Below are 112,566 nucleotides of genomic sequence, written 5' to 3' on the forward strand. Positions count from 1 at the left end.
ATGCACTCTGCTCCCCGCTGCTTCTTTCTTGGTGGTATGAGGTCCCCCCTGTCTCTCTGCTTGCTTCTTTCTTTTTATATCTCAAGATACAATCCAATCTTGTAGACTGAGTCCTGCTTCACTAACATAACTGCCACCCATCCTCCCTCATTAACATCATAGAGGCAGGATTTATAACACATAGGAAAATCATACGATACTGGGACTCATGACCCAGCCAAGTTGATACATACATTTTGGGGGGGACATAATTTAATCCATGACACCTGGGATGTTTTACTGAAACCTGTTAACATACATGTTTTTAATTAGAAACTTTAAAATTATTTAGTACATTGGGATAAATTTTTTTCTTTTTTCCCTAGCACAGAAATCTATCAGTTTTAATCCAGCCATTTCTCTGTTGGAGACTAAAGGTTAAAATGTCAGGTAAATATGGTGGGAGCGAAAGATTGTTGGTTCAGCTGACTCTCTAACAGCCGAGAGAGACAGTTTCACAAGGCAGTTCTGATGATAAAGTTGACCTCCTTTGCATACGGAATTAGATTCTTGCCTTAGCCACATATAGCAAAATAGTCTATCTCTGGGCAGTGAATAACAAATACTGTTCATTTCTCTGTGCAGCCCAAATGTCCACAGGATTTTCACCTCATAACATGGTGGAGTATAAAACTCCCCAAGAGCTACAGAGATTTGCAGATGAAAAAATTTGCCCTGCCTTGAGTCCTCTGAGTGCAGGGTGTGCTGCTGAAATCGGTGCTCTCATGCAGCTGATCAAGGGCTGCTTCCCAGTCCTGGTCTCCCGTGTGATCCCAGGTAACCTGAGCTCCGGAATGCTCTGGCCAGGCCTTGCAGCCTTAAGGAAGTCATTTCCTTTCCCTTGGAGGTAATGCACATCAATTGGGCAGGGCCACGTGTTCAAAGGCCAACATCGCCCTTCGCATGGGGGGAACACCAGGCCTGGTAGAAGCCCTTTGAAATGCCAGGGCAGCTGCAGACTGGTGGAACAGGCACTCCACCATGCCACAGCTGGAATGCATTAAAGATGGCAATTTTTGCCCAAAGGAATAAAGTGCCTTTACATTGGCAGGGCCAAGGACTTGGCTCACTTGACTGTGTTTGTAAAAGGATGCTTAAGGGAACTAAGGCAAAGGAGGCGAGCCTTTCCCCCAGGGCACTGTTTTACGCCGGAGCAACCTGCCTGTGGAAGTAATTAGGTGCTGTGCTGATGGTCTCCCTGTCAGCTTCACAACACTTCTCCGAGTCCAAGAATGTTGTCCACAGAGTGCAGATCTATTCTGTGAAAATTTCCTTGAGGGAAAATGGCCTAAGTATGGGGAAGGTATCCAAACCAGAGCAATGGTGTGGTTTCCCTCCTATAATTATTATTTTTAATGTCCGTACCCTCCTATATAATATCCAACCTGTGTTTAAAAAACAAAAAAGAGAACATATTTCTGAGAGCAGTTTATTCTGATAGTTTTTTTCATTCCATTCCTTCATTTAAAACAAACACATTTTATTATAAAGTCAAATTGAAAGGATGTTGTTGTTGTTAGGTATCTGTCAAGTAGATTGTGAATCATAGTGACCCCACGGGACAGGGAAGAACTGCTCCGTAGGGTTTCTTGGCTGTAATCTTTACGGAAGCAGATTGCCAGGTCTTTCTCCTGTGGAGACACTGGGTGGGTTCAAACCCGTGACTTTTCGTTGAGGGCTTAATTGTTTGCATCACCAGTTCATTTAAAAGCAAAAAATATCTTTTAATGAACCTAAATAAATATGATTTCATGGGTAAGATTAAATTTTAGCCAAAATAGTTATGGTAAAAGTCTGAATATGAAGCAACATATTTTCTCTGACAGAGAGATAAAGTGTAAGGCACAGAGCTGGGAACTGAGAACCAGAATTCCAATTCTAGTCCTGCAAGATGCTCACTGAGAGCAGGAAGCAATGATTGATTAAGTTCAGGGATTGCTGTGCCTGTATTCCATCCTTGGAGGTCCATGGCAGGCACTGGCATACCAAGAGCTCTCAGACTTGTGACTACATTTCCCATTTGCCTCTGTGATTTCCAGTGTGATTTAGGTTCCATCAATTAGTTGCATCAGTGCAAGATTTGAGTCCAGAACTGAGTTAAGTCAGAGAGAGGTGGTGGTGCATGAGAAGCACATTATAGCTAGTTCAGATGTAGCGGGTGCAGAACCGCTTTGGAGCCAAGACTTCTGGCAATAACTTCTGGCCCCTGGATTAATAGCTAGAGTGATGTGTTCCTGGGACCCGCAATTGCAGAGGCAGCTTTTTGATTCTCCTATCTCAGGTGAGGCAGTTTAACCCTGGAGCCAGCAGCTGCATTGCAGCTTTCAGATCCCCAGATCTCTGCTTGTAGCTGGGCAACGGCTTCCCTAGCAGGCCAGTTCGGCAGTGTTATTCTGAAAGTCATTACATAAAGCCCAACCTATAGCCTCTTCTTCTAGCTCTTCCAACGATTCCCTGAATTAAATCCCTTTCTGCTCAAAATACCTGGAATGGTTTCCCTCACCTGCAATTGAATCCAGGCTGGTGCACCATGGTTCTCACTTTGTGAAATGCTCCTTTAAAATAGCTTTCATGATCCTATGAATTGGGAGAAAAACATAACCTTGACCTACACAGTTCTTGCTGGTTTGTTCCCCTATCTTCTCTAATAGTAAACAGTTCTCACAATTCATGAACTTTCCCCTTTGCCTTGAAGTACTCTGACCCAGCTGCCGTGTCTCTGTGAATATCAGTTCAGTCTCCTCCCAGGGCAGGCTGGGAGATGCCAAGGAATTAAAAACAGCACATGTTATCTTACTTCCACACTCAACACAGTGCCTGACTGAATGAGCCATTGGAAATGATATACGATAAATGGCAGAGAGTTTAGAGCTTCAGAACATTTTCTAACTTCATATGAAATTGCATTTGCACCTTATGTATCACATTCTACCTTTGCTATTAGTTGCCATCGGGTCAATTCTGACTTTGGCAAATTGTTTTTGTCTTCTGGACATGATCGTTCCTAAATCATTCAGTCCAGTTGCTGCTTCAGCGTTGATTCTGACTCATGGCGACCCCGTGTGTGTCGGAGTAGAACTGTGCTCTGTAGGATTTTCGGTGGCTGATTTTTCAGAAGTAGGTTGTCAGACTTTCCTCTGAGGCATCTCTGGGTAGACTTGAACCTCCAATCTTGTGGTTAGCAGCTGAGTGCATTAACTGCACACCCAAGTTGCTGTTGTTAGATGCCATCCAATCGATTCTAACCCATAGTGACCCTATGTAAAACAGAACAAAACACCTGAGCCATCCTCACAATCGTTGTTATTCTTGAGCCCATTGTTGCAGCCACTGTGTCAGTCCATCTTGTTGAGGGTCTTCCCCTTTTTCACTGACCCTCTACTTCACCAAGCATGATGTCCTTCTCCAGGGACTGGTCCCTCCTGATAACATGTCCAAATTACATGAGACAAAGTTTTGCCATCCTTGCTTCTCAGGAGCTCTGAGATTGACGTTGTGTTATTCAGTGATGTGTTTACCAATGTGAATGGCTATGAGAAACAATTGAGAGAAGGATTGGGTGCTCTGAGAAAAAACTTGAAGCAAACTTCACGTGTTTGAGAACCTGCAACCTCAGGTTCCCTTTGACTGCTAAAGAAGATGAAGAAAACAAAGACATGCTGTTAACTACTTAAAATTTTGATTTTTATAAAATTAAATTTAGCAAGAACTTTGAAGTAGATTCTCATTAATTGTAATTACAGAATACTTTATTAAAATCATTAATGATATATTAAAAAAAAAAACCCATTGTCATCAGGCGGATTCTGACTCATAATGACCCTATAGGACAGAATAGAACTGCCCCATAGGGTTTCCAAGGAGCAGCTGGTGAATTTGAACTGCTGACCTTTTTGTTAGCAGCCGACGTCTTAACCACTGCACCACCAGGGCTCCATGATGTATTTAGAAACATGGAAAACTAACATCTACCAGAAACATAAAAGTCACTTATGCTTTTAACTTCAGGTGGGTACAATTTGTGTTTATGGCACCCAAATTTGGGCCACCTCTCCCAGGTGCTCACTGAGGGCTACTATGTGTGAGCCTTGGGCTGGGTCCTGGGTGTACAGTGGTGAATTTAATTTCTGTCCTTGTGTATTGCTCATCATCAAGTGGTTTTTCAAGCAGAAAGAGTCTCAGAATTTCTAGCTGCAACTGTTCATAAGAATTTTCAGGTCTTTTCTGCAAATTCTACTTTCTATAACTTAACCTAAGTTCTCACTAGAACATCCTAGATGGCTTTCTCCTCCTTCTGTTTTGTTTTTTAAACTTGCTCATATTGAAGCTATGCCATGATGTTAATTTATTCTTTAAAAAAATTACAGTTTGAAATCTGCCACATCCCTTAATATTAGTTTAGGTTTTCCCCATATCGTATCCATTGTCTTCACAGGGTGGCTCTTATATAAAGGGGACTGACACTCAAGAAAGCTCTGAGATTGCCGTAGTGCTATTCAGTGATGTGTTTGCCAATGTGAACGATTACAAGAAACAATTGAGATTGGCCGCTCTGAGAAAAAACTTGAAGCAAACTTCACATGAGAACAGGTCTGGGTGAAGGTCATTGTGTTTGTCTCTGTAACTTATTTTATCCCACAGATGGGAAAGGCTGCTAAAGAAAACCATAGCTCTGCACAGAGAAGCATTATCAAGCAATAATTATTTGTATATGGTAATGTTAAATTCTTGGGAGAAACTTGGAGAGCTTGCTCCAGAGGCAGACATTTGAGACTTTTCTAGCTAGATTTCCATGAAATTTCACGAATTTGAGATCCTGTGATTTGAGGACTAATTATGTCTTCCCCAATGCATCTTTATTTAATTTCCATCCCCTTAGCTGAAATCTGACTCTGAGGAATGCAAACAGGAAGGGGTGAGAAAGGTGCCTCCAAGTACTGAGGAACCTTGGAGACACATTTATCCGATAAACATTCCCTTCGGCAATGTCCTTGGGTCTCTTGCTGACGTGTCCTTGCTGACTCTGCACACAATGTGTCTTAGCCCCAAAATGTTGAACTAATCAGGCCTGCTTTTTGATGAGTTCCAAAAATTAAAAAAAAAAAAAAAAAGCTCTGACATGTTTTTATTTCCTATTTCATTTTTACATCTCTTGCTATTTTTTTTTTTTAGTTTAGTGAATTGTGGGTATAGAAAAATGCAGATAGCTATGTTGTAAAGCAAATAAAACATTTTTCTTGAGAAGAACAGATGAGGTTATGTGCCTTTTGAATTCTGAAATAGGATCTATGTTTTAAAATAATGTCCCAGAACTGTTTATTAATTTAAATAATGAATTCATTTCCAAGACCGCCCTTCAATGAAGTACATGGAGCTGGTTGAATGTGACTTTTAATGAAAAACACTACCTTCAGGAACAACAAACACCTACTAAATTATGGTTGTTAGCAAAGAACGACAGATGAATGGCATGGCCATGAGCGTAATGAAGCACATTGGGGTTGATAAAGCAGAAAGGGAAATTATAGAATTTAACACACAACCTCACTCTGGACAGGGAAAGACCACCTTTAAGAAAGAAAAAGAAATAGGAGAATGTGTTTTTCATTTTTACCCATTTCTTCTTCCAAGTTTTCCCCATTAAATTTGTAAACTAGAGGGTACATTATGCAATTGTTCCTATTATTTATCACATCAGGGCAGTTAATGTACTCTAAAGACACATTAAAAATAAGAGTTAGAGTATACCTTTTCATGGTGACCTTAGTTGGAATCAAAATCTTTCCTCTTCGTTGTTACCTCCTTTTCCTATATACCCTGGTCTCCTCACATCAAAGAACCTTGTAGATGCACTCTCCCTAACCCTCATTTTCCATCTCTTTATCTCAGACATCGTTCTCTAGAACAAAACCGTGCTTGCAGTTTTTATTTTTTTAGAGTCGTAGAATGAAGTTTGAAGTAGGACCCCTGGAGGGGGGTGGGGGGGGAACAACTTTGAAAAACTTGGTTCATTTGCTCTAATTATTCCTGACTGAAAACAAAGCAAACTGATTTTTTAACCTTTGTTCATTCTATTCTTTCAACCAATTAAATAATCTAATTTGATAGCTTTTAAAGTTGAACAGGATTCCCAGGAAGCCACTACCCTTTCCTTTGAATCTATTAAAAGCCTCTTCTTTTCCCCGCCTCAGAGTGATTTTTCAAGGGGCTAACAGTTTTTATTCAGCTCAGAATATGTTTTATCCCATATTTTTGCAGTTTTGTTTTGCTAAACAACTCATGTCACAAAAAAAGGTGTATAATTATAGAGCAACAGGAATTCAAGAGAGGCTGAGTGGGGAGGATTGTGAAGTTGGGAGGGGAGGCTGATTATCCAAGGATGTTAACTTGTACTGCAATCTGTATACAACAGTCACTTTTTCTGGCTTTCTTCTTCCCTGCTCAGAGCACCCAAGCCCATACCAAGATTCATTTGAAGAGAAAATTAAATTAAAAATGGAAAAGAAGCAGATATGTGAGTCTGACAGTTAGTTTTGACTCCCACCCACAGAGAGTGAAGAAGTTTATTTTTTCAGTAGATACCTGGTTTTTGGTGATCTATTGTTTGTTGCTGTTATTTTTAAAGCTATTCAGTTACTTTATTTTGAAAGGTGGGTGTGAGAAAAGCCTTTCTTTTCCTTTGGAACTAGTCCACATCTTAGCCTGTAAGTAACAGCAACTGTTCTGTATCAGTCATTTTCTGGGCCCTGCTTGTGAATGAACTCTCAGGAGGCATGCCCAGTAACCCCTAGGAACTGGAAATCGTTTACGCACCACGGGTACTGTGCTCCTCTCTTTACATACCAGTGTGTTTATTATTGAAAACCACAATGGAACCACATATTCTGAGCTTTCAAGGAAAGCACTGTAAAATGTGTTATGATTATAATTGGGACTTCTGTCCATTATCTCTCGTTTAATAGTCTGTTGATTTAAAGGTCTTGAAAACAAGAATCTCTGTTTCTTCATATTCTTAGGTCAGGTCATCATCAGACTCTTCTCTGATAAATAGTCCTTTTAAAGCCATTTTGCAGTACATGGAGTTGTTTCTGACTGGGCTGAGGTGAAATAGAAAGTGGAAAATGATACCATTTGCGAACTCATGACCAAACACTGCTAGCACCCATGGCTCCATTTCCATTTATAATAGCAGTAAAAATCTCATGGGATGCTCAATGGGAAGTGAGGTTCATGTAAGTTAACTTAGGATAGTACTGGCATTCTCATTAACATTGACCCCATTCCAGAAGCGATCTGAACACCCCAATAGATTCAATATCTCACTCAGACCCTCTGATATCCACAAGCCTAAACTCCACCCACATAGGGCAGTATCTCCCACACACAATTTTCATATTGGGTTTAAGAAAGATCTGGTTTTAAACTGAAGCAGGAATTGTGGGCTATTTTAACTCCTCGCACTCTCTTATTGCCCCTTCCCTGACAGAAAGAAAAAGATAGGAGAAAAGTAAGATGATTTCATACATTCTTTTAGCAGTGGTTGTTGTTAATTGCTGTCGAGGTGGTTCCAGAACAAAACGCTGCCCAATCCTGTGTCATCCTCATGATCACTGGTATGTTTGAGTTCATTGTTGTGACTGTTGTGTCAACCCATCTCATTGAAGGTTTCCCTCATTTTTGTTGACCCTCTGCTTTACCAGACATGATGCCATTTTCTAGCAATCTTTTATTGGTGCATACAGCCAATTCGATCTTCATAGACTTGACATTAAAAAATTTATTCAGGGATACAAATTTTCAGAAATTTCTCTTCAATTTAAATAAAAGATTGGACATAAAATACTTTTTATTTTTTTCATTTTAGATGACCTTACAGTTCACTAATTGTCTCTTCTACTATATTAAATCTGTTGTTAAACTTATCTATAAGGTTCTTAATTTCAGTTATTATATTTTTCAATTCTGTAATTTCCATTCAATTCTTTCTTTATAAAATTGGACATTGGTTTAATTTTCCATCTTTTTGTCACTTTCTCTATCTTTTCCTCTATTTTATTAAACTTTTTAATCAGTTGGAAACCCTTGTGGCATAGTGGTTAGGTGCTATGGCTGCTAACCAAAGGGTCGGCAGTTCGAATCCATCAGGCACTCCTTGGAAACTCTATGGGGCAGTTCTACTCTGTCCTATAGGGTCGCTATGAGTCGGAATCAACTTGACAGCACTGGGTTTGGTTTGGTTTTGGTATTAATCAGTTAAAGTCCTTATCTGCTTATACCAATATTTGGATCACATATGAGGTCTGTTTCTATAGTCTATTTTTTCTTTTGGTTTTTAATCATGTAGCCCTGTTTCTTGGCATGTCTAGTGATTTTATTATTATTATTATTATTATTAAAACCTGGACACTGTGCATAAGAAAATCATGGACGCTTCAGCTGATTTTATCTTTTTCCATAGAGATATACCCTTTTTTCTACTAAGTGGATAGAGTGAAATCTTATTACCCAGGTCATACCTTATACTAGTTAATACATTTTAAAGATCAGCTAGTGATTACAATGTGTAGCAAAGTTTAGGAACTACTGGTATGGCATAGTGTATTTACCAAGGCCTGCTCCTAATCCTTGTCTCTTCAGCTTCTAAGACTGGGCACTAATCCATATTGTCTCAGCGCAGCAAGACTACCGAAGATTCCACTCAACTTTCCAAAGCATTCTGCTTAATTTCTTAACTTTACCTGTCCTGGGCCTCTTCAGAACTCAGCAAATATTTTGAGGGGCAAAACAGGCTCAATTCTTTAGCTTTCCCTTTCACAGGATCATGAACTTAAAGTGCCTAACATTGCCTCTTTGGCTCTTTGTACCTGACAAAAGTTCTACTGATTTTTTTTAACCTGATTATCAAATTTCCATATAAATTATTGATTAAAAGGGGGGAGTGAGAAAGAGCCTTTCCAAAACCAAGACTTATTGACATGACTGGAATTTCTGTCTAAGGTTGAGCCCAATTCTTTCTTGTCCTAAGCAATTCCATCTTGGAGTTTTTCTTTGTCATCAGCTTGTCATTTTTGCACAGTCTTCCACTGTATCTTTTAACATAGAAAATAAGCAGTTCTGTAGGAAAATGTGGCTAAAACTAGCCAATGCTAAAGGAATATAAGCTTCACTTTGGACAGGTGTTAAACATGTGACTTTAATTGTCAGCCAATTGTCAGAAAATGCCCCCTTCACTCTGCCTAAAAAAAATGTTTTTCTAACTTGTGACTTTTCCATAACCTTGTTCTAACATTCCCTCTAATCTCTGTAAATGTTAACCAATCATAAATGTTTTAGCTGTATCCTTCTGCTTGTCTTTATAAGTCTCTGTATCACTGTAACCCCTTGAAGCATTTTGTTCAGATTATCCTGGCACTGCGTTTTCCATTTTGCAAAATGCTTTTATCACTGTAATAAAACTCTTTGTCTTAAACCTAAACAGATGCAAGGTTTGTTCCGCTACAACAAACCCCAGAAACCTCCCTCTGCCCAAACGAAGTCCATATTTTCAACCATCTGTCTATGCCCACAATTGACTATATCCCCAGGGACAAAGCAGCAGAGTATCAGTTTACTTCTCCATGACTTGCTTCTCCTCACTCCAAATCTTGGCTCCTTTAGCTTCAGAAACTCCTAAAACACCTATATACATTATTTTGTTAAATCTGACTTTTTTTTTAGTTTTTCTTAGCCATGATTTGCTGAAAACTATTCCGTTTTACCCAGAAGTGAAATTTGACAACAGCTTTTTAAATATATTACTTAATCATATTCATGATTAATAGTATCTTTTGGCCCAATCCAAATTCAAGTAATCATTTAATCAAAAATTCTTTATTGGGTACCTACTATGTGTCAGTGCTGAGGACAGCAGTGGATGAAACAAACACAGTCCCTACCCTTGTGGACCTAACACCCTAGTGTCAGAGAGAGATAAGCAAATAATATAATGTCAAGTGGTAATTTTAGTGCTCTAAAGAAACATAAAGCAAGGTAAGGAGACAGAGAATAGGAAGGGAGGTCTTGTTATAGAGCTATTGTTAGCAGCCATGGAGTTGGCCCCTGACTCATGGTGACCCCACGTGTTACAGAGTAGAACTGCTCCATAGCATTTTCTTGTTTTTTTTAATCTTTATGGAAGCAGATCACTAGGTCTTTGTTCTGTGATGCTGCTGGGTGGGTTCAAGCTTCCAACCTTTAGGTTAGTAGCCAATTGCAAACCATTTGCACCTCCTAGGCCCCTTTTGTTACAGAGGGTGATCAGGAAAGGCCAAATTGTGAAGCAATGATCTGAATGAAGCCAGGGATCAAACCATATGAATAATCTGAGGTCAGTGTATTCCAGGTACAGAGAACAGCAACAAAGGTCCCGAGATGGGAATATCCCTGGAGTGTTCAAGAAATACCCAAGAGGTCAGTAAAACTAGAATGAGGGAAAGAGTGGTAGAATATAATCTAATATTTTATTCTCGCTCTATTACCTCTTGTATCATATCGTGTTACTTCTTTAAGGCTCCTAATGGGGAAGAGAACTCCATTGTCTTTAAGATTCAGTTTTTTGTGTATTGAAAATCTTCTCAGTCATTCTTTTGAGATCTTAGCTTACTATGACATGCTGGGGCCTACACCCTCCACAGGTAAGATTTACTTGTTTTGTTTCCCAGAAAGACTTTAAAATGGCTGCTCATTCAATATGTTTTAACAGAGGGCCAACCATGTCCAGACTCAGCATTCTGAGCCAGGCACACAGAGCCAGGCTGCCTGTAGTGGAACCAAAACCCTTAGTATTTTTAGGAATTACCTTTTCTTTTCTGCAGTGCGTAAACACTGTACATCCTTACACTGCCAGTTTTCAATTTCCAAAGTATTACCAAGTAATAACTATTTGTCCAGTACAATGGAGTGGAGAAAGAGACACAAAAGAAGTATGGTCTTTGCCTGCAAGGAATGTACTCTTGTAGCAGGAATTCCAACTTGAACCTAAGTTGAGTTTGCACCAGGATTCAGTCACAATCTGGTGATTCAGGAGTGAGTCTCCCTCCAATGGAAAAAGCAGATTAAGTAAGGACTTTGGTCCAAAGTCAACAGATCAGTTTTGAAGGGATTTATATTTAATACTAGCTTGGTAGACTCATGCCTTTGCCTTTAAGAGAAAAACTTCAGAAAATTGAGTAAAACCCCAAAAAGTGATTTCACGGATGTTCACTACGGCAGTCAGAACTTAAATCAGTGCAGATTTGCAGCCTGAGTGGAAGATTGCAGGTCTGGGGTTACTTCACAGGCAGGGAAGGGGAGGGGCACATGAAGTCTGAGCAGCAAAGGGACCCAGTCTTCACCCAGAATTGAAAAGATGCAGCCGCAGACCCCTCTCTTTGGTCGCCTAGTGCCTTCCTTGCTTGGCACTGGCAGAAGCAATCGTGCCTTCGACAAGTGTGGCCACCACTGGCAGCATTGCCAGTTTGGGTGGGAGCATCAATGCTCTTGGTATCAACAACCACGGAAGACATCAGCCACAGCACAAAAGAGCAGAAGAGAAAAATGGCACCTCCTCTGTGGTATGCAGAGAATAAAATCTGCAAGCACCTATGAGGTATTCCCTGGGCCTATCTCAAGTAGGGAGGTAGTTTGAGGGAGCTGGAGCCCCTAGAAGAGGCAAGTTATAAGGACAGAGCCAGAGAATAACATTGTTATGGTCACTGGGATTATATTTTTGTCCTTAGATGTTTTGTTATCTGGAGAAATATATGGAATAAAAAATCTAATTCTACTCATGAGAAAAGAGGGATAAAGTATCTCCATGCTAGACAAGGAGATTAAGACCTAAATGACTTGCATAGATGTAAATGTATTCTTCAGAGAACTTGGGGGTTGAGTTTAGGCTTCTGCCTAAGTTAACCATTTATATATGTTCTGTGTGGCAAAATGGCAAAATAGAAAATACCACTCAACTTGTGAGCTAATGAATGGCTAGAAACCCTCCTTCAGCTTAGCCAAAAAAAAAAAAAAAGCCCGTTTCCATCTAGTAGGTTTCGACCCACAGTGACCCTATAGGACAGAGTAGAACTGCCCCCATGGGGTTTACAAGGCTGTAATCTTTGTGGAAGCAGACTGTCTTATCTTTCTCCCATGGAGCGGCTGGTGAGTTCGAACAGTAGACCTTTCACTTAGCAGCTGAGCATTTAATACTTTCAGTGACCTATTCGCTTATTTATTTCATTCAACCATTATTCCTGGAACACATCTATGTGCCATCAAGTACTTACTCTGGATTAGGTCCTGAGCTAGGAGATCAAGGGTTCTGCTCTTGTGGGGCTCACATTTGGTGGAGGAGAGATTTGCAAGTCATTACTCTGAAATATTTTGTATCTCCTAAAGCTCTGATCTCCTATCTTCATATCTTTGCATAATTGTTCCCATTGATACATTTTTCCTAACCTGCCCCACTCTATCTTCTGCCTTGCAAATTCCTGCTAACCCTTTGAGGCTCAGCTCAAATATTACTCCCTTTCCTAATCCTTCCTGAAGAGTCTCCTCTTCTTTCCATACAACTTTCCCCATATCACTGTCATAGCTTGACCCTCTAGTAATTGTGCATAGGTTTGGTTTCCCATTGTACTTGAAGGTAAAGTTTGTCTTTGTGCCTAGTGCTGTATTATTCAATAAATATTTATTGAGTAAAGGAAGGAACGTAACGTTGGTCCTGCCCTCTCTCTGCCAGACTCTAGAGGAACATGGTGGTTTTCTCAATTTGATTCCTTTACTTTACCAGCACTGTTGGACTATGTGCTGTTCATACCAAAATTACCTTCTATTGTGCTATAATTTGTCAATGCACATGTATTGGGTGCCAATATGTTCTAGAAGCTGTGTTAGAACTTTGGGTACAAATATAAATAAGACGTGGTTCCTACCCTGGAGGGGTTTATAGTCTAGGAGGGGAAACAGATACATAAACAGATCATTTTAATACAATGTTATTGTGGTAAAATGAGTTCCTTTATGTGGTCTTTTGCCTTGGTTCTTGGAAAAACAGCTTGAGATTCCCCTAAACCCTGAGGAGTTAATGTTGCCCTATTTTCGTAACCCAGAGAGTTTGTTACATTTCTTGGGTAAGATGTAAAAAATTAAGTTTGATATTTTTTGTCTGGCCCTGAGCTGCAGCCTACCATTTGATTGGTACATACCTTGCATGAATTGGACAATATACTATGCAAATGAAGGGACTATGTGCTATGCAAATGAGGTGAGCTATAGCCTACTACGCAAATGAAGTGTCTGTGGCCTACCAAGAGGAAATTGGTCAGTTTGTAGTCCCTGCTGAGAGGGGCTATGCCTTGAAATTGATGAGCAGTTTGTATACATAAGTAGCCAATCCCACAGAGTTTTTTGAGACAGAAAGAAGAGAAACAACAGAAGAAGCAGTAGAAAGAAAGAAGAAAGAGGAAGCAGAGAGACAGGAGATAAGGAACCTCTTAAAAAAGGAATAACATGGATCAAGAGCTGTAACACTGAGGATGACAACAAGCCTGGGAGGGACCCAGTGGCAGAGCTGGCAGTGACAGATGGCAGGGGGCCAAGAGGAGCCTCTCCTGAGGGGACTGAGAAGAGCTTGTCCTCATGGGGCCGAGAGGATACCTGTCCTGAGGGAGCTGAGAGGAGGCCTGCACCGTGGAGAGGAGCTGAGAGAGCTGTCCTGTACCTAAGAAGGGAGACTTTGCCTACATGCTTCCTGATCCTGATCCTGAGTTGTGCCCTGTTGCTTTCTTAATAAACCACTTAACTCTAAGTACGGTCAGTGAGTTCTGTGTGGCCATTGCAATGGATTGTCAAACCTGCAGAGAAGCAGAGAGTGCCATGGGAGGGATGGCTACTGTCAGAATCGGTAAAAAGGTTGGAGAATGGAGGTATGTCTGAGCTCCACCTTATGGGACTCAGCTTTGGGTTGATCCTGGTCATTATTCCCCCTGAAGTTATACAGGTTCCAATGCTACTATTACTACTACTGGTCTCATTTTACTGTTACCTAAATTAAGACAGAAGCATGGGGAGCTCTGAGAGAAGATGGGGTACTAGGGAGAAGAGTATGGACGGTTAGCCTAAAAAAGAGGTTTTAATTGTCTTCTTGGCTCTGGTAATCTTGCTGAGCCTAGAAGATTAAAACGAAATGCTGTGATTTATATGGCACCTATATGTGCCAAATACAATTATCATTGTCCTAAAATTGCCCCTGTTTAAACCTCACAACAAACCTGATAGGAAGATATTATCCCAACTTTCAATATCGAAAAACTGAGCCTTAGATAATGTAAGCAACTTGCCCAAGGTGCGTAGCTAGTAAATGCGAGAACTGGGATGCAAACCCAGGACTGGTATAGACTTATATGGAATCAAAGTTATACAGTAGAGAGAATACACTGGACTTGAGGTAAAATCCAGCTCCATTTCATATTATCCATGTGACCTCGGTAAGTCATGTAAAACGCTCAACCCTCAGTTTTTTCAGCCCACTCACACCTCTGGAACCTGAAGAGAAGTGCGTTCTCCGCAAAAGCTAAGTACTTGCGTATCTTTTACTGCGCCCTCCCCCACCCCCAAGCCAGCTTCAGCGGCTGAATCCCTAGGCCTGAGATAGACCCTGGTGAGCACCTGGAGCCATCCTCCCGGCCTTGGGGAGGGAAAAAAAATCCGTAAAACGGGTATTTAGAAGTTACCTCACAGGATACTTGTGAGGATTAAAATATGAGATACAATTTGAAACCATGTAGCAAGGTGTTTAACCCATTAAATGCTTATTAAGATGTTTTAGTCTCCTTTGGCCTGGCCATAGTCCTGTGAAGCCCTTGCGTTTGTGTAAAATGCTACTTTTCCCCTGTGTGCAAGCTTCAACAGCACAGTTGTTGGACAACAGCAGCGCCTGGATAGTTTTCAAGAGGATTTGAGGTTATATCAGTAGCTTTCAAGTTAAAACATCCCCCAGAAAAGCAGATGCACATTTCTGCACCATCTTCTAAGACCCCAGAGTTCTTGAGTACAGCTGTGTGAAATGAATTTAAAAAGACTAAAATTATTACGTAACCCTGTTTCTCCCTATTGAGGATGGGGAATGGATTTGACAGGAGACCAACAACTCAGACAAGTCCTAGGATTCCAAGAACTGTTAATGTGCAACAAAATGTTAAATATAACCACATTAAATATTCAAAGGCATCTTACTGTTATTCCCTGTATATCTTTCTTATGTGCTAGGCATCCAATCGCATGGCCCATGTACCATGATGCAGCTCAGAGCCTTGAAATTTGATAAGGACACAGTTGACAACATTCCTATTCAAGTATGGTTCTCGGGCCAGCAGTATGAGCATCACTTGGGAACTTGTTAGAAATACATAATCCTGGGCTCTTCCACAGACATACTGAGTCGGGAACTACATTTCAAAATCTTCCCAGGTGATTCTTCTGCTTATTAAAGAGTGATAAATACTGACTTAGCCAATGATCAGGGAACATTCAGGCCCAGATATAACCAGCAAGGGAGAACAGTAGCGTGACTATATAGATAATTTTAACTTTTAGCTCAGGACAGAAGTGGCTCCTGTCCAGGCATAAACCGTCCGTGGACCTTGAGCACTTTTCCCTCTGCATGGACCTGTGTGGGCCTATTTGGGAGAATAGGCCCTTGTTGGCAAACTCCAACCATTTTAGCTCTGCGGTGGAGAGGTGGGTGTTTGACGTTCGACATTGCTTTGCCTATTAAACAAGGTCCTCACCTACCCACAACAGAGACCTAAGGACTGGTGGCTCCACATGGGTCACCCAGCCACCCACGACAGGGGTCCAGGGATAACTGGTACCTCCCAGTCCTTACAACAAAAATTTTGGGTGCTCATGGTCCCTCTGCAGAACCCACCCACCAGCACGCTCTAGGGAACAGAGACGCGCTTTCCTCAGAGACAATTGGGGGTCAGTTCTCAGCCCCCTGCCTTGTTCAGAGCGTGATCCCCTGTTGCAATCAGATATGGGTATATACACCAATCACCCCTGCCCCTCTAAGACTGCAGGACAGAGCCTGTACCACACACTTGATATCAGCTACCTGGAAACCTGAGCTGAATTCATACAAGAAAACTGAATGGACTTCAAGACTGATATACCTGATAACAGCTCTAGCCAGCTGGGGACAGGACACCAGAGCTCCAAAGGCAAAAATAATCAAGCTAGTTCACTCAAGCAACCCATACAGGTATACCAAAACAAAACAAAGCAAGCAGCTACAACACAGTAAGCAAGCATAAACTAATACAATAACTCATAGATGGCTCAGAGACAACAGTCAATATCAAGTCACATAAAAAAACAGACCATGATCACCTCAACAGGCTCTCAAAACAAAGAATCCAGGGATCTTTTAGATGAAAGTGCATCCCTGGAATTACCAGATGCAGAATACAAAAGTTTAATATACAGAACCCTTCAAGACATCAGGAAGGAAATGAGGCAATATGCAGAAGAAGCCAAGGAACACACAGATAAAGCAACTGAAGAAATCAGAAAGGTTATTCAGGAACATAATGAAAAGTTTAATAAGCTGGCAAAATCCATAGACAGACAGCAATCAGAAATTCAGAAGATTAACAATAAAATTACAGAATTAGGTAACTCGATAGAAAGTCAGAGGGGCAGAATTGAGCAAGCAGAAGCTAGAATTTCTGAACTCGAAGATAAATCACTTGGCACTAATACATTTGAAGAAAAATCAGATAAAAGAATTTAAAAAAGGAAGAAACCTTAAGAATCATGTGGGAATCTATCAAGAGAAATAACTTATGAGTGATTGGACTACCAGAACAGGGAGGGATAACAGAAAGTACAGAGAAAATTGTTGAGGATTTGTTGGCAGAAAACTTCCCTGATATTGTGAAAGATGAGAAGATATCTATCCAAGATGCTCATTGAACTCCACTTAAGGTAGATCTCAAAAGAAAGTCACCAGGAAATATTATAATCAAGCTTGCCAAAACCAAAGACAAAGAGCCAATTATAAGAGCAGCGAGGGATAAAAGAAAAGTCTCCTACAAGGGAGAGCCAATAAGAATAAGCTCGGACTACTTGGCAGAAACCATGCAGGCAAGAAGGCAATGGGATGACATATTTAAAAAATTGAAGGAAAAAAATTGCCTGCCAAGAATCATATATCCAGCAAAACTGTCTCTTAAATATGAAGGTGAAATTAACACATTTCCAGATAAACACAAGTTGAGGAAATTCATAAAAACCAAACCAAAACTACAAGAAATACTAAAGGGAGTTCTTTGGTTAGAAAATCAATAATATCAGGTATCAACCCAACACTAGAACACTGGGCAGAGCCACCAGAAGTCAACCCAGACAGGGAAATCCAAAAAAAAAAAAGGCAAGATTAAAAAAAAAAAATAGTCCAACACAGGGTAACGGCGATGTTATTATATAAAAGAAGACAACGTTAAAATAATAGAGGGACTAAAAATTTTTTTTTAAGAAATGTAATCATACACCTTCCATATGGAAAGGAAGATACAGGGATACAAAGAAATAAAAGTTAGTTATAAATTTAGAAAAATAGGGGTAAATAATAAGGTAACCACAAAGGAGACAAACTATCTTACTCATCAAAATGAAATACAAGGGAAAAATACAGACTCAGCAGAAACAAAATCAACAACAACAAATATGAGGAAACGACAATATATAAAGAAAATCTACTCAGCACATAAAATCAAGTGGGAAAAAGAAACTGTCAGCACACACAAAAAAGACATCAAAATGATAGCACTAAATTCATACCTATCCATAATTACCCTGAATGTAAATGGACTAAATGCAGCAATAAAGAGACAGAGAATGGCAGAATGGATTAAAAAACAAGGTCCGTCTATATGCTGCCTACAAGAGACACCTTAGACTTAGAGACACAAACATCAAAACTCAAAGGATGGGAAAAAAAATCAAGCAAACAACAATCAAAAAAGAGCAGGAGTGGCAATATTAATTTCTGACAAAATAGACTTTAAAGTCAAATCCATCAGAAAGGATAAGGAAGGACACTATATAATGATTAAAGGGACAATACGCCAAGAAGACATAACCATATTAAATATTTATGCACCCAATGACAGGGCTGCAAGATACATAAAACAAACTCTATCAGCACTGAAAAGTGAGATAGACAGCTCCACAGTAATAGGAGACTTCAACACACCACTTTCGGTGAAGGACAGGACATCTATAAAGAAGCTCAGTAAAGACACGGAAGAACTAAATGCCACAATGAAACAAGTTGACCTCGTAGACATATACAGAACACTCCACCCAACAGCGAACAACTATACTTTCTTTTCTAGTGCACATGGAATATTCTCTGGAATAGACCACATATTGGGTCATAAAGCAAGCCTTAGCAGAATCCAAAACATTCAAATATTACAAAGCATCTTCTCTAAACTTAAGGCCATAAAAGTGGAAATCAATAACAAAAAAAGCAGGGAAAAGCAATCAAACAATTGGAAACTGAACAATACCCTGCTCAAAAAAGACTGGATTATAGAAGACATTAAGGATGTTCTCATTGTTGTTAAGTGCCGTCGAGTCGGTTCCGACTCATAGCGACCCTATGCACAACAGAACGAAACACTGCCAAGTCCTGCACCATCCTTACAATCGTTGTTATGCCTGAGTTCATTGTTGCAGCCACTGTGTCAATCCACCTTGTTGAGGGTCTTCCTCTTTTCCGCTGACCCTGTACTCTGCCAAGCATGATGTCTTCTCCAGGGACTGATTCCTCCTGACACGTCCAAAGTATGTGAGACGCACTCTCGCCAATCTTGCTTCTAAGGAGCATTCTGGTTGTATTTCTTCCAAGACAGATTTGTTCATTCTTTTGGCAGTCCATGGTACATTCAATATTCTTCACCAACACCACAATTCAAAGGCATCAACTCTCCATCGCTCTTCCTTATTCATTGTCCAGCTTTCACATGCATATGATGCAATTGAAAATACCCTGGCTTGGATCAGGCACACCTTAGTCTTCAGGGTGACATGTTTGCTTCTTCAACACTTTGAAGAGGTCCTTTGCAGCAGATTTGCCCAATGCAATGTGTCTTTTGATTTCTTGACTGCTGCTTCCATGGCTGTTGATTGTGGATCTAAGTAAAATGAAAGCCTTGACAACTTCAGTCTTTTCTCTGTTTATCATGATGTTGCTCATTGGTCCAGTTGTAAGGATTTTTGTTTTCTTTATGTTGAGGTGTAATCCATACTGAAGGCTGTGGTCTTTGATCTTCATTAGTAAGTGCTTCAAGTCCTCTTCACTTTCAGCAAGCAAGGTTGTGTCATCTGCATAACGAAGGTTGTTAATGAGTCTTCCTCCAATCCCGATGCCCTGTTCTTCTTCATATAGTCCAGCTTCTCGGATTATTTGTTCAGCATACGGATGAAATAGGTATGGTGAAAGAATACAACCCTGATGCACACCTTTCCTGACTTTACACCAATCAGTATCCCCTTGTTCTGTCCAAACAACTGCCTCTTGATCTATGTAAAGGTTCCTCATGAGCACAATTAAGTGTTCTGAAATTCCCATTCTTCGCAATGTTATCCATAATTTGTTATGATCCACACAGTCGAATGCCTTTGCATAGTCAATAAAACACAGGTAAACATCCTTCTGGTATTCTCTGCTTTCAGCCAGGATCCATCTGACATCAGCAATGATATCCCTGGTTCCACATCCTGTTCTGAAACCGGCCTGAATTTCTGGCAGTTCCCCGTCGATATACTGCTACAGCTGTTTTTGAATGATCTTCAGTAGAATTTTGCTTGTGTGCGATATTAATGATATTGTTCTATAATTTCCACATTTGGTTGGATTACCTTTCTTGGGAATAGGCATAAATACAGATCTCTTCCAATCAGTTGGCCAGAAAGCTGTCTTCCATATTTCTTGGCATAGACAAGTGAGCACCTCCAGCGCTGCATCTGTTCGTTGAAACATCTCAATTGATATTCCATCAATTCCTGGAGCCATGTTTTTCACCAATGCCTTCAGAGCAGCTTGAACTTCTTCCTTCAGTACCATCAGTTCCTGATCATGTGCCAACTCTTGAAATGGTTGAATATAGAGTAATTCTTTTTGGTATAATAACTCTGTGTATTCCTTCCATCTTCTTTTGATGCTTCCTGCATCATTTAATATTTTCCCCATGGAATCCTTCACTACTGCAACTCAAGGCTTGAAGTTTTTCTTCAGTTCTTTCAGCTTGAGAAATGCCAAGCGTGTTCTTCCCTTTTGGTTTTCCATCTCCAGTTCTTTGCACATGTCATTATAATACTTTATTTTGTCTTCTCGAGAGGCCCTATGAAATCTTCTGTTCAGTTCTTTTACTTTATCAATTCTTTCTTTTGCTTTAGCTGCTCGATGATCAAGAGCAAGTTTCAGAGTCTCGTCTGACATCCACCTTGGTCTTTTCTTTCCTTCCTATCTTTTCAGTGACCTCTTGCTTTCTTCATGGATGATGTCCTTGATGTCTGTCAGTTTGTCATACTGTGGGGGCTTGTGTGTTGCTGTGATGCTGGAAGCTAAGCCACTGGTATTCAGATACAAGCAGGGTCACCCATGGAGGACAGGTTTCAGCTGAGCTTCCAGACTAAGACAGACTAGGAAGAAGGACCCGGCAGTCTACTTCTGAAAAACATGAGCTAGTGAAAACCTTATAAATAGCAGTGGAACATTGTCTGATATAGTGCTGGAAGATGAGCCCCCCAGGTTGGAAGGCACTTAAAAGATGACTGGGGAAGAGCTGCCTCCTCAAAATAGAGTAGACCTTAATGATGTGGATGGAGTAAAGCTTTTGGGACCTTCGTTTGCTGATGTGGCCTGACTCAAAATGAGAACAAACAGCTACAAACATCCATTAAGAATCAGAACCTGGAATGTATGAAGTATGAATTTAGGAAAATTGGAAATCATCAAAAAAGAAATGGAACACATAAACATTGATATCCTAGGCATTAGTGAGCTGAAATGGACTGGTACTGGCCACTTTGAATAGGACAAACATATAGTCTACTACGCTGGGAATGACAACTTGAAGAGGAATGGTGTTGCATTCATTGTCAAAAACGTTTCAAGATCTATCCTGAAGTACAATGCTGTCAGTGATAGGATAATATCCATATGCCTACAAGGAAGACCAGTTAATATGACTATTATTCCAATTTATGCACCAACCACTAGGGCCAAAGATGAAGAAATAGAAGATTTTTATCAGCTGCTACAATCTGAAATTGATCGAACATGCAATCAAGATGCATTGGAATGCAAAAGCTGGAAACAAAGAAGAAGGACCAGTAGTTGGAAAATATGGCCTTGGTGATAGAAACAATGTTGGAGATTGAATGATAGAATTTTACAAGACCAACGACTTCTTCATTGCAAATACCTTCTTTCACCAACATAAACGGCGACTATACACGTGGGCCTCGCCAGATGGAACACACAGAAATCATATTGACTACATCTGTGGAAAGAGACGATGGAAAAGCTCAATATCATCAGTCAGAACAAGGCCAGGGGCCAACTGTGGAACAGACCATCAATTGCTTATATGCAAGTTCAAGCTGAAACTGAAGAAAATCTGAGCAAGTCCACGAGAGCCAAAATATGAGCTTGAGTATATCCCACCTGAATTTAGAGACCATCTGAAGAATAGACTTGATGCATTGAACACTAGTGACCAAAGACCAGACATTAAGGATGGAATAAAGAAATTCAGAGAATCCAATGAGAATGAAAACGCTTCCTATCAGAACCTGTGGGACACGGCAAAAGCGGTGCTCAGAGGCCAATTTATATCAATAAATGCACACATCCCAAAAGAAGGGCCAAAATCAAGGAATTATCCCTACAACTTGAACAAATAGAAAGAGAGCAACAAAAGAAACCCACAGGCACCAGAAGTAAAAAAATAATAAAAATTAGAGCTGAACTAAATGGAATAGAAAACAGAAAAAGAATTGAAAGAATTAACAAGACCAAAAGCTGTTTTTCTGAGAAAATCAACAAAATTGATAAACCATTGGCCAAAATGACAAAAGAAAAATAGGAGAGGAAGCAAATAACCCGAATAAGAAATGAGATGGGCGATATTACAACAGACCCAACTAAAATTAAAAGAATCATATCAGATTACTATGCAACACTTTGCTCAAACAAATTTGAAAACCTAGAAGAAATGGATGAATTCCTAGAAACACACTACCTATCTAAACTAACACAAACAGAGGTAGAACAACTAAATAGACCCATAACAAAAGAAGAGATTGAAAAGGTAATCAAAAAACTCCTAAAAAAAAAAAAAAGCCCTGGTCCAGACGACTTCACTGCAGAGTTCTACCAAACTTTCAGAGAAGAGTTAACACCACTACTACTAAAGGTATTTCAGGGCATAGAAAAGGATGGAATACTACCAAACTCATTCTATGAAGCCACCATATCCCTGATACCAAAACCAGGTAAAGACACCACAAGAAAAGAAAATTATAGACCTATATCCCTCATGAATGTAGATGCAAAAATCCTCAACAAAATTCTAGCCAATAGAATTCAACAACATATCAAAAAAATAATTCACCATGACCAACTGGGATTCATACCAGGTATGCAGAGATGGTTCAACATTAGAAAAACAATTCATGTCATCCACCACATAAATAAAACAAAAGACAAGAATGGCATGATTTTATCAATTGATGCAGAAAAGGCATTTGACAAAGTTCAACACTCATTCATGATAAAAACTCTCAGCAAAATAGGAATAGAAGGAAAATTTCTCAACATAATAAAGGGCATTTATACAAAGCCAACACCCAACATCACCCTAAATGGAGAGAGCCTGAAAACATTTCCAATGAGATCGGGAACCAGACAAGGATGCCCTTTATCACCACTCTTATTCAACATTGTGCTGGAAGTCCCAGCCAGAGCAATTAGGCTAGATAAAGAAATAAAGGGCAACCAGATTGGCAAGGAAGAAGTCAAAGTATCTCTATTTGCAGATGACATGATCTTATACACAGAAAACCCTAAGGAATCCTCCAGAAAACTACTGAAACTAATAGAAGAGTTCAGCAGAGTATCGGGATACAAGATAAACATACAAAAATCAGTTGGATTCCTCTACACCAATAAAAAGAACATCGAAGAGGAAATCACCAAATCAATGCCATTTACAGTAGCCCCCAAGAAGATAAAATACTTAGGAATAAATCTTACCAGAGATATAAAAGACTTATACAGAGAAAACTACAGTACACTTCTGCGAGAAACCAAAGAGACTTACATAAGTGGAAGAACATACCTTGCTCATGGATAGGAAGACTTAACATTATAAGAATGTCTATTCTACCAAAAAGCGATCTATACATTTAATGCAATTCTGATCCATATCCCAAGGACATTCTTTAATGAGATGGAGAAACAAATCACCAATTTCATATGGAAGGGAAAGAGGCCCCAGATAAATAAGGCATTACAGAAAAAGAAGAACAAAGTGGGAGGCCTTGCTTTACCTGATTTTAGAACCTATTACACCACCGCAGTAGTCAAAACAGCCTGGTACTGGTACAACAACAGATACATAGACCAATGGAACAGAATAGAGAATCCAGACATAAATCCATCCACATATGAGCAGTTAATATTTGACAAAGGCCCCAAAACAGTTAAATGGGGAAAAGACAGTCTTTTTAAAAATGGTGCTGGCATAACTGGATATCCATTTGCAAAAAAATGAAACAAGACCCATACCTCACTCCATGCACAAAAATTAACTCAAAATGGATCAAAGACCTAAATAAATCTTATCGTGGAAGAAAAAATAGGGACAACGTTAGGAGCCCTAATACATGGCATAAACAGTATAGAAAACATTATAAAGAGTGTAGAAGAAAAACTAGATAAATGCTCATCCAAAGACTTCACCAAAAGAGTAAAAAGACTAACTGCAGACTGGGAAAAAGTTTTTAGCTAGGACATTTCTGATCAGCGCCTGATCTCTAAAATCTACATGATACTGCAAAAACTCAACTGCAAAAAGACAAATAACCCTATTAAAAATGGGCAAAAGATATGAATAGACAGTTCACTAAAGAAGACATTCATATAGCTAACAGATATATGAGGAAATGTTCATGATCATTAGCCATTACAGAAATGCAGATCAAAACTATAATGAGATTTCATCTCACTCCAACAAGGCTGGCATTAATCCAAAAAACACAAAATAATAAATGTTGGAGAGGCTGTGGAGAGATTGGAACACTTCTACACTGCTGGTGGGAATGTCAAATGGTACAACTACTTTGGAAATCAATTTGGGGCTTCCTTAAAAAGTTAGAAATAGAACTACCATATGATCCAGCAATCCCACTCCTTGGAATATATCCTAGAGAAAGAAGAGCCTATACACGGACAGATATATGCACACCCATGTTTACTGCAGCACCGTTTACAATAGCAAAAACATGGAAGCAACTAAGGTGCCCATCAATGGATGAATGGATAAATAAATTATGGTATATTCACACAATGGAATACTACGCATCGATTAAGAACAGTGAGGAATCTGTGAAACATTTCATAACATGGAGGAACCTGAAAGACATTATGCTGAGTGAAATTAGTCAGTTGCAAAAGTACAAACATTGTATAAGATCACTATTATAAGAACTTGAGAAATAGTTCAAACTGAGAAGAAAACATTCTTTTGTGGTTACGAGAGGAGGGAGGGAGGGAGGGTGGGAGAGGAGTATTCACTAATTAGATAGTAGATAAGAACTACTTGAGGTGAAGGGAAAGACAATACACAATATAGGGGAGGTCAGCACAACTGGACTAAACCAAAAGCAAAGAAGCTTCCTGAATAAACTGAATGCTTCAAAGGCCAGCGTAGAAGGGGCGGGGGTCTGGAGACCATGGTTTCAGGGGACATCTAAGTCAATTGGCATAATAAAATCTATTAAGAAAACATTCTGCATCCCACTTTGAAGAGTGGTGTCTGGGGTCTTAAACGCTAGCAAGCAGCCATCTAAGATGCATCAATTGGTCTCAACCCACCTGGATCAAAGGAGGATGAAGAACACCAAGGACACAATGTGATTATGAGCCCAAGAAACAGAAAGAGCCAAATGAGCCAGCGACTACATCATCCTGAGACCAGAAGAACTAGATGGTGCCTGGCTACAACTGATGACTTCCCTGACAGGGAACACAACAGAGAACCCCTGAGGGAGCAGAAGAGCAGTGGGATGCAGACCCCAAATTCTCATAAGACCAGACTTAATGGTCTGACTGAGACTGAAAGGGCCCTGGTGGTCATGGCCCCCAGACCTTCTGTTGGCCCAGGACAGGAACCATTCCCAAAGCCAACTCTTCAGACATGGATTGGACTTGACAATGGGTTGGAGAGGGATGCTGGTGAGGAGTGAGCTTCTTGGATCAGGTGGACACTTGAGACTATGTTGGCAACTCCTGCCTGGAGGGGAGATAGGAGGGTGGAGGGGGTTAGGAGCTGGCAAAAAGGACACGAAAAGAGGGAGTGGAGGGAGAGAGCGGGCTGTCTCATTAAGGGGAGAGTAATTGGGAGTGTGTAGCAAGGTGTATATGGGTTTTTGTGTGAGAGACTGACTTGATTTGTAAACTTTCACTTAAAGCACAATAAAAATTATTAAAAAAAAGTGAAATTTAACACTTGAAGATAAATATCCTAGGCATTACCCATTAGTGAGCTGAAATGGACTGAATTGGACAATCACGTGGTCTACACAAATTGAAAAGGAATGGCATCAAATTCATTGTCAAAAAGAACATTTCAAGATCTATCCTGAAGTACAACATCGTCAGTGATAGGATAATATCTATACACCTACAAGGAAGAATGGTTAGTACGACCATCATTAAAAATTATGCACCAACCACTAATGCTAAAGATGAAGAAATTGAAGACTTTTACCAACATCTACAGCCTGAAATTGATTAAATATGCAATAAAGATACATTGATAATTCTGGTGATTGGAACAGGAAAGTCGGAAACAAAGAAGAAGAATGGATAGTTGGAAAATATGGCCTTGGTGGTTGAAACAACATTGGAGATTGCGTGATAGAATTGTGCAAGACCAATGAACTATTCATTGGAAATACTATTTTTCAACAACATAAACTAGCTGGATGGAAATCACAGGAATCATATTGACTATATATGTGGAAAGAGATGTTGGGGAAACTCAATATCATCAGTCAGAAGAAGGCAGGGACCAACTGTGGAACAGATCATCATTTGCTCATATGCAAGTTGAAATTGAAGAAAATCAAAACAAGTCCATGAGAGCCAAGGTATGACTTTGAGTATATCCCACCCGAATTTAGAGACCATCTCAAGAATAGATTTGATGCATTGAACGACCAGATGAGTTGTGGGAAGACATCAAGGATATCATACATACATACATATTATACATAATTACATTCTGTCATTAAAAAGAAAGACCAAAATGGATGTCAGAAGAGACTCTGAAACTTGCTCTTGAATGTATAGAAGCTGAAACAAAAGGAAGAAAGGACGAAATAAAAGAGCTGAACAGAAGATTTCAAAGGGCAGCTTGAGAAAATGAAGTGAAGTATTATAAAGAAATGTGCAAGGACCTGGAGTTAGGAAACGAAGAGAAGAACACACTAGGCATTTCTCAAGCTGAAATAACTGAAGAAAATTCAAGTCTCAAGTTGAAATACTGAAGAATTCTATGGGCAAAATATTGAACAACACAGGAAGCATCAAAAGAAGGTGGAAGGAATACACGGAGTCACTGTACCAAAAAGAATTTGTCACCATTTCAGGAGGTAGTATATGATCAAGAACCTATGGTATTGAAGGAAGAAATCCAAGCTTCACTGAAGTTATTGGCAAAAAAAAAAAGGCTCCAGGAATTGATGGAATACCAATCAAGATGTTTCAACAAATAGGTACAATGCTGGAGGTGCTCAATTGTCTACGCCAAGAGATTTGCGAGACAGCTACCTGGTCAACAGACTGGAAGAGATCCATATTTATACCTATTCCAAAGAAAGGTGATCCAACCAAATGTGGAAATTATCAAACAATATCAATATCACACGCAAGTAAAATTTAGCTAAAGATCATTCAAAAGCAGTTGCAGCAGTAAATCAACAGGGAACTGCCAGAAATTCAATCCAGATTTAGAAGAAGATGTAGAACCAGGGATATCATTCCTGCGTCAGATGGATCCTGTCTGAAAGCAGAGAACACCAGAAAGATGTTTACCTGTGTTTTATTGACTATGCAAAGGCATTCAACTGTGTGGATCATAACAAATTACGGATAACACTGTGAAGAATAGGAACTCTAGAACACTTAATTGAGCTCATGAGGAGCCTGTACATAGACCAACAGGCAGTTATTCGAATAGAACAAGGAGATACTGTGTGGCATAAAATCAAGAAAGGTGTGCGTCAGGGTCAGGCGCTGATTAACCAGTAAGCATGGTATGCACCAACTTATATTAAGCAAGGTATGTACAGGCTTACTTGTGTTTATTTACTAATCTGTAGTGAAGAATTTCACATGGGTTTTGCTACATCTTTGACCTTGTGAGAAACAGGTGAAATTGTTCTCTACAGATTAGTAAATAAGCACTAGTAAGACCGTGTGTACCCTGCTTTTTGAGTAATTTGACCGTGGTCAGAGTTGTATACTTTCACCATATTTATTCAATCTGTATGCTGAGCAAGTAATTTGAGAAGCTGGACTACATGAAGAAGAACATGGCATCAGGATTGGAGGAAGACTCATTAACAACCTACAATATGCAGATGACACAACCTTGCTTGCTGAAAGTGAAGAGAACTTGAAGCATTTACTGATGAAGATCAAAGACCACAGCCTTCAGTATGGATTACATCTCACCATAAAGAAAACAAAAATCCTCAGAACTGGACCAATAAGCAACATCATGATGAACAGAGAAAAGATTGAAGTTGTCAAGGGTTTCATTTTACTTGGACCCACAATCAATATCCGTGCAAACAGCAGTCAAGGAATCAAAGGATGCATTGTAATTGGAAAATGCACTGAAAAAGACTTCTTTAAAGTGTTAAAAAGCACAGATGCCACTTCGAGGACTAAGGTGCACTTGACCTTAATGTTTTCAATTGCCTTATATGCATGCAAAAGCTAGACAACGGATAAGGAAAGACTGAAGAAAAATTGATACCTTTGAATTATGGTGTTGAAGAATGTTGAATATACCATGAACTGCCAGAACAAACAAATCTGTCTTGGAATTTGTACATCCAGAATGTTCCTTAGAAGCAAAGATGGCAAGACTTCGTCCTACATACTTTTGACACTTATGGATTGAATTGTGTCCCCCCAAAATGTGTGTATTGGCTAGGCCATGATTCCCAGTATTGTGTGATCGTCCACCATTTTGTCATCTAATGTGATTTTCCCCTGTGTTACAAATTCTACCTCTATGATGTTAATGAGGCAAAATTAGAGGCAGTTATGTTAATGAGGCAGAATTCAATCTACAAGATTAGGTTGTATCTGGAGTCAATCTCTTTTGAGATATAAAAGACAGAAGCGAGCAGAGAGATGGGGGAGGGGTGGGAACCTCATACCACCAAGAAAGTAGTGCCAGGGGGCAGAGCACGTCCTTTGGACCTGGGGTCCCTGCACTGAGAAGTTCCTAGAACTAGGGAAGATTGATGACAAGAACCTTCCTCCAGAACCAATAGAGAGAGAAAGCCTTCCCTTAGAGCTGACACCCTGAATTTGGACTTCTAACCTCCTAACCCTGTGAGAGAATAAATTTGTTTGTTAAAGCCAACCACTTGTGGTATTTCTGTTATAGCAGCACTAGATAACTAAGACAGACATGTTACCAGGAGGAACCAGTACCTGGAGAAGGACATCGAGAGGGTCAGCAGAAAAGAGGAAGACCTTCAACGAGATGAATCGCTATGTTTGGCTACAACAACAGGCTCAAACATAGCAACGACTGTAAGGATGGTGCAGGACTGGGTCATGTTTTGTTCTGTTGTATGTAGGGTCACTAGGAGTCAGAGCTGACTCAATAGCACCTAAAAGTATAACAAATGACTTGTTGCCTTATAACTTTCAGACTAGAATATGTTTGCTATAAAAACATTTGTTAGAATATTTGCCATAGACAACTCTATTTGTTCATCTAAAGTCATACACTGTTTATCATAGAAATTTGCTTTACTCCCTAACCTGGTGATAACTATTATGTCCCTGATTTATCCCTAAATAACTTGAATGTATTAAAGAATTGTTCTAACCAAACCAAACCCAATGGCATTGAGTTGATTCAGACTCATAGTGACCCAGTAGGACAGAGTAGAACTACCCCACAGTGTTTCCAAAGCTGTAGTTGTATTAAAAACAGACTGCCATATCTTTCTCCTGAGAGCAGCTGGTGGATTTGAACTTTTGACCTGAACCACCAACCTTTTCAGTTAACAGCCAAGCCCTTAAGCACTGGGCTACTGGGGCTCCTCTAAAAGAATTGTTCAGATACTTTTAAAATTAGAATCCAGAAATGAGCATATAAAAACCAAAAAACCAAACCCGTTGTTGTTGAGTGAATTCTGACTCATAGAGACCCTATAGGACCGAGTAGGACTACCCCATAGAGTTTCCAAGGAGTGGCTGGTGGATTCGAACTGCCAACTTTTGGTTAGCAGCCAAGTTCTTAAGCATGGATCTATATATATATATATATATATATATATATATATATATATATATATATATATATATATATATATATATATGCTTGTTTTGTAAAGTATATATTCTAAATAAAATAATCCATTAACTTTAAAATACATACTGTAGAACCTAAATTTGCCGAGATAATTAACAGGTGGTGTTGAGAGTCATTACATTGCCATTTAGCTGGATAGGAAGGAATGGTATACTTAAAGGGTACGCAAAGTAGATTAATATTAGAAACACTAATTGTGTTGAATTGGGAAAATTCAAGTGGGTTATGATAAAAGATACCAAACACTTATGCCATACAGTTAGAATGTGCATACCCCAAGCTAATGATTTTTTTTTTTTTGAGATTGCAGTATTAAGGGATAGTTGATTATTTGATCACTATTTAAAATAGCTTTTCTCCCTCACTAATCTTTAATCTTTGATTAAATGAAGTAGATTATTTGTTTTCAATTTGACCTAAATATGTATTTTCAGTTAATCACCATTTTTATAAATTAATTCCTCCAAGTGCCCAAGTCGTAGAATCAATTAAAAAAAAAAAAGTATGTACAAATAATACTAATTTAGATATTTGCATAAGGTTATGAAGTCTGCTTCTGAGAAATGTATCTCCTCTGCCAGCAGGGAGAAAAGTCATTTTCATCAGACAGGGTGTGCTCAGTTTGAACTGCTCGGGCATAATAACACTGAAGTTTCTCCTCTAATTACTTGGACAAACTAGAATTACTCCCCCAAACACAGAAAACTTTTGTTTTTTAATTCTCAAGGTTTTTTAGTTGAAGTATCATAGCTCATTTGTAGCAGGCGAAACCAGCAGGAGGGGAGGAGAGGGGATTCTCACAGTTGTCTTTGTTCCTTGGTATTAACAGATTTAAAACTTCACCTTTACTGCAACTGTAACGGCAGTGACGAAGCACAGCTGTGTGCATTGGCCCTCCTGCCGTACCGAGTGGGTTTTGTCAAGGCATCTATCTTGAGGGAAAAGGAGCTCACTCACTTAATGACACATTGGTTCAAGACATCATTTGCCAACCCCACTGAGGAAAATAAGTAGGTAACCTGCACATGGGCACCATGTGAGCTTTTCTTTTCATGTCCCTTTTCTTCATGCCTTCAGGCCCCACCCCCTTTTCTTGGAGTAGGGGAGAGCATGTGAACACAAGGGCTGTTATAGAACATCTGTATTACATTATTTCGAAACAGGGCATAATGGTTTGGTGGGAATCAAAGAATAGCAACAAAAATATTCAGTGGCGTAATAACCCAATGGATTGGTGCAAGGAAGTAAAGCACAGAAGAAGAAAAAAAGAGATACTTGTGGTACTATTTGAATGGGGTGTTTAAGGTTTGAGTTTCAAGTTTTTCTTCCACTGTAGCCGTTCTAACAGAAGCAAAGTTAACAGGCACATCTTCAAAAGTTGATATGTGTGTATTTTAGTATCTTTCCTTCCCTTTGACTGCAACAAGATCTAGCATACAGCCAAGGCATGTGAGTGAGACACAGTGATTGATTCGAATATTTCAAGATAAACTTTTGATAAACAGATAACTAGAATGCATTTGTATGAATTTTCCATTAGGCAGAAAAGCAGAGAGGGGGGTTTATTAGAACATATATATGGCCACTTTCTACAAGGAATGTTTGTCTTCTTCACCTTTGTAAAAAGTCACTAACAATCCTTAGTTTTTATTCTGAATGACATTGTTTACTATTTGTACCTTATTGGGTTTAACAATGATGTTAATTAACATTAACCACTTTATAAAAGCCTGTGCTGCTTCTATATAATTGGCTCCTATCTTTAAGCAATATTTTTCTCATTTGACTGGGTAAAGATTTAATAGTGCAAATAGAAAAATAAACAGAGAAATAGAGCTTCTTGCATATGTTGATCCTTGGTCAAATGACAAGCCTGGTTTTGAAATCTAATACTTTTTATTCTCTATAGCAGAGAGCAGTCAGAGGTCCAAGAAGAAACTTACGTATTAAAGTACCATATCAATAAGTCTGAGATTCAAAAAGGTAACATTGTGGGGAAACTGGACCTCATATGTTGCAAAAACTGTAGATTGGTTTTCTATTTTTGGAGAATAGTCTGGTAATACGTATTAAAGTTTTAATGTATTAAGAACTTAAAAATATTCAAACCATTTGTCAAGTTAATTCCACTCTAGAGAATTTTTACTGTTTGCTAAAAAAATTGCAGTCATTTATATTAAAAATGCGTTGTAAAAGGGAGCACTTCAAATAAACATTTAAAAAGAAGGCTCAGAAATACCTAGAGGAACTACTCTTGGAAAAAATGAACCAAATGAAAAAAGTAATTTGTATAAATATTTTCAGAATATTGCTACTAATGAGAATTAAAAATTGGGGGATAAAATTCCTCTGAAGAGCAAATAGACTTGTCATATAAACATGATGAAATACTACTCAAGACAAGTTGGGGAAACATGTTAATGCACGGAAAGATTGACATGAAATATGTTCACTGACTAAAACAGAAAACCAAATAATGGGACATAAATCAGAGCTATGTAAATATTCTGTGAAATGTGATGTAAAATAGTTTGTTTATTAATTCTTCCTCCTCTAAATTTGCTTTAGCAAAATGTGAAGAGAATCTTCTGCCTGAAAAATTTTCAACTATGGCTGCCTCTTGGCATTTGGGAGCATCAGATGGTTGAAGTAGAGCTGGACTTTAAGTCTTGTGTTCATTGTTATCAACCACTGTGGGGAAATTGTGAGAAGTGAGTATTAACCAACTCAAATCTGATTTGCTGCCCACCATTTTTTATGAGGACAAGATATTTTATTGGCCTTATATTTTTCTTTTTAGGTAAAACCAAATGGCAATAGTAAGAAAAATTTAACATTTTATTAAGGGGAAAAATTGTATGATTTGTCAGCAAAACACATATTTGGATAGTAACTGATACGATATCTTGAAACTTTTTTTCCTCCTTTGAGACTGTTTTCAACTTTCAGTTTTAACCATTAATTTTTAAAAAATTTTTCATTCTGCTTCAAGTGCAAGTTTACAAATCAAGTCAGTCTCTCACACAAAAACTTATATGCACCTTGCTACATACTCCCAATTGCTCTCCCCCTAATAAGACAGCCCGCTCCCTCCCTCCACTCTCTCTTTTTGTGTCCATTCTGCCAGCTTCTAACCCCTCTACCCTCTCATCTCCCCTCCAGACAGGAGATGCCAACGTAGTCTCAAGTGTCCACCTGATCCAAGAAGCTCACTCCTCCCCAGCAACCCTCTCCATCCCATTGTCCAGTCCAATCCCTGTCTAAAGTGTTGGCTTTGGGAATGGTACCTGTCCAGGGCCAACAGAAGGCCTGGGGGCCATGACCACCGGGGTCCTTCTAGTCTCCGTCAGACCATTAAGTCTGGTCTTTTTACAAGAATTTGGGATCTGCATCCCACTGCTCTCCTGCTACCTCAGGGGTTTTCTGTTGTGTTCCCTGTCACGGCAGTCATTGATTGTAGCCAGGCACCATCTAGTTCTTCTGGTCTCAGGCTGATGTAATCTCTGGTTTATGTGGCCCTTTCTGTCTTCTGGTCTTGTGATTATCTTCTGTCCTTGGTGCTCTTCACTCTCCTTTGGTTCAGGTGGGTTAAGACCAATTGATGCATCTTAGATGGCCACTTGCTAGCTTAACCTTTAATTTTTTATATATTTTTTTCTGATGTACATAAATTGCAATTTTGAAGATTTAATGTAAAAAAGTTTCCTCTCTTAACCTCTAACCTCCACCTGTCCAACAATGTTTGGAACATATTCTTCCAAATTTTTTTTTTACATATGTTTAATTTTTGAAAAAACTAAAAATGGACATGCATTTTATGTATTGCTTTGTAAATCATTTCTCATTTAATCTATGTCAGATCTTTTTACATCTGTACATAGATATCTACAGTATTTCTTTTAATGACTGCATTGCATAGGTCATTGCTATCCAAGAGAAATATGATATGAACATCAAATATGAGCCACCTATGTTACTTTGTATATTTCAGTAGCCACATTAAAAAGAGGCAGGTAAAATTAATTGTAATAACATATTTTATCTAGCCCAATATACCAAAAACATTATCATTTCAACATGTATTCAATATAGAAATTATTGAGATATTTTACTTTTTTCATATTAATCCAGTGTCTATATGTAACATATGAATTTGGACTAGCCACATTTTAACTACTCAGTAGCCACATGTGTTCATATTGAACAGCACAGATAGAGATGTACCATGAAACTATCTAACCAATTTCTCTATTGATGAACATTGGCTTTGTTTCCAATGTTTACTATTATGAACAATAAGATAAAGAACATCCTTTTGCACCTATCTTTGAATACTTGTAGAAATGATTCTACAGGATGAAGTCCTAGAATTATAAAATGCTGAGTCAAAGGGGCAGAACTTATCAAATTTTAATCAAGGTGATTGTATCAATTTACATTCTCACCAATAGAGTCTGAGAGTGTCCTTTCCTTACAAACTCCCCAGATGGGGTATTTTTATTCGTTATTTTTTGCCAGTCTGATTGGTGGAAAAATAAAATCATTGTTTTTAAGTAGTAAAATTAAAAATTGGAATTTCTCGTTCTGGAAATTGGCTGTTGAGCATGAATTTTTCTAACTTAATAAACCTGTCTTCATTTTTTGGTTTAATGGAACTCAGTACTAAGTCTTCACTCTGTGTATCCATGTTCCAGAGACTTCCCTCCTCTCGTGCTGTGCAGCTCCTCACAATTTACATCTGGGAACTGGCAGAGAAGCCCCTGTTCTTCTGCCCCACGGAGGAATGAGGGCGGTCCTCAAGCTTTTGGTTATATATGAGATATCCGGAAATTGATGTTGTTTGGTACAGACACTATCATTCAAAGTTTCCCGTTTTTATAAAAGATAACCAGAAACACACAAGGTAACTATTTGTCTTTTCTACGCCCCTACAATGTGAGAAGCATTTTTGCTATCAAGAAAGAACCCAAGGCTGAGTAATTTTATTAGGATTAAATGTAAATGAGAAGGCTTCAATTACCAAAATCAATTCCCTTTAATATCTTCTCACAGAACTTTAATTCTCAAATGCTTTATAGGGCCACTGTGAATACAGGGTAGTTTGAATAAAATGAATAGAATGTGGAAATAACCAACAACACGGGAAAGAAATTGAAGACAGAATCCAGGGAGGAAATACTGCCTCTGCTTAAGAGCAAAAATGAGAAAGATGCACAGTTACAGGGACAGAGTAGAAGTTTCTAATAGGTATGATTAGTCCTCTATGGACTTGCTCCCATCTTTCCCAGATTTCTACTCTTAACTGAGCTTCTTTTTAACTCTGACATTCTCCCCTCTTCTAACTATGTAGCAATTTAAGGATTTAAAAATGAATGATTTCATTTTGTTTTTTGTTTTATTTAGGCCATTCATTTTAGGCCCTGTGAATCCTACTGTCAACGTTTGTCACACCTGCAACACCTGGGATGAAGTTGCCCATGTGGCGAGAAGCAGCCTGTTGAAAACTCTGTTCAGTGGGGTGAAAGCTGAGCCTCCCTGGCTTTTCACCAACAACTGGAAGACTAGAAAAGGAGATACTCTCCTTGGATTTCTATGAAGAAAACTTAAATTATGCAAAACACGTTGCCAATAAGAATGCTCTGGATGAAGACAGAAAGTTTGGATAAAAGACAGCATCAAGGAAACTTGTGTAATTAAATTCAATACTTTATTGAACTGAATCTTTAACAAATACATTTATGAGAGTCATCATTTAAGAGAAAAGAAACTATGTTTCAGTCTTTAAAAAAAACTGTTATCATCAAGTTGATTTCAACTCATGGGGACACCATATGTTACAGCATAGAACTGCTCCATCTTTATAGAAGCAGATCACCGGGCCTGTCTTCTCTGGTTCCAAAGGGTGGGTTTGAACCACCCACCTTTAGGTGAGTCAGAACCAAACCCATTGCCAGTGGAGTCGATTAAGACTCATAGTGACTCTATAGGACAGAGTAGAACTGACTCATAGGGTTTGCAAGGCTGCAGTTTTTACAGAAGCAGACTGCCACATCTTTCTCCTTTCATGGGTGCAAACCACTGGCCTTTCAGTTAGCAGCCAAGCGCTTAATCACTACACCACCACGGATCCAGCACAAACCATTAGCACCGCCTATGGACTTGTTTCAGCCTTTAAGAGAATTGAACTCCTTTCTCCAAGTCTTTGGGTTTATTTGCTTTGGTGGCCTTGTGACCAAAAAACATTAAAAAAAAAAAAAAAACCAAGTCATTTAAATAAATAAAAAAGCAAATAAAATAAAATGAATTTCCCAGATTATTTGAGAAAAGATTAACATAAAGGTAAAATATGGAGAGAATATCGAAGCTGTCAAGGATTTCATCTTTCTTGGATGCACAACCAACACTCATGGAAGCAACAGTCAAGACATCAAACGACGCACTGCACTGGGCAAATCTGCTGCAAAAGATCTCTTTAAAGTGTTAAAAAGCAAAGATGTTACTTTGAGGACTAAGTTGTGCCTGACCCAAGCCATGGTATTTTCAATCACCTCGTACGCATATGAAAGTTGGACAATGAATAAGGAAGACCAAAGAAGAACTGACACATTTGAATTATGGTGTTGGTGAAGAATATTGAATGGACTGCCAGAAGAATGAACAAATCTGTCTTGAAAGAAGTACAGCCAGAATGCTCCTTAGAAGCAAAGATGGAGAGACTTCATCTCACATACTTTGGACATGTTATCAGGAGGGACCAATCCTGGGAGAAGGACATCATGCTTAGTAAAGTAGAGGGTCAGTGAAAAAGAGGAGGACCCTCAATGAGGTGGATTGACTCAGTAGCTACAAGAATGGGCTCAAGCATAATAATTGTGAGGATGGCGCAGGACTGGGCAGTATTTCGTTCTATTGTACACGGGGTTGCTATGAGTCAGAACCGACTCGATGGGACCTAGCAACAAAATATCACCTGCTTTTTAGCTTTAATTAATTACGGTTTTGAGTTGACTTTTCACCTCTCTTGGCAATCTGGAATTTCACTGGGACATTTGTTATTTTCCAAGTTTCCATACAAAAACCTGATACCAAATACCGCCAACTTACTTCCAGGTATCATCTCACAAATCGGTACATGGAAACATGGAAATATCTGGGAGATATTCTGAAGGTTGCCTCAGAATAAATTATTTGTTTCCAAAAATCATTTCACAACCATCTGAATCATGCCTCATGGATTAGAGTGGAGCCATATTTAACGTTTGCAAATCGCTCAATAACAAGAAGAAATAAATAAATTATCCAGGCTATTGAAATGTCCGGTTTTGCCACAACTGTTTTCAATTTTTGGAATCAACTGTTTTCTTTTCTATTAGGGAGCATTAGCAGCCACTGATAATGAAATCCAGGGCCTACCAGAAATAGACCAGAGGACATTTCCTGACTCACTCGCATAGCAACAATTCATCGGCCCTGAGGATAAATGAAGTGTGACTGCAGAGTATTGTGAGTGATTAGGTTTCTCCACAGAACAGAACTCTTACATACAAATGAATGCTGTTCCCTTCAGGCGAGTCCTCGGGAAACCTGTGTGCCTTTTCCAGTGATGTGATTGGTCTGGAAGCACTTTGGATTTCCCTTCTGGGGAGAATGTTCTTTTGAACACACTTAATGGTGACAAATCAAGTTCTTTGAAGATGAGTTTGGTTTTTGGAAATGGCAGTATGCATTCATAGGGGACATCTGTTGTTTCTGTGTACCCAGAATCCTTTTTGCTCACTTCTGGTTGGAGAGACTGCATTTCTTCTATTGTTCATTCTATCTCTGAAGGCCCTCAAGAGTTTTAAAAAAGTCTTGGGAAATGGTCATATTTTGATAACTGAACCCATATTTCCCTTGGGCGACTACTCCTCCCTGACTAGGTTGAGTTGTTTAGGTGGGTTGGCTCGACCACTAGTTCCAGAGGGGCAGCTAGGTGACTCGGACCTGACCACAGCGATTGATTCAGGGATAACACATGACTAAGGCAACACTAAGGCACTGCATTCTGGAACTTGGGTTTGACTGTTGGGAAGAATGTTTCTCATTCTGCTATAATATAAGCATGAGGCTTCTGGCTGCCGTCTTGCTGCTACAAGTGGAAAAAAAAAGCCTGCCTAAAAATGGAGCCAACACAAAAGAAAGGAGAGATGACACACACACACACATATATTTATTTACCTAATGAGAGAGATCAAGTGCTGATTTGTGCCCCTGTATTCAGATGTACTTGGAACAAAAACTAACTTGGGACTTGTTCACGTCATGAGCCAGTAAATGCCGTTTTTGAGTAGGGCTTCTCTTTTGTAACCAAGTGAGTCCTGATAACTCTAGTAGAGCAGAGCCAGGTTGTGTGAATGAATGAGCTCATCAGATGAGGAGTAAGGCACCAAGGCGTTCATGACAAATTTCTACTTGAGAAACCTTCACTGAGTACATGCTAAGTATTAGACTTAATACTTGACATGCTGAGATGAAAATGCAAGTTCAGGATGTACTTTCTATGTTTTCTGCCTACAAGAGTCTGCTCTTCTTCCATTGCTCACATCAACAGGGATATCATTCTGAAGGAGTTTGTGACAAGAATGTCTTCGTCAAAGACGGCTCTCGTGAACATTGTCACAGCTCTCTTGAGCATTGTCAGAGCATGTTATTAATTTCCCATGGTGACTAATATTGAAGAAGATAACAGTTATTTAAGGTTATGAATTCTTTTTTTTTTTTTTAATAGAATTCTGTTTTCCCTCTTTAGCCATTCCTCATGTGAAACATGAGACCACAGGAATTTCTATGTAGGCAAGACAGGACAGGATGGTTAACACATAAAAAAAATTATTTCAAAGTTTGGAATGACCCTGACCTATGTAAGACTTTACACTGGGGTGGGACAAGCAGGGAATGGGGGTAAATGTTAACCCTGTCGCCAGTTCTAAATCTAGTTTTCTCAACAGCATTTCTGTCCCATTGTCATGGATCCTTTTCATGTCAGCTTTTTTGGTCCAACCTTAGGATGGAGCCCTGGTGGTGTAGCAGTTAAGAGGTAGTTGCTAACGAAAAGGTCGGCAATTCAAATCCACCAGTCGCTCCTTGGAAACACCATGGGGCAGTTCTGAAACCAGAGGTTTCTTGTCTTGTCCTAGTAGCCTATTGAAATAAGACGGATGCCACACCACCAGCTGCAAGGGAAACGGAAAGTAGAAATTTATTGTTTGCACAAACAAGGAGCAATGTGGGACCTAGCAGCCAAAGGCCACGTGCTTCCAGCTCCAGGGGAGCTTGGAGCTTTTATGCCCTCCAGTCCCCAGGGGGTGGGATTGGTGCCCAAAATCCAACACCCCTTCCCTCTGATGTCCATATTTGGAGATCAGGTGCTGAGTCATTTGCAAAGGAAGGGAACTATTGTTTTGCACATGGCCTCTCTGGTGCAGCTGTGTGCGGGAGAACATCTTCTTCTCCTGTGACGTTCAGGTCAGGGTTCAAGTTCTGGGCCACAGTTCCTCAGGTCCCGCGTGTATGCTGAGATCCTGGTTTGTGCATGCCCGGGATTTCGGCGCCAAATTCAAACCGCCTTTGGGGCCCACGCAGCATGGTTGGGCCAAGCCGCAGTTACAAACAGCGGCTTGGAGGGCTGCCAGAGGGCAACTGTGGCAGAGTGAGAGGACACCTTGGAGGTGGCTTCAGTTCTACTCTGTCCTATATGGTCGCTCCGAGTTGGAATGCCTCAATGGCAATAGGTTGGGTTTTTTTTTTTTTGGTTGGTTAGGATGGAGAGGGCCTGGGCTGTACTGCCCAGTAAAGAATGTGTGGGGTAGCTTTGGGCCAAACCAACCCACCAAACCCACTGCCATCGAGTCTATTCTGACTCATAATGACGCTATAGGACAGAGTAGAACTGCCCCATAGGGTTTCCAAGGCTGTAAATCTCTATGGAAGCAGACTGCCACATCTTTACACCTTTCTTCTGCAGAGTGGCTGGTGGGTTCGAACCACTGACCTTTAAGGTTAGCAGCCGAGCGCTTTAACCACTGCACCACCTGGGCTCCTTAGCTTTAGGCCAGGAGATCTCATATTGAAGTGCAATTAGAAACACCTAATGAAATGATAAAGCATCTGAGAGACATCATGGTCAAATCCTTTCTGCTGCACCAAACCCGAGGCGCAACATGGCAAATCTGCGATTTACTGTCAGGTTGTAAACCATTTCTTGGTAACCAGGAGGCCATTAGAAAAAGAGAACTAATAGCTAATATGGATTGCTCCATAAACATCACACCCTGCCCATCAGAGTCTGAACACACTTTAACACATGAAAAGTAGCTTTTGTTACTTACAAGAAGCGGACAGTATATAACAGATGAGCAGTCCCCTGGCTCAAATGCTGTCCAGGCAGAGATAACGACTTCCACACACAACCCATGTTGCATTGTGGGTGAGAGGCTTAAATGGGACAGTTACATGGCAGGCCATCCCCCCTGGCTTCTGGAAACTGTTCCAGTGAAACTCTTCCACACCTGGCCTCCACCTGGCATAGTGGCTGAAGGACATAGTAGTAGTCTACATTCTACTTGTCTCCCCCTGGCCAGGTAGGCCCAGGTAGGGACTGTAAGCTTAATACAATGTGTGCCCTACTTGCACCATAGCTGAGGAGACAAAAAAACTTCCTCTCCCCAGCCTATGTGACAAATTGTATCTTCTTAACCCTGCTACCAAACATTCTACTGTATCATTCCCCCCTGACTTCTTGAGGGGAGAAGTGGTCAGTCCAGAGTTGTATCTTTTTAACCCTGCTAACAAGCATCAGGCCTTGGTGAGGAGGTGGTGGTGGTGGTGGTTTGTTCTGAGGCCTAAAAAAGTCAGCAGGTGGAGGAATGAAGAAAACCATGGTCACCTGGCTTGTCTAAAGGATTACCTCCTCACAGCACCCATATTCCCAAACCCTTTCCAGCTTTGGTCAGCAGGTCTAGGTGTGGCCTGGGAGCTTGCATTTTTAACCAAGTACTTCAGGTAATTCTGATACAGATCGTTCATGTACTGTATTTCAGAAAGACAGTCCTGGACCCTGGGGCAGACTCTGGCTCTCTTGCTCATGAGGGGTGTGTATGTGTTTGTGTTTTACCTGCTTTGGTCTGGGCTCCAAGAGAACCTCTTGCCCAAGTGAAAGTATTTGGTCCTACCTAGATCAAAAGAGCTGACATTTGAGTTTGAGGCCAAGACCAAGTGGAGAATAGCTCCCATTTGTTAGGCCATGGGTGTCTTAGCCAATACTTCCTAGGTGAACCTGGGGTTCTCAAACTTGCTCCACACTGGAACTACCTAGGGAGCTTTAAAAAACTACTAATGACTGGGCCCCATTCCGAAGAGTCCGATTTAATTGGTCTGGATGCTGTCTTGCTATTTGGAATTTTTAAAAGCTCCCCAGGTGCTTCAAATGTGTGGCCAAAGTTTAGAACCACTATGGTAGGGAAAAGCTTTTGGTTTTCCTGTAGCCTTGCCTGAAAACAATCTTAAGTTAGCCCTTTAACATGATGGGCACTATAGAAGAAATTCTGACATTTGCATTCTGCAAGGCAGAGCAAATAAAAACATCAACAATATAGGAGATGATATCTTAAATATGTTTACCTATGAATACAGTCAAGGATAATGAAAATATCCTCAGTCAATGGCAAGAAAGGCATGGCAGTATAAAATTCAGAATTATCTACAGCATCTCAGCTAGAGATAAAGTCAATTACAAGAATACTTCAGTCTTCAAAAGCTTTCCCTAAAGAAACAGGAAAGTGTTAAACCTTGATGCTTTTTTCTCTTTTCTCCCGAGGCCTAGATAATCAGATTCACATTTGATACAAGTACTGAGCTTCAGCAATAGCTATGGTTTGATTCATTTCATTTTCTAGAAGTAGGTGGATGGGTTTAACAGCAAAAATATGAGTAGGCTATAGCTTTTGAACAAATGGACAATTGAATTTTGAACAGTAGATGAACAGGCTATATTATATCTGTATGTTCACACGTTTAGTGACTAGTTTGTTTTAAGCTTTTTTTTTCTCATAGTAACATGTTGTGTTTAGGTTTTGTGAAAGTTAAACTATTGTCATAATACAGTGCAATTCTGTGTCTAAGGATGACGCGATTTGTCTTAGGAATAGGATACATAGGCTACACCTGAGTTAAGTTGACTCCTGGCTGTGGAGTCTAAATTAAGAGTTCTCAACCTTGGGTCCACCTATAGGTAGACTTGGGGAGGGGGGGGTCCTAGGGTAACCCATAGGTAGACTTTGGGGGGGGTCCTCATATTCTATGAAATTGTGTAATTTTGAATGTCTATTCAAGACACCGAAGGTCTGTTTTTCTGAGAAGAAATCCATAGTTTTTATCAAATTCTTAAAGGGTTTATAGGCAAAAAGGGTAGAGCCCAATGTCCCAAATATTCAGAGAATTGTCTACCTAAGACCACTTTAACACAGTGTGTAATTGAGAAAAAGATACAAAAAAGGAAGAAAAATAACCGTTTTCACCCTTCAACCCCACTCTTCCCAAGGTCAAGATTATAGATATTTGCATAATGTTCTGAAGGCCATTATGTCTTAGTCAAAATCGATTTGCTATTAAATGAGAATTAAGGAGACCCACAATGGTAACAATTCTGACTTTTGTTTCTTTTGCTGTGGCTTCCATACCATTCCAGGAAGTGTGGGGTTGTTTTGACCAGACTGGGAAAATTGGTAGTGGCCAAAAGAGAACCTCTCTTTCAGTTTACGGAGTGGGTACAGTTTTCTAAATGTAGCTCACCAAGTGAATCACTATTGTTCCATCTGATTCCTGTTCCTACTTCTAGTTAGATGATACTAGTTTGTGGTGTAGTGGTTAAGTGCTGTAGCTACTAACCAAGAGGTCGGCAGTTGGAATCCACCAGGTGCTCCTTGGAAATTTTATGGGGCAATTCTACTCTGTCCTATTGGGTCGCTTTGAGACAGAATCGGCTTGACGGCAGTGGGTTTGGCTTTTTTGTTTTGTTTTGTTTTAGTTTGTGGTAGTCATAGTCAAAGGCTGCCAGTGCAGTAAAGAGATGTACCTAATTTTAATGACACTCAACATGGGAAACTCTGGCTTTTTCAACACAATAATGAAATGGGTATTGACTTTATGAAACCAAACCGAAACCCAAACCCACTGCCGTCAAATCGATTCCAACTCATAGCGACCCTATGGGACAGAGTAGAACTGCCCCATAGGGTTTCCAAGGCTGTAAATCGTTATGGAAGCAAATGCCACATCTTTCTCCTGTGGAACAGCTAGTGGGTTCACGCCACTGACCTTTCTGTTAGCAGCCAAGTACTTTACCACTGCACCACCAGGGCTCCTTAACTTTATAAAAAATTTGCTTTAGTTGCCTTAATTTTAAAATCTATTCAAATTACAAAAATTAATTCTAATCCCTTTCTGGGAATATAGGGGGATTAAGTTCTAGGTGACATTTAGGCTCATAATGGGTAGAGCATGATTTTTTTTTTAAATAATGTTTTTAAATAAAGTTTATTTATAATTACATACTATTGCCCTTTGAAGCTATTTGAGTTGGGTAGATACGTAGCTAAATTTTTCCCTGTGAAAAATGTAATAGTGTGAAGTTAATTTTTTTAATCACCAAGGCTAATTATAAAATACATGATCTATAATATAAAAAAAAAAAATAGTAACCCAAAAAAACCCAAACCCAGTGCATCGAGTTGATTCCGACTCATAGCGACTCTATAGTAATGGCACAAAGGTTAATAGCTTCCCTGCTAACTGAAAGGTTGGTGGTTTGAACCCACCCAGTGGCTCAACGGGAGAAAGACTTGATGATCTGCTCCTGTAAAGATTACAGCCTAGAAAACCATATGGGGCAGTTCTCTTCTGTCACATAGGTTGCTATGAGTGAGTCAAAAGTTGGCTCAATGGCACCTGACAACAACGTTATATAGTAGTTTTTATGAGGATGTAAGGAGTGAGTTACCTCTGTACATATTTAGATATGAGGCTAAAATATATTTTTATATAATGGCTTTGGCTTTTTTTAGGAGAGTTAGTTCGCATTTCTATAAACAACAAAAAATGGCAACTTTAATTTTTATTTAAAATTAAGAAAAATGTTTTCTTTAATTTGAATTGTTGGACTAATTTCAGAATCATCCTTTTTGTGCTATAGATGTAGAAATACCTATGAACATTTAAAATTGATATTGCTGCCATTTTTAAAACTGAGTGACCAGGAATTAACTAAAATTTAGTTTTGTGTTTATTGTTGATTTCCTAATCAGTTGATTAACCTAAGCCATTTTCAAATGGAGGTGGAAATATTATCCCTTCTTTAAAGATTACAGAAATCTAAACTTAATAATGACACTACATTTGATCTGTTGGTTTATTGTCTTGAACAACAACAAAGATAGCTAAAGATTCCTTCTCTAGCTCCTGAGAAACTATTCAAATGCAAGCACTGTTTGTTACATGCTAATGATTTTTCAAAATGTCTTAAGCTTTAAAAACCCCTGCAGTTTTTTCAGTTATAGATATGTGTCTGTAGGGGCAAAAATGAAAACAAATCAGTTCCAATGATCTATATACAAATTAAAATGAACATGATTGATTGCAGGACTCGTAAAAATTGGGTATTGATTCTTCTCGAGGAATAAGAGTGAGGTGACATTTATCCCCATTACAGAAAAGTGTGAATTAAAAAAAATATATATTAATTCATGGTATTTAAGTGTTATTAAGTTTATCTAGTGTTCTCATACTATTACCACTTCAAGATTTCTGATTATTCAATATCCAGATAAAATCCCCACTGTAGTTTTGGATAATACCTAGTAGAACATAAGCTATCACTTAGCTTACAAAGTTTAGGAAGAGACATTGACCCTTGTATGTTTTTAAAAACAATCTATATTTATTTAATCCCAGTATTGTTAAAATTGCTATCATGCTTCTTTCCTCAGTCCTGGCTGCTGTTCTTTTCGGGGGATGCTGCTCCGGTCCATTCTTTGAAACAACATGTATAATCTAGCAAGGCACATTTCAACCAGGCTTTAAAAAAAAAAAAAAATTTTTTTTTTTTTTTAGGTTAGAGCCAAGTCTGGCAAATATTTTTCACATAATCCTGTCTCCATCCTTTCAGTTTGAGGTGGAACTATTGAGAGTGAACTACGGAGAGCGTGGTGGAAAAATCACATCAGGTGGGATGTTGGCTAGATGACCTTGTATAAGAGACACTAAGATTCTGCGAATGGAATGTGTGGGGAGGATTAGTACAGCCTTTAGGTAGTAGTTATGGGTGCTAAAGCCTCAGATGACCTCCTTCCATGAGCTTCCTAATGTTACAGTCCAGCCTCTGCCATCCTTGGGGCACCCGGGTACCTTGCTAAGCCTTGCTAGTGATAGCCACACAGGGCTGTGAGGCTCAGCTGGTCATCACTAGGTGAGGACGTGTCAGGGTCATTGTAGATCTGTGTTAGGGCTAAGCTCAGGATTTCTTTCTTTTCTTTGTAAAACCGTAGTTCTTGTCCTGCCTTCCTGGCTTCCTCCAACTCTCTCAGAGCCATTCGTAGCTCTTGAGAGAGGATTCCTGGTGACTCCCGCTCCTTCATGATCCAGTCCAGCGCCATGTGGCTGCGCATCTTTTCATCTAGGGAATACTGGGAATAGTAGGAGATGACTTCCTGGGAGTAAAGAGACAAAGTCCAGAGTGTAAGTAGAGAACAACAAAGGTACCGTGCTCATGGCCTTCCATGCTTTCTTTCTTTGCCTCCACCCACCCATCCATTGGGGTTTTACCAACAACCAAGTCTAATATTGAATATACCATGGACTGCCAAAAAAATGAACAAATTTGTCTTGGAAGAAGTACAAGCGGAATGCTCCTTAGAAGCAAGAATGGTGAGACTATATCTCACATACTTTGGATATGTTTTCAGGAGGGATCACTCCCTGGAGAAGGACATCATGCTTGGTAAAGTAGGTCAGCATAAAAGAGGAAGGCCCTCGACAAGATGGACTGACACAGTGGCTGAACAATGGACTTAAGCATAACAATGATTGTGAGGATGGTGCAGGACCAGGCAGTGTTTCAGTCAGTTGTACATAGGGTCACTATGAATTGGAACCAACTCGACAGCACCTAACAAGAAGGAGTCTCACTGATGTTTACAAACCAATAAAACCAATTGCCTGTCAAGTTGATTCCGATTCACAGTGACACAATGTATGTCAGAGTACAACTGTGCTCCATGAAGTTTTTAATGGCTGATTTTCAGAAATAGATCACTAGGCCTTCTTCTCAGAGGCACCACTAGGTAGCCTCGAACCTCCAGCCTTTCGGTTAGGAGCTGAGCGCATTAACTGTTTGCACCACCCAGGGACTTCGATGTTTACAAACTAAAGCCGTACTTCTTAAAACTAGATGATGGGGTAAGCCAGTACAAGTTGATTCAAAATATAAGCACCAAGAATGACTCCATAATGTTTGCAAAACAAAGCTCTCGTCTTGCTGGAAAATACAAATTTCCTTTGGAAATACATTACTGTAACAACTAGTGTGAATATTACCTCATGTCGTCATTGAACTGTTCTGCCCAGCATTATCTCCTGGCAAGATAGAGAGAGGAAAACAGCTACACCGAGGGACGTGGGCAGAATTGGTTTTGGTTACACCCACTGCAGAAGCCTAATTAGTGGGAAGCTTTAAGTCAAGGGTACCTCAAGAGAAGACTTAGAAACTAGTAGTGCCAGCTTACTAACTGCTATGTTGTTAGCTCACACAGTCCAAATGGCTCACAGTAAATACAGAACGAACTTTAAAAATATATTATGGAATATAGACACTATCATTATTGATATAATAGTGGCACCCTCATGGTACAATTTTCTCTGATGTTTGCAAATAATTAAAAAAATGAGTCACCACTTGACAATTCTCATGTGAAACAAATGCAAAGACATTGCTAACATCCTATATAGGTTTGATGCATACGCTTTAAGAAGATCGTGCGGAGTGGATGCATTGCTTATTTTTATTTTCAAGGACATATGGTATTTATTTATGACCTTAACAAATTAAAAACAATCATGGAAAAGTGTTTATAACCCACCCGGCATATTTCAAAGGCCTTTTATAAAATCAAAGGAAAAGGAAAAAAAAAAAAAAGCCAAAGCCATTGTCGGCTACTCATTTCTTTTCCATCTTTGACATTTTGAAAGCCAGACTTTCTAAGCAAAGAACAAGTAAAAACTCCTGGGGCTGCAGTGCCTGGAAGACACTCACATCCACCCTCATCTTGCCGACTAGTACGGGCTCTGTTCCTCAGACAGATGCCTGTTAGGAAATTCTCAAAAATAAACTACTGTCTTTCAAATTCTAACGGCGGGAAAAGGAAGAATACATTTTTGAGGATAGTAGGTGAAAACCGTTAAATATACAGGACGGGATTTTGTCTTTGCCATCCAAAACAGGCAGAAGGATGCTTCTCACAGGCAACAAAGAAACACTACAACCCTGTCTCCTAAAAATAAAGAAGGCATTTACAGACCAAAACATTGGGCTGATTGCCAGCTTGTTCACCTTTATGATAACTTCTGTTGGCCCTTGGGGTCTTTTGGTGAGGATCCCTACAACTAACTTTACCTCTCTTCAGTGAGGCAGCTTCAGAAGCTAGGCATTCTCAGGTTTCTTTCTGCTTGAAGATGTAAGAGGGCACAGCTTTGAATTCTATGTAATAGTCAGGGCGGGTACGTAGAGTAGATTCGGCATTTGATTCAGAAATTATGTCTGTCTTAAAATCCCTCCATTCTGGCGTCAGTACTGGTGTCTGAATCAGTCCTATGCCCAGTCAAGATTCTCCTTATTGTGTGTGTCCTGCCAGTCCCTGACTCACCCAGATTGTTGTATATATTTTTTCATGGTGCCCTCTACTCTGACTCGAAAAGTAAGATACCAAATTTAAATGGAGAAAAATGCAAATATAGGAGCTCCCCAAAGAGAACGACAAGCCCCAAGAGACACAAACCTTGTCTGGGTTGGAAATCTCACCTGTCGGGAACACTTTGTTTCACGAAGGGCTTTTAGGCTTCCGTTCCAGTGCAAGAGTTGAAAAATGGTCATCAGCTCCTACAAAACCCAAATACTTGTCATTGGTCTCAAAAGCAGAAATGTGAAGGAAAGTCTCTCAGGGAAAGTTGAGTAACTGATTCTGAAATCTCTTAGGGAAAGAGAATACACAATATTGTCAGAACATTCCAGGACTCTTCAAAGACCAGAGTCCCCAGGCTTCTGGAACATTCTCCCCTGCTGTATCCATACTTGCACAACATAATGACTAAATAATTAACAGATCTCTTTCAACATTAAAAATATATATACTCTAACAATTCTACTTCCAAGAAGTTAGACTTTACCTATACCAGCACATGTGAGACATAATGTACAGACAAGGTTGTTCATTACATCGATTTTTTTGAAATTGTCTGAGACTGGGAACATCTTAAAAGCTGCTTTTTAGGTGAATGGCTAACTAAATTATGACACATCCACACTACTGAATACTTTGTAGTTATAAAGAAAGGATGAGAATGCTTTCTAGGTTCTGATATAAGCAATCTCTAACATGTATCAATATGAAAAAAAAAAAATGTTAGGTGCACAACAGTGTGTATGGCATGCTACTACTATTTAGTAAAAAAGACTAGAAAATCCCACCCTATATACGTATACATACATATCCTAGGCTTGTACATGCGTACAGTAGTCCTGGCAAGATACAAAGGAATCTCAGAACATTTCTTGCCTCTGAGGAGGGGAAAGGAATGTCTAGGGGCAGGAGTGGGAGGGAGAGAGTCAGTGACATTCTTTTGCACCTTTTGAGTTCCATATCAAGTAACTATACTATGTATTGAAGCAAAAAATAGAAATATTTCAAAATTTAAAAGCCCCACTATAGAGATATATATGATAGACAACCTACAGAAACCGCAAAATACTCCCATGTTTATGAAGTCAGTCAAGAAAACACCTTACAAAAAATGGCGTAGTGGTTAAGTGCTATGGCTGCTAACCAAAGGGTTGGCAGTTCGAATCCACCAGGCGCTCCTTGGACACTCTATGGGGCAGTTCTACTCCGTCCTATAGGGTCGCTATGAGTCAGAAATGACTCGAGGGCACGGGTTTGGGATGATAGACAACCTACAGAAACTGCAAAATACTCCACGTTTATGAAGTCAGTCAAGAAAACACTTTACAATGTGGACAATAAGGTTTGTATTGAAATTAAAACCCACCCATAGTTGCCACATTCACTGGTAATCTGTGAGCACAGCATTAAGGCTTTCTGTGGGCACCATCCTTTCCTCATCTGCTATCAAGGGCACAATAAAGTATATAAACGTGCTGAAGATTTGTATTTCCCTAATGTGATTAGAGCTAGCAGCTTTCCATTGACGTTATCTGTATTTTATTTATGGAGTTATCTTTTTTTTTTTAATCATAAAGACCCTTATTGTGGATTAATAGCACAGACCACAACCATATAATTACAGGCACTCATTATGAAACAGTTCTGTTCTCAATTCTGTCTTTAAGTCGAATTTGTAAGAAAATTGGGAGAGCTAGGAATGGTTCACATCTACCATCAGTTAGTCAAATGCTTGTCTTAGTATACTTAAAGTATACAGTGTACCCTTCTATGCATAAATAACATTAAAGAAACACTTGCAGATACACTAATACATCTTTAACATAATAATACAATAATAAAAATAACAATGTTTTGATGCGAGTTGCAAAGTTGTGGCCATTTGTTATTACGAACCATTGTATATACCTTGAATTTTTAATACAATAGGTTTTATATTATAGCCTTGGGGTTGGTTCATAACTACAGGTTGTACATGAAGCAGGCAGTCATGAAAGGGTTATTAAGGATTACTAACCATTCCATAATAGTTGTTTTTCAGAAAAGTCTACTTTTGCTACATTTTTGTTATAACTTTTACAGCACTTCACCATGATTGGTCAAATCCCCAGGGTTCTTCTGGCAGGAGGCCCAGACCCAGGCACACTGACTCTGGATCTACTCAATATATGACCTTCCTGGGGTGGAAGTAGCAAGCCACCGCCATTTTTTTTAGGGCTGTGCTCAGTATTTTTAGGGCCTGCACAAAAACTCATTCACTAAAATTATGCAGACTGTGCACGCATCACAAGACTGAAGATCCTCCCCTCATTGTTCATGCATATGTATGTCACTCCCTAAAGGAGCAAATCTGCCCTGGTTCAGGGAGCTGGCAGCCTTAAGTCACAAGACCCTCCCTGCCTCCCAGTTTGCAAACTGCGAATAAAACTTTCTGTTCTTCCAACCCTGCATCTGGCTGACTTCAATTCGCTAGTCTGCTTGACAAGAACCTGTTAGTTGGTGGCTTCATACATAAGTTGGATGTTTGTAACCTGGGAACTTCCTGTATTAGAAAATAATTTCATACAATTAATTAACTTTCCAGTTACGAAAACTTAACTTTTAGATAAATTTCCTACTGTACATTCCAAAAACCTAACTTTTATTTCATTAACTGTCCTTACCACTGATGGCTCAGGAAAAAGATTTTATTATGAAAATCATGAGACACGTAATCGTTCTTTGATTTCGAACATCTTAACATTATTTGGTAAATTTTCAACCTACAAGATTACAGAAAAGCAAATTACACTACATATTAGCATGTCTAAAACTGGCATTAGAAGGTAACGTTTTCCTTCTTTTCAGTCTGAAATCCAGCTTTGGACTTCTTCTATGTTCCACAGCATATTAAGCACCCTGAGAGCTCACAGAGACCTCAGTAAAAGCAAAACCACTTGTTTCCATTAATTAAAATACGATATGAATAGCAGCTGACTTCTCCATCTGTCGCAAATGGAGACCCACCTTCCTCCTAGGGTCCCATGCCCTGTTTTCTCCACTTCTTCCTACCCCTGTACAGATTTTCACTCTGCCACATCAACATAATGACTTGGGAAAGTGTCAGAGGTTTGTTCAATAAACCAAATGTTGCTCCCACTGCTGTGCCTCTCAGTTTTTTCCCCCAAAGTAACCCTAGTGGCCCAGGAAGGTAGATTTGCTCTGCTGTCCCCTTCTGTTCGGGAATCGATCCCAAGTCATGCCGATCCTATGTGTGCAGAGTAGAACTGAGCTCCGTAGGGTTTTCAAGGCTGTGAGCTTTTGGAAGCAGGTCGCTAGGCTTTTCTTCTGAGACACCTCTGAGTGGGTTCAAACTACCAACCTTTTGGTTAGTAGTCAAGTGTTTAACCATTTGTGCTATCCGGGGCCTCCTACAAAATCTACCTCACTCAATACTTGTGCAGTCATAAAAATGAGTAGGAAGGCTCTTGATGTATTGATGGAAACAGTTTCTAAGGTGTTAGGGGAGGGCAGATGTTTGCAAATAAGGTATTTCTTTCCGTTTCATGTTTTATGTTAAGAACCCATTTGAATTTTGTATTCTATTTTTTTTTATTCTTTGATACATTCATTTTTTTTAAAAATATTACCCCCACTCCTCCTGATTTTCCCAAAATCTTCATGTAAAATTGACAACCCAGGAAGATATACTGGATTTATTCTGTGGCTTTCACTAACCCTCTTGGCTTTGGCTCTCGAGTCCATGCAGCCCAGTCTGAGAAATAACAGAGCTCTCTAAGCAGTTCCCACTCCTGGATCCCCTTAATTCCATCCACTGATAAGGGTTGCCTTATCACTTCTTCACCAATGTCCTCCTACCAGCTATCATTCTTATCCACACACAAACTCCTCCCACCCTCTGGATAAACTTTTGTCATACTATCCAGCAATGCCCCTAAGACTCTGTTGTTTCCTCTCAAGTAAATTCTGACTCATGGTGACCCCATGTGTACAGAGTAGAACTACTTCATAGCGTTTTCAAGGCTGCGACCTTCCAGAAGCAGATCACGAGGCCTATCTTCCAGGGCCCCTCTGGGTGGATTCAAATCTACCTAAAAGCTTAACTGTTTGTGCTACCCAGGGACTCCTGAGACTTTGGAATCCACAGTTCTGCTGAGAATAGAACCAGAAACCTTTCTCATACCTCTCAACACCTTACATCTCTCAAAAGCCTCCCCAGAGAAACCTCAACTGTTTTCACCTTAGGGGCGTGTCAGCCTCCTCCTCTGCTCTGGCTTGCCTAAACTTCCGTTCCATCATTACTTAAGTCGTTTTGGGCAGCTTCCTCAGTGTTGCTCTTGCTTCTAAAGCTTCCAAGGGAAGCTAGCTTTCTTTCCACCTTCTTACACTATTTCTTGATCAAGTTCTTGTTCTCCTCTGGAGAAATATTAATCTCCCCATTATTATGTAAAGTATATTTAAATATTTTCACTTACTTCCTGTCCTGTTTCTTTATTTCCCCTCAGAAGATCAAAATCGCTATCTTCAAATCTTCCCAAAACTGTGTGAACTCTCAACTCAGCCCCAGGAAATCCTTCCTTGCCTCTGATCGATTCCATGAGAAATCCTCAAGTTACTGCAGACTTCTGTAAGGAATTGCTTTCTCATTTCACCATAATTAGGAGTCCCTGTCTAGTACAAACGGTTAATGGGCTTGACCGCTAAATTGAAAGATTAGAAGTTTGAGTCCACTCAGAGGTGCCTCAGAAGAAAGGCCTGGCAATCTACTTCTGAGAAATCAGTCATTGAAAACCCCAGGGAGCACAGTTCTGCTCTGAGACACATGGGGCCTCCACAAGTAGGCATCAACTCAATGAACGGCAACTGGTTTTCTCCATGATTCCTCACTGCTTGGTTTTTATACTATCTCTCTTTACTGGGAGAAGAAACTCGGTCTTTCTAAATGAACTTACTGCTGTCTGCTCAGTAAGGTCTCTGTTTTACTCCTTGCTGAGGCTTTTGTGCTGTGTTGTTTGTTGTGTGGGCTGATCTAGAAGCTGGAAAGTCTGTCTGAACTGACAGAAAAACAAAAAACTGGTCTCATAGGTTGGGCTGGGACTAGGGTGACGCAAGTGAGGCGCTTGTCCTGGACACAAAATTTAAGTTGCATGAGGTAAGTTATAAAAAAAAAAAAAAAAAAGAAAAGTGCCCCCAAAACCCCCAAATCCATTGCCATTGAGTCAATTCTGACTCATAGTGACCCTATAGGACAAAGTAGAACTGCCCCATAGAGTTTCCAAAGAGCACCTGGTAGATTGAAACTGCAGACCTTTTGGTTAGCAGCCGAACTCTAACCACTACACCACCAGGGTTTCCTGTATAAACGTAAGATCTTTCATTTAAAATCCTGTCTTTATTTAAAATGTTGTACTTTGTTCACCACGGATTTTTTTTTTTTTCACATTACTTTTGATATAGGAGCCCTGGTGACACACAGTTAAGTGCTCAGCTGCTAACTGAAAGGTTGGTGGCTTGAACTCACCCAATGGCTCTGCAGGAGAAAGACTTGGTGATCTGCTCTCTTAAAGACTAAAAAACCAAAACCAAACCTGTTGCTGTTGTCTTGATTCCAACTCATAGTGACCCTACAGGGCAGAGTAGAACTGTCTCATAAGTTTCCCAGGGCTGCAATCTTTAAGGAAGCAGACTGACACACCTTTTTCCCATGGAGTAGCAGGTGGGTTCGAAACGCCAACCTTTCAGTTAGCAGCTGAACACTTAACCACTGTGCCACTAGGGATCCTCCGGTAAAGATTACCGCCTAGAAAACCCTATGGTGCAGTTCTACTCTGTCACATGAGGTCTCTATGAGTCAAAATCGACTTGACGACACTTAACAAAACAATTCTGATATTTTAAAGTATTGCATTAAAATCTTGTTTATCGTGATTACTGAGGTTTTTTGTGCTCCCTTAAATTTTGTGCACAAGGTGAGCACCTCACTCACCTTACCCTAGTCCGGGCTCTGCTCATGGGTCTATACTAGGGACAGGCCAGCTTCATGGGCACTCAATCTGTGCTCTCACAGAGGGCCCCCACTCGGATTAATGCTCTATTGTTCTCTTGACATTCTTAACTCATTATTTTTTTTTTTTACCAGGGCCCTGCATTTTCATACAACACTGGGCCCTGCTGTTTCTGGTCAGCCAAATAAATTTAAAATTGAATGGAAAAATTGAGCCCTGTTTTTTCTTTCTCTTCAGGGAAGGCAGCAGTTGCCCCTTTCATTGTAACTGCCTTGCTGGTTCGTTTTGTCATTCATTCAGTTTAAACCACCAGCAACTGGGCTCTGTCAGAACAGGGCTTCCTGGGGCTGCCTCCTATGAGAAACAATGTTTGGCTTTTCAGCTACTTTGTGGGGAGAAAATGCATATTGCTTCTCTCTGGAGCTATGTCTGGGAGGCTGGCTTGGCTCTGTGCTTCATCAGAAACAAGAAAAACAAACACTGTAAATCTAGAACTTGAAAAACAGGTGGGCACCATCTCCCCACCCAAGAGAGTGGATTTAAGAGGAAATTTGTTTATGGGATGAGGTTTTAAAAGGCGACCTGGAGAATTTAGCAAAGATGTAAATAAACAGCTCTCCCTTGGATTGCATTAGGCTTTAGAAGAAATGTATTAACCAGCTTCAGTCAAAGTCCACCTAGAATCTGACCTTGACGAGACTCAACTACTGGCCCCGCCTCTCCCTCCAGACTTCATGCCGTTTTCTCTATGGCAAAACTACCTCAAAACAGGCATCCCAGCTTGCCTCACACGATGTGAAGGTACGTAAAGGCCTATCATGTTTCCTTCTGAGCCTGGCTGGGTGGTGGCCCCCCCTGAAAGCCTGCAGGCGCTTGGGAGGCACCGGGTTTGTTTTTATACCTTACGAAGTCGTCCATAGCGAGATATAAACCTACATCTATTACCCACCAGGGGAACCAAATTGCTGTCTTGGCTGCAGAAAAAGCCCAGGTCTATGGTCAGTTCCCATTATATGCAGACACAAGCTGATGGGTTTAACCCAGGCCACTAAAGAATGTGCTGGGTCCCAGCAGGCAACCTAGAGCTGGCAGAAGAAAGAAAGATGTGCTGCATCACTCTCCTGCTGGGTTGCCAGTGTTCCTGCTGGGGGTGGAGTGGATTTTCCCTACCCTCATGTCTTCCTCTTCCTTGATCCTCTACCCCACCTCCCTCCACCATTCCTGCACCCAGCCTTTTTTTTTTTTTTGAGAATTTATGAAGCTTTTCCACAATATGATTGAAATTATTATTTATCTTAGACCACACAGAAAACACACAACCCTTAGCAAGGCAGTTAAAGTACAGCCAATCCCCAGGTTACAAATGTCTGACTTACGGACAACTTGTACTTAAGACAGTACTGCCGTAAAGCATATTATATTAAAAATTTGAGTTAAATACATGTAATGGTTGGTAATAACTAACGCACACACTACGTTTTGACGCTTATGAAAATACAGTGTGGTTTGGAAGTGTTTCTTAAGTGTTTTATATGCCTACAAAACCCCAGAAAGGTAAAATATATACTATATACTAAGACAAACATTTGACTAACTGATGCTAAATAAGAAGCGTATGTACCTGTTCCTACAAATTTGAATCAAAGACAGACTTAGGAATGGACCTTGTGCGTAACCTGGGGACTTCATGTATTACCAAAAGGAGATTAAGTAGAGCCTTTCATAGTACTTGAAAGGAATTTTAAGATTTTTTTTTTTAATCTCACCTTCCCCATCTTTGGCAGACAATCACATTCAAAATCATTCTTGATTTTCTGTAAATTGTTATTAAACCACACACAAGCTACTGCATACGGGGGCAGGCAACATTCCACCAAAAAAAGCCAAACCCACTGCCGTCGATTCTGACTCATAGTGACCCTATAGGATAGAGTAGAACTGCCCCATAGAGTTTCCAAGGAGCGCCTGGTGGATTCGAACTGACGACCTTTTGGTTAGCAGCTGTAGCACTTAACTACTATGCCACCAAGGTTTCCAGGCAACATTCAGTCTACAATAAAAGAAGTACAGTAGTCTTTTGAGGGGAGGAGGAATTAAAGTAAATGTGGTTCCTCCTTGGAGGAAGCACTGTACTAAGTGGTTTATAAATGTCATCTTATTTAAGTCTCACAAAAACCCTATGAAATGGGTCACAACCAACATATTAATCTGTTTGATTTGGTTTAAGGGGAACTTTGCAGTGAAAAGCTGGTGAAACAGTATAGGGTCATAAGACAGTGTTCTTCACTTATTTCTTAGACTTAAGTCTTTTACTCCCTGTGTGATAATTTCAAACGAAACCCTGGTGGTATAGTGGTTAAGTGCTACGGCTGCTAACCAAAGGCTCAGCAGTTCGAATCCGCCAGGTGCTCCTCAGAAACTCTATGGGGCAGTTCTACTCTGTCCTATAGGGTCGCTATGAGTTGAAATTGACTCGACGGCACTGGGTTTGGTTTGGTTTTATGATAATTTTGAAAGGAGCCCTGATGGCACAATGGTTAAGTGCTCAGCTGCTAACCAAGAGGTCGGTGGTTTGATCCCAGCAGCTGCACAGAGAGAGAAAGATGTGGCAGTCTGCTTTCCTAAAGATTCAGCCAGACAAGAAAGCCCTATGAGGCAGTTCTACCCTGTCATATGCGTTTGCTATGAGTCAGAATCAACTCAATGGCAATGAGTTTTTGGTTTATGGCAATTCGGTGCAACAGTGAAGAGTTTGGCTGCTAACTGAAAGGTTGGTGGTTTCAATCCATCCAGCTGCTCCTCAGGAGAAAGACCTGGCAATCTGCTTCTGTAAAGCTTACGGCCAAGAACACTACATGGGGCAGTTCTACTCTATCGTATGGGTTTGCTATGAGCCAGAATCAACTAGAGGGCACCCAACAACCACAACATAGCAGTTTAGCTAAGCTATCCAAACCAAACCAAACTCCTTGCCATTGAGTCATTTCTGACTCATAGCGACCCTATAGGACAGAGTAGAACTGCCCCATAGGGTTTCCAAGGCCATAATCTTTACAGAAGCAGACTGCCACGTCTTTCTCCCACAGCTAAGCTATAACAAAAACTCATTGCTGTCGAATCAGTTCCGAGTTATAGCCCCCCATAGGACGAGAAGAACTGTCCCATATATGGTTTACAGGGCTGTAAATCAATCAAACACAAATCCAGGTGTTGCTGTGGAGGTATTTTATAGATGTGATTAACATGTACAGTCACCTGACTTGAAGTAAAGGAGCTCGTTCTCCATAAACTGGGTGGGACTCACCCAGTCTTTTGAGGGCCTTACGAGTAAAACTGAGGGCTCCCTGAGGAAGAAGAAACTCTGCTCAAGACGGCAGCATAAAACCCTGCCTGCATTTCCAGCTTGCTGGACTCCCTACAAATTCAGACCTGCCAAACCCAACCCTTGCATAAGCTAATTATTTGAAAAATCTTTTTTTACTGGTCATGTTACTCTGGGACAGCCCTGAAGAATCCACTCCCCTTTGTAAAAGCAAAGATTGTACCTGGTTTGCTTGTTTGTTTCAGCCTACTGAGGTATGCTGAGGTGTAGCTATTGTGCTGGTTTCTAGGAGTTTTAAATTAAAATGACCAAGATGCTTAGGACCAAAAGAAACAAGTCGGTTATTGGAAGGGTGGATGTTGGTGATAAGAGTGACTACTTCTCCCAGGCCTCTGGTTTGGATAGTCAAACGAATATGTGGCAGGAAGTCAGGTACCTGAAATTCCAGCATGGTCTTCCCCATGTTTGACTCCAACATGTAGTGATAGGCCCCAATGCTGGTGCTAGGGTCATCAGCATCATTTAAGGTGCCCTTGGAAAGAAAAGCACAAAGGAATAGATTACTGATTTTTCTCCTCCTTCGTGGGTAGTCATGAATTAATTCTGTGGCTGCACAGTGAGTCTTCTACTGTGGTCCTAACCCTTCAGGTATCCACTCTACAACCAAGTCTCTAGTTGATTTTGGATAAAATTCTTAATCCCCACCATGGCTCAGAGTAAGAGGGTTCTGTAATCAGTTTGAATCTGGTTTTTTATTAGAATGCTAACTGCTTGCTGAAAGAATAATCATTCAAAAGTCGTTGTTAGCTGCCATGAAGTCAGCCCCTGATTCGTGGTGACCTCAAGCACAATGGATACAATGCTGTCCAGTCCTGTGCCTTCCCATGATCTGTTGTGGATCGGACTGTTGTGATCCATAGGGTCTTTACTGGATGATTTTCAGAAACAGATCACTAGGCCTATCTTCCTAGTTTGTCTTAGCCCAGACGCTCCGCTGAAGCCTGTGCAGCATCATGGCAACAATGAGTGGTAGCCGCGCATGAAATGCAGAAATCCCCAGGGTTTTTGTTGGCAGTGGCGTGGTTGCCCTCCAATGCTGCCTTCATTGGTTATGGAAATCATGAGACCCTGACCTCGCTCTGATGATAATCAGGTTATGTAACTCTCATGGAAGAATTCTTTGGTTGTATGAACCATTCATATTTTACTGCCACGGTTCTTAATGAGAGCTTTTTGTAATACATTGCTCTTTGATCCAGAGACATGGATCTTGGTTTATGTTTTTTCATCCTGGACCGCTTAATCTTTAGAAAACAAGGTGGATAGGTGATGGGTAGAAACGAAATTCCCTTTCACTTTGGTAGGAGGGAGTGGTGGTAAAAAAAAACCTAAAAGGGGCTTTGAGTGGCATTCGGGCCAATTAGCTCTAGCTTGCTGTTCCACATCCTGTGGCCTTGGATTCCTGGGAAGGTGGGCCATGGCGACTTCATGAGATTGAACAAACAACTGCCAGCATCAGATAGCAGCGAATTTATAGCTTTTGAATGCAATAACATTAACACGCTGCTGCTGAAATATTTATGTTGGCTTTTTAAATATCCCAGAGGAAATCCATCCAAAAGCCTGAAAGCCATATATATTCTCTTTCTTTAGAAATTCCCATGAAAAAAAAAAAAAAAGATAAATTACATTTACACTGAGGGCCCCTCCTTGCTCCTGAGTAAATTCCACACCTGTATAATCAGGCATCATTTTCCTGACTTCTGTTCCTCAAAGGCACTTGAAATTTACAGGGCTGGAAAATGAAGGCTTCCTTTCATCCTCAGACCAGATATAAAACAGAGCTAGCTCCCTGACAACTCCCTGCCTAGTCAGTCACTCTCCTTCCCCTGCCCCTTCCATTATCTCTCCTTGAAGCAAGAAATGCATTTATGAGGAGAAAAGGAACAAAAAGGTCATTGCTGACCTTATAGGACCTCCTTCATTATCTGCAGCTTCTCTAGAATGACACAATCTTTTTAGTCAGACTAAGGAGAAAAGAGGAGTCCCTGGGCAGTGCACACAGTTAAGTGCTCGGCTGCTAACCAAAAGGTTGGCGGTTCAAACACACCCACAGACACCTGGAAAGAAAGGCCTGTTGATATACTTCTGAAGAAATCAGCTACTGAAACACTTTATGGAGCACAGTTCTACTCTGATACACCTGGAGGCACCATGAGTCTGAATTGACTCAACGGCAACTGGTATAAAGAAAAAAAGAAGGAAAATCTTGAATGTGGTAAGCAGTGTGGGCCCTCAGATTTATTCATCCTAAAGGCAAAGTCGGAGGTGGCTAATCCCTTTGGTTATGCCACATCTGCCCTGGGAGGCACACAGTGAGACACCTGCCTGGGCTATATGAAAGCCACAGGTAGGGACCCAGAGCCTCTTTTATGGCTTCAGGTTTGGAGGTAACATGGGTGAGGAGTTCCAGATAATTCACAGGGCAAATAATCTAACTCTTGGGTTTTTGTGAAAACCTCCTAACCAAATTTCTTAGACAGGGTTTTTTGTTCTTAAAGCATTTTATCCTTAATTTTGCCCATTACAGAAGTTTTTAGAGTTCCCTGAAAGAAATAATTGATATTAACTAAGAATGCTAACAGCTAACAAATATTTGGGCATAAACCTTTCTCCCCTCAAGCAGAAAAGGTGCATTACAGAATCTAATCAAGGTTTTCTTAAAAATACAGATTGTAGGGCTTCATGCAGGCTGAGGAATTGGCATTTTTAAAAATGCCCTAAAGGAATCAATGTTCCTCAAAATACGAACATTCTAAAAAATGCCTGACTTGAGCATTAAGAACTATCTATATGGGATCAAAGTGACAGCAGCAACTCCAAAGATTAGATAGGAACCTTAGGGGGAAGTGAGTTTATGTTAACAGGGGAGGAACAACTCAGGAAAGGAGAGTGAGAATGGTTGCACAACTCAAAGAATGTAATCAATGTCACTAAATTGTATATATAGAAACTGTTGAATTAATGTATATTTTGCTGTGTATATTCTCCATAACAACAACAAAATAAATAAGTTTTTTTTTTAAAAAGTCAACCTAAAAAAAAAAAAAACATTTAAATAAGTAAATCAAGGTGACACAAATCAAATCATCTACTTTGATTTAAGGCTTGATATATTGTGATCCAAGAAAGCTAATAAATGTTACTGAGATTTGGAATTGGGAACCAGCTACAGTTTCATGATTTCTAATCCAAGCATTCTTTTTGCTGAAAAAGAATGAGTTAATGGGTAAAAATTAAACTTTCATGATTCTTAAAATAAACTCTGCTCACTTCAGCATCTCCCAAGTTTCAAATGCCTCAGCTGGGGTATTCTGGGCAGCAGCCCCTCCCTTCCCTTGTTGGTACTTACACTGGTGGAGGCGACTGCTTCCTGTACACTTTCCATAATGAATTCCTTGGTGATCCTGCGGGAGGGCAGCTCATTGAAGAGAGAGTTGATCAGGGCCACTTTAGCTGCATCTCGTCTGGCCTCAGCTCTACTTAAGCAGCACTTGAGAAGGAGAAAAGGAGTGATTAAAGGATTCAGCATCTCACCATTTCATCCCTGCATCAATGGGTCTCTGAACATTTCTATTCATACATTTATTGTCTGGGACTACTCGTCCATACCCACTGCTAATCCCCCTGAAGATCGTGCACATTTTCTTTCAGCTCTAGAGCTCATGCAAATGTCTTGGTCGGTCTTCTATTGCTTTTTGTCTTATTTCACAGTCATTGAATGTGAACCATGTACCAGAGGCTTTGTCTGTGCTGTTAATAAGTAATAATAAAAGTAATAATGGCTACTATTGTGTACTAGGTGATTTACATTCATTATCAGGGCTTTCCTCAAATTCCATCCTGGGCGGGGGGGGGGGGTGGTAGAAAAAAAAAGTAAATAAGAAGAAAAGTCAGAGAAAGGGGAAGACTTGTAATACAGTGATTAAGAAGACAGGTCCTGAAGTGAGACTGCCTGGCATTGTCTAGCTGTAAGACCTCGGGCAAGTTAGCTAATCTCTCTGTGCCTCAATTTCCTGATTTTCCTCCTCTTGTAAAACGGGAATAATAGTAACCCCTTTGTCATAAGGTTGAGGTTAGGATCAATTAGTTAATATAGACAAAGCACTGAGAATACCTGCACCTGGTAGCACTCTATGTGAGTTTTCTATCACACACAAATGCCCTAGTGTTACACTTTTTTTTCCTGCAGGCTAGTGCAAGGGTGCTCCAGTTGATATCAGAGAGAAGATCCTTCCCAAACATTATGGATATCTGTTGTTTTGCTTTTGCGGCATTTATTCCCCACCTTACTTCTAATAATGGCTCCCTGATTTTCTTGAAGACTATCCCCTCCACCTTGCTCTCAGTCCACATAGTTTGGGTGGGATATACTCTATGCCCAGCTCTGAAATGGACAAATATCTATAGCCTGGCCAATCAGCACCTGATTCCCTCACCTACAGTGATTGGTTCAGGGCAAGCATCTTACCTAATCCAGGCTTTCCTGGGATGTTGCTGGAGATTTTGAAAAAGACATCCTTCCAGCTAGGTTGCTAGAGTAACTGGAGCCATCTTGCAATGACTAGGGAAGAGGTTGCCCCAGAATGATGCAATACAGAGGAAAGTAGAGCCAAGGGATGGGTTATCTCTTGATTCTGACAACTTCATTTGATTACCTGAATCCAGCTGAGCTCAAAGTCAAACAGTGCTGGATTTCTCAATTCTGTGAACCAGGATTTTACCCCCTTGCCTTAACCCAGCTTCCGCTGGCTTTCTATCACTTGCAGCCATAACTAAAACACAAATCCATTGCTGCTGAGCCAATTCCAACTCAAAGTGATCCTATAGGACAGAGTAGAACTGCCCCATAGGGTTTCTAAGGAGTGCCTGGTGGATTCGAAACGCTGACCTTTTGCTTAGCAGACATAGCTCTTAATCACTACGCCACTAGGGTTTCCAATCCTTATTAATACAAGAAGCCCTGAACTTTCTTTCCTCTTTCAAACTTCCTGTTCCCTTATTTGGACTGAATGCAATGTGGCTTATCCATGTGCACCTTGGTTGCCTCTTCTCCCCTGGCCAGCTGGCCTTGCTGAAGTTAGTGGCCCAGGCCAGGTCCTGGTCAATAGGTAGTCTATAATTAATAATTCATTTAAAAAACGTTCAGTTCCCCCAAATGCAATATCATTCTCCTTCCTCCTTGCCTGGCTTCCCTGTTCTCACATGGATCTGCTCAATGTATCCTGATTCATTTCTTCCCTCTCTCTCTTTTTTTTCAACTAACAAATCCTTCTCTTCAAATTTAGCTTTGACTTGGGCCCTGGGGGTCCAGATACAGGGGTGAAACCCTATGAAAACTTGACTGACTGTGGAACCCACATATGTGGGAGGACCCCAGGGTGTGATGGCCTCTTTCCTGTAGGCCCCTATAAATTCAGAGCCAACATTCTGGAGTTCTAGGGCTCAAACACAGCAATGATTGTGAGGATGGCACAGGACCAGACAATGTTTTGTTCTTTTGTACACAGGGTTGCTATGAGTCGGAACCAACTCAACAGCACCTGACAACAAGGGTCTGTTCCAGGATCCTATTGGGAGACAAGCCCCAGGTGGAGAAGCCCAGGCCTGGGTCCTAGTCAATGGGGTGGCCAGGCACTCCTGACTCTGCCACTGAGTTGCCTGAACTTTGGAGGCTTATTTCGTCTTGGACAAACAAGGAGGCCAGACTCTCTCACCTCCAAGGCATCCTCTAACTAAATGATGATTCTCAGAATCAGTAAAGCTTGGCAACTGATTTGAAATAAGAAGAAAGTACCAAAGATCATGTTTCCTTTGCAGTTTCATAGTTTTCAAAAGGCTCCGAATCACCAATGGGAAAAAGCCAACCCCTCCCGTTTGCTTTCAGCACATCCTCCAGCTCCTTGCATCTTCCCCTGGGGTTGACTTCTCTGCACTGTCCCAGGGACATTCCAAACTTGTGTCCTGTATTCTCCAGGGGCCTGTCTCTCCTCTCCATCTCCACAAACCCAGTTTGAGTCCCGCTGAGGTCAGGTTCCAGCCCTCCTCTGATTTTCTCTCTTCAGCCTCCTAGACCAGTAACCAGTTGCCAGTCAATTGCCTAGGTCCAAGGTCAGCGCTTGGAGGTGCTTGTACACCTTTAGTACGTGGATGAAGTAATTACAAGATTTCTGAAAGGGTAGGAAGATGACACTGAAGAGAATGAAAGAACATCTGCGAGGCACCTAACAAAGCAGAACAATTATGAGCAAGGGGAGCTGTTTCTTTAATTCATTCATTAATTCATTTTTTATTGTGCTTTAGACAAAGGTTTACAGAGCAAGTTAGTTTCTCATTAAACAACTAATAAACACATTTTGTGACATTGGTTGCCAACTCCACGACATGTCCACACTCTCCCCTTCTTGACTTTGGGTTCCCCATTATCAGCTTTCCTGTCCCCTCCTGCTTTCTAGTCCTTGCCCCTCAGCTGGTGTACCCCTTTAGTCTCGTTTTGCTATAGGCCTGTCTAATCTTTGACTGAAGGGTGAACCTCATGAGTGACTTCAGTACTGAGTTACAATGCTGAGTTAAAAGAGTGTCTGGGGGCCATACTCTTGGGGTTTCTCCAGTCTGTCAGACCAGTAAGTCTGTTTTTTTTTTTTTTTTTGTGAATTAGAATTTTGTTCTAGGAGGAGCTGTTTTAACCCACCACAGATGAGAGATTTCCAACATCCCCCTTACACGAAGAATGGAGCCGAAGTTCTAAAATGCATACGAAAAATAGTTTGAGGTTTTTCTCTTCTGTGTTGAATGATAAGCAAGAAGGCGTTGGAGCAGCTTCAGACAGCAAAGCCGTTCAAAGTTGAGGCCGCTCCCAAAGTTTAGGCCATCTGTGTTAAACCAGGAGTCTGGGCAGATAGGTTGGGTTTTCATTATGGACTTGGGCAGGAATTTAAGGAAGATTTTTGAGTTGAAGTCAGCAGTCTTTCACTTAAACTCAGGTGCCCCTTCTTCCAGGAAGCTTTCCTTGACGACTCCCAAGGTCAGGCTGGGAGAACCAGTGTCCATGGGAGTACTTAAAACACTGTAGTATAATCGTCTGCTAGAACTGTGCCCCACACCCCCCAGGCTGTGAACTCCTTACTGGTAGAAACTGTGACTTAGTCATTTTGTGTCCCCTGCACCTGGCATAGACTTTATTGAAGGAATGAATGAAGGTTAGGAAACTCAAACAAAAGTTACAAAAAGCATCTGACAACGCTCAAGAAATTCTCTTAAAGAAGACAATTAAAGATATACACGTCTTATCTTTAAGCATAGTATGTATTAAGGAGTCCTGATGGCACAACAGTTAAGTGCTTGGCTGCTAACTGAAGAGTCATTGTTTCAAACCCACCAGTGGCTCCATGGGAGAAAAGACCTGGCAATCTGCTCCCGTAAAGATTAAAAAAAGATTACAGCCCAGGAAACCCTATGGGGGCAGTTCTGCTCTGTCACATGGAGTCTCTCTGTGTCAGGATTGACTAGATGGCACCTAACAACAACCTACTAATACAAAAATTTAAAATGCTTGAATTTTGGAGGGATAATTGGCCATTAAGTTCAGATACTCTGAGATTACTTTTTTTTTTTTTGCCGGAGTGTAGGATATGTTCACTGTTCTTTCGAAAATCAGTCCCCCACTGAAAAGCAAACAAAATTTTTGCAAGTACAACCTGACATCTGTAGGAGCAATGTTTTAATAGGAATTTGGCTTTACTAAATCTGTAATAGAGCCTTTGGGGTTTTAGAATTTAGAGAATTAGGTTCAGATCCGGACACTTTCAAGAAATTTTATGTAACTTTCTATCTAAATAATAGCAATTTAAACCATCTTTCATGGAGAGAGACCTAGTAAACACTACTTAGATAAAAGAAGCTATCTATTTTAAATAAGACCAGCTAAGTACTAGATCAAAGGCGCCACATACATTTACAACCAAATGGCACTACTTTGGAGATCAAAGTGCTGCCCAGCTGAGAGAACAGAAAGAGCCTTATACCCAGCAAGCATTAAAAAGAACTATGGAGACTTTTTTTTTTTTTTATGGAGACTTAGCCAATATCAAGATTTTAAAGCAGACACATGTCTTTACTTATTTTATTGTTTCAATTTCCAGAATTTTTGGTTAAAATGGGGGAGAAAGTGTACCAATTAATAAGTACATAAAATAAAATAAATTCTGAACCATCAAAGGGCTTTTCTTGCTATTGTTTTGCATTTCTGCAAGACAAGTACTTCAAAATGTCTATATAATGTTAACCAGCCGCTTTCTTCTAAATTCTTGAGGTATGAATCCAAGCCAGCAAGGGCTGCATATTTTTCTTTAGGGATCTTTTCGTGGGACCTCTCAAACGATATGAACCCATACTTGGGCAAGAAATTTAGCCGAATAGCAATCTACTTGGCATCTCTAAATCAGAGTGTGGATGCTGCTCTAACAGGCACTGTTGGTGTTAAAGTAACATCAAACTGGGAAATACTGCAAGAAAATAAAATATGGCAAGTGACAGGACATTTTATTGATGTGCCCAAACCAGTTGTCAAAGACATCAGTTGGGGAGTGAATGAAGTATGATGTTATTTCAAAGCAACTTCCCGCTAGAATTAGACTTCCCAGGTTGTATGGTTTATTCTGGCTATTTTGTTTTTTCAGCCAGGCCCCAATCATAAAGACAGATTTGTAAACTATGCCTTATCTGCTAACCAATCTGACTTGTTAATATAAAGAGACTTCTGTCCTTTGCATTCTGTGAAAGTGCAGAGCTGGGATATTTAATAGTTGAGATTTTACTGAAGTCAGCTGTGGATTTCTGAGGCATGTGAAGCCACAGGCTTTCTAAGTGGCTAGCGGACCTCACTCATACATTTATCTTGATGCTCAGATGCCTTTCATTTGCTGGTAGATTATAAACCACTCTAATCTTTTCAAAGCTTCCTGGCTCTAATTTAAAATTAAGGAAAAAAAAAAATAGTAAGAGTGTCTGTGGTGTAACTCAGGAAAGCTATTGAAAGGCTGTGTGAGCCACCTCCTGTGTTAGCCTGCCTCCTGGCATTTACACCCTGGTGTGGTTCCCTGAGGGGACTCCCCTCCCACACTGTTCCAGGGTTGGTCTGTGTGGCCAGTAGAACACAGTCAAAGTGATGGTTTGTCACTTCCGGTATGAGGTTATAAAAGACACTGTGGCTTCCGTTTTGGTTGTGCTTACTTTCTCCTTGGATCACTTGTCCTGAGGACAGTCAGCTGCCAGGTTATGAGGAGCCCTGTGGAAACACCCACAAGGAAAGGAACTGAAACCTTCCGCTGGCAGCCATCGGAGTGAGAGGGAAGCTGATCCTCCTGACCCAGTGAAGCCTCCAGAAGGCTGCAGCCCCAGCTGACTGCAACCTTATGGGACACTCTGAGCCAGAACTACCCAGCTGAACAACTTCCAGATTCCTCACTTCAGACACTGTGTGAGGCAGTAAAAAAAAAAAAATAATAATAAAGCTGCTGGGTTTAGAGGCAATTTGTTATACAGCAATAGATAAGTCTACCACCTGTCTATCGGTTTGTCATACTCTGGTGGCTTGCATGTTGCTATGATGCTGAAAGCTATGCCACCAGTATTTTATATACCAGCAAGGTCACCCATGGTGGACAGGTTTCAGCAGAGCTTCCAGACTCAGACAGACTAGGAAGGAAGGCTTGGAGTGCTACTTAGGAAACTTAGCCAGTAAACCTTATGGATCTCAATAGAAGACTGTCTCATACTGTGTTGGAAGATGAACCCCCTAGGTTAGAAGGTACTGACACAAAAGCAGCAACAATAGACTCAGACGTACCGATAATCAGGAAGATGGTGCAGTACCGGGCAATATTTCACTCTTTTATACATAAGGTCGTCATGAGTTGGAGTCAACTCAATGGCAACTAACAACAATAAATAATACAAAAGCTTTGCAGGCATCAAGTAATTAGGAATAGTCTCAGTACACCTTTGAGGGTGCACTCAGTAATAGTAATTGTCATTGCTGATGCTATGTGCTTGGCCCTGTGCTAAACAGTTCATGTTTATTATCATACTTAGTTATTACAACAATCCTGTGAGGTTGGTTTTGTTATTATTCTTATTTTACAGATGAAGAAACAGAGGCTTAAAGAGGTTATGTATCCCGAGGACATAAACTTAAAAATTGACCAAGACAAGATTGAAACCCAGGTCTGTCTGACTTGAAAGCTCATATTTTTAACTATGCTATTCAGCTCTTCACAGAAATGGCCATTCACCTTGGAATAGAGAGGATCCGTAATCTGGCTAATGTCCTACAACATTACCCAAATTGGTATAGTACTTTAGCCAAAGCTCCAACTTTGATATACCGTGAGTCATTTTAATCTCCTCCTATCCCTACATGACAAACGAGCCTCATTTAGAAAAAAAGGCCAAGAAGGGAATAGCACAGTTGGGCAAAAAACTGTGCTCCAGGAGGAGAGGAATGTTCTGCAAATTATCTTAATATCCTTTTCCTCCCTGTGGTTCCCCTTTTGATTCTTTCCACTATGTGGAGTTTAGGGTTCATAGTAAAGTCACCTAAGGGAAGGAGAGAGAAAGGTCAGCTATGCCTAGACAAGAAGAGGAGATGTAGGAAGCTTCTTCTGGTTGGAAGTGACTTCTTGCTTAAGAAGTCACTGGGGTCAATAAAATTTGGGATTCCACCACATAAAATTGCTCAATAATTTTAAGAAATGTTTGGTAACTCTTCAAGTGTAAAAGTCATTCAAACTAAAGTTCCCCCGCTCCATTGGATAAGAAATTCCTTCAACACTAGCTCATGCTGGCTGTGTATTTTATTTTGGATTTTAGCCACCAGTAGTCCATAGGTACATTTGAAGATCATTGCCAAGCCTTGGCCAGGAGTCTGGACCAATGGTTTAAAAACTTTAGGGTTTATAATAAGATCACCCAGGGAACTTGTTAAGCACACCCATTCCCAGGCCCCAGCCTGACCTAATGAATCAGAATCCCTTCAGATGGATTCTGGTGGGGGGTCTGTATTTAACAAGCCTTCCAGGTGGTTCTGAAGCAAGTAGACCCAGGGCTACTCTTAGAGAAACACTGCTCAAGCCTTTTGTCCCTGCCTTACCTCATTTCTGACTTGCAGGGGTAAGAATCAGGTTTTGTGGAGCCTGGATTTTACACAATTTGGGGGTCTAGTTTAAGAAAAAAAATTATGAAAATCCAGTGAAAACATTTGGCGTTGTGACTTGAAGGGTCACTCTTGGAACCATCAAAGCTTCATTAGCTTCATGGTAAATCTACCTCTAGTAACATCAAAAAGGCTAATTTTTCTCTTGAGAAAACTGTTTCTATCCAAGGGTAAAGAAAAGCAGGATTGAGGTTTAAAAAAAAAAAAAAAAAATCCTTTATAATAGTTCTAAAGAGTGAGAAAAAGTAACACCATAAACATCACTGATTTAACAAAGTCGTAATTTTACTTTCTTGCTCAGCAGGTTTTATTTCTTCCATGATAATTTTCCAAATTGTCATACTATACAATGTCAAGATCCAGCCAAGAGTAATTTGTAGGCCAGCAGGTTGTCCTGAAATAAAATAGTGGCTAGTCAATGTTTTAGGATGGACAGATGTTCTTGAATTAATTGAAATAAAATTTTGGTAGACCTATACATATATACATCAAAATGCCTAATAAGAAATTAACTTTATTGTGAATTATCTACGGAATGCTTTAAAACTGTTTATTGGCGTGTTACCGTTCAGAAACACGTTTAGCCAAGGTGATAAAATTTAGACCCTGAGAGCAACTTTCCTGGTAGCCCTCATTTGATAAATACTTTTTCCCATTCTTTCCACTAGAAAATAGACAGGATAAGTGTGCTGGATAGTTGTTTCTGGATAGTTGTTTCCTAAAGAGAGCACTGTTGGTAGGTTGTCTGTACAGTAAAGTGCAGACAACCTAACAACAGTGCTGTCTTTAGGAAAGTGTGGGGAATGACACTGAGAAGGTACTTTTTGTCACCTGAAACAAACAACAGACATTCTAGAATCATTTATCTGTGCGCTTTAAAAACAAAAAAATGGTCTGCAGGTCCAAAGTGTATGAAAACAAATTAGGCACGCTTTTACCCTATGTCTACCAATGGCAGCCTGGGGGTTGAAAGATGGTCTATAAGGTACAGTTTTTTTTGAGCAAGAACAATAATGTGATAGCAAATGTGACAGGCTGTATCTACATTTGAACGCAAAGTGAAGATGGCGTCCTCCCTGGGGTCAAGGGCAGGGCAGTATTATTTAGGTGGCATGTGTTCAATAGCACATTGTACCCAAGGGGGCCTCCCACGCTGGGAGTTGCAGGTGGCAAAACCAAATAAATTGATTCTGGGAGAGGTGAGAATTCCTGCCCAAATCCTTTAGGCAGTTAAGTCTGTCATTCAGGTGGTTGGGAGTGTTTTGCTTTTGCATCTCAGAGCCCTAGTCTCAGCGAGTGACTTGCAGCCAGCATGTGTACTGTCTGCCAGCTCTGGTCAGTGTCACCAACACCTTCATTTCATCCTGACAGCAAGCCTTCGGCACAAAGAATGCCACAAACCAGGCCCTGCTGCTAATTATACTGTTTTCAGTTCTTTAAGACCTTGCCTGCCCTGGTCTAAGCACGAACATTTGCATGTGTTCCAATTTACCTAATTGCGGATATATTAGCATTTTTTCCCCTTCCAGATGGTGATGTGAAAAAGGGCAACCGTTGAAACTCAGTCACCCAAGTTAATATTGTGTCTCTTTCTCCATAGGTCAGGCTGGCTGCAAATACATTGGGAACAATTTGGAGATCTGAGTGTGCTGAGAAGGGAGACCTTTGCTAGGTGTGGGGGAGGGGACTGGTCTGGGAGCCCAATTTTCAGTGAAAACTCACCAGTTCCTGTCAACTGAAAGAAACGTTTTATGCACATGGTGGGTCAGAATGTTATTTTTATAATCTAAACCACCTGGCCTCCCCCTTCCTTGCCTCTGCCGCAAATGAGCTGTATTCTACACACATACCTAGATCGTGGTCCCTGGTAACTATTACAAAACCATGTTGTGTTTTGCTCCTTGAGGTTTTTTCTTTTTTCATGTTAAGGTGAAGACAAGATGAATTGATCCGGGCTCAAGATTTTGGTTTATTTTTATAGTGGCTTTGATGTAAAAGAACTTGGATCTGATTGAAGGGAGAAGGATGGGAGGGGATTCGGGAGAGATGGAATCAGACTTTCTCCCTTACTATGTGACTCGCTCGGTGAGACTCTGAGCATCTTCCTAAAGCTTAGGAATTACGGGGGGAAGCCTCCCGTGGAAACCCGTTAAAATCTCATTGCCATCGAGTTGGTTCCGACTCATAGTGACCCTATAGGACAGAGTAGAACTGCCCTGTAGGGTTTCCAAGGAGCGCCTGGTAGACTTGAACTGCCGACCTTTTGGTTAGCAGCTGTAGTTCTTAATCACTATGCCACTAGGGTTTCCATCCCATAGAAGTAGTCTGCAGTCTTTATTTGCTGTGGAACCTTTTCCCAGACATTTCTTTCACTACGTTTTACCATCAAGCATCTCTTTTCACTTTGCTTGATAAGAAAAGAAACAAATTAAAGTCAGGGAAGGGACCTGGGGAAGAAATAAAGGGTCTCATTAAAACAATATTCACTACCATTTTCATGGGACAAGTAGTGAATGTCTGTAAATTAGCTGACATATGACTTTGAAATGGAAAGGGGTTATAACTAACCCTCCTATCTTTGGGTCTCATTAGTTGCAAAACAGGACGCCTTCCTGTGGAGATCTCCACCAGGAAATACCTCCTTTGGAAGTTATGTTATATTGCATAGTGTGCAGTACATCTGAGTCAAGGTACACAAGTCTGGAGATAAAGAAGAGGTCACAGATGATTTCAAATAGAAATATTGGCATTGAAACAGGAATAGTGCAGGGTAGAAGTCTCAATTTTATGGCAAGAACTAAATCTCTATTTAGGGCATGGAATGTTTAAGTCAGGCTTTATTGAATAATCAGTAGAAAGAGTATAACAAGTCCATTTAGTCAAGTCTATGAATTAATGAAATTTCTCTTAGTCATTCTCTCCTGGGAAAAACTTAATTTTATCAACCTAGTGATTTATATATGCCTTTAATTCCCAGGATTTTGAGAATAATCATTCAATGTATGCAAGTATAAAGTTTGTGTTTTTTTTAATCTGATAATACAGGTGAAGTTTGCTTACTGCCTTAAGTAACTAAAGCAAAACAAAATTAAACACCTCTGTCCTTCTTTGGGAAACCCTGGTGGCGTAGTGGTTAAGAGCTACAGCTGCTAACCAAAAGGTTGGCAGTTCGAATCCATCAGGTGCTCCTTGGAAACTCTATAGGGCAGTTCTGCTCTGTGCTACAGGGTCATTATGAGTTAGAATCAACTCGACAGCAACAGGTTTTATCCTCCTTTGGGGGGCCTTGGTGGTGCAACAGTTAAGAGCTCAGGGTGCTAACCATAAGGTCAGCTGTTTCAATCTACCAGCCACTCCTTGGAAACCCTATGGGGCAGTTCTCTGCTGTCCTATATGGTCGCTATGAGTTGGAATTGACTCAATGGAGGATTGTTTTTGTTTTTTTCTTTTTTAATCCTTTGGGAGCCCCTGGGTGGCACAAATGCTTGAGGACTTGACTACTAGCTGAAAGGTTGGCAGTTTGAACCCACCTAGAGGCATCTCAGAAGACAGGCCTGGTAATCGGCTTCTGAAAAGGTCACAGCCTTGAAACCCTGTATAGCAGTTCTACTGTGCACATGGGGGTGGCCATAAGTCGGAATTGACTTGGTGACAACTAATAACAACAGGATCATCCTTCTTTGGGGTGCTATATCCCTTGGAAAAGTAGTTTTTCTAGGTATTTTCATAGGAAATGGCTTTGGTTTGGAAACTAGAGTAGCATAAAAATCAAAGGCCATTAAATGAGTTTATTTCTTCTTAGAGACAGAACTTCACAAGGAGCTCATCTGCTGAGTGTCGGTCTCCACCTCTCTTCTCTGCAGCCCTGGTACAAAACACCAAACACTGGATAAAACAAAAATCCCATTGCTGGCAAATCGATTCCAACTCATAGCAACCCCGTAGGACAGAGTAGAACTACCCCATCAGATTTCCAAGGAGCGGCTGGTGGATTTGAACTGCCAACATTTTGGTTAGCAGCCAAGCTCTTAACCACTGTACCACCAGGGCTCCAAATACTGGATAGAAATGAAAAAAAATCAATCAATAGATGCCTATGGAAATACTGAATGTTTCAGTTTCACGTGGTGCCTGGCATTATACTGTCTAGGTACCTAACCCCCGTATTCAACACCTGTATTTATTTTCTGCAAAGAGACTTTAACAACAAAAAATACTAAGGTGAAATAGATATGATACCCCGGTGAATTTGTGTCCCCCACTTCAAATAAATCTAGCTATCACGTCAATGTTTTAGCCAGGGGACATATTTTTTATTCAATCATAATTCATGCACATAAATAATCATATGGTCTAGTACTATACTCAAAGGAATTTTTGTGTTTTGCTCCAAATAGGAATGAAATTCATTAATCCAAATCACTCCAGCAGACTCTATATGGAAGACTACATCACTGGCTTAAACACAAACCTTGAATCACAAACCTTTTAATCAAAATATAAAATAAGATAAAATGCTCAATAAAGTTCCCCTTTTGGATTTGAAAACAAAAACAGCTGCTGAAACAATGAGTGGCTTTCCATCTGAGTTCACCAGGAGGGGAGCCAGACGTTGATCTGACGGCCTTTGTGTTGCTTCTATTGTAAAAAAATGGAAATTACTGCATAGTTTTCATGGTCATGATATGTGGCTAGGGAAGAATTAACTGCCTAGACAAAAATGGCATAAAGAAAATATGTCCAAAATGCCTGAATTTCTACTTAATGCCTGTAATAGTAGAAGATGATTTCTTTTATGAAAGATACAATACGTACTAATGTGTTTAAATATAACTCTCTAAAAGAAAAATAATTGAATATCTATAGATTATTTTATTTATTATCTAGAAATTCAAAAATAAAATCATATTTTCACTTGTCTTTTTCTGTACCGTAGTAGTTTATGAAGACAGTTTAAAGTTTATACCTTCTCTTTCTCTCTCTCTGTGTGTTTCGTGGGCTGTGGTGTCAGGACAAACTGAAAATTCTTTAATTAGTCTTCATGGACAAAAGCCTCCCATTTACTTCAATGGGAGGTTTCTTTGCAAAAAAAAAACCTGTGGTTTGTGTCCATCAGGGTCTTTTGACTGCTTTCCTTTGATTAATCAGAAAACTAAAGCCCAGTCAGAATACCATTTTTCTAAAGAATGAATGAGCATAATCTCTTGCAGCTTTCATGAAACTGCCTGAAACTAGAGGGATTAATCCTGCAATCCAGTCCCATACTCCACTTCAAGTATTTTCAATTACTTGGCACCACTGGAGGTGATGTCCATGGCTCAGTAAGAAAGCTACTGCTGGCATAATGGTTTCTCCATGTCTCTGCACATGGTCTTGGCATTAATAATCCATCGTGAAATGATTTGCAATGCACAGGGGTGACATTTGATTATGTGAAAGGCATTGCAGGAATGAGAATGTATGCTGTTACAGACCAGCTGCTGACGAAAACATGATGAAATGTTATATGGTGAAAATAGCGTTTAAGACGGTTTCTGAACTGAAGAAGCAAAGTGTAAGGACATTGCTTTAGGAGAGCCTTTCTTTTTCTTTTTCCCCTGGTTTTCTTTTCTCAAATCATATTTTGGAGGGCCATATGGGTCAAGGGCCAGATTTGGCAGCCAATAACCCAAACACATTTTCAAAACATATTTGATTCAGGAAATTCTGGATCTTTTTAAGCAAGGATGTTAACAGTCCTCCAGAGAACTTTAGTATATGATGACTTAAACATAAGGAAAAGGAGACCCTGAAATGATCAGAGAAATCACCAAGAGGCCTCCCTGCTGAAGACTTCAGTTTTTTCATTTTGTTTTGTATTGTTTAAAGACCATGAGGAGGATGTTGAATGTACTACCTAAGAGAAGTCTTATCATCTTGGTTAGAAATTTATGAGACAATTGAGAGATTCATAATTCTCAAGGCAGCAAAAACCAAAACCAAAAATGAGAACACCAGAATTTCTTTGACTCATGCTTTCCAGGTCCATTCACTGATCTTTCAAATGCATTGTAGTCTAGACAGATTGTAATGCATGTATTTTTTACATATGAACAACCATAACACATGCCTGGGCGTGAATACGGCCATATCTTGGTTATTCATCGTCATGGAGGCAGGTGGGGGCATAAATTAAATCCAGAGAGAAGTAAAAGGTCTTTTTAGTCAATGCTTTCAAATTCATTCTACTTCCAAAACTTTAACCACAGATATGAACATAATGTCGGCTGCTTTTAGTGTTGTTTGCTTTTCTTTCCTGGAGCACCATCTTGTAGACTCATGTGAAACATCTGAATTGACTATTGATTATAACAAGAATGGACAAATGTTAATTTCATTTGGTTTTGGGATCTGTCATTCATTCATTTCGCTCTTCATTAAACAAAATTTGTTAGGTGCTTACTACATGAAAACCACAGTGCTGAGAGTCTTAGGGACATAAAGATACAGACCCTGACCCTAAGAGACTTTTATTAGAGACAGAACATGCACATAAGTAACTTTAGCGTAAGGAAACAGAGATAACTGCTTTGGGAAATTAGAGGAGGTAGAGATTTCTAGCAGGGAGATTCAGGGAAAATTCATGAAGAATGTGATATTTGAGTGGACTCCTGGAAGATGGGCAGGGTTTAGAAACAAAGAGAAGATGGCAACTATACTTCATGAATAGGTCTCAGAGTGCATATAGGAAGAGTTAGAAGAGGTCAAGGTGCGGATGAGGAACAGTTAGGCTAAAGCATAGGGTGCCAGAAGAGGGATTTGGGGAGATAGGCTGCAAGGAAAGGGTGGGGTCAATTGTATAGTCTGTTGCCAGAGTAAAGAATTTAGACTTTAATAAGAAGACAATGAGGAACAACTGAAACCTTTGTTTTTGCTTTTTACTTTTTATTTTGGAAAAAAAAAAAAAAAAAGACTTACAGAAGAGTTCTCAGAAAATCTTCTACAGCATCTAAATTTTCATAGTTTTAAAATATAATGGTTTATATAGTACTCTTATATTACACTCCTGTGATTGTATCCCTTCTTGAATTCTGAGTATGGTCAATGTATTATTTTTTTTTCTTAATCAGAAATGCCAAAGATTTGTCTTTCTTATTTATCTTTTACAGTTTTTGGTTTTGTTGACCTGGTTTGCCAGTTTCCCCCTCCATTCCATCAGCTGCCCGAAAGCTATTCAAAATATATGTTCAATCTGGGTCAAAAAACAAAAAACCTATAGTAAGATTGCTGTACAAATGCAGCATCAAAGCATCAAAAAAACAAAAAAAACCTCTGACTTATAAACAAAATGCTGTGCCTAAGTCCCTCAATGATAGAAATTTTGAAGAGCTCTATGATTCTTTTGTCATGAATCTGTGTTGAAATTGGCAGTTCCTTTCAATCTGAAACCATGTGCTTTTCTTTAACTTAAAGAAAATCACTATTATTTATTTCGTATCCTCTATTTCTGTCCTTCCTAAAACTCTTTCTGCTTTACCAGCATTATCCCTGCATCGCCTGTACTGTTTTTTTCCATCTCTTTACCTTTTCTCTAAATTCTAGATCCACTTTCTTTTCCAAATTACTAATTTGGCTATTGCTTATATCCACTCAGCTATTTTCCCTCTTTTAATGTTTTTGTTGCTATAATTTGGCTGTTGTATTTTAAAATTTCTTGCCACCTGCTTGCTCCTTATTTGTAGCTGTTTTAAGAATAAATATCCTCTCAAATTTGTCTGAGGATATTCGTTGTCGTGCTCTCTTTTGTTCTCTACCACTTGAACTATTTCTGTTCTTTTGTTTCCTTGCCTTAATGTTTTCTCTTATGCTTTTGGTTTCCCACAAATGTTTGGTGATCCTTAGCCCACTGGCATTAATGAACAAAGAAGTGGATTAGTTTAGGTGGCTGGCAAGAGCTTCCTCTGTGGTCAAGTAGGTCCGTTTCTCCAGGAGATCTCCCCTGAAGGGGAGGGCTTCTGGGAGCTCTGTACGAGTGGGCAGGGGGTATTGACCGGCAAGCTTCGTTTTAGAATGCTCAAGAATGAACCTGTAGGCATGGGTGGGTGGGAGAACCCCTTCTTCAATTGCGAGAATAAGAGGAGAGCTGCCTTTCTTCTCCTTTCTCTGCTCCTTATCCTTGTCTTTTGTGTCTGGAGTTACATCAAGCTCGGTTCTGTGGCTCCTAGGCCCACACTCAAAGTGATCCCCACCAGGCAATTTACTTCTATTAATCAGAAGTTTCAATCCACTGCTGACCACTGCTCAGGGTAGGGAGAAGCAGGACCTGACTGACTGGGTGGGCTATACCATTATGAAAGCAGTTCTTTAATTATGGTTAAGATTGCCCCAGGGCCCCATCCTCCTCTTGGTATTTGTTCATCTGGAGTTTCTCTAGCTCTTTACCTTCACAGTGTATTTCTCCTGTACATGTTTAGACTGTGGTATTTTTGCACCTAATAATTTGCTTCTACTTCCTTTTATCTCAGAATTGCTTCGAAAGTTCAGCTGTTTCAATGGCAGCCTTCCTTGTTTTCCAGTAGTATTGTGAATTTCCTTATTTAAAAATGTATCTTTGATGTTTTAAGGCATTTTAGACTAGAGAGGAGATTGAGGAATGTCTGAAGTTTACCACCTTAATGCAATGTTGAGAACTTCTTTTGGTGTTTCACATTCTAAATTCAGTTCATCTTGTTGATTCTGGCCCATTGTTGCAAGCTATTTGAGAACTGTTTGAATCCTGTGGCTCAGTTATCCTTCCCAGCCTTACTTATGGCTTAGATGTCTGGAAGCCACTGATTACAATTTGACTGGAACATGATTTCTCCCCCATTCTCCAAGGGTCTAAAAGCTATTTGAAGGCAAGGATCATGTCTTATAATTTTTCTATATTCCCAAACAATGCTGAACACAAGAATAGACACCATGTAAATCCTTATTGAAAGATACTATCTCCACTTCTAAGCCACTACTTACCCTCTAACCTTCTGTAACCTGACTTTCATCCCTTTCTCTTCACTGAAGTTAGTCGTCTGAAGGTTATCAAGGCCTTTGCCTTCATCTCATTGGACCTCTGTTCTGCGATGGATACCAGCTCACTGCATCCTCACTCTTGAGATGTCACATCCCTTGGTTTCCATAAACTTTTTCTTGTGGTTCTTTAGCTCTTCCTGCTTAATTTTCAGACTTTTTAGAGAAATCCTTTTTTATCTTCATACAAAGACTATTCCTAAGATCACTCCCTGATCTTCTCATTCCATACCTTTTCTTTGGACAGCAGTGCCTGCGGCCATGGCTTCAGGTATGTGAAATGTAGAAATATAGCCCAGATCTCCCTTCTGAGCTTTAGGACATACATTCAGTGACCTGTTGTACATCTCTGCCTGGAGGGCTTCCAAGCACTTCACATTGACTCTGTCACCAGTTCCCACACACCTGCTCCTACTTCTCCTGTGTTCTTTGTCCAGTGGCCAAAGGCAGAGCTGAGGCATCATCTTAATTCCTGTACCTAATGAAATCCTTTTACTCTTACCTTCTAAATATATTGTGTATGCAGCTCAACTCCACAGGCACTTATTGCTCACCTTCCTGTTGGCCTCTTGGCCATTAGCATCATTTAGCTTTACAGCATCTTCGTACTACTGCCAGAATCACCTTTCTGCAACACCTTTGACTATATCACTCTATGTTCAGAATTCTTCAGGGGTTTTGATTTTACGTAGAATAAAACCTGTTCTCCTTTGCAAGGCATGAAGATCCTTTATGGTATAATGTCATCTAAACATCATCTCCCACAATTTCCCTGCCACACACACTCACACAATTCTGGAAGGGTTCCTCTTGCTCTGTGCCTTTGAATGCACCATTCCTTAAGCCTAGAATGTCTTCTCCTCCTTTTCTGCTGGCAAAGATACCACGAATCTCAAGTCTTAGCTTGCCTTTGCCCTCCTCATGAATCCTTCTTTGCCGCCCCTCAAGCAGACATGGTTATTTGGGTCTATTTATTAAATTATACCCTTCCCACCCTCCAAAAAGGGTTTGGGGCAATATAAATGTATATCTTGTCATGTAACAGGATAAAATGAATGAGTGAGGCAATAAGATTAACATGAAAATAAAAGTGTAAATATAAAATAACACCAGGTATGAGGTTAGTCTTAAAAATTATATGACATTAAGTTCTGTATACTTGTACAACAGAGAGATACACTGAAAATTTGGCTCTGGCTTTCTTAGTAGTTAAAACTAAGAGGGAAACTTGATTGTTTATGTTTCACAATGTCCATGAGCTATAAATCAAATATCTCTGCCAGTTACTGAAAATTGAGAGGTCATTTACTACATTAAAGGGGTACTTACAAAGGGCACTGGTAAACTCAGAAGTTCCTTCCTTTGTGGTTTTATTGACCCTCTAATATAACTCTATGTAATTACTGTTTTTTTGTTTTTTGTACGCTGATTTCCTCAGGGTAAGGATCATATCTCCAGTACTTGGCCCAATGCTGGACATTTCTGAGTCAATCAATGACTATTTGTTGCACACACTAGGTAACCAGATGTTGGTGATTAATATGGGCAAATGTTTTTGTATGAGTAGCTGTACAACTAGAAATGTATCATCATTTACACCCCTTCATATACATAAACATGATAAAGATTAAACCACTGGAAGGGTCTTTATTATAACGATAACACCAATACTCAAAATACCTACTATGTACCAGATGCCGTGCTAAACACATTGTATGTAATTTCATATGACTCGCAACCCATCCCAGGGGTATTATTCCCCACATCAAAGTTGAGAAAATCTGGAAGTTAAATAAGTTTTCCAAGGGTCTACAGTTAGTCAAAGGTAGAACTTAAGCTTAGCTCAGGTGCCCGAATCCTAGCCCTGTGATTGTGAACACTTTGCTGTAGGCTTATGCTTTGGTTGTATAGCAGATTGGTTAGTATTTGATTACAAAGTTCATGCAAGTAGAGATGTTTAATGTGAGCACCAGTGTGTGTCCTGATGGACAGGCCTTCCTGTTCTGTAAGTTTTATTCCAGAATATTTTGAAGGAAAGAAAACAAGAGTTATCTGCCAAATAAGATGATGTGTTATAAAATTAATTTTCCATGAAAAATATCAGGTGACATCCTAATATGAAATATATCTATTTAAAAAAATTGAAACTTCTGACTGGAATATGGACATGGCACAACGTTTTTCACTATAACCAGGAAAACTTATAGTGTTACCTTTTTATAAAAAATGTTTACCCTTATTTTATTTATTTTTTAAATTGTGCTTTAGGTGAAAGTTTACAGCCCAAGTTAATTTCTCATTCAAAAATTTATACACATATTGTTTGGGACATTAGTTGCAATTCCTACAATGTGACAGCACACTCCCCCTTTCCACCCCGGATTCCCTGTGTCCATTCTATCAGTTCCTGCCCCTTTCTGCTTCTCATCCTGCTTTTGGACAGGAGCTGCCCATTTGGTCTTATATATCTGATGGAACTAAAAAGCACATTTCTCACATGTATTATATTTTGTTCTATATTCCTGTCTAATCTTTGTCTGAAGAGTGGGCTTCAGGAGTAATTTCTGTTCTGGGTTTACAGTGCGTCTGCAGGCCATAGTTTCGGGAGTTCCTCCAGTCTCTGTCAGATTATTGGTTTACTCTAATTTTAACCCAATTAACTTTCACTGACAAATTGACCATTGCCTCTTACCTGAAAGTTGCCAAAACAGCTTCCCCCTGGGAGGGTCACATAGCTCACAAAGGGAGGTCCAGGAGATGGCAGCGACTCATAGACCACCACGCCTTCACTTGGGAAGGCAGCCCTCTGTTGCTGCTTGCTTTCCCAAAATTCCTGTAACATCGACACAACATTCACTGAAAAAGACAAGAGAAATCATCAGTTATTAAGGATGGACACACCCTGGCAACAACAAAATTTTACTTGCAGGCTGGATTCTGTAACATGTCAATTCCAGTTTGAGCAGAGTGGAAAATGAATGGCAGGCATGCTTGCAGCTGTGAACGAAGCATATAGTATTTTAGCACGTGTGTGTATTTCTTCAAGAGCAAGACTCAAGTGGTTTTGATACCACGATGCTAATGACATTGCAGTATATTAAAGTTACTTTATAAATTAATTTTTAATATCAAATTTTAAACATCGCCCTCTTCCTCCTTTGAAAATTTGCCTTAATGAACTTTGTCCAGAGCTGTAATTATTCATGGCCCCCTCTCCTATTTCTGAGATTTAAACCTGCAGAGTGGAAGCCAAATTGGAATGTAAGCAATGTGATTTAATGGGGACTCATAAGATTTCAGAAGAGAAAGGCATAAAGAAGAAAACACTTTCATTCTTCTTCCACCCCAGTGTAAAGGAGAATGAAAGGCAATTGTGGAATAAGCAGGAGGCTAGAAAAAGGCATGAGTGAAACTAATAACATGGAGGTCTTGTTAAGGACAAGGTCTGTTAGATGACTTCAGAAAACATAGTAATGGCTACAGCCATATGTTTTAGATTAAATGACCTGTGATAGCCTGTAGAAGTTCCAGATCAAATTAGGTTGGTTTGTTTATCCTGTACTGCAAATTGAATTGTGGAAATTAACAAGGATAATAGAATCATAGACGCCAAAGAGACCTTACAGGTCATGTAGGTAAAGCTCTGCCTAATGCAGGAATTTTTTGCATAGCACTTGTGACAGCTGCCCATCTGGCCTGGGCCTGACATGTGGATGGACCTGGTACTTGGTGCATCTTGAGGCAGCCCATTTCAGCTGCTAATGGTTCTAGCTATGAAAAGGTCCTTCTTTGGATTGAGCTGCAATCTGGTTTCCTGAAAGGTTGATACAGCAGGTCTACTTTTCTTCTCAGGTGCCTTAGAGATGTTTACACCTTCATCCCCATGAAAGCCCATCACATATTTGAAGGCAGGTTAGGACATCTATTCTTTTTGCCTGCCCTGGCATTTGCATCCAATCTTGTGGAGGATTAAAAAAAAAAAAACAGTTGCCGTCAAGTTGATTCTGACTTACGGTGACCCTGTGTGTGTCAGAGTAGGACTATGCGCCATAGAGTTTTCAATAACTGATTTACTTGGAAGTAGATTTCCAGAGCTTTCTTCTAAGGGACCTCTGGTTGGACTCAAACTTCCAATCTTTCAGTTAACAGCTGAGCAGGTTAACCATTTTCACCACCCAGGAATTCCCTCATGGTAATAACACAAAAATTTTCATTGAAGAACCAATTTTCCTTCAACCATGTGGTCTTTGAGGGCTAGGGTAGGGGGATTTGACCAAGGCCAAGCCATTTAGGGAGCCCTGATGGCATAGTGGTTAAGAGCTTGGCTACTAACCAAAAAGTCAGCAGTTCAAATCCACCAACCACTCCTTGGAAACCCTATGGGGCAGTTCTACTTTGTCCTATAGGATCGCTATGTGTAGGAAATGACTTGATGGCACCTAACAATAACAAAAAGCCATTTAGAGCCCATGAGTATAGGACTTTCGTTGGAAATGCTATGAAACAAACTTCCCTTTTTTTCAATATGGTACCAGAGGCATAGATAGTAAGTGTGGCATTGCCACAGGCAAGGGGAAACCTGGCTGGGAAAAAAGCCAACACGAAGAAGCCTTGTACCAAGAGATAGAGAAAAACTAAGTTCTGATGATGCAGTTTAACCCCAAACTCCAGGATTCTTGGTTGGACTTGTGAGTTATCTGACCCAACACATCTGCTTTTCCCTTAAGTCTTTTTGAAATGGTGTTTCTCACTTGCACGCAAAAGTACCATATAGTCATAGAGATTTCTCATGTTCCCCAAGTTCCAGATTAAATAGTCTTTATTCTTTCAAACATGCTTCACGTAACATGGTGTCTATGCCCTTTGCGTCTAAGTCATCCTGAAAACATTAATAGACATGCTTCAAAATGCTAGGCTTTAATATTTTTCAGGGAGTCAGAAGGGTCACAGAGTTTGACCTGGAGGTAAAAACTTCACACAACCCTTTCTAAGCTGCTACTAGAATGCCCGGCTCCTGTAACTCATCCCTAGGACATCGATCGGCTTCAGAGTATGTAATTCAAGCAGATTCTCAAGACTCCCAAAGGATTAGCTGCCTGTGTATATTAAAAAAAACAAAAACTGCACTGTTTTAGTATTTAAGTGTTTTGGGAAAGAAACTGAGAATGTAAGACTGCCAGAGGGGATAACTGAATCAATCAATGAAATACATGTTGACATGGTCAAGTTGCGAATTGGTCATTACAGAGCTTTTGCATTCATTCAGAATTATTGGAAACAATATTTTATACCCATTGATGTACTCAAAATAGAGCTAAAAACTCCTTGCCATTGAATTGATTCCTGTAGAACAGAGTAGAACCGCCCCATATGGTTTCCAAGGAGCGGCTGGTGGATTTGAACTGCCAACCTTTTGGTTAGCAGCTGAGCTCTTAACCACTGTGCCACCAGGGCTCCCAAAATAGAACTATTATTTTCTAGACTGTATTTCTGCCCTCCTCCTCTCCCTCCCACCCCCAAGAAAACAAAGATTTCTACTTGTAGTTGATCTCCAGAATTCAAGGGAGGTGTCTTAAAGATTGAAGCCTGAAACCAAAGCAAACTGCCTATTGCTTTGCTAATCAACAAGGGCCGTTATCCTCCTATATTTAATTCATTGTTGAATGATGTTCAGCTGAGAACTGGAGTAGGAAAATGCAGACTCACGATTATCTAGGTAGAATGAATACCAGAATTTTGGTGCATAAAGCTATTTGGATTAAAGAGTTCAAACGTACATACTAAGTAAAATTTCTGCATAAACAAAAGGAGCAGTTTTCAGACTCTTCATTCTGCAAAATTGGAAGATTTCTGTGGCCCAGTGTATGTCATCACCCCTAAAGAGCGCAACATGTGGACATGCACACACACAATCCATCTTTCTATCTCTATCTCCTCTTGTCGACTGCAAAATGAGATGGATGGAGTGCAGCAGGAAGAAGCCCAGCTGGCTGTTTGGAATTCCAAAGGTCGGTGTAGCAGAGGATGCTTTTTTATGAACACATGCTCTTCTATTTTCTTGAAGCAGCATCAATAAGGCTCATGACAATTTTAAAGAAAATGTAAGCAGAGGGTCAAGTACTACTGAAGAAAACCACCCAAGTTTGAGGATGGGCCTCGCTACACATTTTAGTCTTTAGCTACAGTTGTATTTTCAGTGCTCAGCAGATGATCCTGCCTTCCATGTTACAGCATAAACTTGGGCTACCAACTGTGTGATTTCCATCCCTACATCCAGGAACCCATATGTACAAAGGCCCAACTCCACCTTATCTCCTCCAGTCTCAAATGAATTTGTGCTGCTTCTCCTGGGCATTTTTCTATTAGTCATTCCCTTGATATTCTATTTTTCGATGTTTCCTCTTTCCTCAATCCTTCTCAGCAGTCATAAGCATGCTCAAAACAATGAATGAATCACTCAATTAAACTGAACACCCAACCTTGGCATTATTTCTGGCTACCATTATTACAATTTTCCCATGATAGCCAGGATTCTGGAAAGAATTGACTGTCTCTACTTTCTTATCTTCCATTCATTCTTTAACCCACCATGACCAGGGTTACTGCTACATTATTCCACTGAGACTACTCTGGCAAATACCACCAACTCCTAATTTTCAGTCCTTGTTTACCTGACCTCTTAGCTGCATCAATTTCTTATAGAAATTCTCATCTCCCTAGGCTTTTGTGGCAGTATTTCTTCCTGATTATGTGTCTCTCTATCCTCAGTCTCTTGTGGACTTCTCTTTCTCTGATCACCCCCACGATGGTTTACGTGAGAATCTTGTCTTCTTTCACGTCTATCTTTTTTTTTTTTATTAACTTTTATTGAGCTTCAAGTGAACATTTACAAATCAAGTCAGACTGTAAGTTTATATACACCTTACTCTGTTCTCCCACTTGCTCTCCCCCTAATGTGTCAGCCCTTCCAGTCTCTCCTTTTGTGACAATTTTGCCAGCTTCCAACTCTCTCTATCCTCCCATCCCCCCTCCAGACAGGAGATGCCAACACAGTCTCAAGTGTCCACCTGATATAATTAGCTCACTCTTCATCAGCATCTGTCTCCTACCCACTGTCCAGTCCCTTTCATGTCTGCTGAGTTGTCTTCGGGAATGGTTCCTGTCCTGGGCCAACAGAAGGTTTGGGGACCATGACTGCCGGGATTCCTCTAGTCTCAGTCAGACCATTAAGTCTGGTCTTTTTGTGAGAATTTGGGGTCGGCATCCCACTGATCTCCTGCTCCCTCAGGGGTTCTCTGTTGTGCTCCCTGCCAGGGCAGTCATCGGTTGTAGCTGGGCACCATCTAGTTCTTCTGGTCTCAGGATGATGTAAGTCTGTAGTTCATGTGGCCCTTTCTGTCTCTTGGGCTCTTAGTTATTGTGTGACCTTGGTGTTCTTCATTCTCCTTTGATCGAGGTGGGTTGAGACCAATTGATGCATCTTAGATGGCTGCTTGTTAGCATTTAAGACCCCAGACGCCACATTTCAAAGTGGGATGCAGAATGTTTTCATAATAGAATGATTTTGCCAATTGACTTAGAAGTCCCCTTAAGCCATAGTCCCCAAACCCCCACCCTTGCTCTGCTGACCTTTCAAGTATTCAGTTTATTCCGGAAACTTCTTTGCTTTTGGTCCAGTCCAGTTGAGCTGACCTTCCATGTATTGAGTATTGTCCTTCCCTTCACCTAAAGCAGTTCTTATCTACTAATTAATCAGTAAAAAACCCTCTCCCACCCTCCCTCCCGCCCTCGTAATCACAAAAGTATGTGTTCTTCTCAGTTTATACTATTTCTCAAAATCTTATAATAGTTTCACGTCTATCTTAACTGCGCTCCTTGAATGACAAAATCTATCTCTATGTCAACTACCATAACATATGCTGACAGCTCCCAAATCACTCTCCTGAAGCCTGGACCTGTAATTCCAACTTAGTTAATAATTACCTCTATTCGAATGTTGCCTGACTTAGGGATTTTGGGACATAAGACTGCAGCAATCTCCAGCCTGCACCTGACCTAAATATACATTTTGGATTTGCCAGCTTCGCCACAATTACGTGAGTCAATTCCTTAAAATAAATCTCTTTCTATGTATACATATATACATGTATATGTATACAAACCAAAAACTTAACCCGTTGCCGTCGAGTCCATTCCAACTTGTAGCGACCCTATAGGACAGAGTAGAACTGCCCCATAGAGTTTCCAAGGGGCGTATGTATGTATGTCTCCAGTACCAGTTACCACTGAGCATTGAGTCGATTCTGGTTCACGGTGACCCCATGTATTGCGCAGTAGAACTGTTCCATAGGGTTTTCAAGGCTGAGACCTTTTGGAAGTATATTGCCAGGGCTTTTTAGCTAGGTGCCTCTCGGTGGGTTAGTAGTCTAGCGCTTAACTGCTTGTGCCACCTAGGAACTGACACTCTCCTCTCTCTGCATATATATATATATGTCTGTGTGTGTGTGTATATACATGTATCTGTATATATATATACACACACACACACACACACAGAGACTTATGGGTTCTGTTTCTTTAGAAAACCCTGACTAAGACAACATGTTTCCAGTCTGAGACTGTCACTACACCGAATGTGAAGTCTGTGTTCATATAAACAGGCATCCTGATGATCAGTCTTCAGCCAACACTTTGCTCTGCTTTAGAGCAATGTTGTAAATACCCACCAACTGTGTGCCTCCTAAGGGGCTCTGACTGAGCCTACCATTTCAGCTCCCTCTTTTAAATGAGACAGCACAAGAGGAAAGGACCAAAGACTGATGAGGAGCTTCAAGCAGGTTCCTCGGCAGAGGGGCGTGAGGAAAAGCCAAGGTCTGTCTGCCTGATTATGCTGAGTTCAGCCACTTCAGGGTCTGCAGTATATTATTTTTGGTTATGCAGTTTTTCACCCAAGGTTTCTTAACACAGTTCCTTTTGAAAAGTGTCTATTCTGTCTCAGTGGTCACTAAGGGAAAAGGACTTTACCCACAGCCAGGGCAAGATAAATTGATCATCCAGAGCGAATCTGGACCCCAGACGTGCAGCTGGCAGTGAAGCCTCAGCTGGAAACCTGGGCAATGCAGATGGGTAACAATTTGGCTGATTCAAGAGTCAGGGCAAGCTGAGCTGAACAGCCCTTCTGGTCCAGGGTTTAACACTCATAGGCCATCTTTTGGTCTTGCCTTTGCCAAGATAACTAATGTTTAACCTGTAAAATTATTATAAAGAAATAGAAGATTAAATGTCTGAGGCTGGGGGTGTGAGAGAGAGTGGAAGGAGAGAGCATTTTGGGGAGATCCTAGGAACAACAGATGAAATCCAGTTCCCTTTGTGACTCCAATCTGCTTATAACATCTGAGAGTAAAGAAAGCAATTTATCTCTGAATTGACTTTGCATAAACTTCTTAATCCATTCCTCTGCCTCAAATTGCTTTCTCAGACACAAGCAAAAGACCACTTTGGCAGTTTGGCTATGTTGTGTATCAACAACATGACAATTTGCTATGTTGTATAGAGCTCAGCTGCTAACCAAAAGGTCAGCAGTTGGAACCCAGCAGCTGCTCCTTGGAAACCCTCTGGGGCAGTTCTATTCTATCCTGCAGGGTCGCTGTGAGTCAGAATCAACTCGATGGAAACAGGTATATCGACATTAGTGTGGCCGTGTTCTTCACTGTGTTTTGGAATTTGAACACAACAAATGTTTTCAGAGTGGTTATTAGATCTCCAAGCACACTTTTTATAAATAAGGTTTTCATCTTCCCCCTTTTCAAGCATTCTTTCAGCTTATAATGTTCAGCAGCAGGGTTTTCACACAGGTAGCTGACTGATGTAGATGCTAGGCAGTGTGGAGCACCTTAGCTCTCCATCCTCTGACCCTCTCCAGCAGAAACCTTCTATCTGCATCAACCAGAATAGGCTCTTTACTTGTCCCCAAACACATGGTACTTATTTCTCATCTGTGCCTTTGTTCGTACTTTGAGTGCTATTTCTGCCCCCATCCTCCTCTCCATCCATCTCCTTTACTCCCATTTTTCAGAGGAAATACCGCCTTCTCCATCACGCTGTACTCACCCACTCCATCCCACAGGGGCCTCCTTTTTTCCAGCTTTAATTCCGTTACTGGCTCTGTGTCTTAGCACTTAATCTCCTGTAAACCGTGCTAATAAAATGGACGTGGTGCTCCTGGCTAAATTTATCAAGTCAGACTTGTCTGGACTTCCTTCTGGCCAGAGGAATGAAACAACTTGTGGTAACAATTCATCTTATAGACTACACTTTTCTGTTATTAAACTCTGCGGTATGGGTGTGCCTTCTCTTTCCAGCAGACATTAGATCCTAGAGCACAGGGACCCTGGTTTGTTCTTCTCTGCAGCCTCCTTGGTATCCTAGATAGGGCTCTTTACTTAGAAGCAGTTATTGAATTTATGTGGAATGTAAGAAAACTCAACATAATCCAAACAGTTTGAGTGCAATTAAATGAAAGCTTAGAAGATAAGTAAAGTCAGTACGAGACATGGAGAAGTTAGGAGTTCCTTCTGGAATAGAAGATTTCCTGTATGAACTGCCATGATGCCCCCAAGGATGGATGTGGTGGCAGCATCTAAGTCCCAACTACAGATGGTAGGGGTCTATGCAGAAAGATGAAGCCTCCTCAGACTAGACAACGCGATTGCTGGTTGCTTCTTTGCTTGGGTTTTATCTTCACAGTTAACTAAAAAAAAAAAAAAAAAATGAAAACCCCAAATGGGGATGTCTCAGACTGCCAATTCGAATCAAATTATGTTGCTGCCTGGAGCACTCTGTTGAAAAGGATTGGGAAGTAGCTTCTGGGGTTTGTGAAACAGAACATCGTAATCAACCAGGAATGTGGCCCAGGTGTGGTATATATGTCAACCCTGACCTTCATGGTATGGAGTAATAAGTTCAAGACAGGCCTCTGCCCACAGAGATTTATAATTTGATTGGAGAAATAATATATTCAAAATATAATTAGTGGACAAATATTAAGAGTACTAAATTGTAGAACAGAGATAATTTGAAAGTAATATTTAAAGCTTAAAAATTTATGGCAGTTATAAAATTTATGCAAGAGGAAAAGTAGATGAGTGTGGGCTGAAAAGGTTAGGAAAAAGACTGCATCGAAAGAGTTCCTAAGCAATGCACTTCAGAGGAATGAGACCTAGATAGGGATAGAGGAATGGAGGAAATTGTGATCCCAAAGGAGTGAGAGTGACATTTGACGAGAAGAGTAAGAGAAACAATTATGCTTGAGCTGAGTGACAGGAAAGAGTACCATCAGGGAAAGCATACTATTTGGCGAAAGATAGACTAGAAGTCTTGGTTTCTCTTAATAACTGGAAAAGAACCTCATCCTTTTGGTAGCCTAACTTTACCCAGGTGGGAGAGAAAGGACGGAGCACAGAGTTCCTAGTTGCTTGCACTTGCCCAGGGTGTCATGTTGCCTGTGATGACTCCATCCATGTACAGGTGGAGCCATGAGTCATTAGAGCAGGGCCCCGTCACTTGGAGTGAATGTGTGGTTGCTCTTGCACATCTATGTTACCCCAACACAGGACTTTTTTTTTGGAAAAGCCTGGGCAGAAAACCCATGAGAAGTGGGTAGTCGATGAAGTGAGCAGGAGATTGCTCCTTCTGCAGCTTGGAAACAGCATGAAGCCCCTTCAGAGAAAAATATCAGTAACTGGACACTCAGAGGGATTTTATTCTAAAAATTTAGAGTTTGTCATGTATATTATTATATTTTCAGTTTTACAGGTTGGACATTATGGACATGCTGATGGGGACACAGAATCTCTGTTTTCATACGGAAAGTCTGAGATGTAAAGAATTTAAATGCCCTACACACTACAGAGTATGTTATAGAAGAATCCTCAAATACAGGGACTATAACAACATGCTTACTGTATCTCGTTTCTCCATCTTTTATCAATAGGCAGGCAGTTAACTTGGTGGTTAAAAGCATAGACTCTGGAGCCAAACTTGCCTGGGCTTAAATCCTGTCTCTACCATTTACCAGCTACAAGATACCTAACCTCTTTGTGCCTCAGTTCCCTCATCTGCAAAATGGAGTACCTGTATGATTTGATCCAGTTACCATTCAAGTCGATTCACGTATACCATAGGGTTGCTATAAGGCTTAAAATGGAAAATATTTAGAATAGAGCTTCACACATAGTAAGCACTAGAGTGTTAGCTAATACTTATAGTTAGAGGTGGTGAAGGAAGAAAGAAAAAGGCATGATTATACGTTTGGGTACTCTATCTTTGAATCTAACTGTGGATTGGAAACCGAATATTCTAAATCACTGAATATCCTAAAAATAGTCTGCAAGTCTGAAAATTCTCTAATTGAACACTTTATGCTATTTAATTTATTTCCAAAATATGTGACAAGTTCAGAGATGGACGTAAGAGAGCTCATTTGATACCACTCACTGATAAAGTCAAAGCTTTGTAGTAACCAGAAAATAGATGGTTGAAATCCTACATATCTTGAAAATTGAAAACATGGTAAGAAAATCATTTTGATTCTCCTAGAATCCAGATTTTTAGGTCATCCTTTTTAAATGTTGAAGGAACTGGTTCCCTGGAGTCACCTTTAGGTAAAACAATAGCTTAGTAAGCAGCTTAGCAGAGACATTTCACCTAAGGCATTGGGTTCTTTTGTAGAATTATCTATGTGCAGCCAGCTTTGAGAAGCAGGAACTCTAGAATCTGACTAGAGGCTGTGTTAGGATGTATGGCTTGTCCTTGGAGACTGTTTCTGTAACCTGCCCAGTGCTTTGATGTTATCTTTTGGGAAATTAACATATCAATGACCCATATAGTCCCTTTTCACAGTCCTTTCTTTGAGGGGCCTTCCCAAGAAGTTCCGGTGACGCTGCCCAATTAAAATCATATCTACTCACCATAAGTGTATTCTGTTACACTAATTGTTGGTGTTCCTCTAAGTATTTAGGTCTCTGACAATGAGTTTTTGCCCTGGGCTTTCACTTTCTAATGATGGATGCTAACATTTAGTAAAAAGTACAGAGAGAGGAAGCAACTTTTATTTCAAATTTGTGATTAATAACTGCTTATACTTCAGGAAAGCAAAAATAATATAATTCACTGCTCAGTTCAGTTACCTAGTATGAGACAAACCCTGCTTAGAATTCTGACAATCACTTGTTGCCTGTTGCCCTCAAGTTGATTCTGATTCATAGCGACCCTGTATGACAGAGTAGAGCTGCCCCATAGTTTCCAAGGAGTGCCTGGTGGATTCGAACAGCCGACCTCATGGTTAGCAGCCGTAGCTCTTAACCACTACACCACCAGGGTTTTCTGCTTACAAAAAGGGATCCTAAAGGTCCATTATAAATCTAGATATATATAAAAAATACTTTATGCCTTACGTAAGGAAAAATTCTCTCATTACAATAAACCCACCTACTCCTTGCCAAAAAATTAAAGACAAATTTGAAGGGTTACCATTTAAGAATGAATCATTAAGAAACCTTCAAGATGAGTAACATATCTTCAAATTGAGTTTCTGCCTCTGAACAGATGGATTTATGTTATGCAATGGTTTTATATAACCTTCAATTAAATTAGCCTTAGCAGGTGATATTTTAAAATAAATTTAATTAGTATTTTCAATTCTAGCAATTCAATCATGTTCAACTTGCTCTTAACAATGTGATTTCTCAGTTTTGTTGAGGAAAGACAGCAAACAAACCCCCAAATAGTTTAACGGGCAACTCCAGATGTGATGCTGGTTCACTGCTCATTCAAAATGGTTTACAAAATGGGGTGCCTTTGGGTCTTGTGCTGGGCTTGGCTGAACCCCAGTAACTGACCGACAGAACCTACTGTCTAGCAGCTTATAGCCATTCTCAGACTTCGCCACGTTTTGACCAGGTAGTGGAATCTGTGGACACAACCTGTGTGTAGGGTACCAAAACCCACTGCCATAGAGTCATTTCTAACTCACAGTGACCTTATAGGACAGGGTAGAACTATTCCACAGGGTTTCCAAGTCTGTAAATCTTTACAGAAGCAGACTGCCACATCTTTCTCCCACAGAGCGGCTGGTGGCTTTGAGCCACCGACCTTTTGGTTAGCAGCCGAGCACTTTAACCACTGCACCACCAGGGCTGCTTTGTAAAGATTACAGCCTAGAAAACCATGTGACAGTTCTACTCTGTCTCACGGGGACACTGTGAGTCAAAAATCATAGTAACTGCTGACCTTTTGGTTAGCAGCCAAGCACTTTAACCACTGTACCACCAGGGCTGCTGTATAGAGTACAACACTAGGCATCTTGGGCCCCTTTCTCTTTTGTGTAGACTTTCAGAGGTAGCCACAGCCACACAGCAGGATTGAGACAGCTTGGAGTCTTGCTTTGTTCCTAACAGTAACAGAAGAACTTCGCTTTACTAAAAACCTTTCCTTTAGTTTTAAAAAAAAAATCTGAGCGAGGACCTTCCTCCTTCAGCAGCTGGAAAGCTCCCTTGTGTTTATTCTTTTGTTTGCTTTTTCTGTTCTTTCACTAATGCTCCCCACTGTGAATACTTTCCTGAGGGAATTATGATCCTTTAGGCTGTTTTACAAGGTTAACCTTTCAGGAAATTCTCCAAAACATGCAATAAGAATACACTTGTTTTTTTTGCATTAATTTTTATCTTTAAAATTGTGGAAATGTGCATCATTTGGGGAGAAATTTAAATAACAATGTAATTGTGTATTTGGAAGCACAGGGTAATTTTTTTCTTTTTTTTTTTAATCGGGAGGGAAAAGAATATGGAGGAGAAAGAGAAAGTCAGAAAGACAAATTAAAATAAAAAGTCATTAAGTATACCACAATTAAACAGCAGCACCAGTGTGCCTGAGCTCATACGTGTGGTTTATATGTGCACCTAGGTCGGATGATGTCATTTGATCACAAAAGCTACATAAAATAAAAACCTGATGTAACTTATTTAACCAATAAGGAAGTATATATCTTTCCCATGTTCTACCCGGCACTGGTATTACACTGCTTTTAAGAGACTTTGTAGGACCACTGATTTTAGATAAGGATCAGTCATACTGGTTGCTTTGCTAACCAGATCTGATTAGTTAAAATGGTTAAATCTGTGCAAATGTGGCTTTAGGCTTATAACCTACCTTCTCTGGGAACGGTCATGATACGAAAGCTTTTGACGAATCCCTACAGCTATCTAACTGGGGTCTATGTAGAAAGCACGGAAGACCGTGGTGCACACTGTGGAAGCCCACAGTTGAGTGGGGACACTGAGGATACGTGTGAGGATCAGCAGCCTAAGCCACTGTGCCATTGTGGCGTACGGGCTGGCTCTGGACTGCTCTTCTGCCAAGGCCAACCCCAGACGGCGCTCTGGGGAAGTTGCCGGAGGTGGCTGTGTTTGTCTTCCGAGCCCTTCTCCCTCCATCTGTTTCACCTGGCTGTCAACTTAACCCTGCATATAATTAGCCTGGAATTAAGGTGTCAGTGGATGATGGCTTAGAATGGTCCCAGCACAGTTTATTTTATGATAAAGGAGAACACCTGACCAGGGATAATCCTCCCCACTATTTGTAAAGGAGAAAGTCAACCAACTAGAGATTAAAAAAAAAAAAAAAAAAACAGGTGTCTATTGTATACCTGCTATGTGCATGGCCCTGTGGGAGGCAACTTGGGTGTGAAATACTCTGCCCTCTGGGGACTTACGATTTTCGATTTTCGGTGTGGACGAAAACACATTGGTGAAGACACGTAAGAGAAATGTAAAGCAAATAGTACAGATCACAAGTGGCAAAGGAGTGGTGACTGAACGATGGGTTCCCACACCTGCTGCCTACCAGGATGAGATCAGAATATGGATCAAGTGGTCATCTTCCCAGCAGAGGGAGACAAAAAAGAAAAGCAAAATCCTAATTCAAACAGCATTCTATGGAGACCGGAGAGAGAGAATACAGTGAACTGCCAAACCAAAACAAACCCACTGGGTCAGTTCTGACTCTCAGCGACTATATAGCACAGAGCAGAACTTCCGCATAGGGTTTCCAGGGCTGTAAATCTTTATGGAAGCGGACTGCCACATCTTTCTCCTGTGGAGCAGCTGGTGGCTTCCAAATACCGACCTTTTGGTTACAAAGAAATACAGGGAGTGTAATAATTGTCTATTTTGTTAATATTAGATTTTCAATAGGATTCCTTTATTTTCTTTTCCTTTTAAACAGGATTGTTTTAACTACCTTGACAGACTAAAACTATATGCACTTTGGAACATGGAGGAAAAGAAATAAGAGCTGTTGGGGTTAAAACTTCAATATTAAATAAAGAAGATTCTTTTATGAAAGCCTTCTAAAGTTTTCTTACATATCTTAAATCAATCTGTAGCACATAATCAGTAAAACCGTATCATTTAAACAGAAAAATCATAACTTAGAAACTCACCCTTATGCAGCTGTAACCTATTACCGGCTGTAACTTAACACATGAGTTTCAGAAGTTGTTAAAATTGAGTTCAGGCTAACAAATCTTAACTGTTAAAAAAAAAAAACCTATAGTGAAATGAGACAGCAGACCATGAAGAAGTACCAGATTTTACCACAGGATGGATGTCTATCATATTTTATTTTGATTCATTAAATCTTATTTTCCTATAAGAAATAAATGTATTAGGACAGATATGGCCATTAAGAGATCAAAAAGCATCTGTTTTCTTTTTTTCCATTCTGAAAAACTTTCCTCTGGGCCTGAGATATTTTAGCATTTAAACCCTGCCAAGTGTATATTTACTGAAAAAAGAAAAGAGAACAGCTCTTAATGTCACTGATAGCTGATTAGAAATCTGAATTTTTCTCTTAGTATAAATGCAAATAAAAGTAGTTACAGCCTATAACAAATCAAGTAAAATTAGCATTCAGATAGGCTTCAGTAGAAAGGACATCCCATAGTTTAGATGCTAAAATTATCAGAGTTCAAATTATTGTAATCAAGATACAGTCATTATTCTCAAATCAGCTAGCGAGCAGTAGAGTGTTTTTTTTAGGCACAGTTTATGTGGAGGGATTCGGTGCAATATGTGCAGGGATTTTACTGCCCAAGTACCTTCATCCCTTACACCCTACTCCATTCTTTTCTTTGAAATGCAAAAACTATAAATGTATCATCAAATTTATAGATTACAAATATCTACACTCAAAAGCATGGAATGGAGAAAATACTTGACTCTTGAGGATTTTTGCGCTCTCACGTTGTATGTGGCCATGGTCATGATTACCAAGATGTTTTTAATAGCTCTACAATCTGGCCCAATTTTTCTGAAGAGCATAACTGTACTTTTCTTTGAAGTGTTCACCTATCTAAGTAAAATCTTTCATGAAGAAAAATGTTTCCTCAGATAGAAGAGTTAATGCACCTCAAATGTGTGAGATACTTACCTCCAACTATGCAATGTTTAGTTGAGTTTCTATCTTGTTTTTTCATTGTAAAATTTGAGGAAAAATATTAGTGAACTTTCACATATCACTTTAGAAGTCAATGCTAGACACCAATGCATTCTCATGGCTACAATAACAATTAAATTAACTTTTCAACAATCTGTTTGCCTTGATTTTGGCCTTCAGTCAGTGAAGTGGTTTCTCCCCATACATATATTTGACATTCACAAATCTTGCATTTTGCCTAGATTCTTGCTGCGAAACAGCAGTAATGATCCCTAACTTAGGTATCAGGGAGTATACCTCCAACAGATGTCAATATAAAAATTTCCCCCAATGTAACATAAAGCTATAAATTTCTAGAACTAATCTAGGATCACCATTAACTGCCAAGGTTCCCTATTGCCTGCACTTTAGCGTGACCTTTCCTGATCCGACTCCCACCTGCCTCCTCAGCCAGGTGTCCGCCTCCCCCAGTGTGTCATTCTTGTTTTGCCCAATCTGCCTTTGGACAAGTTTTTCCCTTTCCAAAAATGCCCTTCCCCTCTCCACTCTCCTGTCATACTCCAATTGCCCTTTATGTCCCCGCCCGCTCAGATGTGTGGTCAGTGGGCTCCATCCACATTTCCAAGGGAATTCATTTCTCTCCCCTTTCTATTTACCCAGCAGATAGAGTTATTACATGAAATGTTAATGTAGCACTTCTGAGAGGCAATGTCTTGTCATGACTAAAGGTGAGGAGTTGGAAGACAGAGTTTGAATCCTGGTTCTATCATTTACTAGCTATGTGACCTTGGGCAAGTCACTTTAACCTCCATAAGCCTCAGTTTCCTCACCTGTAAATAACAATTTTACCTACATTACAGCTTGCTGTGAAGAATGAATGTTCCTAGCATAGTGTCTATCACATTATGAGGACTTATCATCCTCACATTACTATTAAATGGACAAAGAAAGAGCACAATGATAGCAGACAAGCGTATTACATTCTTGTAATTTAAGGAGTTGGGGGAAGTGGTTTGTTCAGTGTTAGAATTCTTGCCTTCCACGCAGAAGACCAGAGTTCAATTCTTGACCAATGGGCCTCATACTCAGCCACTATCCGTCTGTCATTGGAAGCTTGCGTGTTGCTCTGATGCTGAAGAGGTTTCAGTGGAGCTTCCAGGCTAAAACGGATTAGAAAGAAGGACCTTGCAATCTACTTCTGAAAACCAACCAATGGAAATCCTATGGATCACAACAGTTCCATCTGCAACGATCATAGGGATGGCTGAGGACCAGGCAGCATTTTGCTCCATTGTGCATAAGTTCGCCACAGGTCAGGGTTGACTTGACAGCAGCTAACAACCACGATTTGAGGGATTAGCACTCAGGTTAGGAGCTGAAAGTGCAGCCATCTTGAAATCATGTGGTGATTTCTTTTAAGAAAGCATGCGACGAACTGTCAAACAGTAGCAAATAAATAGTATGCTCACATACATTCTCTCAAAAGAGCTGATAGGGGCTGCCTTTAGGATAGCCCAGAATCCTTAGTTGTGACTCATGAGTTGAAAAGAAATTGGGTGTTACATGAAGCCAAGAATGGAAGGCAACATGGAGAAATGCCATCGTTTCACGGCAGTGGGACTCTGTCAGTGTGGAGAACTCTAATGACTGCAGTGATGAGGCACTTCTGTAGTGAACAGCCAAGTGTTAGCATAGATGTGCAAACTGCAACTTTTGAGCCCACCTTACTTAAAAACTCTTTCTATTATTTTTCATTTGAAATGTGAAATAGGGAAAGGGAAAAAACAAAACGAAAAACTTGCTATGGAATTCATTTCCTTCCAGGAGAGACAACAAAAACAAATCACAACTATTGCCAGATGAACACCTCGTCTAAAATGAATGACAGATTTAATGCAATACATTGCAAAATGCCGTTTGTGGGCCTCCTTGGCTGAGAAAAGCATTCGAGTTTTATTTCCTTAAATGAACCTAACTATTCCCACGTGCATCTGTCTCAGACCAGAAAATGCTCTGGGTGTTTTCCTACCCACTTGAAAAGAAAATTCACTTTACTATTGCTTATTTTAAAACAAATCAGAAGGCAACTGAGGCAACAAATTAATTGAATGATCATTTACACTCCTTGCATTATGTGTCCAAAGAGTGAAGAGAGGAAAACAAAACAAACAAAAAAACCACCCTGCATTTTTAGAAAAGAAATTTAGAAAAAGTCTGCAAGTAAGTGTTCTTTAAACTTTCCTTCTTTGTTTAACTGTGCTGGGCTTTAAAAACCCCTGGGTCGGTTTTCCATCATTCAGGAAAGTAAGGTAGCAATTTTTTTCAAGGAATTGGCAGTGAAGTTTTCAAGCGCTCAGTCCTTTTCTTTCTGGCAGGAAGACTAGACTAGGGGAGGGGGAGGAGCCAGGAGCGACTAGAGCCAGAGGGAGCTGCTCAGAACCTGGTTTCAAGGCTGGTGGCAGCTTTTTACAGGCTGCCAACAGGAGTGCGGGGGCAGCAACTTACGGGCGTGCCAAAGAAAAGGGGCCCACATGCCAAACGCCAGCACGTGCACTCTAGGTTGCCAAAGCATGGCATAGCCCCCAGACATACTTTTGATGTCCAGCCCCAGAAAGTAAGCAGGCTCGTTCCCACTTATTCCACGAGGACGGTAAGTGGTTAGATGTTTCCGCATTATGAAACTCCCGGTACAGAAATTTGCCATTTGGCTTACATTCATTTAGTTATTTTTTTAGATTAGAGAAAGCCAGAGGGAGAGTATCAGCACTTTAATATGCATACCTCTTAAGCCATGTAAGCAGTTGCCCCGTCTATGGGGAAGCAGGTGATGGTTGATTTTTCATATAAATGAGTTCCTCAAAACGTCTGGATGACAGAACTTAATGCATGTTTTATTTTAGCCTTCTTTCTATTCTGTTCTCTCTTCTAAACTGTAAACAATTGCTGGAATTTAGCTAAGCTTTAAAAGTGAGCCATGCAATTTCAGATTTAAACTTCTTAAATTTCCCTTCTCTTTCTTTTTACTGCTTCCACTATCCAAACTCTCAGCCTAAGAGTAGGTCCTATACAATTTATCCAAAGCTTTGGGCAGTCCAAGAGTGCTTTTACTTTTCACTAGTGAATTCAGCGCTATTGCAGGAGGGACACATTCTTTCCTTCCCTCTTCACTTAAAGAAACATACCAAGCCTGAATAGTCTCCGCTAGACTGGGGGAGGGAGTGCTTTTAGTTATTGTAAAATGCTGAAGACAATTTCAAGAAAGAGAGAGAGACAGAGGAAGAAAGGAGAAACAGAAAGTGCAGATTAGTTGCAATTTAATTTCTAAGAGGAAAAAATTATAGAATAAAATGATCTAGCATTTCTCTCTTTTCATCACACATATGAGAAATATAAACTAAAAGGACATCTGGAAAGTAACATTATTCAGCAATCAGAAAGCAAAAATCCAAACCATTGATGTTTTGATGGAGACAAAATTTACATAAATATTCAGAAAGAGGAAAGCTGTAACCTATTGAAAAAAAAAAAAAAAACAGAAAACTTCCAAATGCATTTTACCTTTTGGGCAGTTGCATAGCAAAGTTCTGTTTCAGAAGCCCTTTGTAATATGAAACCCACTGTAGATAAGATACAATGTGGAGATCGTCTGTTCTGCAGCAGCAGGAAATCAAATTGGTTCCAGAACCGAAGTTACATGACAAATGGTTTAATAGCATTGCAAGAATTGGAAAGCTTGACTGAATTATTTTTTTTCATAATTGTTTTTAAAAATTGAAATAACTTCGAATAGCTGTATGGACTTTTGGGGAGTGTTGCAGAGATGAGAGGCATCTTACTTTATTGCCCTTTTTAACTCAGTTGTTATAATTCATTATCAAAATTGAAGAGCTCCGCGGCAATTTATTTTGAACATTTTTGCCTGCAACAAAAACGCTTAGACAAACACAACACTTGGTTTAACATAACTAATATATTTTTATGGAGGATTAAAAAAGTTAACACATACAGATATATTTTACTAACATTTGCAAATAATTTTTAGTTTTAATATCACTACCAACCAGGCTTGCCTTCCTTGAAGAGCACCTGGATAAGTTCCTTAAGTCTTAGGCAGGTCTTAGATTTTAGGAGGAGAGACTTCTAAACTGTTACCAAGACATATCACTGACAAAATAACCCAACAACTAAATGCCTGTAGGTGAAATGAAATCATTTGTCTGACTTTAGTCAGGAACAAGTTAAATATCACTTGGACCACAGCACACGATTACAGAGATTTAAGGGAAATCGTACTTAAATAGGATGTGACTGGACGTTTAGGACCATTTTCTAAAAAGTCAAAAAACTTTTTCCACTGCAGTACTTACAGTCTTTGAAGACCAGCGCGGGGTCTCTGTGAGGCAAGACTTGGGTAATAATGTGTCTCAGGGATTCCAAGGTTCTGTCCATCTCGGGTCTGCCTTTGCGCGCCTCCTGCACAGAGTGTCCTCATGCCTAAATTCTTGCAGTCCTGGACTGAATTTGTGCAGCTCATTGATGCACTGGATTACCAAAGAATCCCTTTTAACATCTGCCAATCAGACATTTCCCAGAATCTAAAGACCCCTCAGGGGGCCCTCCTCCCAGGCTCACTTATCTTTGTTGTATGCTGAGCTAATTAGCTTTAAAGGCTGGCTGACAGGCGGGTTCCCATTGCTTCCTTCTGTTAAACACACCCACCTACAGGCTGGCTGGGGAAGCTAGTTAATCATGGGAACAGTATTCCTTTCCAACCAGATTTTGCCTGAATGGTGTGCATCTTTCTGACTCGGATTTTTCTTCAGGCCCTCTATCATCACTGTATTGCCCCAGGAATACAGGATATTTCTCAAGGAAATTTTCTAAATAACAAAGGGAGAAAGCTCTTGGGACTTCTAACTCTGAAGCAGTGTAATTTAAATTCTCCTTTGGTGAAGGAGTTCTATAACGTTATGGATGTAGCCAGGCACCAGATTATGCTTTCTATTTGAATTCAAGAGTGTCTCTCCTGAAGCCAATTTTCCCACCCACACCCCCCCCCCCACCAAATTATAGCCACTTGTGATGGGCCCAACCCACGCAGTGCCGTCGAGATGGGCAGAGGTAAGTAAAACCCGGTGGATTGTCTTACAGCTCGCTTGGAACATTTGTTTCTCTATTTACCCTTCAAGACAAATTATTCCCAAGAAAGACTTTAATTAATTCTGATACTGCTTGTTCTTTTCATTTCAAGATGATAAGTCTTTCTCTTAAAAATTTCCAGAATAGAAGAAGCAAAAAAAATATTTTTAAAATACAGGAAGTTATTAAAGGATCCTAAGAAAATGGAGATTCTTTTTCCACCTATGTCCTATACCATCCAAAAAAATTTGCTAAGTAATCTTTCCTCAGATGACATAATAAATAAGTCATAGGGTTCCATTGAAGTAATAAGGATTCTTATCAGATGTAAGGAACTGATTTTATGGTTGTAGGAGCCCTGGTGGCGCATTGGTTAGGAGCTTGGCTGTTACCTGAAAGGTTGGTGGCTCGAATCCACCAGCTGCTCCTTGGAAACCCTATGGGGCAGTTCTACTCTGTCCTGTAGGGTCACTATGAGTCAGAATTGACTCAATGACAAGGGTCGAGTTGGGTCGGAACCTACATTAGTTATTGAAGTGTTGTTGAGGATTTCTTTACTTTTATTTAAAATGTTTTTCCAGGGTAGGTAGAAGAGACTACTTTCCAATGTTCCTTCCAACTTTTGGATTTCATAATTATACTGTATTTTATGATTAACTGAACCAGTCCTTTAAAGGATATATAAAAATAAAAATGGCTTCCCCGTGATCATCTCATGAGCTAGTTGGTAGAAGAGTGGGCTTCATAAAAGGAAACAGAAGGAAGGAGGCTGTAATAATAATTCTTAGTTTAGTGACTATCACTTAGCAAATACTCACCGAAAGTATATGCCACACAGACCCATACACAGGGCTGCCCCAGAGTGCAAAGATATTGTGATAAAAAAGAACCTGAAAGAAGTACCACTTCATATTAACGCATTTATTTAGGGTCTCAAAGTGCACTTTATAGTTCTGTGGGCTGTACCAAATAGGAAATAGTCAATGTCCTTGCCATTCAGGAGTTTATAATTTAAAACATAATCTAAATGGTTTGTGGACACAAAACTATTGTATATTGATTGGGCACAAAGTACAAATGAACACAAATACTTTCAGTGTGATATTGAATTGGAAACCGAAATATTTAGGGTATATGTTAGAGAACCAGAAGAAATAATATGGAACTTTCAAAAGAGTGAGACAGATAAAACAAAACTAGAGAACAATTGGAAATTATTGATGCTTAGATTTCAGTCAATAAAGAGACATTTCTATAGGCTTAAATTTACTTCCAGAAGTACTTAAAAATATTTTGGTTGTATAGTGTGGTAGAAGAAACGCTGGATTGGGATCAATATGGTGTAGGGTTTGAGATTCCTTATCTGTGTGACTTGAGGAAGTCCCTCTCGTCTTCTCTGGGCTCAGAGTCCTCATTTATAAAAGTAGGGAGTTGTTTCTTTCGGTTCTTACATCTATGGTATTACAACTACATTACAAAATGAGTTCGAATTTTATCACAGACTTTCTAGCCTTCTGGAATATCACATATTTATTCTTAAAAGCTGGACAAAGTACTTCTATTCCAAAAGTCAACCTCATATCCGTTCATCAATATGAGAGACGTAAATCATTATGATGAATTAAAAAATGCTCACTGCTAATACTAACTGCAATGAAAGGTAAGAATTTGTTAAGAAAGGTAAGGTTCAATCTCCACCAAGAGTTTTATAAAGAAGGCAAACTGTGAGCATCTGCATAGTCAACCCCAAAACAACTTTGCAAAGGTAAGCTTATATGCAAATCATGATCTTTAACGACTTATATTTTAAGAAATAAAAAAGATGAATTCCAAGAATGATGGATTATACGAAATTCCAGTTGGACAGTACTTAGCTGCTTCTTTCCTAGTAAGCCCAATCCTTCAGCAGAAGTTTTCTGAAGCCTTTGCTTAGCATTTCTTGTCTGCCCATAAAGACTTCTTGCCTTAAATTACTGAGATAAGACAGTCTAGAAAAGCAACTATGTGGTTTCTCACCATTCTCTGTCTTTGAGGTAGAAAGCATCTGATGAAGATGGAAGAGCCGGAGAAGTCCCTGTGTGGTATGTCTACTTTAGCACAAATTCCAAAGTTTACATGCTAGGTTTCACTTTCAACCTCAGCCATCTGAAGGTGTATACCAAGGGCAGAAATGATAGTACTGACACAGAGTAGATGACTCCAGCGATAACCCAAGGTCATGTTTTTCACAGATCCTTTTAGAGCACTATTCAGAACTATGAGAAATGGCTTTTTTCAGCGATCAAAATCTACCACTTGATGGCTCAGCAACACTGACCAAGCTCCCAGGGAAGACAGAGATCTTTGAGAAGATGAGAAATGCAGGTGGCATATTCTGCACAATGCAACAACAAAAATCTGTGAGAACAATCATTTTTGGTAAGGAAGAGAGAATGCATTCCTGTCATTCCAATAACACGTTTGATAGATAGCTCTTAAAAGTCATAAACATGATAAATGTTAAAATAACATCCAGAATGTTAGAAAACACAATATATGCATCAAAGAACCATCTTCAGTTAAAAACAGAAGGAAGCTCCTCCACTCCCCCCACCTCTCATGCCATAATGCCTGGGAGAAGAGGCCAGGGCAGGCCAGGCAGGAAGTGGGCCTGTGGGTGAGCCTGCAGGTAAGGTAGGTGAAACTTCAGGTCCAGAAAGGTTTCAGACTAAGGCATGCAGATGCCAAAGAATTTTAAAAAAGCCATTTTGGTATTTTACATTCCAAGTACAGTTCATCTTGATTCTGGCCCGTCTTCGCAGGCTAGGCTGTTTAAGCACTGTTTGAATTCTGTGACTGAATCTTAGCTGTCCTTCCCAGATTTAATTATGGTTTACCATACCAGTTGCCATGGAGTCGACTCTGACTCATAGAGACCCCTTGTGTGTGAGAGTAGAGCTGTGCACCACAGGGTTTTCAGTGGCTGATTTTTCAGAAGTAGGCCACCAGGCCTTTCTGCCAAGAAGCCCCTGGGTGGAATCAAACCACTAACTTTTTGGTTAACAGTGAATAAGTTAAGCATTTGAGCCACCCAGGGACTGCCTCCAAAGAATAGGCCTACAATAACTGAGCCTGAGCCAGTTTACAACTCATCCCTAAGGAATCAGGTGACTGCTGGGAAGGACAGGAACCTGAATTAGATTCAGGAAGATTCTGTTCCCTGAAATAATTTCATTTACTTGCTAATGCCTTCATTCTTAAAAATGTACAATTTAAGATAAAATAGTTGAACTTCAACAAGAGGAGTCATGCAGTTAATTTCATTAATATAGTATAATATAGTTTATGGAAACTACTGACGGCAGCTCCTTCAGAATTCCAGTGGGGGAGGGGCGTACAGGAGCCTGGAAGAGTCTAAATGCTGGAATCATAAAAAGAGAGTCAGAGCTGTGTGCAGGAGTGTTGCTGGGGGTGAGTGGGAGGGTGAAGAAGAAAGGCCAGCAAGAGGTTGACTTTGCAGATGTAATGACTGATGGCTGTTTAGTGTCAGCTTTGTTTAGCCTCGACTAGGAAGAGACTAGTAGGAGGAAGGAATGGCTGGTTAGCATCAACTTTGTTTACTCTCGACTGGGAAGGGACAAGTGAAAGGAATGAAAGGCTGTTTAGTGTTAAATTGTTTACTCTCAACTGGGAAGGGACCAATGAGATGTTTGGACCAAGGTACTTATAAAAAAGTCAGAAAGGCAATTTCAGATGATATCTAGATGTTTAAAAACACAGGTAACATAAAAGAACTTTACCCAGAGCATTTGTTCGTTGCTGTTTTATTATACTTATGAAATCACCAATAAGAACAAATCTGTTGAATTACATGAAAAGTAATTAGAAAACTGATTACTATCCCATCTATAGCTTGAAGAAATGTACACTCCCCATTTTTATGGAAAATTATGAAAGATATTTTTCTGTTATTTCCTTTCCCAGCAGATAAAACCACTATTTATCCCATGGCAGTCAGGGCCTATCCTTCTCATCAGTCCAGAACCGAAACCATTTCTGAAGCCTACTTTTCAGACAAAGATAAGGCAAGCCTATGAAACAAAAAGTAACACACATGAGGAATGTGCTTCTTAGTTCAATTAAAAATAGGAGACCAAATGGGCAGCTCCTGTCCAAAAGCAGGATGAGAAGGCAGAAAGTGACAGGAACTGGACGAATGGACACAGGGAACCCAGAGTGGAAAGAGGGGAGTGTGATGTCACATTGTGGGGATTGCAACCAATATCACAAAACAATATGTATATAAATTTTTGAAATATAAATTAACTTGGTCTGTAAACTTTCACCTAACCAAAACAAACCAAACCTGTTGCCGTCAAGTCGATTATGACTCATAGCGACCGTATAGGACAGAGTAGAACTGCCCCATAGAGTTTCCAAGGAGCACCTGGTGGATTTGAACTGTTGACCTTTCACTTAGCAGGTGTAGCACTTAATCACTGTGCCACCAGAGTTTCCATCTTTTACCTAAAGCACAATTTAAAAAAGAAAGAGAAGAAAGCACAATAAAAGTGAACCCCTTACACCTGAGTTTTCTTAGGGGATCCTGCATGAGTCCATATTATCTTGATGGACTTATGTAACCAATTACCCATCCCCATCTTGGTATTTGGAGCACTGGTGGTGCAGTGGTTAAGAGCTTGGCTGCTAACTGAAAGGTTGGTGGTTTGAAACCACCAGCTGCTACACAGGAGAAAGATGTGGCAGTCTGCTTCCGTAAAGATTACAGCCTTGGAAACCCTATGGGGGACTTCTGTTCTGTCCTGTAGGGTTGCTATGAGTTGGAATAGACTCCATGGCAATGGAACTTTTTTTTTTAGTTTGGTCTGGATTTAATACTCCTAGGAGCCCAGGAGCCTTGATGGCACAGGGGTTAAGCATTCAGCTGCTAACCAAAAGGTTGGCAGTTCAAATCCACCACCTGTTCCTTGGAAACCCTATGGGGCAATTCTACTCATTCCTATAGGGTTACTATGAATTGGAATTGACTCCACAGCAAAGGGTTTGGATTTTGGTTTTGTTTGGGTATTGGGTCTCCAACAAGAGAAGTAAAACCGATTCTTCAAAAACTATTTATAGACTAAAGATGTCACTGGGGGAGGTGGCATTAGTTCACAGGTTAACACTTTCAGGATCAACTCAGACTTAAAGGTAGGAGAATTCAGATTTTCAAGCCTATAAGATTGGAGATGGCAACACCAAGCCCTTGAGTCATTAGATATGTGTTCTGTGAAAACTGATTGCCTTAACTGTGCAGGCTGACTTCTAGAGTAATACATATTTTGAAAAGGGTAGTTTTTAAGATTCTGGTTTGTTTTGGGGGTAGATTTTGCCAGTGGCCATTACAATAATATTTTCCTTTTCATAAAAGTTTATCTATACAACAGTGTTTGTTGTAGTATTATTCACAATAGCCAAATAGTAGAAACAATCCAAGTATCTACCAACAGATGAATGGATAAACAAAATATGGTATATGCATACAGTGGAATATTGTTCAACCATAAAAAGAAACTTATACATACTGTAACATGAATGAACCTTGAAAACATTATACCGAATGAAATAAATCAGACACAAAAGGACACACATTGTATGATCCCACTGACATGAAGTATCTAGAATGCAAATGCATAGAGACTAAAGTTTATTAGTAGTTACCAAGGGCTGGGGAATGGGGAAGGAGGGAATGAGAGTTATTGCTGATGGGGTACGGAGTCTCTCTTTGGGGTAATGCAAAACTTTTGGAAATGGGTAGTGATGATGGTAGTACAACATGGTGAAAGCAATTAATGTCACTGAATTGAATGTGTCAAAATGGTTGAAAAGGCAAACTTTTTGTTATATATTTTATCATGATAAAATTCAACTTAAAAAAAGTATCTAATTATAGGTTTCTCTCCCTACCTTTTCTTACAGATGAGTGTGTGTGCATACACATTCCCTGGTCTATAACAGGAATTTAATTTGTTGGGTGTTAAGCAAAATCTTTACGTAACAGATGGCTATAAGTGATCTTTTTTTTTTTTTTTTTATAAAGTGATCAAATTGATCCTGAAGAAGTACCTGAGCTCCAGCCTCGTCTCTGAGGCTGCTAAGAGGTGATATTTTCTATAAGGGACATGCTGGGGGATGAGACAGACATCTAGCTCACATGCACTAATTGGAACTACTGGGTTTCTTCTTGAGATAAAGCCGTGTTTCTGGGGGTGTGAATCCTATGTAATGTTTAAGTCTTTGTGATAATAATGAGCTAATTAAAATGGAAATCTGGACTATGGAAAACTATTTTATTTTAATTAAAAAAATTTTTTTTAATTAGATTATTATTATCAATATTAGGTTAAAATAAACCTAGGTGGGAAGAATGTTTTTTGGTTATCAACAAATAACTCACACCTGAGATTAGTTGATGAGTTCAAGCAAGCTAGTAATTTCACAGCTCCATGTAGCTTTCAGTGAAGCTTCCTGTAAGGGCTGCATCATCAGTCTACTCTTAATTCAATTCAGGCTACATTTCTGGCTATGCTTACATTAAGATAAAAGCCTCCTGCCCATCCATTTCACACTGTAAACTATAATTTCCACTTCACTTCCTATGCAGTCACCACCAGAGCACTGCACTTAGCATGCATCCTGCTGACACAGAAGAAACATTATTTCTTTCCAAAATGTGTTTAAAGAATGAGGAATAGGAAACTGTGTAGAAAGGGGGCCTATTTTTCACAAATTGAAAACTGGAGGAAGACCAAGGTAGAGAATAATACATTCTTCTAATCCTCTCAAGCTACTTTAGTAGCCTTGAGCTCAGGGACATGGAACTACTTCCCCAGCACTGCCCCCAACCCTCATGAAAAAACAGAAAATTTCCACTGAGGAGCTTTTTTCTGTTTCTTGAGATGAATTTTCTTGGGCTTGTGATGAGGAGATGAAAGGCTTCTTACGGCAAAAAGCTTTGTTTTCTAACAAGGGAAGAAACTGTGGAGGATAGGACTCAATACCCACTTGTGGGTGCTATAGCTTCTGACTCATCCACAGCACCAGGAAGATAAGTCAAAGTTGGTGGACCTTCGTGGCTTTGCAGAAGAGATCCCTGGGCTGAATACAAACTAAACCACCGAGTATGCTCGTTTCCCTACCTCCTCAGTATTTATCGATTCCATCTTTTCCTCTTAATTCCTATGTTATCTTTTCTTTTCCTTCCACTCCCTTTGAACCTTACTAAGTGTGACTTTGGACAAGTAATTTTATATCTCAAGATGTTCTCTCATCTCTAAAATGAAAACATGGTAATAGAGAATCTCTATAATAACTATAATTCTAGGATGTGATAGTAGGATTCTAGTCCAGACTGCCTTGAACAAATGCTTAGACTACTGACTGGGCAACCTCCTGGATTCTATTCCGGATTCCCTCTAATCCATTCTAATATTGCCAGACAAATTTTTCTTAGCTCCTCACATCCTTCCTCCCCCTTTTAAAATCAAATTACTGCACAGTTCAAACCTAGAATTGGTCTTTTTACTATTCCATTAAGTTGAACTTTTTTGTTTTTTAATTTAAAAATCATCTTTAATTTGATTCTTTCCTGCACAATGCCCTTTCCCCAACTACAATATACCAAGTGTACTATATTCATTTCTGTCTTCTGGCTTTTCTGGGTGACTTCCCCCTTTGGAAACTCTGCTTTTCAGTCTACTCATTCATCCAAATTCTCCCTGCCTCAGAAACTCTTTGCGGAAATGAACCTACAATAATGCTTGATAAAGTACAGGATCAGTGAAAAAGAGGAAGACCCTCAACAGGATGGACTAACAGTGGCTTCAACAATGGGCTCAAGTATAGTGACAATTGTGAGGATGGCACAGAACTAGGCAGTGTTTTGTTCTGTTGTACAGTGTTGCTATGAGTTGGAACTGATTTTTGGCACCTAATAACAATTTTAATAACAAGAAGGGTGAAGACATGTTTCTTTGCCTTCAGTTTCTCAGCTAGTACTGAGTAACTAAGCAAAGCCAAGTAGAATGATGTCATACTAGTTTCATTTCTAATTTGCTTTTAGCACTTGAATATAAGAAAATGTGTTCCAAAATAAATATTATGTAGTTCTATTAATCTGTTTTCACTGTTATTTTACATTATAAAAATGCTTTAAAATATATTATAAAATGAATACTTGAATTTAAAGACATCTGAAATTCAAATACTTCTAGTATTTCAAAAACCAAACCCACTGCGCTCAAATTGATTCTGACTCATAGTAACCCTATGGGACAGCATGAAACTGCCCCATAGAGTTTCCAAGGCTATAATTGTGGAATGAGGGATATCACTGCTGATGTCAGTTGGATTCTGGCTGAAAGCAGAGAATACCAGAAAGATGTTTACTGGTGTTTCATTGAGCAAAGGCATTCAACTGTGTGGATCATAACAAATTATGGCTGACATTGTGAAGAATGGGAATTCCAGAACACTCATGAGAAACCTGTATACTTAGACCAAGAGGTAGTTATTCAGACAGAACAAGGGGATACTACAGGGTTTAAAGTCAGGAAACGTGTGTATCAGGGTTGTTGTATCCTTTCACCATGCTCATTCAACCTGTATGCTGAGCAAATAATCTGAGAAGCTGGACTAAATGAAGAAGAATGGGGCATCAGGATTGGGGGAAGATTTATTAACAACCTGCGTTATGCAGATGACACAACCTTGCTTGCTGTAAGTGAAGAGGACTTGAAGCACTTATGATAAAGATCAAAGACCACAGCCTTCAGTCTGGATTACACCTCAACATTAAGAAAACAAAAATCCTCACAACTGGACCAATAAGCAACATCATGATAAATGGAGAAAAGATTGAAGTTGTCAAGGATTTCATTTCACTTGAATCCATGATCAACACCCATGGAAGCAGTAGTCAAGAAATCAAATGACATATTGCATTGGACAGATCTTCTGCAAGAGAGGTCTTTAAAGTGTTAAAAGGCAAAGATGTCACTTTAAGGACTAAGGTGTGCCTGACCCAAGCCATGGTGTTTTCATGAGAAAGCTAGACAATGAATAAGGAAGACCAAAGAAGAATTGATACCTTTTAATTATGGTATTGGTGAAGGATATTGAATATACCATGAACTGCCAAAAGAATGAACAAATCTGTCCTGGAAGAAGTACAGCCAGAATGCTCCTTAGAGGCAAGGATGGCAAGTGTGATGGTTAAGATTGTGTGTCAACTTGGCTGGGCCCTGATTCTCAGTGTTTCGGCAGTTGTATAATGTTGTGATCACTTCCCTGTTGAAATTTGATATGTGATCACTTCCATGATGAAATCTGCTGAGTGGTACTGGCAGGAGTGGGGCCTGCTCACCACCCCCTCAGCCTTCATCTCTCCGCCTTCTGCCTCCTACTTCCTTCCTGCTCACCTTGCAGAAGTTGTTGGCTTGTTCTGGATCTAGCAGCTGTCTCTTGTCTGACTTCTGGTTCTCCAGACTTGAGCTAGCAGCTTATCTGTCTGTCTTGGGATTTGCCGATCTTCATGGCCTCTGCTCTCTGACCTGCTTATCTTGGGTTCACCAGCCCCTGCAGCTGAGCGACTCAGGAGAAACCTCGTGGTCTTGCCTGCCAACCTTGGGGATTCCTCGACCGTCACAGCCTTTGAGCGGGATACCTTCTCTCCAACCTGCTTATCTTGAGTTACCAGCTTCTGTGGCTCCCATGAATTGGGAAAGGACTTTATCCTGATCCAAGGACCTTGGAAGTTCCAACCCGTACAATTGCGTGAGCTGTTTCCTTAATATAAATCTCTCAACTGACTGGAAGAGATCCATATTTATGCCTATTTCCAAGAAAGGTGATCCAACCGAATGTGGAAATTATAGAACAATACCAATATCACACGCAAGCAAAATTCTGCTGAAGATCATTCAAAAACAGCTGCAGCAGTATATCGACAGGGAACTGCCAGAAATTCAGGCCGGTTTCAGAAAAGGACGCGGAACCAGGGTTATCATTGCTGATGTCAGATGGATCCTGGCTGAAAGCAGAGAATACCAGAAGGATGTTTACCTGTGTTTTATTGATTATGCAAAGGCTTTGGACTGTGTGGATCATAACAAACTACAGATAACATTGAGAAGAATGGGAATTCCAGAACACTTAATTGTGCTCATGAGGAACCTTTACACCTATCAAGAGGCGGTTGTTCATACAGAACAAGGGGATAGTGATTGGTTTAAAGTCAGGAAAGGTGTGTGTCAGGGTTGTATTCTTTCACCATACCTATTCCATCTGTTTGTTGAGCAAATAATCTGAGAAGCTGGACTGTATGAAGAACGGGGCATCAGGATTGGAGGAAGACTCATTAACAACCTGCATTATGCAGATGACACAACCTTGCTTGCTGAAAGTGAAGAGGACTTGAAGCACTTACTAATGAACATCAAAGACCACAGCCTTCAGTATGGATTACCCCTCAACATAAAGAAAACAAAAATCCTCACAACTGGACCAATGAGCAACATCATGATAAACGGAGAAAAGATTGAAGTTGTCAAAGATTTCATTTTACTTGGATCCACAAATCAATAGCCATGGAAGCAGCAGTCAAGAAATCAAAAGATGCATTGCATTGGGCAAATCTGCTGCAAAGGACCTCTTCAAAGTGTTGAAGAGCAAAGATGTCACCCTGAAGACTAAGGTGCGCCTGACCCAAGCCATGGTATTTTCAATCACATCATATGCATGTGAAAGCTGGACAATGAATAAGGAAGACCGAAGAAGAGTTGACGCCTTTGAATTGTGGTGTTGGTGAAGAATATTGAATATACCACGGACTGCCAAAAGAACGAACAAATCTGTCTTGGAAGAAGTGTGGCCAGAATGCTCCTTAGAGGCAAGGATGGCAAGACTGCATCTTACATACTTTGGATACGTTGTCAGGATGGATCAGGACCTGAGAAGGACATCATGCTTGGCAGAGTACAGGGTCAGTGGAAAAGAAGAAGACCCTCAACAAGGTGGGTTGACACAGTGGCTGCAACAATGAGCTCAAGCATAACAACGATTATAAGGATGGTGCAGGACCAGGCAGTGTTTCATTCTGTTGTGCATAGGGTCGCTATGAGTTGGAACTGACTCGACGGCACCTAACAACAACATATATTTATCCACATTACTGGTTTTGCTTCTCTAGAGAACCCAGCCTAAGACAGTGAGACATCGTCTTATATGTTTTGGACATGTTATCAGGAGGGACCAGTCCCTGGAAGACATCATGCTTGGGAAAGTGGAGGGTCAGTAAAAAAGAGGAAGATCCTCAGTGAGATGGATTGACACAGTGCCGCAACAACGGACTCAAGCATAACGGGCAGTGTTTCATTTTGTTGTACACGGGGTCACTATGAGTTGGAACCAACTCCATGGCACCTAACAATTTTTACAGCAGATTACCACATCATTTTCCATCAGCGAGGCTGGTGGGTTTGAACTGCCAACCTTTCGCTGAGTAGCCAAGCACTTAACCACTGCACCACCAGAGCTCCTTACTTCCAATATGACATTTTCCTTCATTTATTTTTATATATTTAAGTGAATTTATTAGACAATTATGGTTGCTGTAGATAATAGCTGAATTAATTTTGTAGAGGTGAAAGGGAGTCTACTATCCTACTACTATTAATCTTTGCGAAGAATCTGTTGTATTCCTTCAGGTAGATCATAATCACGAGTACAGGTGATTTAAGGACATCCTGTCTGGTGACTGAGGTGACATTGCCACCTAGTGGCCATTTTCACTGCAGGTGACCTCCTAATGGGTGATGTGGAGACATCAGGTGCCAAGTACTGAGCCACCCATCTTCACATCTCTGGATTATAAAGTCCTTAAGGGAGGGACTGTGTCTTATGTATTATTTTTCTTTCCCGCACTATTTGCTAATGTTGAATGAGATCCATCCAGTTAAAAATATGAGTAAGAACATTTCCCTCACCATCTTTTCCCACTCGCAGCTCTTCTCTTTTCAGACCTGCACAATATCTGGCAACTGCAAAAATGGTGGTGGAACTGTTCCCATGCCCACATTACCAATGTAAATGAGAGAAAATAATCTGGATAAAATTATGCACTACTGGCTCATTTTTTAATGGAATTAATTTACTGAATGAATTGTTTATACTTCTTTGGTTTTCAGCCATAGTGTACATTTTCTGTATGGTGAGAAGCCACCTAGTGTCGTGAATAAGGCTATACAGTCCCTGGTGCCAGTCTGCCTGGGTCAGATCCTGGTCCTGTCAC

The 112,566-nt window shown here is 40.1% G+C and overlaps 1 protein-coding gene across 1 annotated transcript; it reads right to left on the reverse strand.

Moving 5' to 3' along the window:
- Positions 1-45,215: 45,215 nt before the first annotated feature.
- Positions 45,216-99,719, reverse strand: LIX1 (limb and CNS expressed 1). Its single transcript, XM_003404993.4, has 6 exons — positions 99,467-99,719; positions 80,299-80,462; positions 60,702-60,842; positions 57,726-57,821; positions 48,085-48,162; positions 45,216-45,718 (listed from the first exon to the last, which is right to left on the reverse strand). The coding sequence occupies exons 1-6, from the start codon at positions 99,546-99,548 to the stop codon at positions 45,431-45,433; spliced, it is 849 nt and encodes a 282-aa protein (XP_003405041.1). The 5' UTR covers positions 99,549-99,719; the 3' UTR covers positions 45,216-45,430.
- Between the last annotated feature and the right edge of the window lie 12,847 nt (positions 99,720-112,566).

The sequence above is a fragment of the Loxodonta africana genome, chromosome 2 (assembly GCF_030014295.1).
Source record: "Loxodonta africana isolate mLoxAfr1 chromosome 2, mLoxAfr1.hap2, whole genome shotgun sequence".
Lineage (NCBI taxonomy): Eukaryota > Metazoa > Chordata > Mammalia > Proboscidea > Elephantidae > Loxodonta > Loxodonta africana.

What these genes read in the sequence shown, in the direction of transcription:
- LIX1 (XM_003404993.4), bottom strand. Translation starts at nt 99,548, where the DNA reads ATGGACAGAACCTTGGAATCCCTGAGACACATTATTACCCAAGTCTTG. An exon ending in AAGCAGTCGCCTCCACCAGT is followed by an intron (nt 57,822 to 60,701) that starts GTAAGTACCAAC and finishes TTTCTTTCCAAG; the next exon opens with GGCACCTTAAATGATGCTGA. An exon ending in AGACCATGCTGGAATTTCAG is followed by an intron (nt 48,163 to 57,725) that starts GTACCTGACTTC and finishes TGGGTTTTGTAG; the next exon opens with GAGCTGATGACCATTTTTCA.